At 34.9% G+C, this 113,520-nt stretch overlaps 2 protein-coding genes and 1 long non-coding RNA gene across 3 annotated transcripts; 1 reads left to right on the plus strand and 2 right to left on the minus strand.

The window, feature by feature from the left end:
* The first annotated feature begins 2,580 nt into the window (after positions 1–2,580).
* On the plus strand, positions 2,581–65,951 carry Hasp (Hig-anchoring scaffold protein). The gene is made up of 37 exons (XM_077427114.1): positions 2,581–2,923; positions 13,428–13,621; positions 13,698–13,800; positions 24,059–24,131; positions 26,756–26,862; positions 26,940–27,131; positions 27,202–27,378; positions 33,429–33,611; positions 33,683–33,862; positions 34,858–34,989; positions 36,184–36,295; positions 37,618–37,787; positions 37,862–37,953; positions 39,071–39,183; positions 39,273–40,064; positions 41,013–41,254; positions 41,326–41,439; positions 41,513–41,654; positions 42,761–42,810; positions 44,583–44,768; positions 44,846–44,969; positions 49,822–50,119; positions 50,632–51,055; positions 51,109–51,332; positions 51,401–51,668; positions 54,592–54,719; positions 56,789–56,805; positions 57,120–57,298; positions 57,383–57,527; positions 59,598–59,716; positions 59,796–59,955; positions 60,031–60,182; positions 63,029–63,202; positions 63,341–63,526; positions 63,603–63,773; positions 64,962–65,106; positions 65,654–65,951. The coding sequence occupies exons 1-37, from the start codon at positions 2,872–2,874 to the stop codon at positions 65,949–65,951; spliced, it is 6,618 nt and encodes a 2,205-aa protein (XP_077283240.1). The 5' UTR covers positions 2,581–2,871.
* Positions 65,952–69,360: 3,409 nt separating this feature from the next.
* Positions 69,361–107,978, minus strand: LOC143909285 (uncharacterized). The gene is made up of 7 exons (XM_077427200.1): positions 107,744–107,978; positions 74,817–75,962; positions 74,078–74,258; positions 72,627–72,812; positions 72,390–72,546; positions 69,515–69,667; positions 69,361–69,445 (listed from the first exon to the last, which is right to left on the minus strand). Exons 2-7 carry the CDS (start codon positions 75,930–75,932, stop codon positions 69,361–69,363), a joined length of 1,878 nt encoding a protein of 625 aa, XP_077283326.1. The 5' UTR covers positions 75,933–75,962; positions 107,744–107,978.
* LOC143909289 (uncharacterized) lies at positions 86,448–94,315 on the minus strand. The gene is made up of 2 exons (XR_013260327.1): positions 93,892–94,315; positions 86,448–88,054 (listed from the first exon to the last, which is right to left on the minus strand). It is a non-coding gene; the product is annotated as an uncharacterized LOC143909289 (long non-coding RNA).
* Positions 107,979–113,520: the final 5,542 nt, after the last annotated feature.

Below are 113,520 nucleotides of genomic sequence, written 5' to 3' on the forward strand. Positions count from 1 at the left end.
AAATCAAAAACTTTTCTTCACACAGAGTCTCAAAAGTTTCTGTAGTAATTTTTTAATATTATTTTTTTTACTTATCATATAGCGCTATTCTGTGTGTCTGTGTAAGATAACGCTCGCCATAATATAATAATTTGATTAGTAAAATATTTAATTTTTCTATTGGTGTTTTATATTGTTTTCATGGGTGTTGGCATATTAAGTTTTATAACCTTTTAAATATATTTTATTTAATATTTATATTTAAAAAAGGTAAAAAAAACCTACCTACATGTAAACAATAGAAAAATTAATTAATTAAACAAATTTTTAATAGATGGCGGTAAATTCTCAGCCAAGCAGAAAGATTATCACTGATTAGTATATTATATATAGAAGTTTTTTTCTTTTGTTATTATATCTTCGTATACGTTTTAGCATTGACGTACATACATATGTATTTAGAATCGAAACGACTATTATAGTACGGCGAGCGTTATCTCAGACAAACAGACACACTGACAGAATAACGATATTATATATATGATATGTAGGTAGGTAGGTAGTTTTTATCATTTTTTTTTTCAAATCAAACAATTAAATATGAATATTAAATTAAATATATTTAAAAGTTATTTGAAAAAAAATTCGAACGCGTGCGGATCGAACACAGGACCGACACATTTCTTTTAATTTTTTTTTATTTAATAACTTAATATGCCAACACCATGCGATGATATTTCATCGGGTACTTTAATAGAAATGGCTTTAGGCATCATATTATTGTCAAGTAACGATTGTCCACAGACAATCATAAATAATTTTAGCATCAGTCGTATTTGATGCTTGGTTCTCGACGTATGTCCGATAAAAACTTCTCTGTTTGTTTATATTACTCGCAAGATGGGCAAGTGCACCGTTAAAAATTGCAAAATGCATTCAAAAACACACAATAAACAACATGGAATACATTTTTATAAGTAAATTGATCCGATTGTATTCCGTGCGTTGTAGCGTATTTATAGAGACGTACCGTGTAATATTGACAACCATTATTTATTCGCAAGGGCCCCTTCTATTATTATTACATTTCCCTGGGTACAACACTAGTTTTTAATATTAGTAGTAATTTCAGTGTTCAAATAATGGTTTAGCGGTCTTCATTAAGGTAATTGGATTATTAGTCACATTGCGATCGCCCAAAAGACAATTTTTGCCATGAAAATCGCGAATACGGAATATTTGGCACTCGAGTTCTCGTTAGTGTGATAGTTATCGTTAGTATGATGGACTTTTCGGCTGCCAGATGTTCCGTTATAGAGATTTTAGTGACTTTGTGACCAGTAATCACCGAACCATCATGCCTATATTAACTTTTTTATCACTATCATTATCAATTCGGTGATTACTGGTCACAAATTACTCGTCACAAAGTCACTAAAATCTCTATAACGGAACATCTGGCAGCCGAAAAGTCCATCATACTAACGATAACTATCATAGTAACGAGAACTTGAGTGCTAAATATTGTGTATTCGCGATTTTCATGGCAAAAATTGTCTTTGTGACCACCCCAATGTGACGAATAGTCCAATTACCATCATTATCATATTTGAATTCAGTGGGTCAAACGTAGTAAAGATTGGCTAGTCTCCGCTCTGGTATATTTTTTTTGTTGCTCAGTGCTATCAGTCGGGTCTACGTGACGAGACAGAATGTTAAATTACAGAAAACACAAATATCGGAAGGCAAAGATCGAAAATCGAAAGATCCAAAGTCGAAAGATCAAAAAAAATGAACATGCTTTTCCTCCCGTATTCTGCGCGCGCACATTAATACGGGAGGAAAATCCTGTTCCTCTTGTTCCTGTTGTATCCTGCTCGCGCAAATTAAGTGAGTATGTACCGTTTACCATGCACCATTTTTTTTTTTGATCTTTCGACTTAAGATCTTTCGATTTTCGATCTTTGCCTTCCGATATTTGCGTTTTCTGTAATTCAACATTCTGTCTCGTCACGGAGACCGCTATCAGTCACATCGCGATCGCCCAAACGACAATTTTTGCCATGAAAATCGCGAATACGGAATATTTACCTACCTACTATGTCACCACTATTTGAAAAATTTGATTGATGTACAATAAAAATTTATGTACAATTCATAGATGTCTCGTTAATTCGCGAGTTTTTTCAGTGTCTCGCAATTCAACGACTTATAATAAAAATGCTGTATTTGTATTTGTAATTGGCCAGGAAGGCGCATTGGGATTTACCTGTAAGGCCTTCCTGGTATATATGTAAAATAAAAAATAAAAAAAATAATAAATAATAAAATTTGGCACTCGAGTTCTCGTTAGTGTGATAGTTATCGTTAGTGTGATGGACTTTTCCCCTGCCAGATGTTCCGTTATAGAGATTTTAGTGACTTTTGGCCGAGCGCTTTGTGACCAATGATCACCGAACCCTTGATTAAGTGTGGGTAGTAGATAGTGGGGATTTTTTTATCTATGCTTGCTTTTTTGATTAAAAATCACAAATACAGAGAGTCGTGTGTTGGCTACGGGAGATTTTTGAACACGGTTGACACCCTGGGGGTTGCGCAGTAAGGTACCTACAACCCACAACCCACTACCCACTACCCACAGAGACTGGGCGCATGCTTAGCTCTTCAGTTGTACGCGCCAAGTCGAACTGTTCGCACGCCTCTGCGCAACCCTGAACATTTGTTTTTTTCTATTATTATTTAACCTCTTTAACCCTTTGACGCTGAGGGGGTAGCCGGCCGTAATGCGGGGGAACAGCGCCACTGACTGAGGCTCGTCTTCAGCCGCCAACAGACTCCCGAAATCCAGGGGATCTTCCGTCCTCATCCAGCCCAGGAACGCCATTCACCAGGATGAAGTATTTACTGGTCGTGGTACTGAGCCTCGTCATGCTGAACAGGAATGGTGAGAAATTGTCATTTGATGCATTTCAATAAAAGAGAATAACTGAAAAAAATTACATAAAATCGCACAGATTAGACAAACAATGCATATTTTGGTTTCGATTAAAAACTGTCACTTGCTCATTTCAATCGCTTACATAAGTTTCCAACCACATAATTTAATCCGATGTAGTTTTTGTTGTTTAAAATATATTCGATTTGAGATTTGCTGTCAAACACTGTGGTAAAACGTCAGTTTTAAAATTGATAGTCTTTGTTCTCGAATGTCACTTTTAAAACTCCAAAAAAGAGATACAGAAAATATCTACGCGTTATTCTTAAATGAATCATAAAAAATGATGGTTTGATATAAAGTATGAAAATTTTAAAATTTTTCCGTATTTAATATGTACATATATAAATTAATGTTTTGATATATTCAATTGAGAATATAATTGTATTTCCCAATAAAATATCTATTAACGAACAGTGAATATTTATATTTATATTCATTTATCGAAAAATATGTAATTTGTTTTAGAATTAATCAATTTTGAAAGGAAAGGATAGCAACCGATCGAGAAACTAATAAAAAAAAAAAACAGTAAATCCCTGAGAAGGAATCTGATTTTTTTCTTAAGCCATAAACGTACGAAAGCTAGTAGGGGTTTTTTTTTACTTTTATTATCTATTCGTACCCTCATATAAAATGAACGACCTAATTTTCTTTCGCGTGTTTGAATGCATTACATACTAGGGGTCGTAAACCTAATTCGAACATAGGAAAACAATATTTTTCGTTCGCAATTCCGCATACGACATAAAAGTCTTCTAGAATAGACTACGGGCGAAATCACACAGGGAAGAACGGCACGTCGTGGGCTTGGCTCCCCGCTATGAGGGTTCTCCTACATTTCTTCAAATACGGGATACACCGTTATCGATCACTGTCAAGCAGGGATAAATATAAGGATACAATTTTACCGAAAACACTCCAGGGGGTGATTTTGGGACGGTGTGTGCTGGGCGTGCCACGGATATGTGCCAGGCATGCCACATTTATTTTACATGTTTAAAAGTATATACATATATAAAAAAAGCCCTACATAGTTTTCTCGACGAATTCATGTTTGTCAATGTACACGAGTCATGACATTGTCGCGGTCGTTGCGAAATGTGCAAGTGTTTGCTGCTGATATATCTCAAAATTTTTCTTAATTGTTTCGGTGAATTAGATTTCGATATAGGCGCGTATAAGCCAAGGTCTCCATTGTGGCCGAAAGTCACGCACGTAAACAAATACATAAATACGTATCGAAAATTCGCACGAAAATGTGTCCATTCAATTCCGTAACGAGTCGACTGATATGAATGAAAAGAACAAAACGAATAAATTAATAACAACCAAAAGTGTGGTGAAACTGTAAAACTATCAAAATAGCCATATTGTATGTACCTACATATATATCAGAAATAACTTTCGTGGACGATAAATTAAATTTTGTAGTCAGATTAAGGTTAAAACTTAATTATTCGTGTGAATAAAATACTTTTGATAGAAAAAAAAATCAAAAGTAATAAATAGCCTGTAGATTATTTTGCTATAAATTAGAAAAAAAAACGATAGTGACCGATTACAAAAAAAAAAACAATGATCCGAGTTAATTAAAAGCCAATTTTGCGATGATAGTGCAAAATCACAAAATCATTTTTTCGACTTCGTTTATTGAATTGAAATTGAATGCTCTAAAAATTTAAAATAGTCTTGACTTTATGTTTAAAGAAAATCTTTAATCTTCTACATTTGTTTACTACATACATACATATGTATGTTAATATGTCATCATCATCATCATCTACAGCCCTTCACCATCCGCGGCTGGATGAAGGCCTCTCCAACTCGCTTCCACTCGTCTTTGTTGTGCGCAACTCTCATCCATCTCACCCCACACATTTTTCTAATTTCGTCTACCCATCTTCCCTGCCGTCTTCCGTTTACCCTTTTGCATTCTATCGGGTACCATTCTAGCACTTCTTTTGTCCACCTTACGTCCATCCATCTAGCCACGTAGCCCATTGCCATTTCAACCTCTTCACTCTATCCACCATATCCACTACTCTTATCATACTTCTAACCCACGTATTCCGTTTCCTGTCTTTCCTCGTTATGCCAAGCACACAACGTTCCATACTTCTTTGAGTGCATTGGACTTTGTGTAGCAACTTGGCGTTCAATATCCAAGTATCACATTCATACATCATCACTAGAGGTAGGATAGTCACAGTGCTATCCATTGTTCGGCAAACCTTTAACAATGCATTTACAACCTTTGAACAATACACGGCCACCTCAGGCTCCGGTGACTAATCATCACTGGCAAAACACATTGATCGAAGATCTTTTTCTTTAGGCAAAGTGGCATTTTTGATTTAAAAACCGCATTCATTCGTCCAAATGCACCCCACGCTAATTTCATACGTCTCTTTATTTCTTCTTCTTCACTACCGGACATGTCTTTTATTTGACCGTAATATATTATAAATAATTATTTACTAATTCTGCTAGGGGTTTAATATGTATATACAAATATACAGGGCCTGGTTTCAAACCAACTCCCTCCCCTTTTTTATTACATACCTCTTATTAAGGTTTTATTTTGATTTAGAAAAGTACGTAGCAGTGTAAAAATGACTAATGCTCCGAAAAAATACAACATTTTTGTTCATATATAGTTATATCGAAATATGTTACAAACCTACTCCTGGACTTGAGCATTATTTACGTTTATATGAAGAAAAATTGTATATACAAATATGCTGAAAATACGTGTGAGAAAGACGTTTCACGTGAAAAACCACTCTATCCGTGTTTATAATATTGTCTAAAAAGGGATTCAAGATTCTCGGTTTTCTTATGAGAGGTCTTAAGTGCTAAAATATTGAGAAACCCCACTATGAAAGCACTCGTATGTATGTACGTATGTAGTTTGAAACGACTATTCTTTGTTCAGAGCGCAAAGTGGTCGGAAGGGAGAGAAAAAAAAGCTACATACAGCGGAATATAGGAAGGTAGGAAGGAAACGGCAATAAATCAGGAACTCGCTTAGAGCGTGTCCCGCCAGTTGAGAATTACTGCATTGTATTAACTTTGCCCTCTGGCCGTATAAATTTTCCACACGCGGCTAGAAAATAATTAAAATTAACTAGGGGTAACGATTTACTCGCTTTTTTATACATGTAGATAAAGCCACACTGTCTAAAACCCCCAGTGTAGTACATACATATGTTTGTAAATGTTATAACATATTTTCACTTTTAATTCAAGAAAGTTATTGATAGAGAATATGTAGGACGCAGACCTATAGAGATTTACTTTCGCGAGTATAATGCGTGACACTGGCGAACAGCTACAAGAAATAGCGACACGCAAAGCAAGAAAAACATCACAGTATTCAAACGTTACTCAAATATTTAAATTCATTTTTCAGCAGTCTAAGCGCATCGACAGTTAACGCATTAGAATGAAATTAGATACAACATAACTTCTTATTGAATACTTAACTCGCAGATAAAACTCCGTGAAGAGATATACTTTAAGCCGTGAAATGTCAGATTTGACATCTTTGGCCATAAATCAATATATATCGTGTATTACCCTACAAGAAGCTACACGCCAAATTTGAAATTTATATATACATATGAGAGTTAAAACTATAAATATTTATATATTATAGATAACGAGAACCAATAGAGCAAATTTCATAAAATATAGAGTGAATTATAGGCGTTTAAACAATTAAATAAATTGATAAGGCCGTGTCGTGGCGAACAGTTTACGCCTTGTTAAACAACGCTTGTTAAACGTCAGGGAGATTTACTTTCCGCGTGTTTAAAACGCGTTGTATACGATATTTTATCTCCAACGTAATGGCAGACGATACATTAACGTGTATTGATGACCAAAATGAGCAATATGGCAAAGTATGAAAACGATCGGATAAGAGATAAAAATGACCACTGACACGAAAGCCATGTGAAACGTAAAGGAGGTATGTAAAAAATAGAACATTTTCTAACAAAATTATATTATTATGCATATCTATCATAAAAATTCACCTTTACATACATACATACATAGTTCTACTTGGGTTAAATTCGTATATAAATTTGAGAGATTACTAAATAAATTACATAGACTTGCAATGAATGCAAAATTTTGCATTTAAACAGTGGATCTCTAACGAATCGATAAAAATTTTCTAAAAATGCAAATAAATATGTACATATGCATAGATTGAACTAACTACAGATAATGTAAAAAAAATTAACAACATCGGTTGAAATCGTAATTTATATTTATATATAACGGTCAATACAATTAATCTACATATATATATAAGAAATTGAATGTCTATCTGTGTGTCTCGTATAGGCTCCTAAACCACTGAACCGATTACGATGGAACTTTGACGATTTGTTGTATGCATGTCCGGGAAGATTACTGTATAAAAAATCACCCAAAAAAGGGAACGGAAACGGAAAAAACGGGAATGAGTGTCATTGCAACGCAATAATTTCAAATGTCTGGAACGGGAATGGGAATTGCATGCGTTATTGTGGCATAACAACGCATGCCGGGTTCAGTTAGTTCTATATATTAATGTACGAATACCTAATTATATATGTATTAATGTATGTACATATACTTAAAGGTTTTTGTATTTTTCATCGCCATTTCTTGAACAACTTGCAATCTGCGATAATTTACAAATAATCGCGTTCATGTCAGATTTAGTTATTTTAGTCCCTTAATAAAAAATAGTCCTCTTATCTACGTCTTTGCATGCAAAATATCTGAATTTTAAAAAAATGATGAAGTTACCTAATTAAGAGTTAAAATTTCAGTACATGTTCCCTGAATAATATCTACAATTTAAATACAATTTAATTTAAATAAATCTTATCTTATATATAAAACCAAAACACGGCGTCTGTAATTCGTTTCTGATTATATTAAATGATGATATATTTCATGGTACGATAGTATTCTCACTATTAGACTGCATTTCCATTTACCGAGCGAAGCCGGGTAGTGCCAATAGTATTTTCATATAATACTGATGTAGAAATGAATGTGTGGACGATGCATCACTAATTTATTTTATTAATCATTAACAAACACGCACAACTTTTACATCGATTTTACATTTGTGAATCATTGAAATTATGTAATTATGAAATTCAATAAAAAAAAGATTGATGTTCATGGAAATAAGTTCCGGCAAACATAACCAAGGAAACGTATTTGTTTGACCATTACAAAAAAAACATGTACGTATTACTATATTAGAAAACATCAAACGCTACCAACCTAAAATTGTATTATATATATATTCGGCTAAATATTGAACAATGTGCTAATTTAGTAAACAATTTGATAAATAATTGATTTCACTTTAGTACCTTTCTGGGAGTCGAAAAGGGTATTAATCGGGATTGCAATTTACCGTCAAATTTCATAAACCGGTAAACGGTAAATGATTTTTTTTACTACTGGTATTTTACCGGTATTTACCGGTAAATAAAAAAAGTTTTTTTGTTCACCTAAATTAAATCGTAAATAATTAAAAATAAATCTCAGACGAATAATATCATATAAATACATTAAAGTAAATTCGTAATATTATACAAATTTTATTTTTTATTTTTAGCCAATTATTTATTTACTTGAAGTTTTGATCATAATTGAACCAACCATATTTATAACGATTTGATTTTATTTGATTCTGTGTTGCCAATGAATTTATCAATTTGAAATTGCCTCATTCAATACTGAAAATAAACAAATTCCAGACAAGCTAATCCACAATACGCCATATGCATCGATTTTTAATGTAATATTAAATGTAATATATAAAGGGCCGCCGATAGGAATCCCGGGCCCTGGAATAATAAATAAAAATAATAATATATAAATAATTCCATACTCTATGACAAAACAAAAAAAAAAAATCTTATATGTATATAAAAATCTATCACAACTAATACCTATATGTTAAATGCTATAAAAATACCTATATGTGAAAATAAAATAATTTAAAATACTAAAATAATTTAAAATAATAATAAAATAAAAATACCTATGTACATATATGCTAGAAAAATACCTATGTATGTATATGCTAAATGCTATTTTTTGAAATAGTCGAATAAGAAAATATGATAAAACAGGTACGATTTCACATGGACACAAATAATTAAAGAAATATATGTATGTATTTTTATGTAGGATAATATAAAATATCAATATCGATCAGTTGAAGTCAGGCCCTGGAACTGTAACCCCAACTCCCCCCCCCCCCTCTCGGCTGCTTAACTCGTAATTACCGGTAAATTTTAAAATTTACCGGTATTTACCGATGCTGAAAATTTACTCTATTTACCGGTAAACCGGAATAGCAATCCCTAGCTATTAAAGATACCGAAATAGATTAAATATATCAAAAAAATGTAAATTTTGAATTTGAATGGTGATATTCCGAATGTTTTTATATTTTACCTTGAATAAGTCTTTAATTGTGTTTAAAAAAATATATAGGTTAATCTAATATTCAGAAAGCTGCGTCTAAAATATCTGATAAATTTAAATTTATTCGAATTTACATAGCACTTGAAAATTAGGTCACGCTTAACAACAGAGAGCTTTTATTTTTTCCTTTTTATACAAATTTTCCCCTCGCTGAAGTGAATCTTGAATGTTGATCACTTCCCCTTCATGAATGTAATCCTGTCGAATTTTAAAAGGAGGCTTAAATATATAGTATGTACATATGTAGTGAAAGCTTTGAAATTCCTTTTGTTGCGGAAAATTCAGTGACAAAATGACTATTTCTAGGATTTGAAACCATACAAAACGATCAAATTTAGCTATAATTGTTTTTCACAGCATCTAATATATAATTTGGAAAGAGACTTTGTATATATGCATGTTTGTATGTATGTATCCTTCGTTCGTAGAAATCCGTGACGTCATCGAACAAATAATTCGCTTTTTTCCGATTCAAAGAATTCGAAGTTCCCGGGGGCGTAGGCACCGAGGGCAAAGCCCTAGGGCTCCGCCCCCTAGAGGGCGCAGACGTCGGGGGCCGAGCCCTGGGGGGCACAGACGCCGGGGTGTACATATAATTTTTTATAAGAGACTTACTACATATGTTTGTTTTTTCGTGACAGTCAATTTAATAAAAAAACAAATGAGTATTCAAATAAATTTATACAAAATAAAACTATACAAATAAATTTAATAAAATGTTTACTATTAGATTAGTCATGTTTAAGCGGTTTATATTACAAATACCGAGTGAAGCCGGGTAATACAGCTAGTACATAATACATTTAAAAATCAACAAGAGGTTAACGTTAGTTACGCCAATGCACGCGAACAAGGAAATGTTGCGGAAAATTATCGATCAAGCACCCATCCATTATTAAGTCATATATAATGCAATGCAATAATAACACACTATCGAACTTTCTCTTTTAATTTTAATGGCCGAATGAACTGATGACCGATCGCGTGATGAGCTCGTCTATCATGATTTTGATAGATTAAGAGGGCTGTACACCCAAAACCTTAATTTTGTTACCGTTCCTTTCTTCGATATATATATTGAGTGTATGTATATATTGAGTGAATGCGACAATATATATCAACATATATATTGAGTGAATGCGACAGTTGCGCTTCGACCAGATAAAACGTATTTTAAATTGACAAAATCGAGGTTTCGTATTCTCCTATTTACTTCTCCAAAACTGGACCAATTTTTAAAAAAATCTCATCATCGGTATGAGAAAGATACTTTCTGTGCATCTATCGGCGTATTTTTTTTTAAATCGACCATTAAACAAGCACGCTGGACTCGTTTCGTGGGTGTAAAAAAGAGGCGATTTTATAGATGTTTGGCGGCTCCTAGCTCCTATGAAAAATAATTAATCAAAAAAATAAAACGATAGATGCACCCCAATGGTGGATATCCATAGCATATTAAAAAATAATTTCTCTAGTGCCATAATTGAGGAAGGGAGAAGTATAGTACGTTTGTATGGACAAGGCGCTGCTGTACAGCCCTCTTAATGACGCATATTTAATTAGAGAATCTTTCCGTTGACGAAGGCCCATCCCCATTCCTCGAAAGAGATGCGCACTCTCTAGCATCGTTTACTGAATATTACTTTTGCGCACGTTTTCCTTAAGAGTGGGGGTGGGCCTTCGTAAATGGGAAGACTTCCACCTAATGTGATTTCAACGGGTGGTTTCGGAAAGGAATTGATACACGAATTAAAATAACACGAGTTATTTTTTTTTTTTTTTATTTTACATAGATATATACCAAGAAGGCTTGACAAGAAGACCCCAATGCGCCTTCCTGGACAATTAATTACAAACAATGCAGCATTTTATTATTACATAAATCACTGTATTTCCAGAAGCCGAAGAACATGAAATAAAAATTAATTAATTAATTAATTACAGAATTAATCCATTGAGACATATATGGATTTTAGATTTGTACATATTTTTTTAAATAAATACAGAAGATTTGTGACAACAGAAAAGATGATTTTTTACCAATTTTGAGGAACCGTTTCAACATTGATTTTTATTACAAGTCGTTGAATTACGAATTTTATTGTACATTAATCATACTCAAATGGTGGTGACATAGTAGGAAGGAAGGATTTTTAGCCAATATTAAACGGGAACCGTTTCAACAATGAAATCAGAGAAAATTGGCAAACGCTGATAGGAAACGATCGACCTGGAGTCACAATATCCAAGTCTGACCAGCAGCACTACAGATCTACTCGGAAAAATTCTTTTCCAATCGAGTTCAGCTCATGGGATCGAACCCGGCGCCTCTCGGTGTTAAGCAGAAGCTTAACAACCGAGCTATGCTGCTGGCTATTATTATATACATTATAAATACAGAAGATTTGTGACAACTGGAAAGATGATCTATTGTCAATTTTCAGGAACTGTTTCAACGATGATCAGATGAAATTGGCAAACTCTGATAAGAAACGATCGATTTCGAGTCACAAATACCCCCAAATCTAACCAGCAGTATAGCGGATCGAACCCATTGATCACTTGGTGCTAAACATACACGCTACCATTAAACCACACTGCTGGCTATATATGTTATATATAATAATATATGCTATTATATGCTATATATAAATATACATAATGTAAGGTAACATATGTATATTGTAGGCGCGCGCGCACGTAATATTAATTTTAACAAAAATTTCGCGCATTACAGTTTCACCAATCCAATCAGTTCGAATTGACGAATGAATGTGCGTGTGTGAATGTGTCACCCGTCACTCGGCCTATCGTCGCTCGGCCTGTCGTTGCTCGGCCTGTCGTTGCTCGGCCTGTCGTTGCTCGGCCTGAAGTCATATTTATTTATTATATACATATACCAGGAAGGCTTAACAGGTAAACCCTAATGTGCCTTCCTGGCCAATTACAAACAATGCAGAATTTTTATTATATATGTCGCTAAATTACGAGACACTGAAAACTCGAAATTGACGAGACATCTATAAATTTTAACTTTTACATACATTTTATTGTACATTAATCATACTCAAATAGTGGTGACATAGTAGGTAGGAAGGTTTTTTAGCCAATTTTTAATCGAGGGCCCGTTTCAACAATGAAATCAGAAAAAAAATGGCAAACTCTGATAGGAAACGATCTACCTGGAGTCACAAATATCCAAGTCTGACCCGCAGCATTATAGATATACTCAGAATAAATTCATTTCAATCGAAGTCAACTCACGGGATCGAACCCGGCGCCTTTCGGTGCTAGGCAAAAACCCAACCACCGAGCCATCCTGCTGACCCCTACTTCCCCACTACCACGCTTCGCCGCGTCTTCTCGACCACTTGACTCTGATTGGCTGTGTGTCCACGGTCTGGCACATACCCACATACATACACACATCGCGGCCGTTTTTTTATATATATATATATATATATATATATATATATATATATATATATATATATATATATATATATATATATATATGTATATATATTATAGTTTCCAATGACGTTTCGTATATATGTATATCACAGTGAAATTATATTTCAAGTGAAAATATATTTTCACTGACGTTTCAGTGAAATCATAACCAGTTAAATTTGCAGGGTTTGTTTTATTCATTTAAGATTAAGATTGTTAGGATTGGTATTATTTAATGGTTAGGATAGGTTAGGTTAAGTAAGGGTTGGCCCTATTAATTTAAGATTGGGTTGTTAGGGTTAAATTTATAGAGTTAAACGTTGTAAATTCATTGTTTGATACATTTTCACTGCTTGAATTGGTGAAAATATACTTTCACTAGTGAAAATATATTTTCAGTTGAAATATGCTTTCATTGTAACATTTATAATATTATACTGTATGCCAATCTAACATGATTCTTATGTACGGTCACCGTTTTCAGCTCTATGTTCAGTGACGGAATCTCCTGATGATGATGACGATTGGGAAGAACCTTCGTCTGGTTCTACTACAGGAACCGCCACTGCTGGAGGCACCAGCTCGGAAGAGGCCGATGATGACGGACGAGTCTACAAGAACCCTCGAAATTCACCTTCAGCGCTCTGCCCACGTGATGAAGAACAAGCTACGCTATTGGTAAGCATATACAGTGTATACAAATATCAAGATAATTTCAACTTCAAAAATATCTGATTAAATCGGTATATTTTAGGGTCAAAAGTGCTTGAGGAAGTGCTCGTCAGATGAAGATTGCAAGAGTAAGAAGAAGAAGTGCTTGTGCGATGGCGCTTGCGGCATGTCTTGTATTAAACCTGGTATGTATTCTTTCGGTGCGCTCCGTTTTACCAACTTGCAATATCTCGAGGCTCGTTTTCTCAACTTTTCGACTGCTTAAACAGGAGTTTGTATATATATATATATTTTTTTTTTTTAATATACAAGTATATCACAGTTTCTTCACAGGTCACCCCAATATGACACTGTGGCCAGACAATACATAAAATATCAAAAACATAAGAAAAAATAAAACAACAATAATAGAAAAACAAATAAAATAAAACATTTAAAAAATTGTACATAAAAATTAAAAATTGAAAAATTGAGAATTAAAAAGTTTTTGTTTTTGTATACATGTATTTAATATACGAGAAATATTTTGATCATTCATAGATTTTTAAGCTATTAACCACACCTTTGAAATATAGAAAAAGTTCAAAAATCAATTATCACTATATTTTTTAATAGTTAATGTTTATCTCGTAAAATACACAAGTACTTCACTATGTAAAACATTTTCGTATATTTATTTAAACTCGATGAAGAAATACACCGAAAAAGTTGGGAAAACGAGTCTTGAGATATTGCAAATTGGTGCAATGAGGTACGAGGTATTCTTCTTATTTTTTTTTTTTCAAAGGATGATTAATACCCTTCATATGAATATGCTTATTTATTTATTCTATTTACATACATATATACAAATATACCAGGAAGGCTTAACAGGTAAACCGCAAATGCGCCTTCCTGGTCCACATAATTATTACATAGATACATGTAAATCTAAACAATATCTGACATCTATCGTCAGATATTACAAATATCGTATTAATACGATAAATAACGATGAATAACTTTCATGTAACAATACGAATTATATATATTCGATAAACAACCACAGAGACATCTATGGTGAGCAATATGGCGAAACCTAAGATATAACAATAATTAAAGGTTCGCAACAGAAAATTGGGAAGGAAACGCCAATTTTACAGGAATCGTTTCAATGAAAATCAGAAAAATTGGCAAATTCTGATAAGAAACGATCGACCTTGACAAATCAACGTCTGGCCAATAGCGAGACTTTGCGGGAATCGAACTCGTAACATCAAGTACGAGATAATTCAACATTCACCACTAGACCACGCTACTGGTTATGTATAATCAGTTATCAGCTATTAGTATTATATTGAAAAAACGGTTATTCTACTTACTGTTTCTGAATACATTACTATTTTGTCGGTGGCCTTACGGCATAAACGGATTTGAGTGAAGACTCGAAAAATGAACTTGAAAAAAATGAACTTTGTAGTAACAAAGCATTAAGATTAAGAGCGAAAATACACAGCGATGAACGGCACGTCGTATGCATAGCTCCCCGCTGTGGGTGGTCTCCTATATATCATCGATCACTGTCACGCAAGGATAAATACAAGGATACAATTTTACCGAAAATAACCCATGGGGTTACTTTGGGGTAGGGCGTGCTGGGCGTTCCATGAATATGTGCATGTTTAAAATTATCTAAAAAAAACCACGTGCCACGTGCACCGCTGTGTGTTTTCGCCCTAAAAGCGGGGGTAGACGGTTTTGTTGGCATCTCCCATGAATCTCACGGTAATTGGATTATTAGTCACATTGCGGTGGTCACAAAGACAATTTTTGCCATTAAAATCGCGAATACACAATATTTGGCACTCAAGTTCTCGTTAGTATGATAGTTATCGTTCGTATGATGGACTTTTCGGCTGCCAGATGTTCCGTTATAGAGATTTTAGTGACTCTGTGACCAGTGCTTTGTGACCAGTAATCACCGAACCGAATCTCACACATGCACGCGTACTTGTCCCGTAAACCGTGTACCCCCACTCCTAATCTTACTGCTTTGGTACGAGTTTATTTTTTACTAGCCTCTTCTTACTTCACTTCCGATTTTATCATCTGAAATTTGGGTTCTTATCCGATCGCTTTCAAACTTTGCCATTTTGCTCGGTTTAGTCATCAATATATGTGGAAATGACGTCCGCTATTACGATGATGAAAAATAATCGTAACAGACACGTTTGAAAATACTGCATCATCTTTCACGGTGACCTCTATCGTCCACATTGTCGCATTTGTCTACACTGTCCTGATCGTTTTTTTGCCTTTTCGCCACCATCTCGCTATGTCAGATTTTAATTGTTTAAACGCCTATAACTTTTTCTCATTTCAATCTACATTTTTCGAGTCTTCATCAAATCGGAGTTTGTGCCGTAAGGTGGACTCAGACTCGTACCATCTTTATCAATTTTACGTTCACAATAAATTCATTAACACTTAAACGTCAGCCGCCATTGTATTCCAACGGATGCGTAACATCTCGCCGAAATTAAAAGCGAGCATACCTATCCCGGACAATAACCATAAAACGACAATTTTACGCGTCCCGTTGATTACAATCAGTCGACACGAACGCCACTAATTCTCTTCCCGACCATTGAGTGTTAACACCAAACTCATTCCGAACGCAATTGCGACAACAGAGAGCGCCGCTGTTTTTATTCTTTTCAAACTCACATGCAAATTGCGACCTTTACAACCGCCATGAGAAATTTTAGTGCGGGAATTAGGTAGTTTTTGCTATCCCAAAGGAGGGGTTGTGACGTTTGGACTCGTATCATTACAATTAAAACGTCGCCAAAGGGTCGGTTTTGCCAAAATGCACACATTAACCCGCATTAGTAGTGCGAAATTGGAATTTATTCTGGAGTTTCCAGCGAACCGCGGGATAATCGAACGCGAATGTAAATAACCCTTATCGCGCCGCTCGCTATTTCACCCGTAATAAATACCAATTGTACGCTTGGCGTGCGCACTAATAAAGATTTATACGAAACTGCGGCTCAGATTTATATTGTATAATACAATAGCCATAAATTCGAAAATGCGACATGGTGCCAAGCGTAAGTTAGAATTAACTCTTATAACACCGTCAAAAGATAGTATATTCAACAAAATAACATGTTTTACCATATTTTTGGCCGTATATTTTATTTATTTAACATACTTGGGGGAGGTGGCAAAGCCAATAGACCCAAGCGGTTTGATTTATACATAGATATATGTAAATTAAACGAGAAAAGAGTAGAATACATTCAAAATAATAAGATTAAAATAAAAATAAGAGAAAAAAAAAGTAAACAAGACACAAAAATTAGATATTAGGAAAGAAGAATTACAGATATCCTTATTTAATTAATATTAATATTTGTTATTGATTTGTAAGCGTCAGCAGGTATATATAATAATTAGAGACACGTATTTTGGGCATTTTGCTATTGATGCTAAAATTTGGAATAGATGCTAATAGATGCCAAATTCGTAAAATATGCGAATAGATTCTAAAATAACAAACAAAAGTGAAATTTGCATAAAATTTATAAAATTAATAGACAATTTAGAAGGGTCTTCCTATCCCTTTGCCCATTTATTATGTGAAGAAATTGAGGGGATAAAATAGAGCTTGCAGTTTACCATAGACGGTGTGTTTCTATTGTAAATAGTAGACAAAAGTGTGGATTTTAGTAAATACAATATAATTGTTACCGATCGTCGCACAAATCTCAAAAAAAAAAGCTGTCGAAATATGCTCCATGTTGAGTTTTAATAAAATTTAATTGGTATTATATTTTTATATTCATATTTTTTGTCTTTGTATTTTTATATTCATGTTTTTTTCATTGAAATTTTAATTCCAAAACATTATTAAATTTTTCTATATATGTAAATTTTACTAAAATTCATCAAAATTTTTTATTATTTAAAATTATAGTCTTCATAAAAATAGATGCTAAAATTGAACATTTTTAACGCCAAAATGCAAAATGAAAACGCTAAAATTGACAAAAATAATATAATAATATAATAATAATAATATAATAATATTGACTAAATAAATAAATAAAAACTACATATGATCGCATTATATACATAAAATATTACAGAAATACATAAGAACATAAATACATACATTATATACATAAAAAAGGTGCCGGAACTCACTTCTTGTCAAGTTTTTTTTATTGGAAAAGATTATATTAAAATTATATTATATAGAATATTCGTTTGAAACATAAAAAATGCTGAGACAAAAAGGTGCCGGAACGCCGTTCCTCCGCGTTACACGGGAATAAAAGACCTGTATATACCTATGGATGTACCATAGAATCATTTTATCATAGAATCATATGTAGGTGAGCTCAACACGCTATCGAAAATGTGTAGTTTATCATTTTCCTCGGCATAATCTTTGAAGTTCGTTGAATTTCCTTTCAACTCCTGGATAATTTCAGGTCGATGACCATACACTTTCTCCTTCAAATGACCCCAGACGAAGAAATCCTAAACTTTGGTCAATCTGGCCAGACAACTCTAAAACGAGACATGACATGTTTCGGGAATGTTTATCGAAAGCTCACATAGAGTTTTATGTAGTGCGCTTCCATCCAGTTTCGGCTTATCCTGTTGGAACCAATCCATTCCAGAATTTACATTTAGAAATTTCAAAAATGTCCATATATCATGCCAATTAAACAAACGGGGACGTCATTTCAGCTTTTCCCAGGAGGGGGGGGGGCAAAATTTTTGACCAGTTAGGAATGACTTTCTAGGAGGGGGGGTATTATATTAAAAAAATGAGTGTATATGGCTTTTAACTATATGTATCTTTTAATATTTTTTTTATTTTATCAATAAAATTAATAGTAAAATAATTTAAAAATCTGTTGACAGTTTAAAAAATTTGGTTTGTTGGTTTAATATTTTAATACATAATATGTAATACATTAAACAACGTGGATAATACCATTCAAATCTAGGAGGGATGGTTGCCCCCCCCCCAAATGACGCCCCTGTAAAATAAGTTATTGAAGTTTACTTAGTATTCAGTAGATCTGAGTGAAATAATTTGATTTTACTTAACTAGTGAACATTTACTATTCAGTTAAAGTGTTTATTTTCAAGCCGTCCAATTGTTTCCACCCCATCTTATATATATTTTTATTTATGTTTTATTTGATTTTTTGTCTGTGTGGTTTGAAATTTACGCCGTGAACGTTGACCATTATATTACAGGTAGGAAATTTTAATCAAATTAAAACTGTCGGAAAATAGTGAAAGATTATTATTAGTATGTATTTTATTTTATTTTACATAGATATGTATATACCAGGAAGGCCTAATAGGTAGACCCCATTACGCCTTCCTAGACAGTTAATTAGAAATATTGCAGAATTTTTATTACATAATTCGCTGTATTTCGATAGGCTGAAGAACATGAAATTACCAATTAATTAATTAATTAATTAATCCATAGATACATCTATGGATTCAGACTTAAAGTAGTACATATTGTACATAAATCAAATTCAGATATTTGTGACATAGCGGGTAGGATGATTTTTGCCAATTTGATGGAGGAACCGTTTCAACAATGAAGTCAAATAAATTCGCAAACTCTGATAAGAAACGATCAACTTAGAGTCACAAATTTATTTGTGACTCTAAGTTGATCGTTTTGGGCTTTAGCCCGGACCCAGAGCACGCTGTTCATTTTTAAAATGTTGTAAATGCATTGTTAAAGGTTTGCCGAACCTTTTTTACAAAGCATTTACAACAATGAGTGGCGCGCTTTGGGTCCGTACTATAGTCGCAAACATCCAAGTCTGACCATCAGTATTAAAGATTAGCACGGGATGGAACCCGGCAACCTCTCAGTCCTAAACATAAACGCAACCACTGAGCTATAAACGCAAAGCACCGGCTAATATTGTATTGACTGTATATATTTTACGAAATTCAACATAGTCTATGAATCACTTCGGAAACATTCCTTATCTTAGCAAAAACGAATAAGCTGTATGTTTCGGGGGAGGCGAGAGGAGGGCGAAAATGCGGCAAAATATAATAGAAACAAAAAAAAAATGCAAAAGTGGGTTGGAATAACAAGAATACAACAAATCAATGTCTGGGAAGGGCTCGTTATGGCGTCTGCGTGTCCTCGAAAAAGGAGGCCGCGTAGAAAACAACCGACGAGAACGCCATAAATCACGAGCCGGCTCCAATTTATACGAAGCTGCCTAATAATCCGGAAAAATATGAGCGATTCGCGTCGGCCGTCGCTGTCATTGACGCGACAGATCCAATTAGGCGCGCGGCCCCGCCTCGCAACGGTTAACGCGGGAACGATTCGCAAAATTGTACGCGCCCAATTTCGGGATATCCAATTTCTGTGATTTATCGCGAACGAAATTTGCAAAGCGAAACGTTGGATTTGGTTTACACGACGCCATTCCGTCGAATGCCCTCCAGCATTATTCTAGCCGGGCTTTGCTGATGACTTTAAATTTAATTATAATTTGTACACAGTCAAACTCGGTTATTGCGAAACTCAAAGGACCGACTACGCTTTATCTACCTCTGAAAACGTATTATACACAGCTGAATTTCCCAGCTAATAAATTGAATAAAATTTTTGTAAAATGGAACTTTCCCAAAAAATTTTGTAGTCTTCGGTCCGAGACAGGGTTGCCACACGTCCCTATTTGAATAGTTCAATAGACAAATCCCGAGTCCCGCATTGTTACATGGTAAAATAAAAAATCATTATAAACGTGGTGAAATAAAAGCTGGCCAAATAACCGCAACATAGCACGGAGAAAAAAATCCGTAAAAAATATATTTTTGACTTTTAAAATTCGCTAGACAATTAATTATAAATATTTTAAAACAACAAAAAATCACAATCAATAGAAAAAACATCTGACTATTGATTTCAATACTCACATTGAGCATAACAATACTAGATTTTGAGTTAAAGACCGTAAAAGCCAAAAAACTGTAAATATCGCGCATTTTTTTAAACGCTCATATCACTAACCAACAAAAATCATTATCATATTCGAAATCAGTGGGTCAAACTTAGTAAAGATTGGTTAGTCTCCACTCTTTTTTTTGTTGCTCAGTGTTATTAGTTACATCAAAAGACAATTTTTGCCATGAAAATCGCGAATACGGAATATTTGGCACTCGAGTTCTCGTTAGTATGATGGACTTTTCGGCTGCCAGATGTTCCGTTATAGGGATTTTAGTAACTTTTGGGCGAGCGCTTTGTGACCAATAATCACTGAACCGCATAAAACGCTCCGCTACAAAACGCTGCAAACGACGCGGCTGCATTTCGGTACAAAAATGTACGTAAATTGAAATGGTTTGACTTCGAAAGTAACAATTTTCAATCCATTAAAGTCTTGTCCTTAAACTAAACATGAACATTTTCTTCAATTGAAGAATTAACAAAATTATTTGCAAATGGCTACCTTCTATACGAAGATGTCTGTTTATTAAACATTTTTTTACTGAAGCAAACGAAAAAAAAACAATGTATCAGAATTGGATAATATTTTTTAAAGACCATTCCGCTTGCAATAATTTGGATAAAATTATGGCCCACATCCTCTCACTTCTACATACATTCCATTGCAATTTGCGAAAGAATATTTAGTCTAATGAGTGAAACCCGGAGAAAAGAGAGAACCCGATTACCGTAGAAGTTGAATTAATGCATTTGTAATGACTAGAAAATTTTTAGCAAGCAAAGTTGGCGAACATATTTTAAAAACAAATTAAAAGCTAGGAAAACAACTTTTAATAAAACTGTTATGATTACATTTTTTTTTTGCATTTAAAACAAAATGTATTTCCTGAAATTGAATCCAATATATTTTATTAACTGTGATTCCTGTGGATTATTAGGTGACCATTTTTTATATGCTGTCTTCTACATATGTACATACATATATACCAGTGGCATGCGGTCAAATTCTCTCTCTTTTTGTCGTACAGCCTTACTTAATGTGCGAGAGCAGGATACAGGAGGAACAGGCTGTTCCTCTTGTATCCTGCCTTTGCACATTGACTAAAGCTGTACAACAAAAAGAGAGAGAATTTCACCGCACGCCACTGATATATGTATACATATATATGTACATATGTACTTATTTATACACATTATAATTTAATTAAATATATTTTTTTCTTCGGTAATTCTTCTTTTTTTTGATCGTTCGAAATAACGAATGTCCCTATCTGTGATTTTGGAAATCTGGTAACCCTGGTCCGAGTACACAATAGTGTAGACATGAAGTAGGGTTTCCAGATCGGAGTGAAATACGAAATGAATAATAGTGGTAGTAATACATTGCCAGCCGCATAGCTCGGTCGTTAAGCTTCTGTTTAGCTTTGAGAGGCGCCGGGTTCGATCCCATGAGCTGATCTCGATTGGAAAGAATTTTTCTGAGTAAATCTGTAGTGCTGTTGGTCAGACCTGGATATTTGTGACTCCAGGTCGATCGTTTCCTATCAGAGTTTGCCAATTTTCTCTGATTTCATTGTTGAAACGGTTCTCGGTAAAATTGGCTAAATATCCTTCCTATCTACTGTGTCACCACTATTGGAGATTGATTAATTACACAATAAAATGTATGTACAATTCATAGATGTCTCGTCAATTTGCAATGAGTTTTTCAGTGTCTCGTAATTCAGCGACTTATAAAATAAAAAAAAATGCTGCAATGTTTGTAATTGGCCAGGAAGGCGCATTGGGGTTACCTGTAAGACCTTCCTGGTATATATGTATGTAAAAAATAAAATATTTTTTAAATTAAATCAAATATTTTAAATGTAGTTGTTTGGCCACATTGACACATTGGGACAAACGTGTAATGTCATAACGTTTAATTTCAAGACAAAACACATAATCCACGGTGCCTCGCTAAATAAAACGAAGCATTGGCCCTTTAGAACCGAGTTGCATAATTAAACAGTCCACGTTATACACACACAATGCCACCTCGTAATACGAGATAATCTCGAATTTACATCGTGTATCTTTCGCACGACGAAATAAATTCAATTAAGCTATGTAACTTCGTTAAACTTTCATCGCTTATATTATATACTACATACACGTGTAGATGCGAACAATGGCAGTATTAATTTTAATGTCTCAATTATGAGATTCGCATTGTTCCGAATTTAAATACGTGCGATATCAATGAAACTATGCCTATTTTTTTACATCATTTAAATACGCAAGTTCTTTTGTATATGATAGCGTTCAAACAATAAAAAAAAACGACTTGTTGGAACGTTTGTGTAAATACGGTGAATATTTTTGTCCTGTCGCCGTCTATTTCTACCCGCCACTGGTTTTTTAGTCGTTTTGGTACTGTGTAGTGTCGTTTCATCAGTTTCATCAACAAGAAGTGGTGACACATTAAAAATTTAAACACATGTTCTTTAGTTGGGAATATGTCTTTGCGTTTGTTCAAGTCTTCGGTGGAAGCTCTCCCCAGTGTAATATTATAATAGTCTTTCAATTTTACCAATGATAATAAAACCAGAAGATATCATTCAAATTACAATACTAAAAATAAACTATTTTATTATATGAAAAACGTTTAATTAGGTTAAATTTGTTGTGTATTACATGCAGTGTTTTTTTTTTCTAAAAAAAAGTTGTTGATGTCACTTCTTGTCAAGGTTTTTATTAAAGAAAATTATATTCAAATCTCATTTAAATGTAATTTAAATTAGTTAATCCTATGCCATGGAGACATTTTTTAAAACGAGGTAAAATAGTGTGCCGGAACGCCATTCCAGTGCGTTACATCACAAACAAAGCACTGATTGGGTTTGGTGCAAACGATCGACAAGCGCCAGACAGACTGAACCACAGATTAACTGGATGGCTGCTTTAAACGCAATTCTCGACTTCACGAATGATAAATTGCACATCAGATGACGAGTAACCTTTCGATGTGCACGGATACAATTATTAAAATTGAGTTGGATCTTTCTGGCAAGTTTAATAAAGCAAAATGTGGAACTAAAGTATCAGAAGCACAGAACGTATACAGGCTAGGTGTATGTCGGGACTTCGGGTAGATTTCGCTTAGTGTAAGTGCGAGCAGTGCGCACGCATAAGGTACACGTGTTGTTAATCTGTGGTTCAGTCTGTCTGGTGCTTGTCGATCGTTTGCACCGCATCGCACTGATTACTAAAGAGCGGACCCAGAGCGCGCTGTTAATTGTTCACATGTTGTAAATGCATTGTTTAAGGTTTGCCGAACCTTTTTTACAAAGCATTTACAATAATGGAACAATAGACGGTGCGCTTCCGGTCCTACCTCGAACGGATTACATGTGTAATATATCTTTGACTGTATATATATGTATATATTGTATGTTTTACAGATCGAGAATGTCCCGAGTTGGAAAAGCCTGAAGTTGGAGAAGTGTCTGTTTCTGGCAGACTTTTCGGTGATAAGTAAGTCATAATGTGATTTTAGCTAACAAACTATCAAAATAACAACCCAATTCATAGTTTTGTTTCACTTAATTTCAATTAAAAAATGTTTTGTTATAAAGTGAAATATTATAAATGGCGATCGCCATGCCACTTTTAAAAACTATCGCACTACGATATCAATTGAATAATATGTTACTTAAATGATCAATTTACTTAGCACAAAAATCAAAAATATGAAAAAAATGAAAAATATGAAAAAAATGAAAAAAAAATGAAAAATATGGAAAAAATGAAAAATATGAAAAAATGAAAAAAAAATTTTTTGTTCCCCATACTGTTTGACGGTACAAATATATATATACAAATAAACAAATATATATATACAAATATACATATACAAATATATATACAAATATGTATACAAATATATATATTTAGCGACAGTCCGTTTTTATATATAGTATATATGTACGCCGAGCACCAAGCATCAAATACGACTGACGCTAAAATTATTTGAAAAGGGCTGTGGACATTCCTTACTTGACAACAATATAACGCCTAAAGCCACTTATTTATTATAAGATACACTTATTTATTATTTATTATAAGATTTCTCTGGATCCAATCCGTTTCAAATGATAAATGAACGTGTGTGTGTGTGTCTTCGTGGATGTGTGTATGTGTCTACGATCCCACGCAGCGCATTTGACGCTGACGACACCCGTTTCAACACAAGTGCTCAATATCAGGAGCACATGTCATACGCTCAGGTTTCCTCTTCTCTGCTACCTCGCTTCCCCGCTACCCCACTTCCCCGCGTCTCCTCAGCACGATCGGTCGCTGAAGCGGATGCTGAAAATGCACCCATTGGTCAGAATGTATCATCGTTCGTCTAATTGGTCAAACGTTTTAGTCCACGTGCACCACTTCACGCTGATTGGTTGTGCACCTCGTTCGCGTGTATTTATTTTATTAAATACTAGCTGCATTACCCGGCTTCGCTCGGTATTTGTAATATAAACCGCTTAAACATGACTAATCTAATAGTAAACATTTTATTAAAAAATATATATATATATATGAAAATACCCCGTCTAGGGCTACGTCCTCTGCGCCCCCCGAGGGATTCATACAAAGTCTCTTTCCAAATTACATATTATAGACTCTAGGCACAACATATACTGCTGGTATTCTAAAATTTGAAATCTCCATACTTGTCGATGCACCGCACTTACCCACAAACATGCATCGCGTCCGTTTTTATATACATACATATATTATATAATATTTATATCTATTTTTAATATATCACTATAAGACTATCTGTAAATTCATTAACAATGACAAATAAATAAACACTTATTTTTATTAAAAACTATGGATTCATAAATTGGGTTTAATTGTAAAACTTTACTATGACATAAAAAATCTGAAGGTTCGGGCTTAAGAAAAGAAAAATCGTAATCCAATTTTTTCACCAAAATGAAGGTCACCCTAATATACGTGTTTTAAATTATTATGTACAATAAAATAATTTTTTGAACCTAAAGAAACAAAATTCCTAAAGAAACCCTTAACAATTTGAATTCCAAAACATACATATGTTATTTATTTTACATATGTATATACCAGGAAGGCCTTACAGGTAAACCCCAATGCGCCTTCCTGGCCAATTACAATGCAGCATTTTTTTTTATATAAGTCAATGAATTAAGAGACACTGAAAAACTCGCAAATCAATGAGCCAATTTTTTCCGGGAACCGTTTCAACAATGAAATCAGAGAAAATTGGCAAACTCTGATAGGAAACGATCAATCTGGAGTCACAAATCCAGGTCTGACCAACAGCATACTCTGAAAAAATCATTTTCACTCGAGGCCCGGTAATGGGATCGAACCCGGCGCCTCTCGACGCTAAGCAGAAGCTTAACGACCGAGCTATGCTGCTGGCTATTTATATTATTATATATGTATATGTATATTATATATTATATATACATATACATATATATACATTTTATTATATATGTATATACGACATGGTTCGATGATTACTAGTCAAATGTGAACCGGTCACAGGACAACCGGTCGCTCTAGATCGGTCACACGTGATCACCCGTCACACTAAAACTGGTCACACCCTAAAATAGGTCAATCAGTTTTCTCGTGACCGATTTTAGGGTGTGACCAGTTTTCTCGTGACCAGTTTTAGTGTGACGGGTGATCACGTGTGACGATCTAGAGCGACCGGTTGTCCTGAGACTAGTTCACATATGACTAGTAGTCCGTTTACCATACGACATATACATATTTATTATTTATTTATTTATTTTATTCTAAACAGACCATTGTGGCATAACAGGAATTCCTAAAGCGCCACAATGGTCAAAAAATATAACACAAAATAACAATTAAACATAAATTAATACATAACGAAAATAATATTATATATTATATATGTAATAAAATAATTACATAAATTAATACATAATAAAATAATATTATATATTATATATGTATATGTCGAATTTAAATTTATCGAAACCACAAAATCTGATAAAAAATATCTTTATGAATTTTTCAAACAAATAAAACAACACAGCACACATAATTCTAGACTACTTAAATTTTCATCGTTTCAGAGCCGTGTATTCATGTCCGCACGGCTTTCATGTAGTCGGTCTGCAGAGCAGGAATTGTCAAGCCGACGGACAATGGGCCGGTCAAACTCCAGCCTGCAAACAAAACAGTAACGTTTCCAAACTAAATACACAATACAACCAAACCGCAAACATATTCTAACACGTCATAACTTCAAACATCCAGTCTATTGCCTGACTCCTCCGCACATCGAACATGCACGACACTCGGCACTACCGGAACAGGCAACCTTCGATCTGGACGCCACCATCCAATACCACTGTCACACAGGATACGTCACTAACGGATTCCCGAGAGCCAAATGTCTAGCAATCGAAGGTCAAGCTTCTTGGTATGGCCCGGACATCACCTGCGAACGTAAGCCGATGCTCCCATACAAAATGGTATGTTTTCCGTAGCGGGGGATTTTTAATATTTTTGACTTCAGCTCGATCTTGCGGTCCTCCTGGTGAATTGCCTCATGGTTGGGTAACTGCGGAGTGTCACACGTTTGGTTGCCGAGCCTCGCTTCACTGCGGAGCCGGCTTCGAGCTGGTGGGACGAGCGGAGAGGTTCTGCCAGCCAGACGGCACGTGGGCACCCAACGAGCTGCCGACTTGTGTTCGTAAGTGTACAACACATTCCTCTTTCATTATTACTTGAATCCTATTATAACATATTGAATATTACAAAAAATATATTGGGAAAAGCATGTTAAATTGTTCAAGGCTTCGTATGTGTTCGTAGTAGATATATATATAATATTATATATGTAGAAATGCTCGATGATAGGATCCTTCGATTCATATACACAATAACGAATATAATGTTTATTAAATATTATAGTAGCCCTATATAATAAATTGATGAAATTCTTCTATGACAATAAAATTTAATATTTATATATGATAATTTTTCAAAGATTTCCTTGCTATTTTGGGATTTGATGTGTTCAAAATTAAATACTACGTATATACATAAGTTTGTATAACTAGGGATGCACCCAAAAGCGTATATTTTAATAATATAACAGTAATTTTATTATAATTTTTCAGTAAAATTTTGATTTATGTAGCATTTTAGTGCATCTCTAGCGACACATAAATTTTCAATGACTTAAAAGGGCTTAAATATAAATTCAATTTAAATTTTAAATACAATATATTCTATATGCAGATGATTCAAATAAAAATTTTCATTCTAAAATTATCTTTTTAATTTATTTAAGTGGACATAAACAAATAGTTTTAGCTTGGGTGATTCTGTGATTTTTTTTATATTATTACTATTAGTTTCTATGATAAATTATACTGTCAGTTCTGTTTTCAATAAATAAATGGTCAGTAACTTTCGCAATAATTCAGAAAAAAAATTATTTATTACATAACATGTAGTAAGCGGTCAGTAAAATATAACCATTAACATAGATGATGATAATAATGAGATTTGTTTACAGACAAGTCTTTCAGTATTCTATATAATAAATTATACTGTCAGTTTTGCTTTCAATAAATAAATGGTCAGTAACTTTCGCAATAATTAAAAAAAAAAATGTATTTATTACATAACATGTAGTAAGCGGTCAGTAAAATATAACCATTAACATAAATGATGATAATAATGAGATTTGTTTACAGACAAGTCTTTCAGTTTTCTATATAATACATATATGTATATAGAATAAAAAAATACTAATAAAATTTTCTCTGCTTAAAACAATCAGCTTTTTAGTGTTTCTAAATAGAACAATAATAAACCTTTTGTGTTCACAATTTTCTTTTCTATTAAAATTAGTATAAACAGACCTTTTCATTTGAATCATATTGTATATAAAAACAAAAATAGCTTTCCTAATTCAATAGTACAAATTTGATAGGCCTTATTAATTTTAATACTAAACAAATCTTTACTAAAAACACAAATTGACACGAGTGAACCGTTTAATATTTGACCGAGCCCAGTAAGAGTAGTGTGACAAAATAATGCGACAAAATATTGACATAAAATGTGGGATTGATATTGGAAAAGTCGAAAATAGACAACGCATAGAATATAGCTAAAAATACACTGAAATCGTAATCTGTAGACCTTTCCTATGTTGAATTATTGAGATGAAACTCGTGTCCGTTTGTGTTTTGGATAAAGTCGAGTCATTCACGAATGTATACATATTATTATTATTCTCCTTTTGCATATATTTAATGCATATTTTTTTACATTTTAATGCTGCATTTCCAATGGAGGAGCATGAGAGCCGGGTTTTACAAGCAGAACGAATCATAAATAAATAAATACATATTACAAATACCACGTTGCATCGAGTGGACATGTTTTGCTCTCTTTAAGAAATATATATAGTTTACAATGTTACTTATTTTTTAATGCACTTTCATGCACTTGACTATTTTCACTTATTTTTCGACACACAGTTAAAAAAAATTGACCCCACAGTCAAACTTAACTATTTTTTGATCGTTTCGCACTACCACTTGCTTTCATGCTCTCTATACAAATATACTTTTACTACACGTGTATATATTGATTGATATGTGTATTGAAATGTTTCTAATATGAGAATATATCAACTTAAAATCGTATGATTGTTTTTCTAATGCACCGTTATCATATTGTCAATGTCCGTTCTTGATTTTGATGCATTCTGCTTGAATTAAAGAATGATTTTGAATTAAATTTAAAATGTTTATACTATTCGATGTAATGCATGATGTTATAAACCTTACTTATAGTAGATGCATGTTTTTTCCTGTGGCTTTTGTGATTGGAACCTCTTCTACTGTTTTTTTTTTGTTTTTGTTTATTTATATATGTACGTATAACTGTTATATGTGAACATATTTTATACATATTTAATACGTGTGCGTGTGTGTGTAAATTGGCATTCATTGCTGATGTATTTATATGATATTAAATGTCATTTTAACAAATATATTTAGTGAAAAGTATTGTGCTTTTGAATTAATACTTTATGTACTATCTAAACTTTTCGTCTAGTAAAACTTTTAATATAATCCAATAAAATCTTCTCTAAAGTGACTCACACAATTGTTTTTCTTATTCATCCTCACATTATGTTTTTTAAATGATTCAATCTCAAAAAACTAGTGACTCAAATCAAATATTATATTTTTACTTATGTTTCAATTAAACCTATGTATCTACATTTTGATTTGAGTTCCTACAAATTTTTCCAATAAAAATGTAAAATAAATATTATAAATGTGCCAATTACATGTATATTTATTTTTATTAAACTAATAGCATACATACTCGATGTTCCTTAAATATACAATAACGTGTTGCTTAAGCCCTATAATACAGGTTTTTCATTCCAAATTGACCCTTTTTCATTTGAAATTAAAAATTTTTCAATTCAAATGTCAATTTGAAAAATTAATATAAAAAAAAGTTTTTTAAAAACATACCTCTTGTATAATTCGTATATAAAATTATTATTTCGAATAAAAACACCAATATTTTTTTTTACTACCGCCATCTATGTATAAAATTAATGACTACCAACTGTCACCGAGATTAAAAATCTTCGGACCTGAAATGCTTCTTATGGTGTGTACGAACCAAACCAACGAACGGTCTCTGGGCCAACTTTTTAAACCAGTAGCGTACAAAATATCGAAATAAAAATTAAATTTAAAAATTGAAATTAAATACAAAATTAAAACTATTATTATTATATTAAAATTAAATTCAAATATCAAAATAAAATTATAATCATTATATTAAAATTAAAATAAAATATTGAAAGTTAAAACAGAACATGCACAATTTAAATAAATTTTCGAGATTGACCTAAAATTAGATCATCAACAATCACATACAGGTAATCCTCGACTTAAGATGTTTTGACTTACGAAGATACGCACTAAGATCGAAAAAAAATCAAAGAATTATTATTTTTACTTCCCCGTAAAGCACAGTTACTGAGAATATCTCATGTATTAGTATGGGTGATCCAACGATTTTCGCTAGCCCGGGGTGTTGTCGGTTACATCAAACGGATTTTTTTATTCTTCAATTTTTTCTCGTCGAAATAAATCAAGTAATTAAATCATTTCAGAGGTAAAATTTATCGGATAATGTGTGATTATTAATTTTATTTCGACAAAAGAAAAAAAAACCCTTTGGCAAAACACCGACGGTTTTTTGTCAAATGTTTTTTTACCGATCATCGGTAGATTTTTTTTCGCTCGTAAGCAGAGAAATTATAATATTTCTCTGGTTGTAAATGCGTATCGTCGTAATTCAAAACATTGTTGTAATTCAAAACATCAACGATGATCTTATTTTAGCTCAATCTCGCTCTTTAGCTTAATTTTGATATTTAATTTCAATTTTTTAATTTAATTTTTATTTCGATATTTTGTACGCTACTGGTTTTAAAAGTTGGCCTGTGGGCCGTTCGTTGGGTTGGTGCGTAAGCACTATTATACGATATTTTATCTCTATCGTAATGGCGGAGGCTCCATTTGCTTATATTGATAACCAAAATGAACAATTTGGCAAAGTATGAAAACGATCGGATAAGAGGTAAACTTTTTCCTGAATTGTAATCGTTAGTTAAACGTAAAGGAGGTATGTAGAAAAAGGGTCAATGTGAAATGAAAAAGGGTCAATTTGAAATGAAAAAGCGTCAATTTTGAATGAAAAACCTATATATGTACATATATTTATAATATAATATGTATATACAATTGAATTGACTAAATTATAGAATAATTTTGGTGTGAATGGTACCCAGTATATCTGCTAGTTACCGAGGCCAAATAATAAACAAATACATATTACCCATTATAGAGTAATGGAAAGATCGACTTAAATTTAAGTACATATAATATATTTTACACCCGGCAAACATACAAACACACATTAAATTATAATCATACATACATATTATATATATTATAATTATAATACCATAAATAATTGCAATTTATTTGAAATCAATTGTCCAATATCTACATATAGCTGATTTGAAAATACAAAAACAATACTTTAATAATGATACATGGGACAGGCCTGCTCCTAAAGCTCTCAGTATAGAAAACGAATGGAAAATCAGACTCAATGCAACAAGTGGTCACATAATATTTCGTTTACAGCTGACGAAAGCTCTTTATAAGAATATATGAATGGTGTATCCATAGAAAAGTATCGATGCGGTGCAAACGATCGACAAGCGCCAGACAGACTGAAGCACAGATTAACGACACGTGTACCTTATGCGTGCGCACTGCTCGCACTTACACTAAGGGAAATCTACCCGAAATCCCGACACACACCTACCCTGTAAACGTTCTGTGCTTCTGAAACTTTAGTTCCGAATTTTGCCTTATTAAACTCGCCAGAAAGATCCAACTCAATTTTAATAATTACCATTTTAATAATTGCATCTGTGCACATCGAGAGGTTACTCGTCATCTGATGTGCAATCTATCATTCGTGAAGTCGAGAATTGCGTTTAAAGAAGCCATCCAGTTAATCTGTGGTTCAGTCTGTCTGGCGCTTGTCGATCGTTTGCACCAAACCCAAAAGTATATACAGTGCCGGCCTTACACCCAATGGCGCCCTTGGGCAATTGTTTCTTACACCCTTAGTAAAAAATGATAAAAATTGGATTACCATCCAATTTTTTTCCGGGCTTAGGACCTTGCTACAGTTTCAGGCAATGCCAGAAAAAGCATAGCAACACAAATGTTTGAATATAATTCTTGTAAATTATGCTGTTTTATAAAATTTATTACAATGAGTGGATTAATTTTACCTTGAACTTTATTTGAAAGAAGGGCTTTTCAATTGATAACTTTTCATTGCTAATAATATCAGATTTTGAATTCTCGGTGAGCTTAATTTGAAGATCGCCTCTTTCCAGTAGATTGTTTACAAAATACAAAAAGCCCCACATCTTTGAATAATCGTTTAACTGTTCAAATCTAAGATGTTTTTTTAGGAATATAATACACGTTATCAGTTAGAATCTTCTATAAATATATTAAAGCAGAAAATAGTGTAAAAAATCTTTGGAGAATATCGAAAAATGTATGCGATGTTACAGAAGATTTCGCAGCGTCGTATAGCACAAGATTTAAATTTTGGCTGCCAGTGGAAAACGTTAATTATAATACAAAAAGGAATGCGCCTTCACCCAATGAATAGAATTTGCCGAGTACAAATGTTGAGTTTAGAAAGTAGAGGTGCTTTTGGCGCTATAATCTAAACTTTTGTAGAGTCTTTGGCGCTCTAATTTTAAAATTTTAAGCGCCTTTGGCGCATCGAGCCGCGCCCCAGATAATTTGACGCCCTCGGGCGCCGCCTGACCCAGTCCCCTCTAAAACCGGCACTGAGTATATGTGTAAGTATGTATGTGTGTCATCAATCAGCTGGTGAGTTGAGTTTGATTTACCACGTGAGTCTGTGGTTTCTATGTTTGCCGATACTAAGCCCAATCTTAGATGAAAATATGTGGTAAATCAGACTCGAACCATGTAAACGTTATGAAATTATAGACTTGAATGAAATTGTCCATGTGTTTTTTGAACTGATTAAAATTTGAATGTTTTCGTCTAGGTTTGGGCCTGGTACTTATGCTTTATTCCTGCAACTATACGATTTCTGAAAACTTATCCTAATGTTTTATAGTCGTAACGGCCGTACAATGTCCCGTACCGGACGCACCACGTCATGGTAGAGCCATCTACACATCATGCGCATACAATTCCATCGTCAGCTATGAATGCAAGTATGGCTATCGACTTGTTGGAGACAATACCAGGCGTTGTGGAGCGGATAAGAAGTGGTCCGGACAACAACCGGTTTGCAAAGGTGGCTGAAATTCACCATTCTTCAAATCTCAACACAAAACATTTTGATTTATAACAAAATATTTCACGTAGAGATCAACTGCAGTCATCCTGGTCGACTTTACAATGGTTGGCTGGAGAATATTGAGGCCGGTACTGGACTTGGAGCTTCGATCATATTCCGTTGTCACGATGGTATGAGGATGGAGGGCAACTCGAGCACCGTCTGCCAACTGGATGGCACTTGGAGATATCCTTTACCGAGATGTTTAGGTGATTTAGTACATTGGTTTACCATTTCAATCGAATTTTCAAATCAGAAATAGCCGAGATGAAAATTTTTGTCGACTTTGTTCGTCTAATTTTCGGTTTCGACCATAGATACGCCCTTACGCTCTAAGCCGATCATCCTGTTGGACCAACAAAACAAAAAAAATTACAGATCATGCACACTCTCTCTCAGTAGCTAGTTAGCTTTTAAGTCGTTTTTCGAAAATGCCAACGTATTCAGTGAAATTGTGTTACAATTACTCAAGAAAACATAAAAAGGCGGATGGCATCACATATCATAAGTAAGAATTAATATATAATGTCTTCAATTATAGTAGTATTTTAACATATAATGAAATATCGGCGCAATGTATGTAGTCTTCTATGCACTGACGGAACAGCGGTCGACAACCTCTGCCACAGATGTCTCTAAATGCACACGTATATGTATCTTGTTGGCACTGAAGGAAATTCAGAAATCGACATTAAGTTTAAAACTACAAACAATGAACTAAATATTAAAGAGTCAGCTTTAAAATTGATCCTTGTGGAAGTTACTAATATTTAAATATTGTAATAGTTAATGATGGTTTTATTATAGCAACATACATTTGTAGTTTAATATAGTGTGTATAGCTAAATATTTTTTTCTTAATATGGCCTTATTAGTTTGGTTTACTGTCAGGCGGAGTGTCCAATAAAATAAAGTTATAAATAAAATAAAACTTCAGTGCATGTACATATGAACATAAACTGGTTGCTGACCACTGGCGACCGCTGCGTCGAACTTTTTTTTCACCCTGCTAGTTAGACCCCCCGCACCCCTCAGTTAATGGTGACAAAATATCCAACGAAATTTGTATGTAAAGGCATATCTATGTATATTCTATATCTATGGTTTCGACATATAATTGACAAAATTGTTTCGTTTCATAATGTAAGATAAGATATAAATGTATATTAGAAATATCTATATTTGATGTATATTAATTCTAAAGCTCCGTGTGTCGTCCCGCACGTCACACAAGGAAAAGTGATCCTCGTTCCAAGCAATATATCACAGGAAACCAACGACACATCACCATCGCCCACGACTCAACTCATCGGGTCGTCGACTATGGTCCATCATGGTATTTACATATATTGAGTGACTACTGGCACATTTTAGAATTCTCTTCTAAATAATAAATAAATTTTATGCTATTTTAACCACTTCATCGCCATAAGCGCACCGGTGCGCGCTCCTTCATATTTAAGGCTATGGCTCGAAATTAATTTTGATTTCTTCACAGCGACATCGAGAAATATCCTGTAATCCTAACGAAATTGAAAAAAGTCAATATTTTTCGTTAGTTTGTGATATATTCAAGAGGTAGTGTCAAGGGCTGGCACTAAATACATATAATAAAATAATTGATTTCCTTCGAAAAACATGATTAATTACACTGTTCGACAAATTATGACTTTTTGTTTCGTTCAGAGACGAGATATGACTTTTCTTATAGATCTATGCCCAGTGAATACGAATCTGGTAATAAAAAATGTTGATTATCTCGGGATTCGGAGATATGTGTTTTTTAAATCGAGCGATTTTTCTATATCTTGGTATTGTTCGGTCGATGTCTCAAAATCTGTCAATTTTCTGTTCAAAATGAATATTGGAATCTATAGTCGGGTATTTTATCTTTCATTTGTAGTACTTTTCAGCTTTCAAATCTCTCCGAGTAGTCGTCCAGTTCAAATCAAAAGTCAAAAGTACGTATTTTCATTTGGGATTTTTTCCCACTGTTAATACAATTTTATATTGAGTATTTTCTATTGAAACATGTTTATTGGGATAGTGTTCTGGCCAAACTGTTTTTTATTTTCGTTTAAAAGGGTTATTTATTGGAAGTGTGCTGAATTTTAAATCGGTAAAATTGCGAGCTAAATACTCATATTTACACGAATCTGAATTGAATTAATGGGGATAATATATTAAATTATCCTTATATGAGAATTAAATAAAATTCTACATAGAAAAATCATATTTCGGTTCTACTTAAAAAAATCACGGGGTTTATACAAACGCGTGGCGATTAAGTGGCTAATCATCTTTGAAGTATTTTTTCAAAAATACCTCACAAGAAAATTTATTTTTATTTTTTCAACTCAAACTCACAAGAGAATTTTTATTTTCATTTATCAAGAGTTGAAAATCATAAATAAAATTCTTTATTTTTTAACCAGTAATCACTCAGTGACTATTTAAATATTTTGATTATTTTATATAACAATCTAAATATAATTAATATCTATTTAATTGATTATATTATATTACTCAGGTGAAGCATTGATAGTAGACTGTGAAAAAAATTACGAATTTTTATCAAACAACCCTGCAGTGACGTGTAACAATGGCACCTGGACTCAAATTCCAAAGTGTCAACCAGCTCGGTAATTATTCCATTTTCATTTGAATTTACTCTACATATATATGTATGTACAGGGGCGGCTCGTATTTAAGGTCAACCGGGGCCCGGAACCATACCAATTTCTCCCAAAGGAAAATAAATTTTGTGTATTGTTGGTGACTCGTCAATAGTCAACAAGCATTTCTTTATCGCGCTCACCACGCGGTGAGTAGAATCGGTTCATAATTCAGTTCGGGGCAGTCGCTTTCTGCCATAGTCCCGTGGTCGCCAGCTTCAGTTTACCAGCTACTCTGGCACTTGCGAATGGTACTGTGTGTGGAATGTAGACGGTCATTCGAGGCAAATAAAAAAGATGTGTAGTTTCGTATACAGAAGCTTGCCTTTAGTTGATTTGTAAAGGTCTCTTAGGGGCAGAAAAAGTAAATTTTCGGTAAACGGCTTACATCCCAAATGTGAATCGCTACCAGGATAACCGCGGCTACGAAAATCGCTCGCGCGGATCTCTTGTCGAACAGGAAAATTTCCTTACAGAAAACTGTCCAAATATTGCTCAGCAAATTATTTTTTTACGAGATTTGGGCAGTTTTGAGCAATATTTGGGCAGTTTTCTGTGCGGCAATTTTCCTGTACGACGAATTTTCGTGCGACAGGAGATCTGCGTGAACGATTTTCGTAGCGGGAGTTATCCTGGTAGCGATTCACATTTGGGATGTAATCACTGAACCAAATTTTCAATCACAACGGGTTTGGTGCATCCGCTCTAAAATCGCCAGATTAACAGAACGGCAACTTTTAAAGTAATTCTCGTTTTCTAGAATGATAGATGCACATCAGATGACGAGTAACCTTTCGATGTGCACAGATGCAATTATTAAAATTGAGTTGGATCTTTCTGGCGAGTTTAATAAGGCAAGATTCGGAACTTATCGAATCTTGCCTTATTAAACTCGCCTGAAAGATCCAACTCAATTTTAATAATTACCATTTTAATAATTGTATCTGTGCACATCGAAAGGTTACCCGTCATCTGATGTGCAATCTATCATTCGAGAAGATGAGAATTGCATTTAAAGCAGCCGTCCGTTAATCTGTCGTTCAATTTGTCTGGCGATTTTAGAGCGGATGCACCGCATCCCAATGAATCAAGTCAATAATTTAAAAGTCATTTTCCTTGGATAAAATGGTACTAAATAAATATTACATAAGTTCATTTTTTGGAAAAAAATATGAAGGGGGGGGGGGGGTGGATTTAGCCTCTTCGTGCCCCACCTGTTTTTAAAGTCACGAGTCGCCCCTGTATATGTATACGAAGTTTGTTAATTTTATTGATTGATTAAATTGCAGGTGTAAACGATTGCCGAAGCCTCCACGTAATGGTATGGTGGTGGCTCCGAAGACCGAACATGGGATGCGTGCTCGGTTTCACTGCAAGGATGGATTCTCTCTCGTTGGTACAGATATGTTACAATGTTCTTTTGGTAATTGGACTGGTGAAATGCCTATATGTCAAGAAGGTATAATATATTTCAAATATTTTAAATAATTATTTAATAAAATTCAGTGGATTAATGTTAATGCTTTTCTTTAGTATACTGTCCGTTTCCTGGATACATAGAAAATGGAAAAGTATTACTTGTTGGAAATATGGGATTATACGACTATCGGCCATATGTAAAAAAGGTATATTTCTATTAGCATAACACTTTTATACATATGAAATTGAATGCCTGTCTGTGTGTCTCGTATAGGCTCCTAAACCACTGAACCGATTACGATGGAACTTTCAGAATTTGTTGTATGCATGTCCGGGAAGATTACTGTGAAAAAAAATCGCCCAAAAATATGTGTTTAAATGTGTTCGCTGCCTGCGTTTTTCCGACAAATGGGAACGGGAACGGGAATTGCATTCGTTATTGTGGCATTGCAACGCATTCCGGGTTCAGCTAGTGTTAAATAATATATATATATAGAATAGGGCGGAAACAATTCGATGATTAGTGACTTCAAAATTAACATTTTAATTGAAAAGTAAATATTCACTAACTAAATAGAAACATATTACATATAAAAAACTGTTGTAGCGTGGACGTGTAGAGGGGTTTCCGAGATCGGAGTGGAAGACGCAGTAGTGGTAGAGGTAGTTTATTGTTCTTGATTCATCATCCTGCCAGCTCCAAATGAAGCACAGACCTATACGGTGGGTAAAGTGTGTTCACCGTATTTCTGCCTATTAAAATACGGTTGTGTTTTGAAGAGAATCCATTTATTTATATTCAGTTTATACAAGAGTTATTGTAGGTACGAAGGAGCTAGTTGCTCACTTCAGAGGAGTGAGCTGGCTGAGCTTCAGATATTCACTCTAGCGTCTGGAGCTGGTGCGGTGGCCGGATGAACTGCCCGTTGAGTCCACTGTGCGGGTTTATATACATACATATGTATGGTAGTCCGATGGTGGCGTGTGCAAGGAATGTCGTTCGCGTTATGTGTTTCCTGTTTTTGTATTTTTGACATATGATACAGGTTTATCATTCGAAATTGACCCTTTTTCATTTCAAATGAAACCTTTTTCATTTCAAATTGTTTCAATGTTAATTTTAAAAAATTAAAAAGGGTCAATTTGGAATGAAAAACCTATATGAACATATACAATTTTGTTTTCGTTGAGCTTGACGTCCTTTGGAGCTTTAGCGCCCGGGTATTCTGCACCCTAAAATTATTCCTTAGAGCGGCCCTGGTTTCTTGAACGTTTAGCGTTAACGATTTTCATGTGCTCTGAAAAATTAATATATATTTCTAGGTGGTTAACAACAAGCAAATAATGTACGACTGCGACAAAGGATATGTCCTATTAGAGGGACCACCTGGTGCAACTTGTATCGGTGGACATTGGAGTCCTAAAGAACTCCCTAAGTATAATATTACTAACATTTTCAATTTATTATCACACAGTATATTTGAATGAGTTTCCCTTACTTTTTGTTTTGCTATACTCAATACAGTTGCACACTCGGTCAGCATCCAAGACTGAGATGGAGCCGTCGTCGTCGCTCTATAGAAATGTCCAAAATACGCTACGATCGGCTTGCATATCTGAGAAAGTACTACAACGAGCTCATGAAGAAAACAGCAGAGATTGCCGAACAGTTGAAGATTGAAGAGCTGTACAGGGACTTGGAGATGCAACACAGTTACAACGATGTCAGAAACAAAATACTACCACCGATCGACTCGGACAAGCATTACTATGTAAAGCGCGTTAAGAGAGGAGCAGAAAAATATCACGATAGCTTAAATAGAAAGTTGGAACGATTCAAACGTTCCTATGTATATCCAATGACTTACGGAGGCATGAACAGGCCTTTTTTATTCGAAATGCCTTTTTTAGAAGTCGGTCGGCCAGATTTGTACTATCAGCGTAAAATCAGAAGGAAACGTTCCGCCCCCGCTTACTTCACTTATCCAATGTATAATTTTAAACGAGGTTTGAGTGATTTGAATTTCTACAGAGAGCGCTTTGTGAGAAATCCTGCAATATCGAGATCGAAAAGAGAGGTTCAGACTTTAGCGTCCGGCTTATCTCGACACGTATCCAACGTTATTTTTTTATCCAAGCGCAACAGCGATACACAACGTTCAGACCACAACAGCTCACAGATTAATTATAAATCTGTCAAAAATAAAGAATTCAGATCATTGCCTAAAATTTCACGGGAAGACTTCATTAAAAGGATCAAAAGAACCAGCAGGAAAACTGAAAAACTTAATCAGACCACAGCCACAGTACCTAAAAGGTATTCGAATTATTGTATAGAATCCTAATTAAACTTAACCCTTTGAATGCTGAGCAATGCCAATCGGCGTTTTTCCAACGAGACCATGGGCCTGAAAAACGCCGATAGGCATTGTATTGTGAGCATGTACAAACACTAATCTTAACCAGGTAGCATTGAAAAAAAAATGCATTGAACATGGGTCGTGTAATGCGTGTCATTCATTTATCAACGTTTATAAAGATTCGTTTACACAATAGCAGAAATACCTGTTGAAAATCGCTAGCTGCTGAGTATTTTAGGTCGTGGCTTGGCATTTAAATTGTGAGCATTTCATTTTAACAACAATGAAGAAGATGGAACTAGTTTTGGAAAAATACATTCATCAACTTCTTTTGATTAATTTATATTGTTGCGTAGGGGTGGGTGGAGGATCCAAGTAAAAGGCCAACAGTCGTCTCACAGCATTTATTGATGATTAAGGAGATACACGCACTGTCACTGCTCAGTCCAGAATGACATGATATTGCCTACGTACCGCCTTATAAAGGGTAGATCTCTCAGGACGCCTAATCTGTTTACCTGTTGTATAGTCACGTATTCGGATATATATTTCCACGACATTGGGTCTCAGATATAATCTTTGGAAGTAAGTGCATGCACCTAGTTAATCCGATAACAGATATCCGTTGGTCTAAGTGCAATTCGCTCAATCCGCGGCGTACGTAACAATATATTAGAGAGTCTAAACACACCTTTACAAAACTCGAAATCCTTTGCGGTAATTATATAGGGTTTGTTTGGATTGGCTACCATTTTTATATCCGCTTTCTATTGGATTTCTTAATAATTCTAGTTGGAAATGTTGACGAAATTTTCACGTCAGCACTCAAAGGGTTAATAATATCTAAAAGGATCACAGAATACATACGTAGGTTTCCCATACTAAATAAATATATTACATTTCAGCAATAAAGACAATAAGAGTCGTCAGTTGGTAAATGGTACTCCATTAATCGAAGACAACAATGACCAAGTTGAAGCGACGAACGAACAGACAGACACTGCTGAAAAAGTTGGTGAAAAATCACCTGAACGTGGTGGTAAAAAAGGACGCGTAAAAGGACCATGTGAAGTTCTATCGAGCGAGCCATACGTAAACGTTGAAATTGTCAAATTTGGACGAGATCCCAACGTGAGCTACAGTTCCGGTACTGAGAACTTTCATATTTAAACATTATGTCTACAAAATTCGATGCTTATTGTACAATTAATATTACAGGCACTGTTGTGAGAGTTGCCTGTGGTAAAGGTTACGGCTTGAACCTTGGATATAACACGACAGCCAAATGCGTGCGAGGCAGATGGAAACCCATGAAGCCAGCTTGTGAAATCTGTATGTTGCTACACAAATACATATATGCTGAAATAAATTAACTTTTTTTTTGTAATGTGATTCAATATTTCAGTGCCTTGTCACATTCCGGCAACTGAAAATGGAATTTATAGTCTTTCCGGGACAGATGGAGGTGTTATCGACTCTGACATATTGCTAAACGAGACTTCAGACGTGCTCAATGGCCAAGTTGTACAGTTCTCTTGTGAAACGGGGTAATTTCCATATGTACATAACCTCTTCATAAAGCTATACCTAACCTTAAAAACTTTAACCTAAAATGTTATTATGTAGATATAACGTACAAGGAGCGAGCAATCTAAGATGTTGGCATGGTGAATGGGCCGTTACAAGCTTACCGGAATGTATTCCAGGTAGATCCTACAATTACATAGTATAGACTAAAACTCAAAAAATATTTCTAATTCGGACCCATTGTCAAGAATATGGTATTGAAAATCGTCCATTTGGTCTTTCTGATACTAATAAATCACATTTTTACTTGCCTTTATTTGAAACACCCTGTCAAATGGAAATATTTTAATATCATAGAGGCAAATATTTCATTCATCAGCCTATAGTTGTTGGCCATTTTAATTAATATATTCAGTGGCGGGTCGTTTTTAAGGGCAACCGGGGCATTGATTTAGGGGTGGGCAAAAATCGGAAATTTGAATGAACGGGAAATAACCGGGAACTTTGGGAAAAAAATTGTATTTTTTACATACCTCCTTTACGTTTCACTTACGATTACAATGCAGGAAAAAGTTTGCCTCTTATCCGATCGTTTTCATAATTTGCCATTGCCAAATTGCCATATTGTAAATGGATCCTCCGCCATTACGATGTGCAAAAATATCGTGTAAGACGCGTTTGAAATCTGCCCGGCGAGATAGTCGTTGACGTTTATCCGCCGTTTGTTTATTAGTTTTAAAGATAGATGGCGGTATTAAAATAAAATTATTGGTATTTCTATTCAAAATAATAATTTTATATGCAAATTATAGAAGAGGTATGTTTTTAAAAAACTTTTTTTTAATTTACATATTAATTATCAAGATTATGTAGGTAAACTTGATTATAAAATGAATTTTTTCATTCTATATTTTTCATACTTAAAATAATATTATATACAAAACATAGAGAAGGCTTGTTTTTAAAAAACTTTTTTTCTTACTACAGTTTTTTTTAACTTTAAAATCGAAGTGGTCGCCAACTTTGGTGTGTCCTCTATTCGTAGTCAGTGAGTCCGATTTGGTAAATATTTTTGGATTTCAGCCAAAATGTTCATGCCTTATTGTCTTTTTGATTCCTTGTATAGTCCGGTCAATTTAGACATTCAAGGATACATAAATTCACAACAAGCTGAAAGTGAGTAAAATTGTTCAAAACATAATTATAAATGATATGTCAAAATATCTCATCGTTCTGATACCTGGAAAAAAATTTACCTGAGGTCGAAGGTCAAAAATATGGGTTTTTCGCAATTTTCAGCAAAACGGTAAGTTTTATCATAAAATTACCTCAGACAAAATTTGTAGATCATAAAATTATCTATAAAAAATGTATCAATACTTTTTTTTCTAAGAGCCACCGTTTCTACCGTATAACGATTCAAGAAGTTGTAATTGTCATTATATGTACACGTTTCCACGCCACCTCATAGGTAGTGTACTTAGCGCGTTTTTTTTAACGTGGTTTCCCCAGTAGGCCTATTCCACAGGTCTGTTGTGATTCTGTTTAGTTTGAAACTATTGAATAATAACATATATTAGCAAGGGTTGGAAATGATAAAAGCGATGGAAATTAAAAAAAAGTAGAGAAATTTATTCATCTGATTCATAATCTTCAAATACTTCTTCTTGTTCTTCTTGATCTTCTTCTTAATCTTCCTCTTCTTCTTCTTCTTCATTCTGGGTGTACGTAAATTGCTCAAAAAGTGATGTATCGCATGTCTCCTCGTTGATATCAAACGAATCCTCTACTGTTGGTGATTCAACATTAGAACACGACCAGCCTTGACAATTTGTACATGCGAGAGAACAAAACAGTCCAAGTTTTTTGCAACCACATTTAGCACTGCTTCCCTTTTTACAGTTGCAAAAAATAGTGTTTAGCAGTTTTTCCGGCGCAGGTGGGAGTAAAGTCTGAATTGATTCTAATGTATTGTTGACCAACTTCCAACCCCAGTCTTTTGGGTCTAGCTGAAAACCAAGCAACACTTGAACTTGGTAATATACCCGTAAAAGATGTTGATGAGCAGCACCTGAGGTTGTAGGAAGACAAGCTAATTGCACTTTTTTTTTATTTCGAGTGTTTTTAACGAAACATCCATATCGATACTTATCTAAGCAGGTAGTTTAGCAGGTAGCAGGTAGGTAGCTTTAATATTTCTCGTGCAATCATTATAGCCATCAAATACGACAGTAACTCTGAGACCAAAATGTTGACGTACATACTGAACATATTTATCTAAAATAACGTTGAATGTTTCTTCGCTATCCCACACAACGCGGTGTAGTAAGTATCCTCCGTCAATGATGTACGTCGTATTAGTGTTGTTAGTATCAATATTTACCTTTTGAAAACAATCGTAAATAGCAGACTTCTGTGTTTTACGCATCCCGATGTCATCAAACAAAGATAAAGGGTAGGGAGCCAATTCATATTCAAAATATTTCTCTATTTCATCTTGAAATACTGCAGTAATACTCATGCGCTGGAATAAACGTGGCGTACTAATGCATATTATGACGATTACAACTTTTACAACTTTTTGAATCGTTATACCTCTGAAACGGTGGCTCTTAGGAAAAAAAGTATTGATACATTTTTTATAGATAATTTTATGATCTACAATTTTTGTCTGAAGTAATTTTATGATAAAACTTACCATTTTGCTGAAAATCGCGAAAAACCCATATTTTTGACCTTTGACCTCAGGTAAATTTTTTTCCAGGTATCAGAATGATTAAGAGTTTTGACATGTCATTTATACTTATGTTTTGAACAATTTTACTCATTTTCAGCTTGTTGTGAATTTATGTACCTTCACGCTTATTTTTTGGTCTAATTTGACCGGACTAATTACTTACTTACAAAATTAAAGTACTGTTTCATCGCATCTTGAATGCATTTTCCAGCTCCATGCGAACTGCCAATTGTGAGACACGGCGTTTACACTGCTGGCTATCGAGCTGGTCTCACCATTGCTCATGGCTCATCGGTGGCTTTGCACTGTGAGATTGGATATGCTCCACCAGCTACATTCGTATGCGAACTGGGCAATCTGAAACCGAACAATGCCGAGCTCTGCATGTCGAATCAAGGTACTCAAAAACTTCCATCATACTTAAAAGTCACAGTGATGTTTAATTTACAACGTGTATCAACTATTATCGCATAGGGAACTTATCTAGTATGCGTGAGGGTCAAGACTTTAGAAGCGGGTCCGATATCGTACGCGAGGACTTTGACGAGTTGGAGTATCCGACGTCTTCAAGCAACACCGACTGCGGTCCACCAGCTAGGTAATTCAATATTTGATCATTTTTCTGTGTTCCGTTTGTGACTACATACCTAAATTGATGGTCTGGTTTTGCGTTCTTTCCGATTTCGAAAGATGCCAAACTTCTGAAATGTGATCCAACTTTTTCTTTTCCAAATTATGAGTGTCTTTTTCTTTTCCTTCGTATGATTTGCATTGTGGCGTTAGAATTGATTTGCTTTCTATATATATATGTATATATATCGACAGCGGTGTTGTGTTAGACTTTATATATATATGTGTCTATGTCAGTGGCGGCTCGTGAGAATTCATAGAGGGGGGGCTGCAGAGATTAATCGGGCTGTAGTAGCTCGTTGACCATACCGGTGATCAAATGCAGTCAAAAATAGCATGCACTATACTGGGAGGTCTGCAGCCCCGCAGCCCATATGGACGGCAAAAATAGCATGCATTTGTACTATACTGGGAGGGCTGTAGCCCCGCAGCCCATATGGACGAGCCGGCACTGGTCTGTGTGCTATTTGTATCGAGTAGGCACGTTGAGCTATCTGTTATTGAAATACATATACTAATTTTAGAGGCTTACACGCGATACAAGTAGGAGGGTAGGTTAAGCTGTGCAAGTAGACCATATACGTATGTATTATACATATGCACATACTTACACAGCCTAACTTGCCTTTCTACCTACATCGTATATAAGTGCCTTTATATATTATACATAAATACACAATGCAAACTCTTTGTAGTCCTTTAAGCACTATTTAATTTAACTTTTGAATAATTAAAGGTGTCTGTTGAATAATACTGTATTGAATAAAGACTCACATCAATATCTAATGTAAGCTTATTGTTGTTTAGAGGTCTATTCCAAAGCAATGTAATGCTATTTCAAAGTCACGATATGAAGAAGGAGAATAATTGTCGCAAGGCGACCCCCCACTCAACGACACTTGCGTCACGTTGAAAACGACACCTTGCGTCAAAGTTGGTCGAAAAGTCAACTTTGACGCAGGGTGTCGTTCTACGTCATGCGACTGTCTCACAGTGCGTTATTTCGCATGGTGCTTACGGACTAAACCAACGACGATTTTGGGCCAACTTTTTAACCATAAAAATTAAATTTTAAAATTGAAATTAAATATCAAAATCAAGCTAAAGAGCGAGATTGAGCTAAAATTAGATCATCGTTGATGTTTTGAATTACAACAATGCTTTGAATTACGACGATACCGCATTTAAAACCAGAGAAATATTATAATTTCTCTGCGTACGAGCGAAAAAAAATATTGTTAAAGTCGTCACGAGATGTTACTGTATTTCCACGTGGATGATCGATAAAAAAAAAACAATTCATAAAAAAACGCGGTGTCGGATGTCGGTGATTTGTCAAAGGGTTTTTTTTTCTTTCGTCGAAACAAAATTAATAATCACACATTATCCGATAAATTTTACCTCTGAAATTATATAATTACTTGATTTATTTCGACGAGAGAAACAGTTGAAGAATAAAAAAATCCGTTTGATGTGACCGACAACACCCCGGGTTAGCAAAAATCGTTGGATCACCCATACTAATACATGATATATTCTCAGTAACTGCGCATTACGGGGAAGTAAAAATAATAATTCTTTGATTTTTTTTCGATCTTAGTGCGTATCTTCGTAAGTCAAAACATCTTCGACAAACAAAAGTCGAGGATTACCTGTATGTGATTGTTGATGATCTAATTTTAGGTCAATCTCGAAAATTTATTTAAATTGTGCATGTTCTGTTTTAACTTTCGATATTTAATTTTAATTTTAATATTGAAGAGTATTCAAAGGTAAGTGGAGTCAGGTCGAGGTACAAGAAAACACGCAGGCAGGTTCCAGTTCTTTATTGCTGCTCGTCCGGTGGAGGTCAGGATCCGAATGCCACCGATCGAGAGCGTACCATTCTTATATCATAGAGCGCTCAGCGCATACACGTTTATGACACGTCAACAAGTACAGTCATTGGTCAAGGAGTCGGGTGTAGCCATTGGCCACAACGCCCGACTCCACCATTGGTCGGCGTCACCATGACGTCACCGGTCCACGGGGCGTCTCCCTATGCAACGCTACACAACCCCCCTCTTAAGAGAGATCGTCCCGATCGACCCACCAATTTACACCTTAATTTACACATTAATTTACACATTAATTTACACATTAATTTACACATTAATTTACAATTACAAAACAGCTACATACAATTACAGTCAATATTCGACGGCCTTATACCTTGCGAGTCTATCCAGGTGCACCACCATTAATCGGTTTGAGCCGTCGAATTCCCTGCGTATCCTATATACTACGTCACTAAGTTTAGTCACTATGGTGTACGGTCCTTCCCACAACGATTGCAGCTTTGGTGAAAGCCCTGGAGTCTTGGCAGGGTTGTACAGCCATACTCGGTCACCTGTTTCGTACGCCGGTTCGGTTCTGCGGACGTCGTATCGCGTCTTCATACGGCTATTCTGCATCCGGAGGTGGGCTCTGGCGAACCGATGTACCTTGGCCATGCCTTCGGTCAACTTCGTGGTATATCGGTGTGGATCTTGAGGTTCGCTGTCTGGTGGAGGGCCCCCATATAGTAGGTCCGCCGGCATGCGCAGTTCTCGTCCGTACATCATGGCTGCTGATGATGCTCCTGTCGCATCGTGTTGGGCCGCTCTATATGCCATGAGGAAGTGCGGAACCAGCGTGTCCCAGTCGTCCTGCTCGTCGTTGACGAACTTCGTCAAGTGCGCCCGCATGGTTCGATTGAGTCGCTCGACCATTCCATCGGACTGAGGTCGGTATGGTGTTGTTCTCGTTTTGTGTACGCCCAGCCGGTCCAGTGCCTGACGGAACAACTTCGACTCGAAGTTTCGTCCCTGGTCAGAGTGCAGCTCGTTCGGGACGCCTAGCCGCGTGAACACTTGTTCTACCAGGGCGTCTGCTACGGTCTCTGCCTCCTGGTTCGGTAGTGGAATCGCTTCCGGCCACTTCGTGAAGTAGTCCATGGCCACCAGTATGTATCGGTTTCCTCGTTCGGTGGCCGGGAGTGGACCCAGAATGTCGACTGCCATTCGTTGTAGTGGCGTCCCCGAAAGGTACGGTTGAAGTGCCCCGCGATTCCTTCGGTGTGGTCCGTTGTGGGCCCCGCACTGTGCGCATCGTTCGCACCACTGGGTGACGTCGATTCGACACGTCGGCCAGTAATATTTTTGGCGCACGTTTCGGTACGTTTTATTGATACCGAAGTGGCCCCCCGTGGGCGCGTTGTGCATCTCCCACATGATTTCGGGTATCTTCTCAGTCGGCACCACCAGCTGCTTTGTGTGACGTGTTCCCGCGGTGTTCTCCCATCTCCGGTACAGCTTACCGCCTTCCACCTCCAATGCGTCCCATTGGGTCCACAGTATTTTAAGTTCCTGCTCCTCAGCAGATACCGTTTCCCACGGTGGTCTCGTTCCGGCGTTCTTCCACTCGACGATTTTGTCGATCGTCGAGTTTGTCATCTCGTTGGGCAAGATCCCTACGAGGGCAACTCGTGCTTTCGGTTCTGCGGGTTCTACTGGTTCCGTTCGGGCCGAGTCGTTTTCTTGATCGGTTGTCTCTGCGCGTGAGCATTTGGGACACTCTTCCGTACACGGCCTTCGCGATAGTGCGTCCGCGTTCCCGTGCTTTATCCCCGGTCGATGAATGATGGTCACGTTGTACTGGCCCAGAATTTCCAGCCACCTCGCCAACTGGCCCTCCGGTCTTTTGAAGTTCTTCAGCCACGTTAACGCTGAGTGGTCGGTTCGTAACGTGAACTTCGAGCCCGATAGGTAGTGGTGGAAGTGTTGAATGGCTTTAATTGCCGCCAATAGTTCTTTTCGGGTCACGCAATAGTTTTGTTCGGGTTTGTTCATTGTCCGGCTGAAATACCCGATCACTTTCTCCACCCCCCCTTGAACTTGAGACAAAACTGCACCGATGCTATGTTGACTGGCGTCGGTGTCCAACACGTATCGCTCTCCCGGCTGGGGATACGACATAATTGGCGTGGTAGTCAGCGCTTCTTTCAACTTTTCGAACGCTTGTTCGCACGTCGGTGTCCACTTGAACTCGCGCCCTTTTTCCGTTAGCTGATGGAGTGGTTTCGCGATCTCGGCGAAATTGCGCACAAATTTTCGGTAGTACGTGGCCAGTCCCAGGAAGCTGCGCATTTGGGTTTGTGTTTTCGGAGTCGTCCAGTCCCGCACGGTTTGGACTTTCTTCGGATCTGTCGAAATTCCTTCGGCTGACACTCGGTGTCCCAGAAATTCGACCTCGCGGCAGCACAATCGACACTTGTCTGCATTCAATTTAAGGCCGGCTGCCTGTATCCGTTCGAACACATTGTTTAAATGCACCAAGTGTTCGTCGTAAGTTTTGCTGTGCACGATAATGTCGTCTAGATACACGAGGACATTGCTTATGTCACCGACCACTTTTGTCATTAACCGTACGAACGTCGCTGGCGCGTTACACAACCCGAATGGCATCACTTTGAACTGAAACAGACCGAACTCTGTGACGAACGCTGTCTTCTCGCGGTCTTCCGGGGCGACCGGTACCTGCCAGAATCCGCTCTGCAGATCCAGTGTGCTGAAGTAGCTCGCTCCGTTCAACTGGTCGAAAGTGTCGTCGATCCTCGGGATGGGGTGTGAGTCTATTTTGGTGACGGTGTTCAGTTTCCGGTAGTCCACGCACATCCTTAGCGACCCGTCCTTTTTGGCGACCGGAACTACCGGTGACGCCCACGGCCCGTGCCCCGGTTCTATCGCGCCCTGCTTCAGTAAGTCGTCGATCATAGCGCGTACTTCCTCTTTCCGTGCTAGCGGTATCCTTCTCGGCGGCTGTTTCATCGGCTTCGCGTCTCCCACGTCGATGGTGTGGACCGCCTTGGTGGTCCTTCCTTGGTCCTTCTCGTCCCGGGCGAACGCTTTCCGATTTTCCCGAATCATGGTCTCGAGGCGCCGTTTCTCTTCTGGCAGAATATCGGCCCTCTCGAGTAACGCCGTGATCTTCGGGTGGGGTACTTCCCCGCGGATGCTCTTGACAGCAGGTGCGTTTTTCTTGCCTTTCTCGCGTTGCACGCCCCTGATGATACACTTCTCCTCTCCGCCCAACTCGAACGTAGCTCGGACTCGGTCTCAGTGTCTCAGTGCGTCCAGTCCCAACAATATGGGATCCTGGATATCCGCCACCGCTACGTTCCACGGAAACTTTTCGCCCTGCAGATTAAGGGTCACCCGTATCCATCGGTGGATCTTGATGGTTTGGCCCGCCGCTTGCCGCGCTCTGCTGTAATGGCCCTTCACGACGGTGTAATCTTTAGGAGAGATCTTCGCGAACAGTTCCGGGTTGATCACCGTGATGCACGCCCCGGTGTCCCCCACCATTCGACACGGCACGCCTCCGATCTCTCCTTTCACGACAAACGAGCCGGCCGTGCCGCTGCCGTCCAGTTTTTTCACTCCGGGTGTTTTGCGTGCACCGGTGATCGGTCTGACCCGTAACAGGCCGATCACTGCTCGTTTCCCGAAGCCGCCTCCTCCTCGTCGTCTTCATCCTCGTCGTTCGTTGGCTCTAGCTTCCGGACCCTCTTCTTGCGGCACAACCGGCTAATGTGTCCCGTTTGTCCGCAGTTCCAACACGTTGGAGTGGTAGTGGCTGGTCGCGCTGTCTGGTCCGATGACACCCATCGTGGGGGTCGCACGGCCGGTCGAGATGGTCTGAACGCTCCCGCGTCGGGACGTACTGTTCTCGACGTTGGTTGTGCCGACCGTTGTTCCTTCGCTTCGAAGATGACGGCTTGTCGTGTTGCGTCGGCTCTGGTTATCACGTCCGCTGTAGTCGGGGTGATCCGGAGCGCGCCAAGTTTGGCCCGTAGACTGGGGTACGTGAAGGAGTTCGCCGCTATGCACACGGTCATGCGTTCGACTGCTTCGGCGTTCGTGTGGACGCCCTCCAGCATGTCTTCGCAGAGGGCTCGTATCGCGTCTACGTGGTCCGCGGCTGGTTCTTCCGCACTCCATCTTCTCTGTTCCGCTGCCGCATGGCATGCAATCGGTGTGCCCTGTCTTCTGAAACGTTGTGCCAGCTCTTCCGTCAATTCGTCGTAGCTCAGCGTCGATGGCAGCTGACTGGCGAAAATGGCGGCCGCACCTCGGAGTTGGCAGCACAGTCGGTCCTCCAGGTTCGTCGTCTCCTTGTTCAGCCGTGCAGCAAACTCGAAGTGGTTGAGGAAGTCCTTCCACCGTTCAGTACCGTCGAACGTGGTGTATTCGTACCGGTGGGAATGTTGCCGCACCCCGTACGTGTCTCGCTGTGTGGTCCGCCTGTCCTCGTAACATACCTCTGATCTCCTCGGTGGTTCTGGATGTACGTCGGCTTTCGGCTGCGTTGGTGTCGCAGACTTCTCCCAGGACTGCAAAAACGTGGCGAAGGTGTTTTGCAGGGACTGGACCTGCTCTTGGCAGCTCGCCATTCCCTGGCTTAGCTCCTTGTAGCTCGGTTCCGGTGTCCTTGGCACCCGGCTCCTCGACACCCGGCTCCTCTGCTCCTCCCGTCTCCGTCCTCCGTTGCTCGGCTCCCCAGGGCTTTGTTCTCGATTCGGCTCCATTTCTTCCGGCAGCGATGAAGACCCCGAATCCGCACCTTTGTGGCTCCTTGTCTCAACCATGTAGATCCCACTTCTGACACCAGTGAAGAGTATTCAAAGGTAAGTGGAGTCAGGTCGAGGTACAAGAAAACACGCAGGCAGGTTCCAGTTCTTTATTGCTGCTCGTCCGGTGGAGGTCAGGATCCGAATGCCACCGATCGAGAGCGTACCGTTCTTATATCATAGAGCGCTCAGCGCATACACGTTTATGACACGTCAACAAGTACAGTCATTGGTCAAGGAGTCGGGTGTAGCCATTGGCCACAACGCCCGACTCCACCATTGGTCGGCGTCACCATGACGTCACCGGTCCACGGGGCGTCTCCCTATGCAACGCTACAATATAATGATTATAATTTTATTTTGATACTTGAATTTAATTTTAATATAATAATAATAGTTTTAATTTTGATATTTAATTTAAATTTTTAAATTTAATTTTTATTTCGATATTTTGTACGCTACTGGTTTTTAAAGTTGGCCTGTGGGCCGTTCGTTGGCTTGGTGCGTACGCACCATCATACAATTTCATACAAACAATATTTGTTCGCGTACTGTTGTGAAGTGTCGGATCGTTCGGTTGTCGTATAGTGCGGTCAGACCTTAATAGGTATAATAGGTTTTAAGGTCTGACCGCACCATACGACAACCCTACGATCCTTCACTTCACAGCAGTACGCGACCAAATATTGTTTGTATGAAATTTTATGAGACATAACGCACTGCATGACAGTCGCATGACGTAGAACGTCACCTTGCGTCAATGTTGACTTTTCGACTAACTTTAACGCAAGGTGTCGTTGAGTGGGGGGTTGCCTTGCGACAATTATTCTCCTTCTTCATATCGTGACTTTGAAATAGCATGTAGCCATAATCTTTTGGGTTTTCTCGATTGTTCTTCTTCCTCGCATATCAAAGATACTATAATAGCGTCCGTTTCGTCCATTTTGCTGCGAGGTATCGAACGAATGATTGACATAATTTACTGCAGAGTGTCGCATCGCTTTCGTTCAAGTGCGGTTTACCTACTATTGTCGCACACTGTTGTGAAGTGTCGGATCGCTCGGTTGTCGTATAGTGCGGTCAGACCTTAACATGTGTTTTTAATATTCAATCGACATTCTGTATAGTAAAATATTCCTAATCAAACTGCAAAGAGTTTACTGATGTGTGTTTAATATTTTGATATGATATCGTATAATATAATTCAATATGTAAAAGAAAAAAAAACCATTTGAAAGAGAAATAGCAATCCTTTTTATTAAGATTATGATTGAGGGGACGCTCGGGGGTCTGGAGTTTTGATCATTCAGTCGTTTGGTTTTGGTCATTTTGATAAAATGTCCACCGACGAGCGTTCACTCGCAATGTAATTGTGTAGTGATTGTACATAAGAGCCAATAGATATTAAAAATAGTTGCAAAACCTTGGTTGTTTGATTTGCTTTCCCCGCTGTGCGGTCGCCTCAAGTCTCAAAGGCAGCCACGTTTACCGCAACGCTAAGCCCTGGTAAGCCTTTCTGCTTTTATAACGCTTTGAAGTATCTCATCTTTATACTTTTTATATTCTACATAGCATTTAAACGACAACAAATATAATACATGGCATGATTTTATATTGAATTTCAAATTGCTATTAATCAAAGTTTAAAAATGTGTCACCGACTATACCTAACATTCAATTATATATGTATTTCTTACATTAGAGTTTTGAATTATTTTGGATTCAAAATAGAATGAATAGTAATTACAAATTTTATCTAACTAACAACCACACACAATTGTCTGTAAATATAATTTCAAATGTTTCATTAACCCTTTGAGTGATGACGTCTTTTCTGTTGAAAGCCCGCCACGCTGAAAATTTTCACCAACATTTCCAACTAGAATTATTATGAAATCCAATAGAAGGCAGGTATAAAAATTGGAGCCAATTCAAACAAATCAAACAAAAGTTTTGTAAAGGTGTGTTTAGACTCTATAATATATCTTGCAACAATATAAATCAATCGAAAGAAGTCTATTATTGAATGTATTTTCCAAAACTAGTTCCATCTTCTTCATTGATGTTAAAATGTAATGCTCACAATCTAAATGCCAAACCATAGTCTAAAATAGTCAGCAGTTAGGGATTTCCATCGGGAAATTCTATAAAAAAGGTTATAAATTCAGAAATTCCGATGTAAAACAGTCTTTATAAATGAATGACACGGATTAAAGTACCCATGTTCAATGCATTTTTTACATACCTCCTTAACGTTTCACTTACGATTACAATTCAGGAAAAAGTTTGCCTCTTAACCGATCGTTTTAATACTTTGCTATATTGCTCATCAATATAAGTAAATGGAGCCTCCGCCATTACGATGGTGCAAAAATATCGTGTAAGACGCGTTTTATATCTGCCCGGCGAGATAGTCGTTGACGTTTATCCATCATTTGTTTATTAGTTTTAAACATAGATGGCGGTAGTAAAAAAAAATATTGTTTTTATACCAAATAATAATTTTATATACAAATTATAGAAGAGGTATGTTTTTAAAAAACTTTTTTTTAAATTACTTGGTTAATTTATAAGTTTTTGGATTATATTATTTTCAGTGCTACCTGGATAGGCTTTTGTACATGCTCAAAACACAACGCCTATCGGCGTTTTTCAGGTCCGTGGACTTGTTGGCAAAACGCCGACCGCCGCTGGTCTGCATTCAAAGGGTTAAGTTTAATTAGGATTCAATACACTAAACGCTTAATTCGAATACCTTTTAGGTATTGTGGCTGTGGTCTGATTAAGTTTTTCAATTTTCCTGCTGGTTCTTTTGATCTGAATTCTTTAAGGGTTAATGACTGATTTGTGATTACTATTCGAGCAAGATTAACAATTCTCCCTCTATTTGAGTGTTATATACATGTGATATCATCTTGTTCTGTTTCGGCTTTTGTTCTAGCATGTTCTTTTGGTCTTGGTATGACACGCCTTGTACTTCGCTCATCTCTCATTTCAGAATTACCAAAACATTTTCATGTCATCCGAAGTTTCTTCACATTACTTCATTCAAGAATCGCTTTACTTGCGGTGAGTTGCTCATCCTCGTTATCACGACTGACATGCATTGTAGCATTTTTCAGCACATTGATTATAAAATTCTATCAACGGGACATAATATTATTACTGTGCATGTGACGTTTTATTCCTTTTACATATAATGTATTATTGGAGGCCGGGAACTTCTTCGCAAAAAGCTTTGGGCTCCAAACGATATTCTGTTATCTGACTGGATTAATTTTAAACTCATTGCCATTTCATCTTTGACTGTCATTTTCCATTTTATACATTTTTTTATTTTATTGAGAAGAGAGGACATTTTTTTATATACAATAAAAATTGACCATTACGAGTTTAAACCACTGTGGTGCTCCTGTTTGCAATTATTATATAACTAGTGTGGCGCCCTATGAAATATCATCGCATGGGCTATGGCATATCAAGTTATTAAATAAATAAAAAAAATTAAAAGAAATGTGTCGGTCCTGTGTTTGATCCGAAAAATCATATTCGAAATATGATTTTTCTAAGTGGGATTTTATTTAATTCTCATATAAACACAATTTAATATATTATCCCTATTAATTCAATTCAGATTCGTGTAAATACGAGTAAATACCAGTACGAGCTGTTAGCTCGCAATTTTACCGATTTAAAATTCACCACACTTCCAATTAACCCTTTTAAAAATAAAAAAAATAGTGTAGCCAGAACACTATCCCGATAAACATGTTTCAATAGAAAATACTCAATATAAAATAGTATTAACAGAGGGAAAAAATCCCAAATGAAAATACGTACTTTTGACTTTTGATTTGAACTGGACGACTACTCAGAGAGATTTGAAAACTAAAATGTACTACAAATAAAAGATAAAATACCCGACTACTGATTCATTTTGAACAGGAAATTGACAGATTTTGAGACATCGACCGAACAAGACCAAGATATAGAAAAATCACGCGATTTAAAAAACACGTATATCTCCGAATCTCAAGCTAATCAACATTTTTATTACCAGATTCGTATTTACTGGGCATAAATCTATAAGAAAAGTCATATCTCGTCTCTGAACCATTTTTCGTGTCGAACAGTGCTATTTAATATGAAAAAAAATGGAACAAAAATTACCTACCTACCTACACATATAAACATTATAAAACACAAATAGAAAAATGAATTAACTTATTAACTAATTAAATAAATTTTCAATAGATGGCGCTAAATACTCAGAGACTTATTGCCCTAGCGGAAACATTGGTAGCTAATCGTATATATAGAAGTTTTTTGTTGATGTGTTATTATGTTCGTATTGTATTCGTACATTTTGCTGACAGTGTTTTAGATGTGACGTACATACATATGTCGAATTGAAACGACTATTATAGTACGGCAAGAGTTATCGTACACAGACAAACAGACACACAGAATAACGCTATTATATATGTGCACTAGTGTTGTACCCGATGAAATATCATCGCATGGGTGTTGGCATATTAAGTTATTAAATAAAAAAAATAAAAGAAATGTGTCGATTTATATTTAATTGTTTGATATGAAAAAAAATGGTAAAAACTACCTATCTGCCTACATATAAACAATATAAAACACCAATAAAAAAATTAATTAAATAAATTTTCAATAGATGGCTCCAAATGCTCAGAGATTACTTTGCTTAGAGGAGAAATTGGTAGCACACAGTATATATATAACTTTTTTGTTGATCTGTCATTATGATCGTACTATATCCGTACGTTTTGCTGGCAGTGTTTTGCTTGTAACGTACAAATTTCGAATCGAAATGAGCGTTATCGCACACAAACACACAGAATAGCGATATTATATGTATATATAATATATTATAATTTGCCAAAACACCATAGATATACATATATGTAAATACACTTTCTCTGTAAGATATAATAATAACCACATATACGAGTACAGAGTAACTTTCAAACCACACATAGTAAACATATAAATAAGTTTTAAATAAATTAACATTACAATCTTTATTTGCATAACTTTTAGATAAAATAAATTTTAATGCACACTTAATTTTAATAATTATTCTTAAAACATTTTAAATATAAATTCAGAAAGATGACAGAATATCGTACTTCCAAAATTTACGATGGATCTCTCAGACTCTATGTATGATATTATATATTGGCAAAAGAGGTAATGATTATGTTTAAAATTAAGCTTTTGCTTCGCTTCTTATTCGACTGTCTTATTTCTTATTTTGTTTTACTTTCTATTTCGTCATCTTGATCTTCAATAATTAAATCGATACAGTCTACATATTTTTCGATCAAATTTAATTCACTTTTAAAAACAAATTTACATTACATCATTGATTAAATTACATATTCTTTTACTTTTTGTGTGGTTTGAACTATTTTTTTCTAAACGTTTATATGTAAATAGGGTTCAAGGCACGCTCATCTATCGCGACGGAACCCCGATGAACACATCAGGTCCTGGAACCACATATCCTCATGGCACCGAAGTCACCTTCCGTTGCATTGCTTCCATAATGGGCGAACGATCTACCTGGAAAATCGTATGCGAACGTGGAAACTGGATCGGAAAAAGCATTAGCTGCGGTATAATCCATGTTTAGATTGTTTGCTGTCCGTATTTAGTGCGTTTAATTAAAATAAAATGTAATGGTTTTGTTGATACAGAAGAGGACGAAACTGCAACGTCGGCACTCCTCGGTAATGGGACGTGCATGTTCAGGAACAACGAACCAAACGTTGTGTCCTTTTACAATGATCTTGAAATCAAGGAAGAAGAGGTTGAATTTCCAGCCAGTGCTATTCTTATATCGAGGTAATTGATACAAAATTGTTTTTCACTAGGTGGTTAGGTTAGGTAAAGTGATAGTAGGTTGTGTTTTCTCTGATTATTCTGATGTTGAGGTACATACATATATGTTTTATTTTTAACTGGGTGCTTCAGTTTGACTAGGTTATCCTCATATTAACACGTTCAACCCGGCGTGTACCACCGGTGGCCACGCGGATAGTGCTATAGCAGACTATAATTTTACGGTTCCACTTCAATGAGCTCCCCAACACTAAAATTCTAAAGATTTAGGGACAACTCATTATATAAAGTGATTTAATGCCGTCACGCGTAATTGGGTGCCGATACGCGTGACAGTGCCGCCACATGGGCAAATGTATGAAACCATGCGCCGGGCTGAATGTGTTAAGGTAATTATTTCAAAAGAACTTTTGTTCTAAATATGTACATTTATTTATTTTATTTTACAAATATACCAGGAAGGCTTAACAGGTAAACCCCAAATGCGCCTTCCTGGTCCACATAATTATTACATACATAGATACAATATCTGACATCTATGGTCAGTATACATATATTACAAACATCGTATTAATACGATAAATAACGACGAATAACTTTTATGTAACAATACGAATTTTATATTCGATAAACAACCACAGAGACATCTATGGTGAGCAATATGGCGAAACCTATGATATAACAATAACTAAAGGTTCGCAACAGACAATTGGGAAGGAAACGGCAATTTTACAGGAATCTTTTCAATGAAAATCAGAAAAATTGGCAAATTCTGATAAGAAACGATCGACCTAGACAAATCAAGGTCTGGCCAACAGCGAGACTTAGGGGGGAATCGAACTCGTAACATCAAGTACGAAATAATTCAACATTCACCACTAGACCACGCTGCTGGTTAAATTACATTGAGATGGTTTGTGGTTAAAAATGTTAAAACACTTAATATATGGGTATTCTATAATAAATTTACCTCCATATCACGATTATACATCTAATGTAATATATAATTTCGATAGAGACTTTGTATGTACATATGTAGATTTTGTGACGTTATCGAAAAAATCTAATTTTCTATGACGACGATATCGATATTGATTTCGATTCCGTTTTCAATTCAGATTTCTATTCCAATTCCGATTTCGGTTCCGATTTCTGATTCCGATTTCCAATTCTCATTTCAGTTCTAATTTCATTTCCTATTCCGATTCCGGATTTATTTTTCAGTTTCGGTTCCTATTCATTTTTCATTTCCGGATCCGGATTCCTGTTTCAGATCCGAATCCAGATTCCTTTTTCAATTTACTTTCAAAATGTTTACTATTAGATTAGCCTTGTTCGTGGTTTATATTACAAATACCGAGCGAAGCCGGGTAAAACGACTAGTATTTAATTTAGTATTTAAAAGACAGCAATTTAAACGCGCATTGTATAAAATAAATGCGCATTTATCGCAAGCATTTCATAAAATTTGTGTGAATTAAAAAATATATTATATCATTTAAAAATATAAATATACAATTTAAAAATATTTTTAGTATATTAAAGAATAAGCAGCAATAGAAAAAATTTTTAACAAAAGAACACATAAATTTTTGTTTCTTTAATATAATATTTGCACACTTGAAAAATAAAATAATACTAAAAGCCTTCAATAAACAAATAAAAAAAGCTTGATCATTTTAAAAACTACAAATCCATTGATTTAATTAGGTCTGCATTTTAATATCAAATGCGGGCATTTGATAAGTTATTTTTACGACAAAAAAATATAAACGAATATATGCTACCTAAAACGAATGAAATGCGCATTAACGCATTCTATATGCGCATCTCACATATTCGTTTTATGTTTTTTAACTACGCACTTTTTTATATATAATTATTTAATGCGCAATTTCTTTTATTTTAATGCGCAAATGATTCGTTCTAAGGAAAGTTATTTTTCTAAATGCACCATTGAATCGCACTCTAATTAAATTTGTGTAAAGACAGGTAAGAAGACAAACAGAAGCAAATTTTGGGCTTTGCTATATGTACATATATTAAATAATGTATTGTAATATATCATTTTAGATGTGTAGATATTGGAAAGTACGCGATGATTGGTCCAAATAAACGTCGATGTCTTGGCGGTGAATGGGACGGGTCTAAACCATCGTGCTTTGGTTTGAACCAAGAAAATGATTATGCCAGTAAGACTCTTCCTCGTTTCATCACTATTTAAATTGAAGTATATATAGACTGTATATTAAACAATAATTTTATAATCAGTGGAGAAACCACCGACTATATTGTTCCGACACCAATTGGGTCCAATAGCTCAGAGTAACGATGGCCGTCTCATTGTGTACCCGGGTACCATAATTCACATGGAGTGTCTGTGGATGAGGAGATTCGGTAATCCCAAATGGACTGTCAGTCATGAGTATAGGTAAATTTATCTTATATTTCACACCTTGTTATATTATTGTACTCTGCCGTTTAACAATATTGTGCATTACAACAGAAAATATCCCGAAGGTTGGTCAAGTGATCCCGGACGTGACAATCAATTGGAGTACAGATTGAGTATCTTCCACGCTACCAAAGACGACTCTGGAGTGTTTACTTGTGTGACTCCAGCTCGTCAGTCGCATCAAGTTGAAATCGTAGTTGATGGTATAAAAAGTTTTTTTTTTTTTTTTTTTTTCATAACGTTTTCCAATGCAGAAGAAATAGCATAAATAGTTTTTAGCAGTGGCGGCGCGTCTTTAACCTTTCCACCGCGTACGACTACTATACATGTCCTAGCGAACATGCCCTCAGCGCGTGAGACACGCATAGATGTATTGGAAGTTCCAACCTGTATAAGAGCCGTCTATTGTGTTCAAATTTTATAACTTGGAAATATTACTAAATGTATACTTTACCAAATTCAATAGATGACAGTAGTCAAAAAAAAAATTCAATTTAGGCTAAAATAATTTGTAAAATATTACAACCTATATTTATAGTGGAAAACGCGATAGCAAAATCCGCAAAAAAGCAGCCGCGTACAGGGCATGTTCGCTAAATTTGGTGACGCGGGCAAAGGGTTAAGGGCAACTGGCTAACTAGGTGCCCCACACACATTTCTCCTAATAAAAAAAGTATTTTTTTGGTGATTCAATTCAATAGATTGATAGTCAAGATTCAAGAAATGTCGGTCAGTGGAGGTAAAGAGAAAAGAGCCGTATTGTAGTATTCAGAAGGTCGCTTTTAGTTCGCTGTGTAAAGCTCTCTTTGAGGCAAAATACGTGGGCTCCGGTCGTTTATATTCTCGATTCGATTCGAAAAATACACGACATTTCGAAATTTCAAATATATTTTGCAAGGTTTGTTTAATATCCAATCATAATCAAGTCTTCGTCTGACAAGATTTTTCGTCTGACAAAATTTGGGTTTTTATTTTTATCACCAACCCTTTGAATGCTGACCAACGCCGATCGGCGATTTGGCAACAAGTCCATGGGCTTGAAAAACGCTGAAAGACGTTGTATTTTGTACTAAGTAAACAAGAATACTGTCCGCTAAGCCTTTCCAGGTAGCATTGAAAAAAAATGCATTGAACTTGGGTCGTGTAATCCGTGTCATTCATTTATCAACATTTATAAAGACTGGTTTATATCGGAATTTATGAATTTATAACCATAGCAGAATTTCCCGATGGAAATCCCCAACTGCTGAGTATTTTAGACTGTGGTTTGACATTTAGATTGTGAGCAGTGCCGGTTTTAGGGGGGGCTGGGTTGGGCGGCGCCCAAGGGCGCCAAATAAATTGGGGCGCCGCTCGATGCGCCAAATGCGCTTTAAAATTTAAAATCAGAGCGCCAAAAGCCATACAAAATTTTAGATTAGAGTGCAAAGGCGAAATTTTTTTTCTAAGGGTGTTTCGAAAAAAATGCCTGAGGGCACCATTGGGTTTAAGGCCGGAACTGATTGTGAGAATTACATTTTAACAACAATGAAGAAGATGGAACTAGATTTGGAAAAATACATTCATTAATAGAATTCTTTTGATTAGTTTATATTATTGCAAGATATATTAGAGAGTCTAAACCAGTGCTACTCAAACTATGGCCCGCGGCCCATTACTAGTCCGCGGAGAAAGACGTAATAAAAAAATAAAACAATAGCTTATATCAGAACTATTTCAAAACATAGACTGGATAGCCAAGCTAGCTTATTTGACAGATATTTTTTGCATTTTAAATGACCTTAACTTATCCATGCAAGGAAGAATATCATCTTGTTTCGCAATGGCAGACAATACATATGGGTTGAAACGAAAACTTAAAACATGGAAGATTCGTGTTTTAAAAGATTGCTATGACATGTTTCACAATTCGGCTGATATTATTTACGAAGGAGGAGAGGAGCGTAATATGACGTCTTTGCGCGATATAATCAGTTTTCATTTGACAAATTTATCAGAGCGATTCGATTTTTTATTTTCCACCAGATGACGATCCACGAAAGAGAAAAGGATGGATACGAAATCCATTTTTGCCATGGAATGATGATATATCACGTAATTTGGAAGATAAACTAATTGATCTGACTGCAAATCAAGAATTAAAAAAAATATTTTGAAACCACAACTTCACTTGCAGGCTTTTGGATCAAATTAAAAGAATTATAGAATTCCCATATATCTATGAACTTGCAGTGAAAACTCTTTTACCATTTGCATCAACTTACCTTTGCGAGACTGGTTTCTCAACCATGAGTATAATTAAAACAAAACATCGAAATAGTGTGGATATTTATGATCCATTGCGTGTGGCAATTTCTTCGATTAAACCACGACTGGATAAGTTATCTAATAACAAACAAGCTCATATGTACGTCTCATTAATTTTTTATCTTTGTCTAAGTACATACATATTGCACTTTGAATTCAATAAAATAAATTTTACTACTAAGATTTTATTTTATTTTTATTTGTTTACTAGTTTTCAACCATATACATACATACATATATAACCTTTTTATTTTAAAATATGATGCTGGTCCGTGAGAATTACTGAAAAATATATACTGGTCCGCCAGCTGAAAAAGTTTGAGTAGCACACTGGTCTAAACACACCTTTACAAAACTCGAAATCCTCTGCGGTAGTTATCTAGGGTTTGTTTGGATTGGCTACAATTTTTATACCTGCTTTCTATTGGATTTCTAAATGATTCTAGTAGGAAATGTTGCGAAATTTTCAGCGTAGCGGGCTTTCAATAGAAAAGACGTTAGCACTCAAATGGCTAAATATTTTTTATTAATCTTTATATTTTTTGGCTTTTTTAGACCACAATGAACGAAGTCGATAATTTGTTACAATATTAAGACCATTTTTTTGAAACAAAATAAATATTTAAGGGGAGGGGGGCTTTACCCTCGTGCTTGTTTTTAAAATGTCGAGCCGCCCCTGGTTTTTAGTTATCAAATTGTATCTAGTAAATGAAATGAAATGTAAATGAGTCATTACTTTCAGCTGTTCATTGTCCTCCGTTACCATTGAGGCGAGGATTAATATCGAGCAGTCAATCCACGAAGATGAGCTCCGTCGTGATGTTTTCATGTGCTAACGGTAACTCCCTAATCGGGGCGGCCCAAGTTACATGTCTACCCAGCGGCAACTGGAGTGCACCATTGCCCCTTTGCGAGAGTGAGTATCAGTATTTAAAACAAATCGCAAATAAAACAACTCATTTTGCATAACATCGTTCAAAAGTATAATATAAATCATACAATCATGATGTTGATAAAACTATTCAATTCGTAGCAATATCTGATCTCCACACAGGTGTCGAATGCGGAGAAGTTGGTATAACAGGAGGAGGAGGTGGTAAATTGAGAGTTGCCGTTGTATCTCGAGGAGTCGGAGGTCGAGCTGCGTTCAGCTGTCAACCCGGATGGGGTTTACGTGGACCACAAGAAACTTTATGTTTGCCCAACGGAGAATGGGCTTTACCTTTCCCTTCGTGTATAGGTTTGTATCCTCAATAAGCTTACAAAAGTTACTATTTCCATATAATGTAATGCAAATTTGTATTTTCCTACGACAGAAGTATCATGTCCGGCTCCACAGCCTCCAATCAATGGCTATTTATTGGGACGAGCTCCGTTCAGAGCTGGAGATGTCGTGCAGTTCAATTGTAATCCAGCTCATATGATGCAAGGCCAGCCTATCGTCGCCTGTCAAGATAATGCTCGGTGGAGTGGAGAGACTCCAAAATGTAATCTCATTCGCTTTTTAGATTTTTTTTTACTTTATCTATGTACGTAGTAACAATAGATGACGTTTTGTGATCATGCGAAAATTCGAACTCGAGATTTTTACTGATTCGAATTCAAAATCGATCACTGATAACGTTTTCATGATCTAGAAAAAATATGTGTGTGTGTGTCTGTGAATTTTGGGGATTTTTTGAACACCGCTGGTCCTATTGAACTGAAACTTAGTATCGGTTACTGAAATTCTTATTGATACGACTTCAATTTTTTAAGTTGACCGGAAATGGTACCTCCCCTTATAGGTGTCCTCCTTACTTTATTTTTTTAAGTTTTCGAATTCAATTATCTCCCAAACCGCTAACCGAATCGGACTGAAATTTTTTTACATGTAATAGAAATTATGAATTTTATATCCTAATATATTTTTACCTCAACCAGAAGTAGTGACTTTACTCTAGGGAATCGAGGTTTTTTATGTTTTCCTCAGAATCATTTTAGTTTATTGAACTGAAATTTCATATCCAGAAGTTTAAGCTTAATACCAAGTTATGTATAAAATTTGGTGACCATCCGTCAACTGGAAGTGGCAGTTTACTCTTGTTCGATTTTTCTTCCAATATTTTTTCGACCCTTTATACATATGTGCTCTTCTCAAAAAAAAAATCAAGTACATATAATTCTTGGATCAATGTGATAAAAATAATAAAAAAAATTACTAAATTCGATAAACCGAAAGTGGAATTTTTTCCTCTTAGAAAAGTCAAAAATGTTGTGACCACGATTCTTTCCATACCCCTGAACGTATCAAGCTGATAACTTATATGTGTATTCTTTATGTACTAACTTAGAGCTGATAAGGTTTTGGTCAAAATAAATAAACCGGAAGTAGTATTTTTTTTTAAAACAATATTTCATTATTATATTTTGGCCTTTTAAATTATTTTTATTTTCTTTACATTTAATGTGTATAATAAATATAGTGATTTTAAGTAATGAAAAAATTTCGAACAAAATCCTTGTCTTGTGTTAGTTTCCCTACATTTGCGCTCAATTTGTATCAAAAATGCTCTCATAACCGGTATGTGTGAATGTGTATGTATGTTTAATTATCGAATTTTGTTTTGTGACCTTATATTCCTCAAATACATAGATAAAGTCATGGGTTGGTCACATCCGAATTTTTTTTATAGGTATTCAAGCTTGTTCTTATCCCGGAACTACAATATCAGGCCGAATGTCTTCGGTGAAGTTCTATTATAAAATTGGGGAAACTATTAGTTTCACTTGTGAGCCTGGTCTGAAGTTACGCGGTGCTCCGATGCTGCGCTGTCTAAGGTAAATTAATTCAAAAACATATTCACTATCACAGCTATGTCATGTTAGTAATGATCAATCAGCCATGGGTCTACCTCACGGGCCCGAATGTGAAACGCCCGAAAACGCAAATATCGGAAGGCAAAGATCGAAAATCAAAAGATCAAAAAAAAGGGTGCATGGTAAACGGTACACACTCACTTAACAAGAGGAACGGTCTTTTCCTCCCGTATTCTGCGCGCCCACATTAATACGGGAGGAAAATCCTGTTCCTCTTGTTCCTGTTGTATCCTGCTCGCGCAAATTAAGTGAGTATTTACGTGAGTATGTACTGTTTACCATGCACCCTTTTTTTTGATCTTTCGACTTAAGATCTTTTGATTTTCGATCTTTGCCTTCCGATATTTGCGTTTTCGGGCGTTTCACATTCGGGCCCGTGACGGAGACCGATCAGCCATATATACATGTAGGATCCCATGCTAAAGATATATTATGCTGTCAATTTTCAATCAATTACATATATTATGTTATGTTTATCATTCCTTTTGATTTATAATGAAATTTTCAGAAATGGCAAATGGTCCAATGCCATACCGATATGTTCACGAGACAACGGCAACGATACTTTCATTGGATCAGATGATGGAGATAGGTTAGCGATGCTCAACGATGACGCTTCGGTTTATTCCAATACTACTGATAAGATCATCATCGCTGAAACCACAACGGCGAAGTCGAATCAACCGATGACGAGTACGAGAGCGCCAATCAAAGTCGGCAACACTAATCTGCCGTTGACTGACCTCCAGAGGAAAACCAGACGTGCCGAAAATATCTTATTAAACAAAATACAAAAATCTAGGTAGACAACGAACAAACACTAATCATTAAAAAAGTAAATTATTAAATTGTGTAAACAAACAACATTTGAAAAGCATCGTCGTCGTCACATATCAATTGTTGAATTTATATTCAGTTATTATCGTTTTATTTTTTTTCGAATCATAAAACGTCACAAGTAATGATTGTATTGTATTATTTAAGAGTTTGCGGTCGAACGATGCATGAGAATATTTTTATTATGTAAATAAACATGTAAAAATGTATGCATTTATACCGATGCGGTGCAAACGATCGACAAGCGCCAGACAGACTGATCCACAGATTAACGACACGTGTACCTTATGCGTGCGCACTGCTCGCACTTACACTAAGCGAAATCTACCCGAAGTCCCGACATACACCTACCCTGTATACATTCTGTGCTCCTGATACTTTAGTTCCGAATTTTACCTTATTAAACTCGCCAGAAAGATCCAACTGAATTTTAATAATTACCATTTTAATAATTGCATCTGTGCACATTGAAAGGTTACTCGTCATCTGATGTGCAATCTATCATTCGTGAAGTCGAGAATTGCGTTTAAAGCACCCATCCAGTTAATCTGTGGTTCAGTCTGTCTGGTGCTTGTCGATCGTTTGCACCAAACCCATTTATACATATGTGTAATATTTCAGATTGTGCTTGAGTGCACGAAAATATGCCAAAATGAATTATATTTACTATTATTATTATACATCAAATTAAATACGTAAGTGTTTCGAAATCGTGTATATATTATAAATGCAAATCTATTAAAAATCAATACCTTTTTACATACCTCCTTTATTGATGAAATTACGTTGCGTGTGTGTGTGTGTGGCTTTCAAATATATACGTACATATATTGTATTTTTTATTACATACCTCCTTTACGTTTCACATGGCTTTCGTGTCAGTGGTCATTTTTATCTCTTATCCGATCGTTTTCATACTTTGCCATATTGCTCATTTTGGTCATCAATACACGTTAATGTATCGTCTGCCATTACGTTGGAGATAAAATATCGTATACAAAGCGTTTTAAAAACGGGGAAAGTAAATCTTCTTGACGTTTATCAAGGCGTAAACTGTTCGCCATGACACGGCATTATCAGATTTTAATTGTTTAAACGCCTATAATTCACTCTATATTTTATGAAATTTGCTCTATTGGTTCTCGTTATCTATAATATATAAATATTTATAGTTTTAACTCTCATATGTATATATAAATTTCAAATTTGGCGTGTAGCTTCTTGTAGGGTAATACACGATATATGTATATTGATTTTTGGCCAAATATGTCAGATTTGACATTTCACGGCTAAAAGTATATCTCTTCACTGGGTTTTATTAAATATTTTAGAATCACAAATTTAAATATTCCACTTATATACAAATATACATATGTATGCGTTCTTCTTCAATCTCGTCTCCCTGTATTGTAATATTATAGTTACGTTTGTGTGTACATAAATATATTTTAACATTTGTTAAATTATATGTATATAATTTTGACATATGTATTACGTATATTTGCATTTGTTACGCTACAACTCTCAACGCTCTATTTTATTGTAAATATCTATATATGTAATTATTATAATGTAAATGCGAAATACAAATAGATTGTAAAAATTCGTTTGTACTTGCGATTATTTTAAATATGTAAATATATACATATATAATATATATTTGTATTTTGGACTTCTTTATGCGCACAATTATACGATACGTCTTCTAGAAATATGCACAGCTCTCAAAGTCTATCAATTATATATTCTAAAATAATATCGAATTCAGCAAGTCAATGCTTTCTGTGTGAATATTATTATGTATATGAAAATACACGTAATTTTCTCTTTTATTTGTTGTTTGAAAATCTTATTGTATTTATCAGAGTAGATTCCAATTGTTTTATTAGAAATGTTGATTCGTTGACAGTCTATTGATATTATATTATATATTTAGTTATTGAAATATACATATATATCTAAATATATACATATATAACAGAGTTCTAAAATACATTGACGTTCTCAAACTTAAATTTATTCTTATTGAATGACATGTATGATTTTGCTATTTTAAATGTCTCGAAAATAAATTTTTTTATAAAATGATTTATGGTGTTTCAATAATTTCAGCTTTTTAGTTTTTTTTTAAAAATGATTTATTTGATAGTTGAATTTTATCCAATTAAGAAGAATACTATGTTATCAGAAGAGACGTTTATAAAACTTCCAAAACACTACCATAAAAATATTTTAATCAAATTTGTATTACATTTCAAATATATAACAACACATCACACTGAAATTTTACAGTACATACCATAGATATAGAATACCATAGATACGCCCTTACGTTCTAAGCCGATCATCCTGTTGGACCATGCACAAACAAAAAAAAAATTACAGATCATGCACACTCTCTCTCAGTAGCTAGTTAGCTTCCAAGTCGGAAGGTCGATTGACGTTTTTCGAAAATGCCAATTTATTCAGTGAAATTGTGTTACAATTACTCATGTATGTAATGTTGTATGCTGTGATTGAATAGCGGTCGACAACCTCTGCCACAGATGTCTCTAAATGCACACGTATATCTTGTTGGCACTGAAGGAAATTCAGAAATCGACATTAAGTTTAAAACTACAAACAATGAACTAAATATTAAAGTGTCGGCTTTAAAATTGATCCTTGTGGAAGCTATTAATATTTAAATATTGTAATAGTTAATGATGGTTTTATTATAGTAACATACATTTGTAGTTTAATATAGTGTGTATAGCTAAATATTTTTTTCTTAATATGGCTTTATTAGTTTGGTTTACTGTCACGCGGAGTGTCCAATAAAATAAAGTTATAAATAAAATAAAACTTCAGTGCATGTACATATGTACATAAGCTGGTTGCTGACCACTGCCGACCGCTGCGTCGAACTTTTTTTTCACCACTTCCCCGCTAGTTAAACCCCCCGCACCCCTCAATTAATGGCAACAAGATCTCTAACGTGATTTGTATGTAAAGGCATATCTATGTATATTCTATGTATATCTATGGTACAAACATATAATATTTAAATTTACAAAAGCCTAGCTGCATGGAAATGTAAGGTCTCAAAAAGAGGATATATGTATGTATATCTGGGAAAACCTATGAAGTATACTATATAAAAAATGAAGTATACTACAATCAAATATAATACTTACATATATATATATATATATATATATATATATATATATATATATATATATATATATATATATATATATATATATATATATATATATATATATATATATATATATATATATATATATATATATATATATATATATATCTTAATATGATTCATCATTCATTATGTTTTATTAATATTAATATAAAGGTACATATATAATTTACATATCAAAACGTTTCATTGTCAAACCATTGCCACATTTTCGATTGATTATAATCCATTTGGTACTCTTCGCACTTTTGTGATGTAATTCTGTAAGAACACACAACTTAGAACCTTTCATAAACATTATACAATGTAAATATTCGAACGGCAACGTACCTGGTTCTCCGTTTACACCTCATAATCGGGTGTTCCCTTTTGAAACACTGAGGACCCAAGATTGAAAAGTATGTCAAACCAATTTGAGACGACACAACTGAATTGGTCCTCTTCAAACACCGATAGAAAGCCTTATCACAATCGCAATGTGACCTAAAAATATATATATATATATGTATTGAAATTACATCACTATGAAGCTGAAAAAGGACTGAAACTCGACTTCAGTCTGTGAAATCATTGAAATTGTTTCAATCCTTAAATTAAAATAAATACATAACGTCTCTATTCAGTGATTTAAGAGGGCTGGACACCAGCGCCTTGTCCATACAAACGTATTACACTTCTCCCTTCCTCAATTATGGCACTAGAGAAATTATTTTTTAATAAGCTATGGATATCCACCATTGGGATGCATTTATCGTTTTATTTTTTGATTAGTTATTTTTCATAGGAGCTAGGAGCCGCCAAACATCTATAAAATCGCCTCTTTTTTACACCCACGAAAAGAGTCCAGCGTGCTTATTTTTTTTTATTTATTTAAGATATTTGCAAACTACCCGTCGGTCATAAGCAGAATTTTATAACAATTTATTTATCAGAAGATTTGGAAATTCATTAATTGCCAGCTTTTTATCCATTACTCGAGCACTCTGCGGCGCTTTAGTCTAGTGTCTTTTGAATTAGACTTTATAAGAGCTTTTGCCAGCTCGTTTGAGTGGGTTTCGAGTCTACGCTTGTAGTTTTTTGTATAACTTTCTATTTCCATTTTAATTGTTGGTATAGATACATGTTGATGAATTTCAGTGTTTCTCGCAAACCATGGGGCATTTGTTATTATTCTAAGGGCTTTATTTTGGAATCGTTGTAAGATTTCCATGTTAGAGTTACTACTCGTTCCCCATAGTTTGATACCATATGTCCAGACTGGCTTTAGGATTGACTTGTATACCAAAATTTTATTCTCTAATGTTAGACTGGATTTTCTTCCTATCAACCAGTTCATTTTGTGTAGCCACTGGGTGAGTTCCTGTCTGTTATTTTTGATGTGATCTTTCCATGTCAGTCTCCTGTCAATGGTGAAACCCAGGTATTTTGCTGCGGTACTTTCAGTCAGTTCATCGTTTTTCAGTCTGACTACTGGGCAGTTCCCTCGTCGAAGTGTGAATGTAACATGAACAGATTTGTCAGTGCTAGCCTTCACTCGCCATTTTTTCATCCACTCTTGGAAGCCATTTAATTGATCCTGTAGCACTTCCGATGCGAGCGTGGGGTCGCTACTACTTGTTAGGAATGCTGTGTAATCGGCGTACGTTGCTACTGTGACATTTTTGTTTGGTGTTGGGATGTCTGCTGTGTAGATCGTGTATAATATTGGTCCCAAAATTGATCCCTGTGGTACTCCCGCTCTGATTTTGTATAGCTATGAAAACGCCTCGCCTTGTCTCACTTTGAATATTCTGTCCTCGATATACGATTTAATAATTGTGTATAGAGTGTGTGGGAGCTCCTTTATGACCTTATATAGCAACCCCTTGTGCCAGACTCTGTCAAATGCCTGTTGTATGTCTAAGAAAGCTGCAGAGCAGTATTATCTATCTTCCAGAGTTTGTCTGATTTTTTGGACCACTCTATGGACCTGCTCGATTGTGGAGTGGTTTGCTCTGAACCCAAATTGGTGTTCTGGAATTATTCCTTCCTCCGTCACTACAGGTAGGATTCTACTCAGTATTATCTTCTCAAATAGTTTTGAGTTCAAGGTCAGTAAGCTAATCGGTCTATAAGAAGATACTTCGTTTGGGGGTTTGCCGGGCTTAGGTATCATCATGATTTGAGACACTTTCCAGAGCGCTGGGAAATATGATGTTCTTAAAATACTGTTGAACAGCATAGTTAAGAACACGATTCCCTTCCCCGATAGTTCTTTTAAAATAACCGCAGTGATTAGATCAAATCCAGGAGCTTTTTTAGGATTTAGCATTTTTATGTGTTTCATAATCTCTTTAGGTGTTATGCTCTTTATGGGTTTACACATCTGAAAATCTGTTTTTAAAAAGTTATCTATCTCTTCCTCGGATTCATCTTCAGCTTCATTGGGTTTAAATACATCCTGAAGAAATTCTGCATAAATTTCGGCATTTTCATCGTCATTTCTTCCCCATCCGCCATTTGGGTTGCGTATTGGTGGAACTGACTGCCGTGGTCGCTTGAAGTTCCCAGTAGCTTTCCAAAGCGAGTATTCATTCGCTTTGGATGTCAGGTTGCTTAAATATTGGTTGAAGGATTCATTTTTAACTTCGTTTAGCATTATTTTGAGTTCTCTTGATGATTTTTGAAATGATTTGCGATCTGCTTGTAATCGGCTTGAGATCCATATTCTTCTTAATCTTCGTTTTTCTTGTATTTTTATTTTTATTGCTTTGGGGTAGTTAAGATTCTGTTTTGTGTTCTCGTTTTGACAGGGCGTAGATTTCCAGGCTGCTATTTGTATTAAGTTAGTTAGTAAGTCAGCGTGCTTACTTAACGGTCGATTTTCAAAAAATACGCGCATAGTTGCACAGAAAATATCTTTCTCATACCGATGATGAAATTTTTTTAAAAATTAGTCCAGTTTCGGAGGAGAAAATAGGAGAATACGAAACCTCGATTTTGTCGATTTAAAATACGTTTTATTTGTCACATTCACTCAATATATGTATATATTAATATATATTGTCGCATTCACCCAATATATACATTCACTCAATATATATATCGAAGAAAGGAACGGCAACAAAATTAAGGTTTCGGGTGTACAGTCCTCTTAATAAATAAAAGCTTTTAAATAGCACCAATTACTGACATTCTGATGTAATCTAACCCATCATTATCTTACCTAGTAAAGAGTCCTGTGTTTGTAAGGCCATATTTCGTTTCTCCAGAGAGTATATAAAGCTTACACGCATCATGTCGCCTGCAACAACTGTCTGTCATGAAAAATAAACCAACTTCAGCTGAACGTGCCATGTCCCCGTCACCACACCATAACGTTCCTATCAATCAAATTCCACCATAGAGTACAAATTACTATATGAACGTATCACATTCGAATGGATTTAAGTAACTAACTAACCAGGAAATATGGCTTTTACTCGATCTTTAAACGAATCTCCCACACTGTCAGCCATCGATACAACTCCGGAAGCAACTCCTGCGAAGAAATTCTTATCAGAGTCCAACGATCCATAATCTCGGACTCCTCTCATCAATTGATTGATTGGAATTGTTATTCCTTTAAGAAGGTTTCGTCCAAATTGTCCTAATCGATCAAAAAATCAATTCACCATTCAATTTTCATACTAAATGTACATACATATATACAGTGCCGGTCTCCCTCACGGGCCCGAAAGTGAAACGCCCGATAACGCAAATATCGGAAGGCAAAGATCGAAAATCGAAAGATCTTAAGTCGAAAGATATAAAAGGGTGTATAGTTAACGGTACATACTCACTTAATTTGCGCGAGCATGATACAACAGGAACAAGAGGAACAGGCTTTTCCTCCCGTATTCTGCGCGCGCACATTAAACAAGGCTGTATGACAAAAATAGAGATAATTTCACCACATTCCACTCATATATATTATATATGTTACACCGAATTCATGAAATTGTCTATTACAAGCATTCGGCAAGAGAATTGCCGAATGCGTGAAAAATGCAAGCTCGTTGCCCAGTTCACGGATTCCGTAAATTCTTTGCCGAATGCGTGAACTGGACAGCGTGTTATATTATAACCAAGTGTCAAAGTGACAACTGAATAAGGATGTTTAATTTAGTTTAATTTACATATTATTATGTATAATATGACGACATACATATGTTTCACTGTTAAAATATTGATCAAAATGTATAAAAATGGCATTAATTTATGTATAAGTCATATGAGATGATCGAAACATATGTATGTAGTCATATTATACATAATAATATGTAAATTAAACATCCTCATTCAGCTGTCACTTTGACACTTGTCCACGCTGTCCAGTTCTAAAAAAAACACCGGAGCGCTGCTGTCTATTTGCCGACTCCATGCTTTGAGCAGACAAATTCTTGGCGAATACACGCATTCGCCAAAGAATTTACGGTATCCGTGAACTGGGCAACATGTTTGCATTTTTCACGCATTCGGCAATTCTCTTGCCGAATGCGTGTAATAGACAATTTCACGGATTCGGTGTAACATATATACATAGTACCGTTTACCATGCACCCTTTTTCGACTTAAGATCTTTCGATTTTTGATCTTTGCCTTCCGATATTTGCACTTTCGGGCGTTTCACTTTCGGGTCCGTGAGGTAGACCCATACAGTGCCGGTCTTAGGGGGCCAAATAAGTTAGGGCGCCGCTAGATGCGTCAAAGGCGCGTTAAATTTTAAAATTAAGGGGCGCCAAAGCCATACAAAATTTTAGATTAGAGCGCCAAAGGCGAAATTTTTTTTTAATGGTGTTTAGAAAAAATTGCCCGAGGGCGCCATTGGGTGTAAGGCCGGCACTGCATACATACATACATCAGTCGACATACCTATTCCTCCGTTTTCTTCTTTGCTTCGTAGTCGGATTACTTCCAGCTTCTCATTCTGCTCTTGCATCCTCCGAAATAGATCTCTGATACCTTGAGGCATGTAAGTGTCGTATAAAGACTCAACAACACTCCCTGCAAAGTCTCTGATGGCATCAAAAGGTCCACTACTGGGAGCTTCGGTCTAAAAAGCATCATATACATACAATTTTACATATACATTAAATTTCAAAAGCTACATATAAACAACCATTATGATGCAAGAAAAATACTAAAAACATAAGACCTATTTGAATTTTTACTGGTAAATGCATAAAACATTTCTCTAGGTAAATATTTAGCTCTAACCGTTTATTTTTTGACCTTGGTAACGCACTAGTTTATAAAAAATAGCTTTGAAAAGCCGATAATGATGCAATACATATGGAGTCAACATTTTTACATATTGGAATATATAATCGTACAAAAAGAGGTCTTAAGGAATTTAAGATCATAGTCCAGTATTAAAAAAATACACACATACATAGTATACAAACAAAAACTGTTTTGTTTATAAACAATATATAATTAGCTTGAAATCTATACAATAGAATTTCAGTCATTTGATACAATATAGTACATTCAACACAAACACAATAGGAAAACTAATGAATTATTCATGAATAAACTTTGATCCCCAATCTTTGCTCTGTACACTATAATGGAGTATTTTCAAAAATGTAATATTCTAATGATACATTACCACGGATTTTTTCATGTTGAACGCATCCTCATCATACTCCTCCATTTCATAGCTTGTATTATAATCATCTTCGAGATTTGACTTGGACGAATTGGATGCTTTCGTTCTATTTTTTACCTCAACGACTTTTGCGCCAATTTTATCAGTACAATTGGTACAATTCGTTGAACCGACAAGATTGACCTTTTTCTGGATCGAATTTTGTCTCAATTTGATACCATCAGTACCATTGATTTTCTTCCCGGAGTCATTAATGTAACTATACGAATCTTCTATGACGTTCTCACTGCTATATAGTGAATCGTTTAATGATTTGTTCACCTGTTCTTGAATTTGATGCACTATATTCTTCAAAGTAGTACTACTGAACGTTGAAAGCCTTTTAGTCTTTATTGTTTCGCTGTGCAGATCAATGTTTACGGTGGTTTCAAATAATAAACTATTATCAGTTGCTAAATTACTAACTGCTTCAGTAGTAGAGACTACTGAAGCATCTTCGGTAACAGTACCAGACTCAACGGCCCCAAGTTTCTCATCTGCAGAATAATGATAAGTAGTAACTTCATCTGAATTATCTTGTACATTTGTCGTGCTCGTTTCAATAGCTTCACTTTCAAGATATGTTGTCGTCATTTCAATATCACCATCATAATATGACTTTGTAGTTTCATGATTTTCAATACCTATCCTTGTACTTGTATCGCTCAATACAGTTAGGTCGTCCTTAACTGTTGTAATTTTTTCTGTAGTTAAAACTCTAGAAAAGTCCATGTTTCTGTAACTCTTTTTCTTAATTTTATATATATTTGTGTACGGCGTAGATTCGAAGGCGTTTCTTAACGTTGTACTTTGTAACGTTGGACTTTTTGTGTCATTAGTGGCAGATAGAATGGCATTCATAAGGTTGATTTGAGTCGAAGAGTTCAATTTGAAGTCGATTGTGACGTCGTTATTCGAGCTGGTGTTGTTTTGGTATGCCAAAGCATCAACACTCGATGCCAAGTCCAACGACAAAGCTAGAGTGATTGCCATGATTAATTTGTACCAGTCTATGGCCAAGTGATAGCCCAACTCGTACCTTTTCGATTTTGACGATCTTCTTCGATCCGTGTCCATTTTAATATATTTTCGATCAATTCAATGCATCTGAAATCAATAAATATAAAATATAGATAGTTTAAAATTTAATATAAAAGTATACTACTCGTATTTTTTTACTAAATTTACACATATTCTATACGTTTTTTTTTTGTTTTTGTTTTAATCTATACCAGGAAAGCCTAACAGGTAACCCCAATGCGCCTTCATTGTACATTTGGTACAAGTATTTTAAAGTAAATACATATCAATTAACACCCACAGAGACATCTGTATGTATGTACGTATGTATGGTCAGATTTGTAAATTTGCAGCATTTTTAAACAATTCAGCGAAATTCAGTAAATAAATATCAAATACCTCATATCAATATACCTCCTTATAAAGGAAAGGTCTCTCAGGGCATCTTCGACGTCCGGTTACTTCCCTATTGTTTAGGCATGTACCCATAGATGTATAATACATAGATCCGCCCTCACGCTTTATACTGGTCTCCCTTTTGGCGCATGCAAAATACATGGCGCATGCACACTTTCTCTCAGTAGGTAGTTAGCTTCTAAGTAGGAAAGGTTGATTGCGGAGATCTTGTCGTCACTAACTGTGAGTGGTGCGGGGGGTTTAATTAGCGGAGAAGTGAAAAAAACGACGACCGCTGCGTCGTAGGGAAAAAAACCTTTGTTTTCCCAACTTCCCCGCTAGTTAAACCCCCTGCACCCCTCAGTTAGTGACGGCAAGATCTCCGACCAAAATCACGCGTCAGGGCCCATCTATGTGTATTATATATCTATGCATGTGACCGGATAAGTATTCCCACGACACTCAGTCCCACGCTATCGGTCACTTCTGAGAAATCCATGGGAATGCGACCGAGTGCCGCTACTACGCCAATTCGGTGGCCATTGCTTAGCCTACTTGCATTTAGTCTGCAGATAATCCTCGAGACCAATTAGAACTATCGCACAGTGTCAGGGATGCGCCTCAACCTAATCCGATTGCACTTAACCGGTGGCTCTTTTTAGTATACGCTACAGTTTTATACAAACTACATAAATACATATAAATTAATATCCACAGAGACATCTATGGCTAAATTTGTAAACTTGCAGCATTTTAAACAATTCAGTGAAATTCATATCAATTAACATTAACAGATTCATTAATGGTCAGATTTCTAAATTTGCAGCATTTTATACAATTCAACGCAATTCGATATTGCTGAAAACTCGAGATTTGCGAGAAAATGGGTAAGGTTGCCAATTTGTTTGAACCGTTTAAATGAAAATCAGAAAAATTTGCAAACTCTGATAGGAAACTTGCAAGGTCTGGCCAGCAAAAACCTCTGGGATTTTAACCCGTGACCACTCTGTTCAAAGCATTATATGCTAACCACTAGTTTATTCTCCTGTTATATAGTCTGTTTTTATATATTTTTTTATGAAAACACATACCAGGAAGGCATTACAGGCAACCCCTCTTCGCTTTCCTGGCTAATTACAAATATTGCAGCATTTTTCATTATATACATAAGTAACTGAATTACGAGACACTGAAAAACTCGCATATCACATCACATTAATCAAGCAAATTATTGGAGACATATTGCATATATGTATGTATAGGAAGGGTTTCGGCCAATTTTTACCGGAAACCGTTTCAACAATGAAATCAGAGAAAATTAGCAAACTCTGATAGGAAACGATCAATCTGGAGTCACAAATCCAGGTCTAACCAACAACATACTCTGAAAAATTCATTTTCAATCGAGGCCCTGTCCCTGGGATTGAACCCGGCACCTCACACCGCTAAGCAGAAGCTTAACAACCGAGCTATGCTGCTGGTATTCATATTTATTGATATTTCAATTTTTTCTATATATTGTCTAAATATTTATACGTTGAAGGTTTTTGCTAAAACTTTGCATTAATCGAAAAAGTGCATCATTTAAACCCTTGAATTAATTTAATTATAATTAATTTCCTTTGCTTTGCACCCAATTTTGTATGATACAGTTGAAATGTATGTATCTTCCAGTTGTAATATATTTTGACTAGTTAGAATATATTCCACCTAACCTAGTACCAACTACCATTATAGTTTAAGTGTATTTTCAGTTATTATATTCAGTCTAACCCACGTAAGTTGATTCATATAGCGAATTACGTTCCAACTGATCAAAATATATTACAACTGAAAATACAGTTCAATTATAAGTTGGTACCAGGTAAGATGTAGATGTTAGGTTTTTGTGAAAACGTCATTCGACTAGTAAATTGAGTTGGAAATTTCTTTTTTTTTGTTTTGAACACATTTTTAGAACTATCATAATACGGTAATCATTACGTTTATTCTTAATATCTAGCAAATATTAACTCCGTTGTATTGAATTCTAAAGCATTCGTAAAAACATAAGGGCTGTAAGGCTGTTAAAACTCAACTGTTATTTCACAACTGGCGCACATTGTTGAAAGTATATTTGCACCTGTAGAATAGGGTTACCATTCGTCCCGGATTTTTCCTTTTACTTTTATACGGTTCAAATGGAAAATCTGAAAGAATTTTGTAGTGACGCAGACGTAGAATACAAGCGATTGTTTAGGATATCCAAATACAAGATGACTAGCTCTGCAATTGGAAGAGTGTTACTATTATTTAATCCTTTAAAGTCATATTTTCTTTCAATTGATAGGTGTCCTTAGATTTAAGACATTTATTTTCAAATGAACAGGCTGAACTTTGGCTTCAATTCCTTCAAAAACAAGCATCACGATTCGATAAAAAGAATGGAAGGAGAGAAAAATACAATTGTTGAAATTTCAGAAGAAATTGATGATCTCATTTTTGAATTTAAAGATAGAATCAATTATACATTTATACCACCATGTTTAAAAACTATTTCAATCAATCTAATAATGGTTTATTGAACAAATTATGAATTTTAATACCAATTTGTTTACCTGGTACCAATGCGGCTAACGAAGGAGTATTTTCGATTATCAATAATTTGTGGACAGCAGATAAGTCGCAGATGAATATTGATACCGTAAAAACAATCTTTATAACAAAGTGCAATTTCGAGTATAATACATACCTGCGAAGACTTCAAGCAACAAATAGAAAATTGCGATAAACTTCTTAAAATGTACTTATATCATTGCAAAAAGTTCTTAACTTAAAAATGTCCCGAATTTCACCGCAGAAAAAATGATAACCCTGTTGTGGAGATATAATTTACTAGTTTAATTGTATTAAAATAAGAATGATATATATTACAACTGAAAACACACTTTGCTGTAACATACATACATATATAGCCAGCAGTTTGGCTTAGTGGTAGCGTATATATTTAGCACCACCGAGGTCAAAGGTTCGAGTTCTCGCCACTGCTGGTTAGATTTGGGGGTTTTGTGACTCCAAATCGATCGTTTCTCTATCAGAGTTTGCCAATTTTATCTGATCATTGCTGAAACGGTTCCTGAAAATTGGTATTAGATCTAATCCTGTTGTCACAAAATCTGCCTGTGTATAATTTGTAAAAATTATACACAGTAATCTGAAATCTATAGATATCTCTTTAGACATCTCTATAATTTCGTATTTATTATGTGTATAAAAATTGTATACAAAAAAAATCTAAAAATAATCCATAGATGTCTCTATGATTATTATTTCTGATTAATTGTTATATGCTATATATGTATTCTGATTGTATATGTATGTATTACTGTATTTCTGATTTCTGATTGTTAATGTATTCTGTATTTCGTTAACGTACACCCGTCGCATTGAAGCAAATCTGTAATGGCGAGTGTATATTGATTTGTAACAATCAAATAAAATAAAATAAAATATACACAAACTGATCAAGATATAAACATTTTTCTTTTACTTTGTGATTATTTCAATTCTAGATCAATTATTTAGCTTGATTTATTTCAATGCGGATTTAAGCCCTAATTGCCACACCTAGAGGCCCTGAGAAATGAAACTGGCGTCAATATAAAATTTAAAACCAAGTAATAATATGTTGAATATAACATATGTACATATTACATATGTATGTACATATATCAAAATTCCAACCTTCAAAACTCAATTTTAGAAGGCTAAAACTTTAATGTAACCTATAGAATATCCAATTTTATTTTCGTTTAAGTACCTTTATACCTTTTGAAACCTTCCTACTTTTTAGTACATAATATAATAACTTCTGTTCCCAAAATGGTGTCAGAGTCAACGAGATATTTCTTTTTTAAATAACCAAGACCTTCACAAAGTTATTTCAACCGAAACCAATAATTCCAATGTCGTATCGATTCTTCATTTTCGCATAAAGTGTGCAACGCTATTAATAACATCAACACTTTTCAATTTCACTTTCTGTTTATAGTTCTACATACCTGGTGTCGAAATATTACACATCTACAGATAAATCAAAAAATATCAATAATAATTTGCGGTTATTTTTGCACGAAAAAAAGCGGTTAACCTAGAAAAAAAAATACATAGGCATAACGAAATAAATAAATATCTCGAACAGCAATCCATTCATTCGAGAACCCGTTTTATTGAAATCAGTGCCGCCTACTATCATCGCGAGGATAATAGAATCGTTGCCTAGTGTAATCAAAACACTAACGCACGTGTAACTTATGTAACCTGACATGTAATATGTACATATATACGTATGTAAATTACGAATCGTAGTCGGTTTGTAACGTTTCGATGACTTGAAACTTTGAAATTGTTATAACAATATGCGTGTTGATTGATGCCAAAGGTCAAAATGGTGGCATTAAGTCACGTATAGGTTGCGAAAAGTCTCAAAACATTGTCGATGTGAAGTCTCATCATCTCGTCAAACATTTCTGGTGTTCCATTTAAGGTTCTTTTCACACAATTCGCATCGTGTGCTCGTTGTGCTGTTGCACAAGGCGATAGATTTATCAATATTGTACGTGATTTGTGGTCAAGATAATCGCGTCATTATTGAAAGGTATTCGTACGGTTGAAGGTGAACTTTTTGAACGATTTTGCAAATGGCAAATGATTGACAGATGCTTTTCAAAGCTCGTTTCATCTTTGAATGAGTTCAAGAGCCTTTTGTTGACGTATGTATTACATTCTAACCACCACCAAGGACTAGAACTTCTACTATTCAACAAAAAGCTTATGAAATATGTGTGTATATATTATTAAAAACCTTGAGAGGGCTGGACACCAGCGCCTTGTCCATACAAACGTATTACACTTCTCCCTTCCTCAATTATGGCACTAGAGAAATTATTTTTTAATATGCTATGGATATCTACCATTGTTTTATTTTTTTGATTAGTTATTTTTTATAGGAGCTAGGAGCCGCCAAACATCTATAAAATCGCCTCTTTTTTATACCCACGAAAAGAGTCCAGCGTGCTTATTTAACGGTCGATTTAAAAAAAAATACGCGCATAGTATACGCAACTGTCGCATTCACTCAATATATAATATATATATTGATATATATTGTCGCATTCACTCAATATATATATCGAAGAAAGGACCGGCAACAAAATTAAGGTTTCGGGTGTACAGCCCTCTTAAGAGGGCTGTACACCCGAAACCTTATTTTCCGGTATTTTTGCAATCCCTAGTTACAATTTATAATATTATGTAGTTTCATCAATTGGGGATTTCGGTCTTGCTACTCCATCTTGAGCAGTCTAGAGCTTCCAATCCTTTTATTACATACCTCATTTACGTTTCACTTATTACCCCTTGTCTTCTCGCTTGCTTTTCAACTCGCTTGTTAGAAGTAAGCTAGAGTATAATGCAATTGTGTGGAATCCGCATGAAGCAAACTACTCTCTTATTATCGAAAAAGTGCAAAAAGCATTTCTTCGTTTTCTTTATAAGAAAGAGTATGGGTACTACCCATATCTCTATCCCACTCCTTTCCTTTTGGGCATGCTTGGGTATAATTCCCTTGAACTTCGGAGAAACTTCTCGTTAATTCGTTTCGTTCTCCAGCTATTGCGTGGTAATACGTCATGCCCATTGTTGCTGGAACAGTTGGGACTTTATGTCCCTAATAATTATGTGCGTGGTAGACATCATCATTAGATGGTTGTACCTGCTGCTCGCACAGTTCTTTTTCGAATGGCTCCTATTCCAAGAGCTATTCGACTTCTCAATGAAATCGTTGCTGCTGTCCCTGAATGTGATATGTTCCACCTTGGGGAGCGTAGATTATCGGATATTATTTTAACATATTTATCTGGTAACCTGCGCTCATCATTACTTTCTTAATTTGAATGTGATGTATGAGTGGAATCTTAATCTACTCTCTTCCATTTGGGCCTCACTGTGATTTTATTTTTTATTCATATTTTGTTTTATTTTATTTTATTTTTTCTTTCTCCTTTGTACATTTTTATATACTATTTCAATTTTGTTCAGTGTTAACATAGAATGGGATTTATGGATTTTATTTTTGATTTTTACACTTTTGTTATTTTTCTCTCTGAATGATGTATTATTTTCCTTTTGTTACTTTTTTTTATTATTTTATTTTACCATGTTTTCTGCTTTTGCTTTTTTCCTTTATTTACAGTTTACTTGTTTTTATATCATGTTTTTATATCTTTTTCAAATGTGGGCCATTGTGGCGCATTAGGTTCTTCCTGTAATGCCACAATGGTCCAAAACTATTAAATAAATAAATAAATAAATAAATTAGTATTTCATACCTCCTTTACGTTTTACTTACGATTACAATTCAGGAAAAAGTTTGCCTCTTATCCGATCGTTTTCATACTTTGCCATATTGCTCATTTTGGTCATCAATATAAGTAAATGGAACCTCCGCTATTACGATGGTGCAAAAATATCGTGTAAGACGCGTTTGAAATTTGAATTTCTGAAAAGTGACTGACGTCTATCCAGTTTGTAGTTTTAAACATAGATGGCGGTAGTAAAATAAAATTATTGGTATTTTTATTCAAAATAATAATTTTATATAAAAATTATAGAAGGTATGTATTTAAAAAACTTTTTTTTATTTCAATCTTAATTCCATCTTACTTACATATTTGCATGAAATGTATTTTTATCTCCTTACCTACATTGAATTAAGAATGTGACACAATAGTAGGATACTCACTAATTGTTCCTGTTGTTGCTTACTATTTTTTACTAAATTGCCAATTGTTTATTACTAATCGATAAGGTGGCTTCAAATACAAAAATATCAGGTACAAAAAAAGCACGAATAAAATTATTATCAATTACTTCGATGCAATTCGCCAATAAAATATTGTCCCCGACACACTAAATATAATAAAATTTCAATAAAACAGACATGTAATTAATTTCATGGGGACAATGTTTTTTTGCATAATTCAACTGTTACGAAATCGTCTGAAACAAATTACCGGAAGTGATACGCTAATCGTATTACTTTAACATGCGCGCATTACAAATTAAAAAAAAGGGAAAATCGTCTCTTTACAAAATGTTGCGACAATACGCATATCAAACGCTATGCAAAATCGTAGAAAATAAAAAAAAATAAAAATGAACGAAATTTATCGCTGTAATGGATGATAAATGCCAATTTTTTTAACAAACATTTAGGTCAATGACCTGACATTAAAATGAACCATTGCTTATGGCCGACTTGTGACCGAGTCTTTTCCAAACACACATCAATATATTCACAATTCGAAGGTCGAAAGCTCGGAATTGTTTATAAGCAATGCAACCATTCTATTATTGCATTATTGCAAAGGTGACCAGGTGTCTATAAAATGAATTTATTAACATCGTCCAATTCAGTCGTGCGTATATTGCCAATTTTTAAAAGCATGTTGGCACAACTGTCAAATGTCAGATGAGCAAATGAGCGCGGGCCATTGTTTAAACAGCGCGAGTTTCGGCCATGTGTCAAAATGAATAAAGGGGAAGTACATACGTAATTTCGTAATTTCGTTCAAATAAATAGCAAACACAATGCGAAATCGGGGCAGTGCATCGATGTTTCATTATTACAGAATTGTACAGAGGAAGGTGAAATTGTTAACATGCATTATTTAAACCAGTTACCCACTCGTTCACGGGTCACTTCCTGCTTCCTCGCCTAGCGAGAGAGAAACTTTTGCATTGAATTGTATTTGTGATTTTTATTTTTAATCGCAATTAAAAAAAAAATAGTTATGATTTATATGATGTAACGCACTACAATAATTTGCCAATAAAAAACAAAAATTCCCCTTTTCCTAAATGTCGTCTCAAAAAAATAACTCTGGATACTTCTATTTACGAGAACAAATTTGTTCATGTCATATCAGTCGCACTTAATATCGCTATTATGTGTGTCTGCGTGTCTGTCTAGCCGTACTATACATAATAGTCGATTCGATTCGAAATACATAATTACAGCTAAAACAATGCAAACAAAACGAATGAATATAATAACAAAGAAAAAAACTTTTATAAAAACTTTTAACCAGCAGCATAGCTCGGACGTTAAGCTTCTGCTTACCGTCAAGAAGGTGCCGGGTTCTATCCCTGAATGAAAATGAATTTTTCAGAGTATGCTGTTGGTCAGACCTGGATTTGTGACTCCAGGTTGATCGTTTCCTATCAGAGTTTGCCAATTTTCTCTGATTTCATTGTTGAAACGGTTCCCGGAAAAAAGAATTGGCTAAAAACCCTTCCTACCTACTATGTCACCACTATTTGAAATTTGATGGATGTACAATAAAAATTTATGTACAATTCATAGATGTCTCGTTGATTTGCGAGTTTTTTCAGTGTCTCGCAATTCAACGACTTATAATAAAAAAAATGCTGCATTTGTATTTGTAATTGGCCAGGAAGGCGCATTGGGATTTACCTGTAAGGCCTTCCTGGTATATATGTAAAATAAAAAAAAATAAAAATAAAAAATAAAAATATATACTGTTTGCTACCAATGTTTCCTCTAAGCTTATAGACGGCTATAAGCTATACATACATATGTACGACTATACATACATATTTATTTATTTATTTATTTTTAAACAGACCATTGTGGCATAACAGGAATTCCTAAAGCGCCACAATGGTCAAAAAATATAACACAAAAAAGAAAAAAAACAAAATAACAATTAAACATGAACATAAATACATCCATACATAAACATAAAAAATATCATTTAATAATAACAGATAAAGTAAAAATATCAAATAAAATATAGCATAAGGAATGCCTTGCACCTACAGCCAGTTTCAATAAATATGTAAGAAACAACTACAAATACAAAACATCCCTGTAAGGCCCAAATGGAAGAGAGTTAATCAAAATTTCACTCATAAATCACAATCAATCATGAAAACAATGATGAGCGCAGACTACCAGATAAATGGGTTAGAGTAATTTCCGACAATTTACGCTCACTAAGGTGGAAAATATCACATTCAGTCTCGGCAGCAACGATTTCATTAAGAAGTCGGATAGCTCTTGGAATAGGAGCCATTCGAAAAAGGACTGTGCGGGCAGGAGGTATGTATATACGCACATATGTATGTACGGCAACTATATGTACATACATATGTACGTCACAGGTAAAACAATGCCAACAAAACGTACGAATATAATAACAAAAGAAAAAAACTTCTATAAATACTGCTTGCTACCAATGTTTTCTTTAGGCAAGTAAGTCTCTAAGCATTTAGCACCATCTATTGAAAATTTATTTAATTAATTTTTCTATTGTTGTTTTATATTGTTTATATGTAGGTGGGTATGTAGTTTTTACCTTTATTTCATAGTAAACAGATAGTTGAAAAAAAATTCAACCACGTGCGGATCGAACACAGGACCGACACATTTCTTTTAATTTTTTTTTATTTAATAACATAATTGGCCAATACCCATGCGATGATATTACATCGGACACAACACTAATATATTCATAAAATTGTTTTTCTTCCACAACTATGTACAATGAAACATAAAAATTCGATTTTCTCTAAATTTTCCTAGATCTACACTAATATTTTACTCAAGGAAAAATTTGTTTCATAGAATTACCTTGTAAATTATTATGCAAATTTTCATAATTCAACTTTTAATGTCTTCAAACAGAATGAGTATTATTAAACGATCGTTGCATCAACGACGTTGACAATAAAGTAAATGACAAACAAATAAAAAACGATAATCATATGTTGAAACGTCAAGACATCCAACTGACCATGACATTATCATGCCAAAAATGAAAACGTAAACAAAACATCATACAAACATGTCTTCACATCAATTTACATACACTGTACTAATTTTTTTTAAATTATCGTCAATTTTGTCCGATTTGTTTTGATTTCACACAAAAGCCTTGAAATGCATATTTTTTTAACACTTTCTTACCAAACATTTTTTTACTGTCGTTTCAGTATGACATCTATTCCGACTTGTGCAACATTTTCCAGACGAAATTACATGCAAATTGACTCGTCTTTATTTTATGTCTTTAATATACATAAATGCTAATTGGAAAAGACTTCGATAATGGTTTGATGTAGTTTATTGAAATGTAAAATTTGCACGTGGTGGTTCAGCGGAGCGTACGGAACACAAGTTGTCCGTACGCCGTCTGCCCGAACTCTGTCGACCGTCGCGTATTTCCGCTTGGGCCGACACTAATGCCAACTCGTCAATAATGCCAATCGACAATCAGTTAATAAGACTGTTTGCCACACGTCATTACAAAAGTCGGAACATAGTCCCACATAGGAAAACTGTTGAACAATACAGTTATTCTACAGAGTTACAGCATTACTGACGAGTCGTTTACAATAAATCATAGCTCTTAAAATAATTAAATAGAGGGTGAATAATGAAACCTTTGCCTCATCCAGTGTGAGGATAAAATCAATTTATTGGTTCAGTAATATTTCAACTTATAGGTATACCTCTGGTGAATGTTGTTTCTATTTACATTAAAATTTTTGAAATCTCCTTTGAAGCTGTGAATAAGCATTACAAGATAAGTTTACTTTAAAGAAGAGAGAGTGGACTGTATATGGTTTAAAACTTAAGCATTCCTCATCTTGATGTTAACTTAGACAATACAATGTTGACACTGTTACAGTTGTCAAGACAGATCAGCTATTACCGATCAACTAAACTTGATTAGTGAGTGTAATGCTCCTAAGTTAACTTGATTTCATCAACAAGTAGCACAAACATTGCTAAATTAAAAGTAAATTGGAAAGTCATTCATTCATTCCTACAAGCAGGAAATGAAGGCGAACTATGATTATAGATGTCTCTACGTTAAACATCGAAATGTTCAGTATTATAATATTTACTTATTCTATGATTCACATAAATACTATAAACAGTAAGAGTTAACTTATGTTTTCATAACAAGAAACATAAGACCTGCGGATGACTCCCGGCAGGTTATAATTAAGTAGACATGAAATAATTTAAGATGCTCCATTAAGTGTGGCTTGGAGACTAACATTAACAAATCATGAATCTAATTTTAACTGTCAAATTTGAACAGTTTATTTTAAACTCGGATATAATCCTTCCGAGTGATGACATGAGACAAGTCTTATATTATAAAGACAAAATGATTAAATTAAATTCGGAGATATATATTGCCGAATGTTAAAATGAAAATAGCTTAAATTATACACACAACACAATTAAAGTGAATTACGGAGTACTACTATTAACATTGAATGATTTAAACTCATGATTACATCTAATAAGTAATATGAGTTGGGGGTAGTGTCTTCGGGTTAAACTAAGCTACCGAAGTTGACGGAATTGAAGCTGCTGTTTCTCCTCCCTCTTGCTGATCTTCCTTCCTGTCAAGTGGTCCTTGTGGTAGAATCGGCAATGGCGCCACTAGATGACTGGACCGACGAAACTCTCCGCTGGCAGTAAAGACGTCGACGACTCGAACTCTGCCATCTGGTCCGGGATACAATTTAGTGACTCGACCCAAGACCCATCGGGTTGGCAGCATGTGTTCCTCCTTTAACAGGACCATTTGACCCACACTCAGATTGTTGCTCGAGTCCTTCTTCCATTTGTGTCGTAACTGCAAAGAATGTAAATATTCCGCCGACCAACGTTTCCAAAATGCTGCTGTGGTCAATTGTATCTGAAGCAGATTGGCATGGACATTAGTGTTATATTTAACCTCCATTGGAGGAGCGAGTAAGGATCTGCCAATTAAGAAATGTCCAGGTGTGAGGGGTAAAAGGTCTAGTGGATCCGAAGACAAGGGACTAAGAGGACGGGAATTCATGCAAGCTTCTATTTGAGTCAATACCGTACAAAATGATTCGAAATTTAAGGTGGTGGCCTTTAACACCTTGTTTAAATGAATCTTCATGGATTTAACCGCTGCTTCCCACAGCCCTCCCATGTGAGGCGCCCTTGGCGGGTTAAACTTCCAACGAATCCCTTCGGAGGCTACATACCGTAGTAGCTTCTCCTCATGAGGACGTTCGTAAATTAATTTTACTAAATTAACGAGTTCACGACTTGCACCGACAAAATTAGTAGCATTGTCGGAATATATCGTATTGGGCCTGCCACGTCTGGCTACGAATCTTCTTAAACAATTTAAGAAATTTGAACTCGTTAAGTCTCCGACAAGTTCCAAGTGAACTGCCTTACTGGAAAAACACACAAAGACACAAACGTAACCCTTAATTATCTTAGAATTCTTATTGCAACCACTCTTCACAGGAAAAGGTCCTGCGAAATCTATCCCCACATGACTGAAAGGAAAATTCGCAGTGGTACGTTCAAGCGGGAGTAATCCCATTAATCTATTGTGTGACAGTGGTTTATTTCTGAAACAAATGACACATGAACGCACCACTCCTTTGACAGTATTATGTCCGGCCAATGGCCAATAGGTCTGCCGCAATAACGACAGTAAGGCTTGAGTACCCAAGTGAATATATTTCAAGTGTGCATCTCGGACAATCATGTGTGTAAGTTTATGCTTATTTGACAAGATAATGGGTGACGTTGATAGAGTTGTTCCCAGAGGAAGTCTACTTCCAACACAAATTAAATTCTCGTGGAATAGAGGGGACAATTTAGCTAATTTACTGCTACTGGGAATTGGATGTCCCTTGCTCAGCAAACGATATTCCAATGGAAATGATTCCATTTGCGATAACCTTATCAAATTATTTAAAGCATATTTTAATTCTAAAGCGGACGGTTCGTTATTTTCTTTAACGTTTAATTGTTTATTCCTTAGTGGCCGACGAACATATGATAAAACTCGAAGGAGTCTTGGAAGATGAGAATGTTTATCTATCCAATTATTTTCCCTCACAAGGGTAGCGTTAGTGACTACCCTTCTCTCTGGAAGATCTATTGTGATCTCAGGAGGTCTTCGAGGCCATCGTGATTCGTCTAATTTCAACCAACTAGGGCCGTCCCACCATAACGAATTATGATTTAATTCTGATGGTTGAGTCCCTCGAGAAATTAAATCTGCTGGATTGTCTGTAGAGGAGACATGGTACCACTCAATGGGTTGAGATATTGATTGGATTTCGGCCACTCGATTGGCAACGAAGGTGGTCCATTTACATGACTCTCCTCTAATCCAATGCAATGCGACGGTTGAATCCGTCCAATAATATTTTTCATTAATATGAATTGTTAATTGGTCTATTGTTGACTTCATTAACTTTGATAATAACATAGCGGAGCACAGCTCTAAACGCGGAATAGTTACAAAACTGAGCGGAGCGACTCTCGAACGAGAACACACAAGATGACATTTGGAATTTCCCAATTGATCAGTACATTTTACATAAATACAAGCACCATAAGCTTTCTCGGATGCGTCACAAAATCCGTGTGCCTGTATATTAATGACATTATTTAGTATTATCAATCTAGGAATTTTATAAAGTTTCATGACTGTATTGGATAATTGACAATCTTTCCATTTTTTGAAGATTGTCTGAGGAATGAATTCATCCCAACCAATGGTTTGTTGCCAGACAGATTGCATTAATATCTTATAATTAATTAACAATGGAGATAATAGTCCTAATGGGTCGAAGATCTGACTAATTACTGATAAAAAGTTTCTTTTTGTTATATTTTCAGTCTCGACTTCGGTTTGAACCTTAAATACAAAAACGTCTTCCCGCGGTTTCCAAAATAAACCTAAAGTTTTGTGTGATTCGTTAGAGAAGTTAAAATCTGAACAATCGTCAGCTTTAACATCCGTGATTATATCGGAGTTGTTCGATGTCCATTTGCTTAAGGGCATACCGGCTGATAATAATATGGTTTCCAGTTGAACCTTTAATAATTTACCAGCTTCAATAGTATTAGTTCCCGTGAGCAAATCATCAACATAAAAATCACGTTCGATCACTTTACTAGCGATGGGATATTTGTTTCTATTCTCCTCTGCTAACTGATTTAGACATCTAGTAGCTAAAAATGGGGCTGAAGCAGTTCCGAATGTTACTGTATTAAGCTTGTAATGCTTGAATTTACTCTGGGGATCTGTTCGCCAAATGATTCGTTGTACATTTTTATTTTTCTCTGCTATTTGAATCTGTCGGTACATCTGCTTAATATCCGCAGTAATCACGTATTTATGGAGTCGAAAGTTGAGTAGTAAACTTAACAAATCTGATTGGACATTAGGTCCCACCATCAAAATATTATTTAGTGAGATATTAGACGTTGTCTTTGCGGACGCATCAAAAACTACACGATATTTAGTGGTAAGGCTAGACTCCTTAACCACGACGTGATGAGGTAAATAACAATGAACCTCATGTGCCTCCGGAGGTTCACACTCTGACATATGTCCTAAATTTATGTACTCTTCTAAAACTTTATTGTATTCCATTTTTAAATTATTATTGGCTAAAAAACGTCTTTCCAAAGTTTTGTGTCTTTTCTCCGCAATGTGCAATGAACTTCCTAATACTACCGGGGAATTTTTATATGGTAAAGCTACACAAAATCTACCGTTTTTATCTCGTGATGTGTGTGCTTGGAAATGTTCCTCACATCTTTTCTCCTCAAGAGATTGATGTTTTACCATAGGAACCTGGTCGATCATCCAAAAGTTTTGAATGTGACTGTCTAATTGACTTAAGCCTATGTGGCTCTTCCCTGGAGCATTATTTACTTCGGGATATGGACCAACTATTGTCCATCCGAATTCGGTATCCTTTAAGATAGGCATACCTTTTCCTAACTGGATGGTTCCTGCTTTCATAGCATGAACGCAAATCTCGGCGCCGAGCAATAAATCGATTGGCGTCGGTTTATTCCAAAGGGGATCTGATAACTTGATTCCCGCTGGTATTGAAATTAACTGTTGATCCAGTTTCACAGTTGGAATTTCGCCAGTAATTTCTGGTAATACCAAACACAACACTTTGGTTGAGTAATTAGTGGTTGAAGACCTTATGGTCACCTTGGTGATGTGACGAATGCTACTTTCTTGATTAGCGATACCTACAATTTTTTGAGAGATTTTCTCTAATTTGAAGTTATTCTTCTTAGCGAAAGATGTGGTAACATAGTTGACTTGTGAGCCGGAATCTAATAATGTGCGACCCTTAACGACCGTTCCATTGGACGTTATAATGTCCACTTGTACCGTCGGTAAAATTATCTCCCTTTGAGAGAAATGAGTAGAATGAGCATTAATTGACTTCCTTCCCGTATTATTGGAACTAAATGTATCGTCCTGATGCAACAAAGTGTGATGGTTTTGTTTGCACCTTAAGCAATTATAGTTAGATTTGCAATTTGTTATCTTATGCGATGAATTTAAACATTTAAAACACATGTTATTAGATTTAACGAATTCATTTCTTTCCAAACTGGATTTTGCTTTGAATTTATCACATTTGCCTATGAAATGATTATTTCGACAAAATGCACATGCGTTTACCTTACTTGATGGGTTTTTATTCGCGACATGAGTTCTCCTGATTCGTTGACGGTTATGAGGGAATTCTTTCACCGTAATTACAGATGCAGTAGATTGTAATACGTTACATCTATTCTGCAGAAACGTTTCTAACTTCTCGTACGGTGGCATTTCTCTGTCAACCAGAGATGTTTCCCAGTCCTTTAATAAACTAAATGGTAATTTCCTTAGAACTAAACATGTTACCCATGGATCTAAAATTTCTCTCGCGTAACCCAATGATTCAATGTTTTTAATACACACCGTTACCTTATTTAATAGATCTCTCAATTCGATATGTGATTCCTTTGTGATTAATTTTAAATCACAAAGTGAGTTGATCCTAGTTTTAAGATTAAGTCTTGGTAAATTGTATTGCTTGTCTAAAATACTCCACGTTATTTCATAATTGTCTGAGCTAATATCTAACCCTGATACAGCTGCTAAAGCGGGACCGAGTAATGATTGATGCAAATATAGTAATTTCGTGACATTCGAATATTCCGTTTTGTTTCCTATTATATTCTTAAAAGCTTGTTGAAACGATTTCCATTCAGATGGATCTCCCTGAAATGTGGGAATGGTTAACGTCGGTAACTTATCTCTAGCAAATTTAATTGTTGCTTGCTCTACCTTTAGTTTACTATCTTGAAAGGATTGGCAATCTAATGCTGCTTTAAGATTTTTAACTGTTATTGTAATTGCATCGTACTCTTCGTCTATTTTGGCCGCTTTCGATATGTCTGTAAGGTTATCTAAATACTCGTAATGGAGTTTTCGGACATAATCGTATGCTTCTTTAATGGTTTGATACTGTCCTTCATCTAATTCGGAGGATTTATCTATTTTTCCTTTTAGTCTTTGTACCGCGCCTGAATACCTTAATTCTATTGACGTCATTATGACTTCTACTTTATTTTCCTTCGCTAATATTTCTATCGATTGAGTCTGACTTCGAGTCTGATGTATTCTAGAGCTTGACCTGTCTCTAATAGGTTCTACGTCCCTAGTTGGATTTCGACCTTTATGCGACTTGGAAGTCGAAGCTTCTATTTCCTCGTTTTCAGCACTTGACATTTGTTTCAGAAAGTTGCACTATTTCGTCTCATAAATACAGTTGTTCTCTACTATAGCTGTCAATTGAACTATTCGTAGAGATAAGGTAATAATATTCAATGATTAACCGTGAATCTTAATATTCTACTTTAACTATTATCACCAGAATCTATCCAACATATTTTGGAAGAAATTACAACCCTAAATTGGTGGGTGCTTGATTTAAACCACTTTGGGGCTACAAGTCTTGTGATTTATTTTAAATCACCACTGTTTCATCACACATTATGAAACAAAGAGATCTACCGATGTATGAATATGCCGGTATGTACTTGATTTAATCCACTTTGGGGCTACAAGTGTAATTCCACATTTATCGTGGAAGGGGGGGGGGGGAGGGTGTTTCTACACACATTAAGAAACAAAGATCTACCGATATGCATATACCGGTATGTACTTGGTTTAAGCCACTTTGGGGCTACAAGTATAATTCCACATTTATCGTGGAAGGGGGGGGGGGGGAGGAGGGTGTTTCTACACACATTAAGAAACAAAGATCTACCGATATGAATATACCGGTATGTACTTGGTTTAAGCCACTTTGGGGCTACAAGTATAATTCCACATTTATCGTGGAAGGGGGGGGGGGGGGAGGGTGTTTCTACACACATTAAGAAACAAAGATCTACCGATATGAATATACCGGTATGTACTTGGTTTAAGCCACTTTGGGGCTACAAGTATAATTCCCCACGTGCTTTGCTAATTTTACACTACATCTGATTTTACACTTTTAATACGAAATTCGATGCGACCGATGAAACATTCCTTCGTAGCGCGATATTATTTTATACAATCGCGTTAATTAATTGTTATACTTTAAAACATATTTTAAAAACTGACCTACCCACATGATTGCCTTTTGAACAGATTGCCTGAGATTGAATACATTCACTTACTTGAATATCCTTTACGATGTTTATGTGATCGTTCCGATAATTTTGGATTACCTCTGTGTCCCATGCGTCTTTGTAGGTTATGTTTTTATTTATATATTTTCTGCGTCAATCACGCGGTCATGTACCTCTGTACATCAATCAATATATTGCTGAAATAGAAGCAAACATGTTATTAGTATTGGAAAGGTATGGATAGTAACAAAGGAACGATACCGATTTCTTAATTGACATCCATTTTTTCTCGACCACGTTTTTTCCTATTGGTTTGTCCGTTTGGTGTTGTGGCCTAGGTTACTGGTATCCGGTTCGAAGGACCATCATGGAAAAGACTTCGATAATGGTTTGATGTAGTTTATTGAAATGTAAAATTTGCACGTGGTGGTTCAGCGGAGCGTACGGAACACAAGTTGTCCGTACGCCGTCTGCCCGAACTCTGTCGACCGTCGCGTATTTCCGCTTGGGCCGACACTAATGCCAACTCGTCAATAATGCCAATCGACAATCAGTTAATAAGACTGTTTGCCACACGTCATTACAAAAGTCGGAACACTAATCAATAAACGACATGCTATGATGTAAGAATTATAAATGAGAGACATCAACGCGTGCAATAATTTTAATAAAAAAATCATCACCGTCTACCAGAGGCTTGAACAAGTGGATCAAATCTACGAAACGAATACGAAAGATCGTAAGCGACAAATTAAATTGTGATCTAATTAAAGTACACTTGTTACACACTTAACAGTGAAAGCAAATCGGTGTCAAGGCGGATAGCCGTTCCGGTTTCGATCGTTAAACACCAGAATCTTTTTTTTTATCTCAAAAATGCAATCGGATGTTAAATATATTGAAAACATGAGTGTGTGGACCGGTTCATGCTATAAACGCATCTTTATATGAAGGTCACCAATGTCAAACTGGTATAAATACATATGAAAACATCCGAAAAACAGTTAAACTTTGGCGCCATGTTAATACACCGAAAAACCTGTTGGATTCTGAGTCGTGTTGTGGTCAGGATGATTTTGTATCGGTTGTTATTTTTTGTCTAGATCTCTATGTACTATTACACTGTTCGACACGAAAAATGGTTCAGAGATGCGATATGACTTTTCTTATAGATCCATGCCCAGTAAATACGAATCTGGTAATAAAAAATGTTGATTGGCTCGAGATTCGGAGATATATGTGTTTTTTAAATCGCGCGATTTTTCTATATCTTCGTGTTGTTCGGTCGATGTCTCAAAATCTGTCAATTTTCTGTTCAAAATGAATATTGAAATCGGGTATTTTATCTTTGATTTGTAGTACATTTTAGCTTTCAAATCTGTCTAAGTAGTCGTCCAGTTTAAATCAAAAGTCAAAAGTACGTATTTTCACTTGGGATTTTTTCCCACTGTTAATACTGTTTTATATTGAGTTTTTTCTATTGAAACATGTTTATTGGGATAGTGTTCTGGCCACACTATTTTTTGTTTTCGTTTAAAAGGGTTAATTGGAAGTGTGTTGAATTTTAAATCGGACAAATTGCGAGCTAAAAGCAATCATTTGTCGAACAGTGTTATTCGTATCAGAATTCGTGTGCGAAATGTCCGGAAGACAAAATCTAGTAATCGGTGACATTAATAAGCAATTAGTCGATGGTCGTATAAGCGTTTAAAGGTCATCTTCGGCCAAAATGCAAGGTTGCGAGTTGCAAAATGCAATTGCAGCGTTAATTGGAAATTAATGTGTTGCATTCGATATCATCTAGATTTGAATTCATAATTAGTGTATATTATCGTTAAAATAAAATTGAATTTGCTTATATATTATGAGTCATGAAAACCAAAAATATTCTGCGTATACACCATGAAGAACTATTCTAGAACTAGTTTTTTTTTAATTTGTGCATTTTTTACATATTTATACTTCACTTACGATTACAATTCAGGAAAAAATTTGCCTCTTATCCGATCGTTTTAATACTTTGTCATATTGCTCATTTTAGTCATCAATATAAGTAAATGTATCCTCCGCCATTACGATGGAGAAAAAATATCGTTTTAGACGCGTTTGAAATTTGAATTTCTGAAAAGTGCCTTGTTTTTTATTTTAAACATAGATGGCGGTAGTAAAATAAAATTATTGATATTTTTATTCAAAATTATAATTTTATTTTAAATTGTGCGTTTTGGCATATTTTTATCAAAATATACACACACAGTTTTGATTTAATTCTATCAATAAGCAATAAATTATATCCCATATTTGGGATGGGTGCACCTCACGGCGTCCTCTTGTTCCTGTTGTATCCTTCTTGCGCAAATTAAGTGAGGATGTACGTGAGTATGTACCGTTTACCATGCATCCTTTTTTTTTGATCTTTCGACTTAAGATCTTTCGATTTTCGATCTTTGCCTTCCGATATTTGGTTTTTCGTGCATTTCTAATTCGTTCCTTTGGGGTAGACCCATTTGGGATACACCGTATTTGGGATACATTCCCATATTTGGGATACACCGTTATCGATCACTGTCAAGCAACAATACAATTTTACCGAAAATGGTCCAAAGGATCGTTTTTGTATAGATCACTGTCAAGCAAGGATAAATACTACCATACAATTTCAACAAAATAGGTCGAAAGTGTGGTTTTGAGACGACGCGTTCCACCGCGTGCCATGCATGCGTGCCATGAACGTTATCTTTTTTCCATTTGTTTAAAACTATCTAAAAAAAACCACGTGCTATATGCACAGCTGTGTGATTTCGCCCTAATGTGAATCTTCAAACGAATTACAATATACATATGTATGTAGTATAGGGCGGGTGATAGGTTTCGACCGATTCCCGGCCTATGGAAATACTGTTTGTGTTTGTAAGAGGATCGTTTATTAATGTTCAGTTGTTACAATGGTAATTGAATGTACGAAGAAGTTGAGCTTCGGAGAAGTGAGCTGTCTGAACTCCAGAGGTTCACTCTGACATCTGGAGCTGCTGCGTCGGTTTATATATACAGATGTCTTTGTCTTCAGGACAAGTGTTTTATCCATATGTTGACCTGTTTTCGAGACACGTGTTTTATCCGTGTGTTGACCTGTTTTCGAGACACGTGTTTTATCCGTGTGTTGACCTGTTTTCGAGACACGTGTTTTATCCGTATGTTAACCTCAGCTCTGGGCATCGTTTGATTTATAGCTATGGCATCAGCGCCAGGACGTCGTTCATTTAAGAATGCGGTCACTGCAGGTACAATGTATCCTTACAAGTGTGCCGTGTGCAGACGTCTTTGTCTTCAGGACACATGTTGCAGTTGCATGATGACATCATCGTTGGGTTTCTATCGTTTGACGATCGAGCGTTGAACTCTTTCTTCTAGAATAGTAAAAGGGAACGTTGCCCTCGAGTTCTGCATGTTTGTACAGGAGCGATGATGATGCCATCGTGAGACTTGTGTATTGTTGTGAAATGTATAAGATCACTGGTTTTGATTCGGAATAGCACAAGTTGTGCTATACTCCTACAGTAGTATTCCAACCCTCTGAAAAGTCAATTCTTTCTGTTTCTATCACATAATTTTAAAATTTGGTTTTTGGTCTTTTGATTTCCTAATTTGTCTCATATTTTGGCCAAATACGAATTCTTCTCAAAAATACAAACTACTACATAATTTTCCAATTTCTATCAAAGGTTTTCATCTCGTGTATTAAAATCTTACGATTGTGGACCTTCCACTCTTAATTTTTTAAAAAAGGAAACGAATATAAATATACATCCTATTCTCAACATGGTGCTTGAAAGAGAAAATACTCCAGTAGTTTCCCATTGCCTTTTAGATCGTCGATTGGTTTAAAAAGATAGGTATTTTATGTATTTACGAACTGTCAGTTAGAAAGTGGAATGAAATAAGCGAATTCTATACTACGAGTTGTAAATTCGGCCAATTGTTTTTCGTAATAACGCTATCATATACACACAAATTTTATATTACATAAATGCTGCAATATTTGAGTTCTCATATACATGCACATATGTATAAATCTATACATAAAAGCGTCAAGTATTTGCGTTCATAATAAGTTTACTTAATAATTTTATTACTAACGCCACTTACCTACTCGATTCCATTGAGAGACAAGAGGCAGGCAATATTTACAATTCCTAGCTCCTATTTCCACGTCTATTTTCCAATTTCGCAAGTGCTCGGACACAAAAGCAAATAAATTTACTTGTAAAAGATAATTTTTCATCACATGCGAGTGCATCACTCGACGACAACTTTTGCATCATCGCACCGTTCAAACAAACGTCGACCTAATCAACAAAGAGCGCTGTCAATTTCTAATTTTGTTTTTTTTTTTTACAAAAAGCGCCAGTAAATACAATACATAGTAAACGCTCTCAATAACCATATATTTCACTTTTGTTTGGTTATGCAAACTGTACAGAAGTATTTGTAAAAATAGTGTTGTTAACGCTCGTACGAGCAAACCGTCACGAGTGGGTTGATATTCATGCATATACTACACATTTCGAAATTCAGATATATGTATATGTACATACATATAAATATAATATGTAACTTGAACGTGTGAAAAGATGCTACCATACAATGTAAAATTCGTTTCATTATAAACTGGCAAAAGAAACCGGATTCGACAAATTCCTCAATTTCTAATAGGGACAATTTAAATGATCACTTTCATAAAAATTGTTCGAGTTAAAAAAAAATATTATATCATTTAAAATTATAAATTGACAATTAAAATATAATTTTTCATATATGTACATATAAAAAACAGCAATAGAAAAAATAAAATAAATAATTACATTATTGAGGAAAAGAACATTTAAAAAGTATTATACTCCTTTAATATAATATTTGTGCACTTAAAAAAATAACAGAAGCAATAAGACTTAAAACCACTAAATAAATAAAAAATAAAAAAAAAACTTGATCATTTGAAAAATTACAAATCCTAGTAGCTTATCAAATGAGGGCATAAATGAATGAAATGCGCATTAACGCTGTGCATTAAAGATCTAGCATATATGTAGGATCGGCAACGTCTCAACCAGCAACCGTCCCAGTTGGCCTACTCTGTATATGTACCTAATTGGTGTTTAATCATGCTAACTTGCGAGTTAACAATTTGTGAATAAAACTGCAAATTTGTTGTAGTTGAAATCATGGAAGTTTTTCATTTCTACCTTTAACTACGCACTTTTTAATTGTTAAACGATCGAAACATTTTTTAGTTATTTATTAACTGCGCAATTTCTTTTATAATATTCTAATGCGCAAATGATCCGTTCTAAGGAACAAAGTTTTTTTTTCAATGCACCGTAAATTGTACCAATTTGTAATTATCGAGATTTAATTGTGTTGAATTTTAACTATTAACCACACTAGAGCGCCATATTTCATATGATAACAATCCCTATGTTTTCAAAAGTGTTATAGGAGCGTAAATAAAAATAATAAATAACGGTATTGTTGTAAGCATGCTGTTAAATATGACGGGTGGTAAGGAAGTCAAGTAGCAGCTACCAACATGGTTGAATCGGTCCCAACTCACAGGATGGCGACCCAAACTCGACCATATCGTAGGGCCCCTACAATTAATATTTAAAATTTGACGGAGATAAGGGAATTTTAATCTGATTTTAATACTATCCGAATGATGAATAAAAGTTGCAAAAAATGCAACAAGATCCCGAAAGGTCCTTGAAATATATGTATATGTAGTACTAATACCAAATTTGATGATTCTAAATTGATAACTGTAGATTTACACAGAGGACATGAGTGATGATTGAGCTGATTGTAACGATATGTGTACTTGCGTCTAATTACACTCGTTTCAAAATGTACATATATGTATATATTCTCGTTTGAGCTCAGGTAATTTTTTTTTGCTATTTTGAGAATAACCTTGATCGATTCTCATGCCGTGAACTCGAAACAAGATCGACTCAAGTACATAAATAATGACATTTTGCAATTCGAGTGAATTTAATGGTCAAGTTCTTCGAATCGTTACTGTCTAACCGAGGTCAAGTATTGGATCTCAATTTAGTAGTCGAAATAATTTATGTGCTTTAAATACTTGAGCTACATTTTTCATGGTGAAATTCCTTTTTAAGGTATAAATACGGATGAAAAGTATATATGTGATGAATAAAAGAGTAATATATGAATCAATATGTGTTTTTGTTAAAAAGCTGATTCTACACATAGAAACACGACCATGACAGTCTATTAAACTCACAATATCTTTCATTCAGAACTTGTAATTCACAAAAGAAAAGAGTTATCTTCGACTACGACCAGTTGCAGGTTTAAATTACATATATTATACATATATTATATTATTTGCCTATTCAAAGTAATGAGCGTCGAATTAATATATGTACATATTATAAACATTTAACGAAATTATCCAGTTTTCTTATTTTGGCCAAAATGCGTCGGCCATATGTTATGTTGGAGACCAATATGGAGCTATAATTATAACCAACTAATGTTGTGCCCGTTGATTTCAATAGGTGGTTTCGGAAATGAATTGATGCACGAATTAAAATAATGTTATATGTCATATAAAAATATAATGTAAGGTAATTCATACACGTGTTGTTAGTAAAAAGTTGAGTGCGCGTATTACACGCTCGCCAATCTAACCCGTTCACCCGTTCGAAATGATGCATGAATGTGTGTGTGTGTGTCTTCGTGGATGTGTTTATGTGTTTACGCTCCCGCGCAGCGCATCTAACGCTGAGGCCACCCGTTCCAACTCGCTTAATATCAGGAGCACATTTCAGACGCTCAACAAAAGTTGTTTTTTGGAAATCTCCATACTTCTCGACGCTCCGCCACATACATACCCACAAACACACATATGTCCGTCAAACATTTCGTCCGTTTTTATATAGGTATACATATATAACTAATGTTGTGCCCGTTCATTTTATTGGGTGGCTTCGTAAAGGAATTGACACACGAATTAAAGTAAAGTTACATATGTATGTATGTACATACATATAAATATAGTTTAAGGTAATTTATAGGCGCGTGCGCGCCCACACACCGTTTGCCCACATCGATATGATGAATTAATTCGTGTGTGTCTTCGTGGATGTGTGTATGGGTGTACGCTCCCTTGCATCTGACGCCGATTCCATCCGTTCGAACTCGCTCAATATCAGGAGCACATGTTAAGCGCTCAGATCTGACTACCTCGCATCTCCTCGACACGATCGGTCGTCACGCCACATCCCTATGCATAACGTATATTCCTGGTATTCTTAAGTTTTTTTTTAAATCTCCATACTTGTCCACGCGTCCGCCACATACATACCCACATACATCGCGTCCGTTTTATAAATATGATGACTTTTAAAGCTGACTTCAGATGAATGTTTGAGTCACTATAATTTTTACACAGGTACATTATAACAAACGTTCGTCTCATTTTAATATAATTCTACTTGCATTTTTTCATCAATTATCATTTTTTAATTGCATCATTTAAAATTTATGCGTACTTGAATTGACCCAACACGTAAAGGAAATCTCGCTCGTAGTATTTCTGATTTTTTTGCTATTACATATGTACATGTGTATATGCAATAGTAAAAAATTAGAACATAATTCCGCTTAATTTGATTCTGTAGATTTTTGAATTAGGATTAATTTCAAGGATTAACGAGGACCATAGTCTGGTCTTGTAATGAACAAAACACAATTAATCACCTTTCACTCTATAGTAAATTTAATCGTTAGTACATGTGTAATAAATACACCTGTAATTATATCGCTCGAGGTGATCAAGTCATAGGAAGTGCAAACGTTTTGATTTTTTCCACATTATAGGCGCGTTAATTTCGTTATGTCGAAATCATTTATTTGAATTGCTAAAATTATATACGTACAATATTTATGCATATACATAATGTGGCAATTGTTTCCGTTTTAATCTCATTACATACGGCGGAAAAGTAAAAAGAATGATTTTAAATAGGATAATCAATTATTTTTCAATATTTTGAATTAATATTTTGTTATTTTGACCGCTGTGTAAATCTACAGTTTTCAATTTTTAAATCACCAAATTCAGTGTAATATTTTCTGAAAAAAAGACATTTTATTTATTTTTTTCCAATTTTTACTCTCCCAGGCGACGCCGAGCGATTCCACTGGTTATAAAAGTAAATTTTCGTAGTCATTAATAAAAAAACCTGTGAATAATGAAACATTTTAATGTAAATTATTTAAATAAAAAATATAATTCGAAAAAATCGTCTTCTTTTGTTTCTGATGGTCCGTACGCACCAAACCAACGACGATTTTGGGCCAACTTTTAAAACCAGTAGCGTACAAAATATCGAAATAAAAATTAAATAAAAAAATTGAAATTAAATATCAAAATTAAGCTAACGAGCGAGATTGAGCTAAAATTAGATCATCGTTGATGTTTTGAATTACAACAATGTTTTGAATTACGACGATACGCATTACAACCTTAGAAATATTATAATTACGAGCGAAAAAAACCTTGTTATTGTTTCTTATAAGTCGTCACGATACACTACTGTGTTTCGCCGTCGAATGAAATATTTAACAAAAAAAATGTCGGTGATCTATCAAAGGGTTTTTTTTTCTTTCGTCGAAATAAAATTAATAATCACACATTATCCGATAAAGTTTACCTCTGAGATGGATTTAATTATTTGGTTTATTTCGATGAGAGAAACAATTGAAGACATTATCCGATAAAATTTACCTCTGAAATGATTTAATTAATTGATTTATTTCGACGAGAGAAACAATTGAAGACTAAAAAAATTTCGTTTGATAAACCGACAACGTGTCGGGTTGGGACCATCACTCGGTCACCCATACTAACACATGATATATTCTCAGTAACTGCGCATTACGGGGAAGTAAAAATAATAATTCTTTGATTTTTTTTTTCGATCTTAGTGCGTATCTACGTAAGTCAAAACATCTTCGACAAACAAAAGTCGAGGATTACCTGTATGTGATTGTTGATGATCTAATTTTAGGTCAATCTCGACAATTTATTTAAATTGGGCATGTTCTGTTTTAACTTTCAATATTTTATTTTAAATTTAATATATTGATTATAATTTTATTTTGATATTTGAATTTAATTTTAATATAATAATAATATTTTTAATTTTGATATTTGATTTCAATTTATAAATTTAATTTTTATTTTGATATTTTGTACGCTACTGGTTTTATCCTGCTCGTTAAAACGTTGGACCTAAATCGTCGTTGGTTTGGTCCGTACGCAGCATGAGACAAACATATATACAGGTCTGTTACTCAAAGTTGGCGCGCTCTCGTACTCACACAGAAGCGCGCAAAAGAGACAGATTAATATGACGGTCGAGAAGAAAGTAAATTGTTAGCCCACCAACATGATCGAATCGGTCCCAACTCTCAGGATGGCGACCCAAGCTCGACCATGTCGTAGGGCTTATACAGCATGATTAATTCATTTGATAATATGGTCCAAAAGAGAAATAAGAAGAAGGGATGCCGATATCATTGGAACTGTCACAACAATTAAGTTAAATTGATGAACTGACAAAAGAAGATGGTCGATCTACATTTTATAACCATCCAGATCTTCCCAGCAATGTTTGAAATCGAATAACTTTTTCGATTCCAGCCGGAATTTGAATTCAAGACCTCTCTACTAGTAAACTACCGCCTAACCTTCGATTGATCGATCGAATTATCTGGGTACACAGTGGAGCGAAGCGACGCGACATACGTTCTTTAACCCTTTGAGTGCTGACGTCTTTTCTGTTTAAAGCCTACCACGCTGAAAATTTCGCCAACATTTCCAACTAGAATTATTTTGAAATCCGATACAAAGCTGGTATAAAAATTGTAGTTAATCCAAACAAACCCTAGATAACTACTGCCGAGGATTACGAGTTTTGTAAAGGTGCGTTTAGACTCTCTAATATATCTTGCAACAATATAAGATAAGCAAAATAAGTCTATTAATGAATGTATTTTTTCAAAACTAGTTTCATCTTCTTCATTTTTGTTAAAATGTAATGCTCACAATCTAAATGTCAAGCGACAATTTGAAATACTATATAATAGTTATAAATACTAATAAATCAGCTAGGGATTTTCATCGCGATATTCTGCTATGGTTATCTAAGAAGTTCCGGTGTAAGCGAGTCTGTATAAACGTTGACAAATGAATGACATGGATTATACGACTCATGTTCAATGCATTTTTTTCAATGCTACTTGGAAAGACTAGCGGGTAGTGTTTTTGTTTACTTTGTACATGCTCAAAATACAGCGCCTATCTACGTTTACAGGCATATGGACTTGTTGGCAAAACACCAGCATTTAAAAGGAATAAGGAGACAACCCTTTGTGATACGACAATAAATGAGAAGATAGATAGGAATATAGTAAAAAATATATAGAATGAAAAAATAAAAATTTATAGGCGTTTAAACAATTAAAATCTGACATAGCGAGAGGGTGGCGAAAAGGGATATAAAGTAAGAAGAGGCTAAAACGATCAATGTGGACGATAGACGTCACCAACAAATATGACGGAGTATTTTAAAATGTGTCTATTACAATTATTTTTCACCATTTCCACTTATATTGATGACCAAACCGAGCAAAATGGCAAAGTTTGAAAACGATCGGACAAGAACCCAAACTACGTCACACGACAAAATCGATTCTGAAGTAAGAAGAGGCTAGTAAAAATCGATTCTGAAGTAAAAAGAGGCAAGTAATAATAATTGGCAGCAATTAGATTATTTTCTTAATTTTTTTTTTTTGCAAATAAGTATGATCGCGTTCGTCAAATATGAATGAACGATTCAATCGTAGAAATTTCAAATATTTTACTAGGGCTTTTTTTTAAATATTTTTTAATTAATTGCTAATGAATTAAATCGTCGAACGACATTCTTGCTAACAGTGAAGCATAACGAGAGTTTTTTTCTCATGATTCCTGCATCGCGTTCTCGTATTGCTCGCTCCACATATAATATATGAACGCAATGGATCATGACGCATTTTTTGTATTGTTTTTAGTTTGTATAATATTCGTACATACATACATACATATATGTACGTTTTTCGCTAGAATACCAAAACGAGCAATCCGTTTCGCAACGCACTAAACGCAATTTGAATGTACGAAGGTGTATAATAATAATTGGTTATACAAAAAAAAAACATTCAGAAAAACGTTTTTGGTTGAGCCGATTGAGCAAACGTAGACATGGTTGACCTTAGTCAATTACTTATCGGTTTCCCTTCATAGCTTGCACTTTACTATAAATGAATTGCATAGTAAAAATAAATACAATAATGTTTTCCGTCGCAAATCACTTCGCGAGGTCATTATCAACATGAGAATTTATGAACGATTCCAAAAAGTAACTGCTTCACCGTGACAATACATTTTATTGTTTGCTAAATATCTGTAGAATATTTCTCGATATATTATCACATTTGAGAGAGTAAAATTTGGTCATAGAATGATTCTAGTAATTTAATTCTGGTAATTTCTGAAAATTTTCTTTCGATTTTCTCTAGTCGCGGTTTCGGAAACCGGAACACTTGTGATTTTACGATTTTTGGGCAATAAAAATATTGTCCCTTTAGGTGTGTGGTTTTTAACGATCGGGTCTTTTACATATGATTGTTTTCTACGATTTGAGTTAATTTTAGTGTGAGCTTTCGAGGTTTACGGATCGAAATCGTTGAAAATAAAAATACCATGCAAAAATACCATGCAAAAATACACTCAACTATCATTGGAGGAGAATATAAAATTCGTGTAGTTATACCAAACCATACACCAGTGTTCCTTCCAGCTTTAAATTGACTGCAGTTTTTTCCTAAAGGATCCAACCCGCATGAATGATTTTTTGAATAGACAACGCAGAATATTGTTCTCAACTATTTATAAAATTTGATTTTACAATATATTAAAAATATGCATGATGTTGTCATATCTCTAGGATGAATTAGATCCTGTAGACAAAACTACAACTATTTTCATATTTATTTTATTTTACTTTACATAGATATATAACCAGCAGCGTGCTCTAGTGGTGAGTGTTGTATTCTTTCGCGCAATGTGTCACGGGTTCGATTCCCATTGGTCTCGTTGTTGGCCAGACATTGGTTTGTCAAGGTCGATCGTTTCTTATCAGAATTTACCAATTTTTCTGATTTTCGTTCGAAACGGTTCCTGTAAAATTGACTTTTCCTACCCAATTTTCTATTGCAAATCTTGAGTTATTGCTATATCTCAGGTATCGCCGATTTCTCTCCATAGATGCCTCTATGGATGATTATTGAATGTAAAAATTCGTATCGTTACATGAAAAATGTTATTGTTCGTATTGTTTACGATGTTTGTAATGTATGATCATTGATGTCAGGTGTTGTTTCGATTTACATGTGTATGTATGTAATAATTATGTATTTAATATATGTAATATATAATTTCTCGAGTATGAATCTGTTTAGCACACTCGCCGCTTTGGAGCAATCTGTTAGGCGAGTGTGCATGATTAATTGAAATGAAATAAAAAAAATAAAAAAATATATGCCAGGAAAGCCTAACAGGTAGACACCAATGCGTCTTCCTAGACAATTAATTACAAACATTGCAGCATTTTTATTACATAAATCGCAGTATTTCGAGCGGCTCAAGAACATGAAATTAAAAAATAATTAATTAAATAATGCTTCCATAGAGAAATCTATGGATTTAGATTTCTAGATAAATTTTTACATATTTTACATAAATAAAATTCAGATATTTGTGACAGCGGGTAGGATGATTTTTGCCAATTTTATGGAGGAACCGTTTCAACAATGAAATCAGATAAATTCGCAAACTCTGATAAGAAACGATCGACTTGCAGTCACAAATATCCAAGTCTGACCATCAATATTAAAGATTAGCACGGGATCGTACCCGATAACCTCTCGGTGGAAAAGATAAACATAACCACCGAGCCATACTGATCTACTAACTATGTATGTAGGCTTATGTACTAACTATGTTCTAGGGACAATGATTTAGTGAGAATCATTTCAAATTTATCGAAGTTTTTAACTTGTACCAGGAATTGAATTAACCTTTGATTGGATATAGTATTATATGAACAGAACACATACGTAATGTATAATACGGTCCGGTGATTACTGGTCACAAAGTCACTAAAATCTCTATAACGGAACATCTGGCACCCGAAAAGTCCATCATACTAACGATAACTATCATACTAACGAGAACTTGAGTGCCAAATATTGCGTATTCGCGATTTTCATGGCAAAAATTGTCTTTGTGACCACCGCAATGTGACTAATAATCCAATTACCATATAATACATATAACACATAGTTTTATAGTAAAGTTTAAATCTTAATATAACGCAGTTCTTTACAAAATAGCTCCGGTTTAAATAAAGCCTCGACAGGTCGAAGCCTAACACTAAATTGTTAGACAATTGACATGTCAGAATTATTGCCTAGATAATCACGCTGTAACATAATCTCGACATGTCGAGCATAAATTGAATTAATTCATATTGTTGAGCTTTCGGATTCTCATTTATATATTCCTCTTTTTATTCTTCGTGTGTACATTTAAATACATATATATATATATTCTCAAATTAATATGAATGTAAATTTTGCACAAATTCATTAAATTATTATAATTCGTACATTAATATTATCAATGTTAGTGAAAGGGTAAAATATAAGAAGTTAACGATTGATTTATGTGTAATATATTTAATATGTATGTATGCTAATATTTTACCTGTTTTGAATAGTACATCAGACACTCGTACTAAATTTTATAAACTAGTTTTTTTTTATAAGTATAGTTTATATCAGGACACTTAAACACTAAGGTCACATTTTATATTTGTTTTTTTTTTGTACACTTTTTTAGTTACCGATTGATTAATTTTAAATTCAAGTTTTTTCTTAGACTGGTTTTTACAATATTTCATATACGTTGCGCACGCGAGTAACGACCGACTACAAATGAAACTGATATCACTCGTGCAGCTCGTTATAATAGAACGTTGTCGTAGTAGGGGTGACAGCAAGCTTTGAAAAGCTCAAAAACTCATCAATCTTAACATTCCGTTCATTTTTTTAAGCTAATTATTTCAAATACTAATTATTTCAAAGATGATCGTAGTCACCAAAAGTGCAATTCTGACAGGTGAAGATTCAAAAAAATGCCAATTTACAGTTTTTATTCATGTTTGTATTCAAGAGTTCTGACATTTTTAATTATTTTATTTTTTCTTTAATTTATACCAGGAAGGCCCAACAGGTAATCCCAATGCGCCTACGGATTACCTATATATGTACATATACCTCGATAGATTAAAGCATAATGACAAATCGATAGACGTTGACATCTCACAATTGTTGCCTAGATAATCACTTTGTAGCATAATCTTGACATATCAAAAAAAAATAATAAAAACACTGCTAATATTTTCTGTATGAACATATAATATATTTAATATAACATTTCGAAAGAGACTTTGTATGTTTGTTTGTTTGTTTGGTTCGAAGAATCCGTGACGTTCAATTTAATAAAAAAAAACAAATGAATATTCAAATAAATTTAATAAAATGTGTAATATTAGATTGACCATGTTTAAGCGGTTTATATTAAAAATACCGAGCGAAGCCGAGTTAAAACACTAGATATGTATAAAATAAAAAAAACCCAATTCTAATAATTATTATATTATCATGTAAAACAGTGTCAATGGATGAATGTGGCAGGTTGAAATTCAAACGTGTTATATTTATTCATCGAAATGTCACAAGTCAAAACAACATATTGAATAATTAATATTTGTTTTGATTTGGGTGTTTTTTTTTTCAACGGTGGGCATAAAGAGTAATTTGTGCAAAACAATAAATGAATAATTAAAGTGATAAAAAAATTGTAAAATAGAAAATGATCAGTAGATCAGTAGCTATTAAAATATATACATAAAATAAAGTTTTTTAAAAAAATACCTCTTCTATAATTTGTATATAAAAATATTATTTTGAATAAAAATACCAATAATTTTATTTTATTACCGCCATCTATGCTTAAAACTAATAAACAAACGGTGGATAAACATCAACGACTATCTCGCCGGGCAGATTTCAAACGCGTCTAACACGATATTTTTGCGCCATCGTAATGGCGGAGGATCCATTTACTTATATTGATGAGCAATATGGCAACGTATGAAAACGATCGGATAAGAGGTATACATATAATACCTCTTATCCGGTATACATATAATACATATATTACATATATGTATATGTATATACATATATGTAACATAAACCTTAACAAAATCACTCATCCATTCACTGTCTACTCATATGTTCATACATACATATATCAATGGAAAATTGAATTGTTTCCAAACTAAGTAGGTCCAAAACCAGTCGGTTCACTTGAAAAAACACAGTTTGGCAAACCACAAACTTAACTAGTGCAATTTTACGATTAAAAATTGTACAAAAAATAAAAATAACGGGCATCAACTTAATTGCCTGACCGCTCGGTATTACATACATACCTAGAAAGAGTGCGTAATGTTCTTCATTACGCAAATTTCATAAACGCCAAATCATAACAATATTATTTAATTGATTTCGAAATTGCAAACGAAGCGTGTGACTTGTGATAAAATAGATCATTTTGACAGTGAAATCGTTTTCCCACTGTTTTGCAATCGTATATATGTACGTATGTACGTACATCCAAAGATCAACGAAGATGATGGACTTTCTCGATTATCAATCGTTCGACGTACATATCATATGCCAATTAGATCGATCGTGGGAGTTTCAATATGGTCTAATCGTTTTTGAGAGGCTTTTAAGAATAGTCTTCAAAGTGTGACCCAGAAATTCTCAGGAATTGCTTGCCGATTTCGAAAATGATTGCCAAATTCTTGTCGAATCATCATGCAACTTATCTTATGTGTTTGTTTATATTCAATCGAAACAATGTTGCTAATTACACTGTTCGACACGAAAAATGTTTCAGAGACGAGATATGACTTTTCTTATAGATCTACATATGTATGCCCAGTGAACACGAATCTGGTAATAAAAAAAGTGTTGATTGGCTCGAGATTCGGAGATATACATATGTACATACATGTGTTTTTTAAATCGCGCGATTTTTCTATATCTTGGTGTTGTTCGGTAGATTTCTCAAAATCTGTTAATTTTCTGTTCAAAATGAATATTGGAATCTACAGTCGGGTATTTTATCTTTCATTTGTAGTACTTTTCAGCTTTCAAATCTCTCTAAGTAGTCGTACAGTTCAAATCAAAAGTCAAAATGACGTATTTTCACTTGGGATTTTGGGTTAATACTATATTATATTGAGTATTTTCTATTGAAACATGTTTATTAAGATAGTGTTCTGGCCACACTATTTTTTGATTTCGTTTAAAAGGGTTAATTGGATGTGTGGTGAACTTTAAATCGGTAAAATTTCGAACAAAAAGCTCTCACTAGTGTTTACTCGTATTTACACGAATCCGAATTGAATTAATATGGATAATATATTAAATTACCTTTATATGAGAATTAAATAAAATTCCACTTAGAAAAATCATATTTCGACTATTCTTGTGAATTAATAACAAAAATTCGTATATTTTATCGAGGTAAGCCAGTTATCAATAGAATTTTTGTTATTTACATTCCTACATATATCAAACTCTGTAAATCAGTGATTTTTTTGTTGTAATATGGCCTAAAATTGTATTCGTGTAGTTTTTTTCAAATTGCCGATGATTTTATCCAATCTTAAGTCTTGATAGGAGCGTCCAAAGGTTTTGAAAGGATATTTGACCTTCAATAAAGGTAAATTATCAAGGTAAGCAAGCGCAATATAATATAGCAAATAAAATGAATACGAGAAATTTTCTTTTAAAAATGTTTACCACCCAGAAAACCAGTAATACAATTCTTCATTGTGCATTCAAATGAAAAATTTATCAGCGAAGGCTGTAATTCTATCCGATAGTTGTAAAATCTCTAATATTATATATTATATAATATATGTATATTGTATGATTTTACAAAACTTCCAGGAACGCCTGATCAAAAACCGTGACGCCCTTGGAAACCGAAATGTATAGTATTATATGAAAGAATATTTCTACGAGCTAAAATTTAGCGATCGTTTGGCCCTTTGCGATGGTCATTAATTGGAGCACTTTCAATCAAAGCATTTCGAAATGTGACCAGTACAAAAATTCGCTCTACTACCGGTTCTATCATGCACGAATGATTCGAGTGCATCATCCATGTAGCAACATTGACGCCTGTCAAATAAATCATTTTCAAAACGTATATCTATTTAAATTCAAAATTTAAAGTCAAGTTATCGCATGTCGATCCAAACCACTTGAAAATCGTCCTTGCCTTTTCGCCACATAACAGTATGACAATTTTAATTGACAGACCTTTCACTCATATTGTGGAAGCCCTATTAGTACACTTAACTATTTCTACCTTCTTGAATACTTAAACTACGCCTGTGCTGTTAATTTATGCATTGACTAGTAAATATATCTATTCATTCCCTCATATTTATCTTAACTGGGTAGCTTAGACCAGCGTTTCCCAACCTGTGGTACGCGAAAAACAATCAGTAATGGCGGACATGCAGGAATGAATGATTAAAATCATACAAATAGAAATATTTTTTATATCTAATATATAATTTCGAAAAAGACTTACATATATCTAGCATATAAGTTTGTATCTTTGTTTGGGAACTTTGAAAACAAAAAAAAATTTCCTTGGCGACAATTCAATTGGTTGAATATTATATTTTTTTCGATTAAAATAAATTTAATAAAAAAACAAATGAATATTTACTATTAGATTCGCCATGTTTAAGCTGTTTATATTACTGAGCGAAGCCGGGTAAAACTACTAGTAATTAATAAACATTATCTTAATTAGACGTTTTCCTCAGATCCGGCATGGATTTTGGAGTGCAGTTTTAAATTTATCGCGTTCACGCTCCAATAAATAAATAACTTGAATTTGACAATTGAGAATAGTTCGATAATAATCTTTAATGTTGCAGATAAAATTGAAAGTACATATGATTAGAAAATTAGATTTTTGGAATTTATGTATCGAAAATGATCAAATTCTAGTATTTGAAACTTTACATAATTTCTTATCTGAAAACAAGAGTCGTATGTCTCGAGATATACGTGAAAAAATAATTGAATATTTAAAAGGACTGAAATCGTCTTTTACGCAGTGCTTCCCCAAACCTTTTACAAGCAAACAATTTGATTCCAAGCCCCTTTGATAATGATCATTTTCGGACAGCTACCAAGAAAAAGGAGAACTTGATTGAACTTTCAAACTATAGCATTTAAAAACTGAATTCGAAATAAATAAGGTTATTAATTTTTGGCTAGGCATTAGTGAAGAATATGAACAGCTTTATGACATAGCGCTTAAATTTCTGTCGCCGTTTACTAGCACTGAACTGGTTGAGAGAGCTTTCTCTTCATATATTTTAATAAGACAAATATAGAAATTGATTGAATCCAGCTCCAGACTTAAGGGTAAAGCTCGCATCATCTGAACCAAGTATCTCAATAAATTTATTTTGTAAGGAGATTTAATAAAACATATTATATGTACTTTGTAATTTTGTGTTTTTATTAAAACAATCAATAATATTTTTACTATCAATAATAGAAGCATGACAAGATAGTAGATAAATATATTAAACTTTGAGCATATTATAATTGTGACTCCGCAAAAAAAAATTTTTCCATAAAATTTCTTACCAAGCCAAATCTACATATTGCGTGTATCCTGTCTTCACATTCCTTACAATGCAAATACTATATATAATAATTACATTTGCAAAAACAAATTTCGTGAAATACATCATTTTTATATGGTGGTACAATTTAGCGTTATGTACTACCAAGTGGTACGCGAGTCAAAAAAGGTTGGGAAAAGCTGGCTTAGACAATATACATACATATGTATACGAGTAAATGCATAAATGAACTAATTATATACATACTTTGACTGTTACAGGTCAGTTACCGAGAGTTGGCGCGAACAAATGCGCTTGTGTTGTGTTTGTGAATATTTGTATAGCAAGCGGTCACACTTCATTTCATATATAATATCGATATTCTGCGTGTGTCTGTGTAAGATAACGATCGCTGTATTATAATAGTCGTTTCGATTCAATATACATATGTATGTCAAAGCTAAAACAATGCCAACAAAATGTGCGAATATAATTACAAAAGAAAAAAACTTCTATATATACTGTTTGCTACCAAGTTTTCTTTAAAGAAATAAATCTCTGGGCATTTAGTGCCATCTATTGAAAATTTATTTAATTTATTAATGAATTCGTTCATTTTTCATATTAAACAATTAAATACAAATATTCAATTACATATATTTAAAAGGTATTTGCAAAAATACGACTGCGTGCGGATCGAACACAGCACCACCACATTTTTTTTTAATAACTTAATGCC

This window comes from Arctopsyche grandis, chromosome 3 (assembly GCF_051622035.1).
Source record: "Arctopsyche grandis isolate Sample6627 chromosome 3, ASM5162203v2, whole genome shotgun sequence".
Taxonomy (NCBI): Eukaryota; Metazoa; Arthropoda; class Insecta; order Trichoptera; family Hydropsychidae; genus Arctopsyche; species Arctopsyche grandis.

What these genes read in the sequence shown, in the direction of transcription:
- LOC143909285 (XM_077427200.1), bottom strand. Translation starts at nt 75,932, where the DNA reads ATGGACACGGATCGAAGAAGATCGTCAAAATCGAAAAGGTACGAGTTG. An exon ending in AGTAAAAGCCATATTTCCTG is followed by an intron (nt 72,547 to 72,626) that starts GTTAGTTAGTTA and finishes TTTGATTGATAG; the next exon opens with GAACGTTATGGTGTGGTGAC. An exon ending in AGGTGTAAACGGAGAACCAG is followed by an intron (nt 69,446 to 69,514) that starts GTACGTTGCCGT and finishes GTGTTCTTACAG; the next exon opens with AATTACATCACAAAAGTGCG.
- Hasp (XM_077427114.1), top strand. Translation starts at nt 2,872, where the DNA reads ATGAAGTATTTACTGGTCGTGGTACTGAGCCTCGTCATGCTGAACAGG. An exon ending in AAATTCACAACAAGCTGAAA is followed by an intron (nt 42,811 to 44,582) that starts GTGAGTAAAATT and finishes TGCATTTTCCAG; the next exon opens with CTCCATGCGAACTGCCAATT. An exon ending in AGTGCTATTCTTATATCGAG is followed by an intron (nt 57,528 to 59,597) that starts GTAATTGATACA and finishes ATATCATTTTAG; the next exon opens with ATGTGTAGATATTGGAAAGT.